This window comes from Melospiza melodia, chromosome 18 (genome assembly GCF_035770615.1).
Source record: "Melospiza melodia melodia isolate bMelMel2 chromosome 18, bMelMel2.pri, whole genome shotgun sequence".
NCBI lineage: Eukaryota > Metazoa > Chordata > Aves > Passeriformes > Passerellidae > Melospiza > Melospiza melodia.
The window spans coordinates 878,330-1,016,513 of record NC_086211.1 but is presented as its reverse complement, the minus strand read 5'-3'; the positions used below and the strand labels follow the sequence as shown (position 1 = coordinate 1,016,513).

The 138,184-nt window shown below is 56.6% G+C and overlaps 5 protein-coding genes across 14 annotated transcripts; 4 read left to right on the top strand and 1 right to left on the bottom strand.

Annotated features, from left to right (window-relative positions):
- The first annotated feature begins 12,532 nt into the window (after positions 1 to 12,532).
- On the top strand, positions 12,533 to 40,465 carry GRID2IP (Grid2 interacting protein). The gene is made up of 22 exons (XM_063171437.1): positions 12,533 to 12,650; positions 15,933 to 16,184; positions 19,477 to 19,562; positions 20,286 to 20,355; positions 21,501 to 21,595; positions 22,899 to 23,082; positions 23,612 to 23,915; positions 24,713 to 24,724; positions 25,196 to 25,310; positions 26,489 to 26,583; positions 27,183 to 27,275; positions 28,145 to 28,483; positions 29,239 to 29,652; positions 30,619 to 30,706; positions 31,618 to 31,695; positions 32,556 to 32,752; positions 33,511 to 33,666; positions 34,106 to 34,192; positions 34,610 to 34,739; positions 36,487 to 36,605; positions 37,555 to 37,719; positions 38,206 to 40,465. Exons 1-22 carry the CDS (start codon positions 12,616 to 12,618, stop codon positions 38,275 to 38,277), a joined length of 3,186 nt encoding a protein of 1,061 aa, XP_063027507.1. The 5' UTR covers positions 12,533 to 12,615; the 3' UTR covers positions 38,278 to 40,465.
- Positions 40,466 to 46,532: 6,067 nt separating this feature from the next.
- SLC5A11 (solute carrier family 5 member 11) lies at positions 46,533 to 58,060 on the top strand. Its single transcript, XM_063171572.1, has 15 exons — positions 46,533 to 46,692; positions 47,513 to 47,584; positions 48,520 to 48,624; positions 48,785 to 48,844; positions 49,194 to 49,298; positions 51,140 to 51,245; positions 52,075 to 52,155; positions 52,605 to 52,810; positions 53,532 to 53,667; positions 53,972 to 54,079; positions 54,320 to 54,470; positions 54,885 to 55,053; positions 55,126 to 55,341; positions 55,529 to 55,664; positions 56,934 to 58,060. Exons 1-15 carry the CDS (start codon positions 46,561 to 46,563, stop codon positions 57,146 to 57,148), a joined length of 1,998 nt encoding a protein of 665 aa, XP_063027642.1. The 5' UTR covers positions 46,533 to 46,560; the 3' UTR covers positions 57,149 to 58,060.
- ARHGAP17 (Rho GTPase activating protein 17) lies at positions 58,042 to 98,367 on the bottom strand. 10 transcript variants are annotated; one of them, XM_063171557.1, is made up of 22 exons: positions 98,275 to 98,366; positions 81,275 to 81,314; positions 77,687 to 77,791; positions 76,649 to 76,725; positions 75,479 to 75,590; positions 75,200 to 75,276; positions 74,439 to 74,550; positions 73,655 to 73,723; positions 73,419 to 73,500; positions 71,214 to 71,341; positions 70,661 to 70,772; positions 69,931 to 70,012; positions 69,430 to 69,510; positions 68,683 to 68,796; positions 68,241 to 68,332; positions 67,959 to 68,115; positions 66,276 to 66,497; positions 64,586 to 64,764; positions 63,359 to 63,961; positions 62,190 to 62,213; positions 60,430 to 60,474; positions 58,042 to 59,101 (listed from the first exon to the last, which is right to left on the bottom strand). In XM_063171557.1, the coding sequence occupies exons 1-20, from the start codon at positions 98,325 to 98,327 to the stop codon at positions 62,191 to 62,193; spliced, it is 2,520 nt and encodes an 839-aa protein (XP_063027627.1). In that variant the 5' UTR covers positions 98,328 to 98,366; the 3' UTR covers positions 58,042 to 59,101; positions 60,430 to 60,474; position 62,190. The 10 variants fall into 10 exon arrangements, with proteins under 10 accessions (XP_063027627.1, XP_063027626.1, XP_063027623.1 ...); XM_063171556.1 differs by having other exon boundaries at positions 58,042 to 59,033; XM_063171553.1 differs by having other exon boundaries at positions 58,042 to 60,474.
- Positions 98,368 to 98,870: 503 nt separating this feature from the next.
- Positions 98,871 to 115,061, top strand: LCMT1 (leucine carboxyl methyltransferase 1). The gene is made up of 11 exons (XM_063171596.1): positions 98,871 to 98,968; positions 99,946 to 100,037; positions 100,565 to 100,686; positions 102,601 to 102,677; positions 103,371 to 103,432; positions 108,450 to 108,552; positions 109,805 to 109,925; positions 110,555 to 110,656; positions 111,291 to 111,382; positions 112,539 to 112,636; positions 114,270 to 115,061. The coding sequence occupies exons 1-11, from the start codon at positions 98,892 to 98,894 to the stop codon at positions 114,290 to 114,292; spliced, it is 969 nt and encodes a 322-aa protein (XP_063027666.1). The 5' UTR covers positions 98,871 to 98,891; the 3' UTR covers positions 114,293 to 115,061.
- A 6,664-nt stretch (positions 115,062 to 121,725) lies between these two features.
- Positions 121,726 to 126,269, top strand: AQP8 (aquaporin 8). The gene is made up of 5 exons (XM_063171609.1): positions 121,726 to 121,937; positions 123,574 to 123,700; positions 124,524 to 124,738; positions 125,808 to 125,942; positions 126,227 to 126,269. Exons 1-5 carry the CDS (start codon positions 121,726 to 121,728, stop codon positions 126,267 to 126,269), a joined length of 732 nt encoding a protein of 243 aa, XP_063027679.1.
- Positions 126,270 to 138,184: the final 11,915 nt, after the last annotated feature.

Below are 138,184 nucleotides of genomic sequence, written 5' to 3'. Positions count from 1 at the left end.
AGTTGAAAATGGAGGGAAAAGAAGCAATTACCTCACTGGCTGAACAACAACAACAGAAAAAGGGAATTAATTGCGGTTTTGACTGTTTGGGCAGGGAATAGTAACAGAGATGCCTGAGTTTGTAGGAGCTGTATGTGTCAGTATGGGAGGACAGATGCCCCAAAGCTCAAGGAGCACTGCTCAGAAGGAGATTTGCACAGGAGAACCTGCCAGAAAGGAGCTGCAGAGGACAGGAGGAGCAGGGAGAGCAGGAAGAAGTGGGTTTCAATCCCCTGAAGCAGTGACATGGCCACAGAGGTCCTGAGCAAGAGGAAAACCCTTCAGCTCTCCTTGCCTAGGCTGTGCCCAGCCCCGTGCCAGCTGTGCCAGCTGTCCAGGGAGGTTTTCCCAGCCCATCCATCAGTGCCAGCAGCACAGCCCGTGCCGGAGCCGAGGGGAGGCCGATCACAGAGTGCTCCATGCAGAGATGCAGCCGCCCCGCCCGCCGGTGCCGCAGCAGGACGCGTAATTCCCTAAAACCTCTTAGCGTGCTAAGCCCTGGGATCCCTCAGTGCCGAGGAAGCCGGGGAGAAAATCAGAAATAGCAGCTTAAGGGACAGTCGGTGCCAGCGCGGGGGGCTCTGCGGCCAAACGGGGCTCGGCTGCTCCCCCTGCCATGACCCCAAGGAGCAGCCTGGCTGGGGACGGCTCTCCTGGTGAGCCCCAAAGCCCTCGACCCCCAAATCGCTGCAGCAAACCACGGGCAGTCCCCAAACCTCCCCCAGGTGTGTCGCTCACCTGTGCCGAGGTCCCGGCTCGCCCAGGTGTGCCCGGCGCTGTCCCCCGCTCCGCACGGCGCTGTCGCTCCGCATTTGCCCTGTGCCTGAAGGATTTCCCTCCACGGGCACTAATCTGTTTTCCCTCCTTCCAGCTCCTAATTCCCCCCAGCTCTGCAGGCTCAGGTCAGCGCCAGGCTCAGCCAGGACGAGCGCGGCAATTAGTGTGCCCGCGCTCCTCTGTGCGATGGAGATAAGGTTAATCAGGAAAGGAAAAGGCCAGAAGGAGCTCAGTGCGTGTGTGGCGCTGAGCTGGAGCCGCTGGAAGGGCTCGGGGCTGCCGTGAGAAGGCCGGCAAGGGGCGGCCACCCCTGCCCGCCGTGTCCCGGTGCCGCGGCAGCACCGGAGCGGGCCCAGCCCCGGGGAGCACGGGGAACCGGGAGGATGCTCCCAGGAGCGCTGCGGGTACGTGGGAAGCGCTTCCAGGGGTGATGGAGGAGAGTCAGGAGAGCTGCGAGCCCCCGGTGGGACGGAGCTGCCGCCGCCGAGAGCCCCCGATGGCCGCGGATTTCTGTAAGTGCTGGGCCCCGGGGCGGCGAGGTGAGACGGAGTAGAAATTGTCCAGAGTAGGAACAGAGGTGCAGGGAGCAGCTCACACCGGTCTGCCGGGCTTTTCCTGCAGCACAGCCCGCAGCAGCAGTGCTGGGACTGCCCCAGGGCTTACTGGGCTCCCGCTGGAGCGCTCAGAGCCCGTGCTCAGCAGCCCCCGGGGTTTGGTCACAGATGGGTTTCATCCCCGAGCTTCACCCTCAGCTCGTTCCCTCTGAGTCTCGTGGTCTCTGTAGGGTGATTTGCCCGGGTAAAATTGTCAGAGTTTCATTTTTGCTCAGGTAAAATTGTCTGGTTTTCATTTTTGTAAGTGCTTAATGTGTGTTCAGTGACACAGATGGAATAAACACGGGGGTAAAGAGCGTCTTCACAGACAGCTGAGATCAAACACAGAGGAAAACCCCGTGTGGGTTACTCTAGTGAGCGTCAGCGGACAGTGCAGGCACTTACACACCACAGAGTCACGGAAAGGGAGGCTGGAAGGGACCGTGGCAGGGTCATGGGGACAGCACAGCTTGGAAAGGGCATCCGAGGGCACTGTGCCCATCAGCTGGCCGGGCTACCTCGGGCAAAGGCAGCTCCTGCAGATGTTCAGGGCTGCTGTGCCCCTTTCTCCTTGGGCATCCTGGAGCCAGGCCAAACCCTTCACGTGAAACGAGTCCTGCTGAAAACCATCATCCTGCCATTTTGGGATGCTGCTGTCAGGAGAACTCATACACGGGACTGAGAGGGCACAGAGAAATGATCCTGGGAGAGCTGAGAGGATCTGGCAAATTCCAATGAATTTACAGTAATTTTCTAGTTGCAAACAGCTAAAATACTGAGTGTTGAGAAGGGCTGGTTAAAATCAAGCTGGTTAAATCCTTGGATCATCTATTCATTAATGTAACATTAGAGATGTAACATTAATATAACATTCATGTAGCATGTCAGAGAAATGAACTAATCATTTTGATGGACAAATAAATACAAGAAGATGCCAAAGTGAGGCTCCTGGGGAAGGGGTAGGTGGGTGCCCCAGGTGAGACCAGGGCTGTGCCAGTCACATCTGAGTGCCACGTGTAGCCCCAACCTTCCCAGCCAACGTGGCCTCCTCAATGGCCCCACCAGCGGCCAAAGATAGAGTAAAAGCCGTTATTTTAAGGAAACGTAGAGGAAATACAGGCTCTTGGGGCGTTTCTTCCCACAGTGAGGGGAACACGGCACACACTGTAACCCCCACTCGATGGGCTCCACACGGCATCTACAGGAACGACCTCTAAGCACTGAACAGCCACCACAACTCCTCTCTTTCCCTCTTTCCCTCCCTCTTTTGCAGTCGCAGCCATGCCGGCGACCAACCAGGGCTGGCCCGAGTCGTTCGGGTTCGGGATAAGCGGCTCGGGGCCGTGCTACGTCCTGTGGGTGCAGGAGGGCAGCAGCGCGGCGCTGGCGGGGCTGCGGCCCGGGGACGAGGTGCTGGAGCTGGAGGGGCGGCCCGTGTCCCGCCTGGGCCGGGAGGCGCTGCGGGCCCTGGCGCGGCGCTGCGGCAGCGTGCCCCCCAGCATCGGCGTGGTGTCCCGGCTGCAGCGGGCCAGCGTCCCCCCGGGGCCCCGCGGCCGCTTCGGCTTCGAGCTGGGCAGCGAGAGCCCCCCGCGGGTGGCCAGCGTGAGCCCCGCGTCCCCCGCCGCGGCCTGCGGGCTGGAGCCCGGCGATCTCCTGCTGGAGGTGGACGGGACCCCGGTGGCCGGGCCCGAGGCCGCGGCCGCGCTCGTGGGGTCGTGCCGCGGGCGGTGCCTGCGCCTGGCGCTGCTGCGGCCGCAGCGAGGGGACGCGGCTGGGGACGATGCCGGGGACGCTGCCGAGGACATTGCCGGGGATATCGCGGGGGACATCGCGGGGGACACCGGCGGAGACAACACGGGGGACACCGGGCCCAGCGCCGGCCCCGCGCACCGCGACAGGAGGCAGAAGGCACAGGAGTTCAGCAGGAAGGTGAGGCCGGTAAGGGGTGTGGGTAAGGGGGCAGAAGGCGCAGGAGTTCAGCAGGAAGGTGAGGCCGGGGTGTGGGTAAGGGGTTGGGGCGCTGGGCACCCCCTGTGCCAAGCAGAGTTGGAGATTGCCACCTCCAGCCTTGGCATGTGGATGGGGAATGCTCCCGGCTTGGTCATGTGGCGCATGAGCACCCGAGAGAAGGGTCTGGAAATTACCTGGGAGAAGAGATGGTGCTGCAAAGGGCTTGGAGGGTCTCTGGGGATGATGCTGCGGCTGCAGCGAGGGGACACAGCTGGAGACTTGTTCTCTTGTTCTTGTTCCCTTGCTCTACAAGAGCGTGGAGAGACCCACAGGGCAGATCCTGCTCTGGTGGTCCCTGGATGTGCCTTCAAAGTCTGAGCCTGTCACCCTGCAGACGTTTTAGTTCTTATTTTGTTGCAAAAGGGAAAACATCAATGTGATTACATCTTCATTGTGCTCCTGAAAGCTTCCTAGTGGGTATTTTAGCAAACACCTCGCCTTGTGCTAATTATAAATTTGATCACGGTTGGTTTTTTTCAATCTTTCTAATTTCCATTTCAAAGTAGCCTTTTAAAATGCTGTTATGAAAATAACCAGGCTGGTAGGGCTTTTTTTTTTTTATCCCGAGTTAATGAAGGAACAAGACATCCATAAAGAGATTTGTGGGTATCAGGCGAATCCCCTCAGTCAGCGTCTCCATTAAAGATTCACGAATACCCTCTGAGGTTTGGATTCATGGGCGTGGGAAACAGATACCTGCTGATTACAGGAGATTAACCAGGAGGGGCGGTTGTTCCGGGCCGCCTCTGAAGGCGCATTCAGCCGAGTGAAACATTCCTGGATGATCACAGGAGAGCGAGTCTGTTGTGGTGTTGTGAGCACCCCATCAGCACCTCTGTCCCCTCCTTCCCCAGCCCCACAAACAGCCGGGACAGCCCCAGCAGCAGCGTGGGCAGGAGCAGGAAGGCAGAGCTGCTGGGGCAGGATGGCAGAGCTGCTGGGCAGGAGCAGGATGGCAGAGCTGCTGGGCAGGATGGCAGAGCTGCTGGGGCAGGAGCAGGATGGCAGAGCTGCTGGGGCAGGATGGCAGAGCTGCTGGGCAGGATGGCAGAGCTGCTGGGCAGGAAGGCAGAGCTGCTGGGCAGGATGGCAGAGCTGCTGGGCAAGAAGGCAGAGCTGCTGGGCAGGATGGCAGAGCTGATGGGCAGGATGGCAGAGCTGCTGGGCAGGAGCAGGAAGGCAGAGCTGATGGGGCAGGATGGCAGAGCTGATGGGGCAGGAGCAGGATGGCAGAGCTGCTGGGCAGGATGGCAGAGCTGCTGGGCAGGAAGGCAGAGCTGCTGGGCAGGATGGCAGAGCTGCTGGGGCAGGAGCAGGATGGCAGAGCTGCTGGGGCACGGCTCAGCTGGCAGATTCTCTCCGGAGGGAATTCACAGCACAGAATTTGAAGTGGCTTCAGTTTCTGTATGATGCAGCAAACACTAAAGCCAGCAGGGTGTTTTACCCCTCCTTTCCCGGGATCCCAGCTCTGGTTGGTGCTGTTGGTGCTGTGAGCTCCTGGGCACTGCTGCCCGCCTGCTGCCAGGCTGCAGGGTCAGAGGGTGCTGCTGGTTTGTGTTTCACACTGCACTGCCCACGGCTCACCTTTTCCCAGCTTCTTTCCTTTGGTGGAGCCCAGGCTGAATGGCCTGACAGACAGACAGACAGACAGTGGTGCCAGCGGCTCTGGGGCAGGGCTGTGCCAATGTTCCACGTCCTGGGGCATCACCAGGGAGGTGCTCAGGGTCCCAGTTCCAGGGCAGAGCCTTCTCTCATCCCCCGTGTGCTCAGGGACACGCTGGGAACCCAGAGCCCAGAGCCCTGAGTGCCACATGCAGCCCATGAGGGCTGGCAGCACCCCCGCGCTGGCTGGGGTGCCCAAGGAGGGGCTGCATGTGGCACTCAGGGCTCTGGGCTGGGTGAGAAGGTTGGGATCAGGCACAGCTGGGACTCGAGCATCTGGGAGGTCTCTTCCAGCTGAAACCATTTGTGATTCTGTGATTCCCAGCCACCAAGCCCTGCAATTCCAGCCCAGGCAGAAATCCCACAGCAGCCCTCTGGGATCCTTCCCACCACAGAGTGTCTGTCAGTCCTGTGCTGGACTGGGGGCCGTGCTGACGAGCCAGCCCAGGGGACGCTGCTGCTGTGCTGCCCCAGATTTGGTAACCTTGAAGTGCTGCTGCTGCTGGGAGCCCTGCAGTGCCTGTGCAGAGCCAGCAGCACTGGGGGGCTCTGCTGGGACCCTGGTGCCAGTGTCACCCTCCCTGGGGAGGGACAGGTGGGACAACACCTGCAGAAATGGCTCTAAATGGCTCTTCCCCTTCCCAGGCAGGGGATGCCTGTGGCTCCCTGGCAGTGCCACCACAGGGGTGCACCCAGAGCCCTGCACAGTGCCCAGGGAAGGGTGAGGGGCTCCTCTCCCTGGCCTGCAGGCAAACCCTGCAGTCAAACCTGCACAAAAACATCACTTGCAGGAAATCCCAGCACTCACAGGTACAGAGAGGGGGTCACAGGGAGTTCCTGCATCCCACTGGAGAGGTCCAGGTGAGGAACCAGCTCCCAGTGCCCAGTGAGGGAGGAGGTGAATAAGGAGGGTCCCATGTAGGTAATTGGCTCGATGGTAATTAGCTAATTACTCTGTCCCAACTGGAGAGGGTGGGCCATGGCTGGGAGGGGTCAGTGCTGGTTCCAGGGCTGGCACTCACCTTCATGTTCTGTCTCCCATTCCCAGCAGCTTCCCGGGGCTAAGGGCGGGATGGAGCTGCCCAGAGGGATCAGGGAGTGAGGCACATAGCTCCAAAAGCCCATGGCAGCATCTCTGCCAGGCAGGCTCCAGCTGATCCCATCCCAGCAGGGTTTGGGAGTTTGGGGTCACACCCCTGTTCTTGGGGACTGTCTGGACCAGCAATTCCAGGGCTGTGTGTGGGAGCAGAGCAGGGCTGTGTGATGGCTGACCCCTGAGGGGTCCCTCTGCTCCCTGCGTGCTTCCCTCCACCTTGGCTGAGCCAGTGGGACCCACTGTCCGTGTGGCAGTGCCCCTGCTCAGTGTCCCCCCCTGGGCTCCCCTGTCCCCCTGCAGGTGGACGCCATCCTGGGGCAGCAGCCGCAGCTGAAGGAGAAGCTGTTCGCCGTGCTGAAGCAGTACGCGGCCCAGCGGAGCGTGGAGGGCCTGGCCCGCGGCCTGAGCCCGCTGCTCACCCACGAGTGCCACCAGCCCCTCATGGACAGCATCAGGTACCGGGGACACCTCCGCGCTGCCCTGGGGCCGCTGAACCAAACTGAACCAAACCAAACTGAACCAAACCAACCAAACCAAACCAAACCAACCAAACCAAACCAAACAAAACCACAGCTCCCTGAGCCCGCTGCTCACCCACGAGTGCCACCAGCCCCTCATGGACAGCATCAGGTACCGGGGACACCTCCACGCTGCCCTGGGGCCGCTGAACCAAACTGAACCAAACTGAACCAAACTGAACCAAACCAACCAAACCAACCCAACCCAAACCAAACCAAACCGAACCAAATCACAGCTCCCTGTGCCTGCTGCTCGCCCACGAGTGCCACCAGCCCCTCATGGACAGCATCAGGTACCGGGGACACCTCCGCTCTGCCCTGGGGCCGCTGAACCGAACTGAACCAAACCACACTGAACCAAACCAAGCAAACCAAACCAACCCAAACCAAACCAAACCAACCCAAACCAAACCAAACCAACCAAACCAAACCAAACCAAACCAAACCAAACCAAACCAACCAAACCAAACTAAACCAAACCAAACCAAACCAAACCAAACCAAACCAAACCACAGCTCCCTGTGCCTGCTGCTCACCCACGAGTGCCACCAGCCCCTCATGGACAGCATCAGGTACCGGGGACACCTTCACGCTGCCCTGGGGCCGCTGAACCGAACTGAACCAAACCAAACCGAACCAAACCAAACCACTGGCTCTGCCTGCAGCAGGGGATGTGGCTCCCATTGCTGGCTGTGATGTGGAAGGGAGAGGGATTAGCTGCAGAGTCACTGGAGATTCTCCAGAAGCCTGGCCAGAAATAATTTGGGCTCTGCAGGGTGAGAGCTGGTGCGGGTGAGGGCTCAGCCAGCCCTGCCAGCAGCTCTGGCACTGGGGGGCTGGGGGGGTCTCTGCTGGGGCCATGGGCTGCACGGGGTGCCAGGGCGTGGTCACTGGCCCCGGGGTGCCCTGGCAGTGCTGTGATGGGGCTTGGGGTCCCTGGCACCTCTGGAGCCCCAGTGCCAGCTGATCTGGCAGCGAGGCTGGGCTGGGGCTGGGCTGGCCCAGGGACACGTGCTGGGATTACAGCCAGGCTGAGACCGTGGCCATTAGGGAATCAGGTCTCCATCTGGCCTCGCTCCGGGCCCAGCTTTCCAATTGCCGTTTAATCAGAGCAATTGCAGGATTTTACAGTTTCCATAACAACGTCCCCGTGCGGGGTCTGTGCCCTGCCCCACCGTGGCAGGGTGGGGGTGGCTGGTGCCCTGGCCATGCAGGGTCCCCCTGCCATGCTGGGGCTGCTCTGGGTCCCCAGAGCCCTGCACACCTGGGGACAGCGGGCACAGAGCCCTGCAGGGCCAGGGTGCAGAGGGGATGCCAGCTGCCCGCAGTCACCTTGTCCAGGTGCCCATGCCAGCCTGTCCTGCCCCACTGGGCATTCTGGGGGGAGCTGAGTGCCAGCAGCTGGGGCTGGGGAGGGATGGATGGCACTGAGCCAGGCCTGACCCATCACCCCAAACTGAATCACAAAATGAGCCCCCACCACCCACAATTCAGGGAAATTCTTTCCCCCAGCAAGATCCGTAAAAATACCTCAAATGCCTCGGATATCCCCTCTGCCATCATCCCTGGGGAATTATGCAGGATTACTTCCCCTCACAGAGGGGATTTGAATAAGTGTCCAAATCTTCTTCCGGACCCAAGCCCCTCTGTGGGGGGCACAGCAGGTTCCCCCCAGCATGTCCCAGCAATGCCTGTGCCAGTGAGGAGAGCCAGGCTGGAGCCGGGGCTGCCATCCCCAGATAGATGGGCATCATCCCATGGCATCCCATGCCAGCCCGTGATGGATGCCAGGGGCAGCACCACGTTGTGGCTCCCCCAAACAGGGTCACAGCCCCTGATTGCCCCTGCCCCCTGTGAAAGGTTAACCCCAGGGCTGGGTGAGGGGCGCCATGGATCTGGCAGCTAATCTGGCTTTGATGGAAATGAAATATTTAGCTCAGGGAAAAGATTTACTGTCTAATCTTAATGAAATGAAGCCAAGAGAAGAAATAAAAGAGGTGCCTTGCAGAGCAGGTTTCCCAGCTGTGGGTGCTGGGGCAGTGCCAGGCTGGGCCTGATCCCGGGGTCTCTCTGATGGCAGGCAAGGGCTGTCCCCGCCTGTGCTCTCACTGCAGGTGTGAGCGGCTCCAGCAGCTCTGGCTTCAGGGGGCTGTGATTCTGTGATTCAGGGTGGTTCCAGCCCGTTCAGTCTGTCTGTGGCTGAGGAGGGGTCTGGGCTCTGTGCCCTGGGGCAGCACCCGGGGCTGGGAGGGCCATTGGGGGGGCTCATGCAGGGCTGTCCTGGTTTCAGTGCTGGCTCTGGGCTGGGGGCAGTGTGGGGGTGCTGCTGTGGCTGTCCTGCTGTCCTGGGGCACAGGGCAGCCACCCTGGGCACTGCTGTGGGTGCAGTGTGGGCAGAAGGGCCCCTCAGACCTGACCCAGAGGTGTCCTGGGGCTTGTCCTGTGGGATCATCCCAAGGGGGACTTGGGACCTCCTTGGGACCTCGGGAGTACCTGCCATGCGTCCCTGTGAGGCTGGCACTGGCTGGCTGTGTGTGTCCGTGTGTCCCCTGGCACTGACGGGCTGTGTGTGCCCATGTCCTCTGGCACTGGCACGCTGTGTGTCCGTGTGTCCCCTGTCCCTGGCAGGCTCTGTGTGCCCCTGTGTCCCCTGGCACTGGTGGTGGCAGGCTGTGTGCCCCTGTGTCCCCTGTCCCTGGCAGGCTCTGTGTGCCCCTGTGTCCCCTGGCACGCAGGGCCAGCCGCCGCTCCGTCCCCGTCTCCCACTGACCCTGGCGCTGCCCTGATTGGATCTTCCCTGTGCACCAGCTGTATTTATTTGTGTGCTGGTGCTGCTGCCGCCTGTCTCTGCTGTCCCCTCCCCGGCTCCCCCCGGGCTTTGCCGAGCTCCCGGCCCGGCGCTGCGGCTCAGTGTAACCCCAGACCCGGCCGGGCGCTCGGTTCCTGCCGGGGCTGCAGCCGCCTCTGCTCTGCCCTGCCCTGCCCTCCAGCCGGCCTTTCCCACTGTTGGATTGTTTCCCCCCCTTTCTTTTGATCTCGAACGGATTCCATCCCCTTTGCCCGGAATTAAGCTCCCGCAGATTTTAATTTGCTGACATTTCTTTCCTCTGCCGGGCTGTGGGAAGCGGGGATGATGCTCGTGCTGCGCCGCGTCCTCCCCGCTCCCATCCCCTGCCCATATGGCTGATGTGAGCAGGCAAAGTGCACAGCTGTGCCCGAGGATGCCGAGAGCCGGCTGCCAGGGGGCAAGATGAGCTGTCTCGGGTGAGTAACGAGCGCTGCGAGCGAGGGAAACGGGTTTAAATCAGGTTCATCCCGCAATGTGGCAGCCCTGGCACCGCGGAATCAAGGTGTGCTGGAAGTTAATTAACTCTTAGCATCCGAGGAGCTGCTCCGCCCGAGGGATCCGGGAGGGGGAGGCTCTCATTGGGTTCTTCCATCACGGCACACCGCGGGGTTTGTCCCCGCTGGGGCTGGCCTCGGGTGGGTTGTTCTGGGCCGGTTTCAGGGGGTCACATCCCTCGGTGCTGCTCCGATTCCTGAGCTGGTTCCAAAGCAGGGCAGAGCCGCGGTGCCAGCCCCGCACCCGGAGCTCTGCAGAGCTGTGCCAGCTCCATCCCCGGGCTCTGGGGACAGGAGCCACCCTCGGGACACGGGGATGCCCTCGGTGTCACTCAGGGCACCGTGTCCCTTTGCGGCGCGCGTTTTCCCGGCGGTGCCGTGCCCGGCAGCACCGTTTGGGTTAAAAACATCTGTTTGCAGTGGAACTGGGGGAATTCAGATGCCGTCCCTCCGAGCCCAGTGCTGGGGCCAGCAGCAGGCACAGCGGTGACACGGTGACACAGGCAGTGTCCTGTTACCGGGCCGGGATGGGGATGTGTGTGTTCCCCGCTGCATCCTTAGGGGAAGCTCTGGTTCTGTTTGGGCTGTGAGATGTTCTCTTGGCTCTCTGTGAGTCGTGTTGCGTTCAGGGCTGCGGGCAGGACAGTTTGGGGCGGTTTGTTCCTCCCTGCTTGAGTTTCGCTCCGTTTGCTCCCGGGATAAAGCCAAGGGGGCCGTGCCGGGCTGGGCCGTGCCGGGCTGGGCTGGGCCGAGCCCGCTCTCAGCCCCGATCGCGACGCAGCCGAAATCGCTGCCCTCGGGGGCTCCCTTGGCGCGGCAGAAATCCCACCGAGCCCGAGTTAATAACGCTCCCAACACAATCTATTTGTCTCAGCTTGTTTTTCACGGCAATAAAACTGCCTGGCGTGCTCCTGTATTAAACTGCTCCAGCCATCTGTGACTGGCCCTGGATCAGAAATTTCATTTCAGCCATTAGGATTTAAATATGGGTTGTGCTGCTTCCCTGCTTCTCAACTCCCTCCACGTACCCACCCTCCAGGGCTGGGAGAGCTCCCCGGCTCTTTTGGATGTGGATGGAGCTCGAGAAACCCCCCGAGTCCCTGGTGCTGATGTGGACACTGATCTACTGTCCACGGTCCCTTCATTTCCACTGGAAATCCACCTGGGTCACAGGATGGTAATGGAGGAAAAGCAGCTCTTGTTCGGTTCCATTAAAAAAGAAATCCCTAATCTGATGGCCCAGCATATGCTCAACTGTCCAAAAAAGAGGGGAATTAGGGCAGCAGGGAACAAAACGTGCCGGCAGTGAGACAATTGGGAGCGAGTTCCTTTTTTATTGGCGGAGTTCAAATAGGTCATGACCAAAATGCCTCGGTGGGAAATCTCCTGATAGGAGATTAAATTCCTTGGGCGAATCAAACCCTGGCTGGGATGCAGATGGGATCAGCCCGGCCCCCTGCACCCTGCTGGAGCCACAACTTGTATTTTGGGAAGGGCTTGCTTAGGATGAGTTTTCCAGTGCCTGGAAAGCAGGGAAAGCAGCCTGGGGCTGCAGGAAAAGCCTTTCTGGGGTCTCTTTGAAGGTCTAACTTGTATTTTGGGAAGGGGTTACTTAGAATGAGTTTTCCAGTGCCTGGAAAGCAGGGAAAGCAGCCTGGAGCTGCAGAAAAGCCTTTCTGGGGTCTCTTTGGGGGTCTCTGTGTCCCCAGAGCTGTGGGACAGCCAGCAGGGTTTTTCTGGTAGTGGTTTCCACAGCACAGTTCAGACATAATCCAAGTGTAGCTCAGTGTTTTAATCCACTCTGGGACCTGTTTTCCTGCACAATCGGCAAACTCAAGGTCAGGTCTTTGCTGGCTGTTTTGGGGCCAAACCGTGCATTTTCCATTTTTCCTTCCTTTGCTGCTACCTGGGGATTGTGTGTGATGTTGGCAGCCCTGGGAAGCCTCACATCCTCTTCATCAAACACCAGTGATGTGTGCGTTATGTAAATTAAAGAAGAGTTTTGTCTTTTATTCCTGCTGAAGGGCGTTGCTGTGTTCCCCTTGGGGTAAAGGATGCTCTGTGTGAGGGTTTGGGCCCTTGACCCTGCTCCTGCTCCTGCTCCTGGTCCAGCCTGGCAGCTCCAGCTCCCCACCCCCGGTGCCGTTTGCCTTTAAGGTTTCTCTCCCCTTCCCGCAGCACGCAGTTTAAACACAAGCGCTGGAGCAGTCGCTAATTAGCAGCAGGGAGGCATCCCCCCGGAGTTGGGCGCCGAGCCGTGCCCTCCTTTCTGAGGAGCGACGGGCTGGAGAGCACAGCGCCGCAGTTTTGGGGAGAGGGAAGGAGGCAAGGAGGGAAGGCAGGACCGAGCCGGGCACTGGCCAGGGGGGCTCTCGGCCGATGCCGGGGGCGCACCGGGGGCTGGCAGCTGCCGGAGGGGCCGGTGCCGGTGCCAGCTGTCGGTGCCGGTGCCCGGTGCCAGTGCCGGTGCCCGGGCACGGCGGGGGTGCCACACCGGCTGGCACCGTGGGCGTGAGCCGGGGCTCAGCTGCATGAGGATCTGAAGCGTCTCCCTTTCGTTGCCGCCGCACCCCGACAAATGGGAAAGGACCGGAGTTTCTCGCGGCATTTTCGGTACGTGTCCCCGCTGCGCTGGCGGTGCTCGCGGAGCCCCCACGGGTGTCCCTGGGTGGCTCGGCTGCCTCTGGGGGCTGGGGACCCCGCTGTGTCCCGGGACAGCCCTGGCACCGGTGCTGGGATGGGAATTGGGGTGGGAGCGGTGGGCAGAGCCCCAGTGGGGCCGCTCTGGCTCCAGCCCTGCAGGGCAGCCCGGGGGATGAGGATGAGGATGAGGATGAGGATGAGGATGAGGATGAGGATGAGGATGAGGATGAGGGGCTGGCGTGGGATGGAGCGGGGCTCGGTGTCCCCTCGCTCCCCCGGCTGGGCAAACTTGTGGCAGCTTCACCGGCCCCGGACAGGCTGGAGCCGGCCCTGCTGTCCCCGGGGTCACGTCCTGTCCCGCTGAGCCCCGGCACCGCCATGCGGGGTGGGACCGGCCGGGACAGCTCGGTGTGCCCTGCAGGACACGGCTGTGTGTGGCACAGGGGCTGGCAGGATGTTTGTGTGTGGCAGAACATGTGCGTGTGGCACAGGGGCTGGCCAGGACAGGTCGGTGTCCCTCGCAGGACATATGTGTGTGGCACAGGGGCTGGCAGGACATGTGCGTGTGGCAGGACATGTGTGTGTGGCAGGACATGTGCGTGTGGCAGGACATGTGCGTGTGGCACAGGGGCTCACAGGACATGTGCGTGTGGCAGGACATGTGTGTGGCACAGGGACTTGCAGGACACGTGTGTGTGGCAGGACATGTGTGTGTGGCACAGGGACTGGCCAGGACAGGTCGGTGTCCCTCGCAGGACATGTGTGTGTGGCACAGGGGCTGGCTGGAATGGGCAGGCAGCTCCCAGCAGGGTGGGCTGCAGGAGCAGGACTGCCTGCCCAGTGCTGGGTGCCCAGTGACCCACCTGGCAGCTGTGGCACGGGCTGGGAGATACCAAAGGGGGAGTCCTGAGGAGCTGAGGGCAGGGGACGGGCACAGCGCCACTCTGCCACCATCCTGGCCAGGCTGCTCTGGGGGTGGGGTGAAGGTGCAGCAGCCCAGAGCATCTGGGACTTTTCCTGGCCTGGAAAATGCCCTGAATTCACATCCATGTGTTCGAGCAGACTGAGCTCTCCCAAGTGAGTGCAAAGCTGCTGCAGAGGAGGGCTGGTGCCCTCAGTGGCACCGGGCATGGGAGTGGGCACAGGGCTCAAGATGGGGGTGCCTTTCCCATCCCTGTCCAACAGGAAACAGAGCTGGGGCTGACCTGGAGCACCCCAGGAGGAGGAGGAGGAGGAAGAGGAAGGCACAAAGCCAGCACTGTAGCACCCTGGCCCTGCCTGACCTCCATAGACAGCGTGGGCACATCCCTGCCCTGTGAATCCCAGTGGGGTTTGCTGGCAGAGGGAAACCCCAGCTGGGCACTGCTCCTTGGTGCCATGGCAGTGCCCAAAGGCAGGTTTGCCCTGGGGGATGGCAGGACACTGAGGAACAGCCACAGAAATGGTTTTGCCTGCTCTGGTGGGATTGTTTGTAGCAGTGAGTGGGGTCTCTCCTGCCTGGGCCCTGCTGTGCCCCAGCTCTGAGCCAGTCCTGGGGCAGTGCCAGGGCCAGGTCCTGGGCTGGGTCTGGGGCTGAGCTCCTCAGCCCAGGGCTGAAGCAGAGGCTGCTGTAAAGTGGGACAGCTCTGCTGGAACGAGCAGATGTAATTTGGCCAATTAAATGGGATTGTGCTCATTTTGCCCGTGAGGAACCCGGACTTCTCCCTGGTGGGTGCCCAGCCTGGAGCAGAAGCTTGGGGGACTCACATCCTCCTGTGTCCCACAGGCCGAACTATTTATTAGCAAAATGTCACTCTTCTCTAGTTGCTGCTTAATCCCAAATCACCTGGGAATCGCACCAATGTGTTTTGTTACTTGTTTTAAATTGTCACCAGATGCTCTGCGTGAGCATCTGCCAGCTTTGGGTGCCTCGTGCTCTGTCTCCTGCACCAGCTCTTGTTCCAAGCTCTGCCTTTGGCTGGGGGAAACAGAGATGTCCTGGTCGCGGTAGGTTTGGGATTTGGAGCCTCTCCTCCTGTCTCCACCCAGGATTTTGTGTTCCCGTGGTGCAGCTGCCCGAGGGAGCCCTGTGGGATGCCCTGCCAGCCCCGGCTGTGTCCTGGGTGCTGCCCCTCTGAGCGGCTCCTGTGGCACCAGTTTGGCCCAGTCGCTGCTCAGGTGGGACCCGTGGTCCCCAGGCAGCCGGGCTGAGGTGTGCCGACACTCCTGGGGCTGTGATAACACCCCTGGGGCTGTGATAACACCCTCGGGGCTGTGATACCGCCCTTGGAACTGTGATCACGCCGGCCCCGCTCCCCTCACACCCCTCGGTGCTAAGGAAGCGGCGCTGCCGGAGCTCTCGGGATGGTTCTGTGCGAACGAGCCGCAGCTGCAGGAGTTGCTATAGAAACGCTCGGAGGCGCCGGCTCCTCCAGAAGCCCTGAATCCTGAGCAGGTGTCGCCTCTGCCTGCTGTGAGGCAGAAGGAGAAGGTGAAGGGTCTGCCGGGTCATGGAGCTCACCTGGGCCCAGGTGGGAGCGGTGCCTCCTCCTCCTCCCTCCTGGGATCCTGCTGTGCACTCCCTGAGCATCCTCTGAGTGTCCTGGGCATCCCTGCAGGGGCACAAGGGGCACCGGGCTGCTCCTACCAGGCAGAGGGGAGGTGACCCCAAACAGAGCGAGTACCAGGGCTGTCCCCTTGCCTGTGGCATCGCCGTGCCCGTCTCTGCAGCACCGTCATCTCCCAAGGGCCACCAGGCTCTGCCTGGCTGTGGAGGGAGCTGGAATGAGGGAATATTCACGGCTGGAGCCCAGGAGAGCAGAGTTTGGGACAAGAGATGGGGGCAGCGCTTTGGGGTACCAGGAGTGGGACTGGGGGAAGGTTCCAACATCATCATTGCTCCAGCTGAGCTCTGCATGGAAGGAAGAGATGCAGGTGGCAGCAGTCAGTCAGGTCCCGGTGTCCCCAGCACCCTCGGTGTCCCCAGCCCCGTCATTCTCAGCTCTGTGAGGACTGAGGCCAGGCTCACATGAGGAGTTCAGCTCTTTCCCTCACAGGGACACCCAGACCCGCAGCTCTGTGCCCACCTGCCTGAACCCCCAGCTCTGTGCCCACCTGCCCGCACCCACAGCTCTGTGCCCACCTGCCCAGACCCGCAGCTCTGTGCCCACCTGCCTGAACCCGCAGCTCTGTGCCCACCTGCCCGCACCTGCAGCTCTGTGCCCACCTGCCCGTGCCCCGCTCCTCACTCCCCTCCCTCGCCTCGTTCCCCAGGATTTTCATCCCCAAGAAGCACCGGCAGCGCTTTGACGAGGTGGTGTCGCAGAGCCTCATCAGCAAGCTGTGCCGCTCCCGCAGCGAGCACGGCAACCGCCTGCGCCGCAGCCGCAGCGAGGACCAGCAGGAGCGGCTGCTCGTGTCCACCCGCGCCAGCTCCGTGCCCCGCAGCCACGAGGAGCTCAGCAAGAGCCTCCGCAAAACCTCCTCGCTCGTCAGCAGCAACGTGGCCTCGGGGGCTGCCCGCAGGTACCGCCCTGCTGGCTTTGGGGTGGAGTGCGGGATGGATGGGGTGCGGGATGGATGGAGTGTGGGATGGATGGAGTGCGGGATGGAGTGTGGGATGGATGGAGTGTGGGATGGATGGAGTGTGGGATGGATGGGATGTGGGATGGATGGAGTGCGGGATGGATGGAGTGTGGGATGGATGGAGTGTGGGATGGATGGGATGTGGGATGGATGGAGTGCGGGATGGATGGAGTGCGGGATGGATGGAGTGTGGGATGGATGGAGTGTGGGATGGAGTGTGGGATGGATGGAGTGCGGGATGGAGTGTGGGATGGATGGAGTGCGGGATGGATGGAGTGCGGGATGGATGGGATGTGGGATGGATGGAGTGCGGGATGGATGGAGTGTGGGATGGATGGAGTGCGGGATGGATGGAGTGCAGGATGGATGGAGTGTGGGATGGATGGAGTGTGGGATGGATGGAGTGCGGGATGGATGGAGTGCAGGATGGATGGAGTGCAGGATGGATGGAGTGCGGGATGGATGGAGTGCAGGATGGATGGAGTGCAGGATGGATGGAGTGCGGGATGGATGGAGTGCGGGATGGATGGGGTGCGGGATGGATGGGGTGCGGGATGGATGGAGTGTGGGATGGATGGAGTGCGGGATGGAGTGTGGGATGGATGGAGTGCGGGATGGAGTGTGGGATGGATGGAGTGCGGGATGGATGGAGTGCGGGATGGAGTGCAGGATGGATGGAGTGCGGGATGGATGGAGTGCGGGATGGATGGAGTGCAGGATGGATGGAGTGCGGGATGGATGGAGTGCGGGATGGATGGAGTGTGGGATGGATGGAGTGCGGGATGGATGGAGTGCAGGATGGAGTGCGGGATGGATGGAGTGCGGGATGGATGGAGTGCGGGATGGATGGAGTGCAGGATGGATGGAGTGCGGGATGGATGGAGTGCGGGATGGATGGAGTGCGGGATGGATGGGGTGCGGGATGGATGGAGTGTGGGATGGATGGAGTGCGGGATGGAGTGTGGGATGGATGGAGTGTGGGATGGATGGAGTGCGGGATGGATGGAGTGCGGGATGGATGGGGTGCGGGATGGATGGAGTGTGGGATGGATGGAGTGTGGAATGGAGTGTGGGATGGATGGAGTGTGGGATGGATGGAGTGTGGGATGGATGGAGTGTGGGATGGATGGAGTGCGGGATGGATGGAGTGCAGGATGGAATGCGGGATGGATGGAGTGCGGGATGGAGTGTGGGATGGATGGAGTGTGGGATGGGGTGCGGGATGGATGGAGTGTGGGATGGATGGAGTGTGGGATGGAGTGAGGGATGGATGGAGTGCGGGATGGATGGAGTGAGGGATGGAGTGCAGGATGGAGTGTGGGATGGATGGAGTGCGGGATGGATGGAGTGCAGGATGGATGGAGTGCAGGATGGAGTGCGGGATGGATGGAGTGAGGGATGGAGTGCAGGATGGAGTGCGGGATGGATGGAGTGTGGGATGGATGGAGTGCAGGATGGATGGAGTGCAGGATGGAGTGCAGGATGGATGGAGTGCGGGATGGAGTGCGGGATGGATGGAGTGCGGGATGGATGGAGTGTGGGATGGATGGAGTGCGGGATGGATGGAGTGTGGGATGGATGGAGTGCGGGATGGATGGAGTGCGGGATGGAGTGCGGGAAGGGCGCTCAGTGTGCAGATCCCCTGGGGCCATAGTGAACCAGGATCTCTCCCTCTGGAAGGCTGGGCAGCTTTGTGCCCCTTGTCCCAGCTCTGTGTCCCCTCAGCTCTGCAGGGCTGGCTGTACGAGCTGTGTCAGCAGCTGGGGTGGCACCTGCAGGCTGAGAGGGGATGTTTGCTCCTCGCTGACTGGGATGCAGGGTGTGCCAGCAGGATCCGGAGTGCCCGGCTGTGCCAGCAAGATTAGGATGCCCAGCTGTGCCAACAGGATTCAGGGTGCCCAGCTGTGCCAGCGGGATTGGAGGCACCCAGCTGTGCCAGCAGGATTTGGGGTACCCAGCTGTGCCAGCAGGATTTGGGGTGCCCAGCTGTGCCAGGATTCCTGGCTGTGCCAGCAGGGTTCAGGGCACAGAGCAGGCTGGAAGGAGGATGGAGCCAGGTTGGGGTTGGTCTCTTTCCCCACGTAACGCGTGACAGGATGAGAGGAAATGGCCTCAAGTTGCAGCAGGGCAGGTTTAGTTTGGATATCAGGGAAATTCCTTCACACAGGGGCTGTCAGGCATTGTCACAGGGCAGGGCTGGAGTCCTCACCCCAGAAATGCTGGGGAAATGTGAATATGGCACTCGAGGAGATGGGGCAGTGCTGAGCACGGGGTGGTGCTGGCTTGGCACGTGGGTTCCATAACCTGAAAGGTCTTTTCCAACCCTGGAATTCCTTGATTTGAGTGGGTGCCTGGCCCTGCCCTGCCCCAGCAGGTGTCTGTGTGCTGTGGGAGGAAGGCAGCACAATCCCCAGCACAGGGATTGTCCCACAGCACAGGGATTAACCCACTTCCCTCCGTGCCCAGATGGCCAGACTGCAGTGCCCGAGGGCAGGGAGCTCCTGCAGACCCTGCCCCACCCAGCTGGCAGCAGAGCAGGGATCCAGGCTCCTGCCCACCCTGCTGCCAGCCTGAGAGCATCCACGCTCCTGCCCACCCTGCTGCCAGCCTGAGAGCATCCAGGGCATCCAGGCTCTTGCCCACCTTCCTGCCAGGCTGATCTTCCCTGTGGCTGGTCCCAAATGCGCTCCCAGCCCAGTGTCCCTCCCTGCCAGCACAGGATCCCGCTGGCTGGAAGTGATCTCAGCAATGCTGCCTTCCCCAGGTCCCTGCAGGAACAGCCCCCAGCTCCAGTCTGCCTCCCAGCAGGGAGATTTCCTAATGCTCCTTCCAAAATTTCCTGGAGGAATTTAATTCCTCTCTCATCAGCCTTGGAGACCTTTGCTCCCTGAAGCACATTGTCTCTCTAATTCTCTGTAATAAAGAATCACAAGCTGGTTTGTGTTGGAAGAGCCCTTAAAGATCATCCAATTCCTACTCCCTGTCATGGGGGGGTGGAACCAGATGATTGTTAGCTCTTACACATATATTTATTCTTTAAATCTATATATTTATCCCATATTGCACTTTGAGACCACCTTTGAAAAACACTTTGGTATCAAAGGGGGCATTGGGAGTGTTGGAGACTTGGGCACTCAGGAGAACCTGGGCTAACAGGGTTGTGGAGGGGCTGGGGAAGGAAACAAGGGCTGGATCTTGTGCTCTGACATCCTGTTTGCCTTTTCCACCCCAGAACCGTGCGAGTTTATAAAGGCAACAGGAGCTTTGGCTTCACCCTCCGCGGCCATGCCCCGGTGTGGATCGAGTCCGTCCTGCCAGGTAGGAACACCAGATTTGGGGCACCAGGGACTCATCTCTGCTCTGAGCTCCAAATGTGGAGTGCTGTTTGCTAGGAAAGAGCCAAAGGGACTCTCCCAAGGCTCAGTGATGGAGTTTTTCCAGTGGAATAATGAGCACCTTTGGTACAATTTGGTTTGGCTTTATCCACTCCTGTGGTGGTCCCCAGGACGAGGGAAGAGATGAGAATCTTGACTCCATGTTTCAGAAGGCTGATTTATTATTTTATGATATATATTATATTAAAAGAAAATTATATATTAAAACTGTACTAAAGAAAGAGAAAGGAGACATCAGAAAGCTGGAAAGGAATGAATAATAAAATCTTGTGACTGACCAGACAGTATGACACAGCCAGCGTGATTGGCCATTAATTAAAAACAATTCACATGCTGGGTAAACAATTCTCCAGATCACATTCCAAAGCAGCAAAACATGGAGGAGCTGAGGCTTCCCAGCTTCTCAGGAGAAAGGACCCTGGCAAAGGGATTTTTCAGAAAATATGTCAGTGACACACACTCCTTGTTGGGAGAATAGGGAAATGTGTTCAGTGACCATCCTGACATGCACCAGGGCTGCACCCAGCTGGGTGAAGGGTCCCAGCCCGCCCAGCCCAGCCAGGTGCAGGGGTGCCCTGCCTGGGGATGCCCCTGGGTGCCCATCCCAGGCAGGGGATCTGCAGCTGGAGCCCCTTTGTGCCCCCAGGGAGCCCGGCGGAGAAGGCTGCGCTCAAAGCTGGAGACAGGATCCTGTTCCTCAACGGCCTGGACATGAGGTACGAGCTGGGCAGGGCACCTGGGGCTGGGCAGGGGCTGGGCACACCCTGGTTTTGTGTTTTCTGGGGTCACCCTTGGGCAGGGGGAATGGGAGCTGCTGGTCCTGTCCCCGTGTGCTGCCGTGATTTGCCCTGAGGGGACAGCTGGGGACAGCCCCTTTGGTGCTGCTGTACAACACCTGGCTCTAAAGGAGCATTTTCTCCAGCCCTGCTCCGCCTCTGGGTTCTCTGTGCAGGACAGGTTATACAGCCTGGTTCTGACTGCAGCCCACCCCCGTCCCCAGTTTCAGGCACTCTGAGTTAATCTGTAGGTGTTAAACACCTGGGGTTCTGCTTTGGAGAGCAGCAGAGCCCCATCCAGCACAGGAGTCACTCCCACAACGTCAACTTAAAGTCATAAACTTAAAGTGAGGTGGGAATCCCATTTGTACCTAGAATTTAATTCTGTGTGTTTGTGCACCAAAGCAGTGGGACCAGAGGGACTTGTGCCCCTCACCCGTGCTGTGTCCTTGGGGGTGTCTTTCTGCATAAAAACCAAGAGCAAAGGGTGAGAGGAGGCTGCAGGACAAGAGAGAGTGATGAATATTTAAAGGTTAAAGCGATGCTGCTTCTGTCAGGGCTCGGGTTCTCACGTTTCAGCTGATCCAGCGAACTCTTGGCTGATGCAGCACTGCCAGGAAAAGGAGACCGGGCTGAGGATTGTCCTCTGAGCCCTGCTTTTGGCAGGCATTGTCCCAGCCTGGCCCATGCCCTTCTCCAAGGGCATCCCGAGATTTTCTCACCTACAAAATTACACTTCATGTTCCCCTTGCCTTTTCTTCTCACGCAGAATTAGGGCAGGTGAGGACAGACCTGCAGCGCTGTGTTATTTAAAGGAAAAATCATTTTCTGGGTCTGGGTGCAGCCTAACTCTGCCGTGGCACTCCTCAGGGTGGGCACAGGCATCGCCATGGTTATTCCTTGGTGCCCACTCGTGGGGCAGGAGCCAGGCTCTGCCTTGGGGCAGCACAGGTGGAGAGAATCCAGGGGATCACAGAGGGGCTCTGAGCAGCACCAGGAGGCTTTCCCAGACAGAGGAAGGAGCTGCCAGCTGCGTGTGCTCCCTGCTGCCCTGGGCAGCTCTGACCAAGCTCTCTGTGCTGCAGGAACTGCTCCCATGACAAGGTGGTGTCGATGCTGCAGGGCAGCGGGGCCATGCCCACCTTGGTGGTGGAAGAGGGCATTGTCAGCTTCTCCAACGGTAAGAGTGCAGAGGGAGGGGCTGGAGAGCAGCCAGCCCAGCCAGCTGCCCGGCTCCTGGGGCAGGAGGGAATGGCTGGGCACCTCCTTGGGCTGGGCAGGTATAACAGTGCTGGGCACCTCCTTGGGCTGGGCAGGTATAACAGTGCTGGGCACCTCCGTGGGCAGAGCAGGTTTAACAGTGCTGGGCACTCCCCTGGGCTGGGCAGGTATAACAGTGCTGGGCACCTCCGTGGGCAGAGCAGGTTTAACACTGCTGGGCACCCCCATGGGCTGGGCAGGTTTAACACTGCTGGGCACCTCCGTGGGCAGAGCAGGTTTAACAGTGCTGGGCACTCCCCTGGGCTGGGCAGGTTTAACAGTGCTGGGCACCCCCATGGGCTGGGCAGGTTTAACAGTGCTGGGCACCTCCGTGGGCTGGGCAGGTTTAACACTGCTGGGCACCTCCGTGGGCAGAGCAGGTTTAACACACTGCCTGGGGATGCTCCTCTGCCCAGGGCACGTGGCCCTTGCACGCTGGGATCGGGCTGGATCCCAGGCTTGGCTGCTCTCCAGGAGGGCTCATCCTGCTGTGTGGCTGTCCCTGGTGTCCCTTTCAGTGTCCTTCCTGCAGTGTGTGTGCTGTCCTTGTCTGCAGTAACCCAACGCTGTGCTCGGGGCTGAGCTGTGCAGGATTGTCATCCCGATGCAGGATCAGTGCCTGCTGAGAGCCCAGCTCGGGGCTGAGCTGTGCAGGATTGTTGTCCCAATGCAGGATCAGTGCCTGCTGAGAGCCCAGCTCGGGGCTGAGCTGTGCAGGATTGTTATCCCAATGCAGGATCAGTGCCTGCTGAGAGCCCAGCGTGCTGGGGCAGGGCAGGGTGGTGTTTGTGCACCGACCTGTGCTCGGGGCTGAGCTGTGCAGGATTGTCATCCTGCTGAGGAGGCTGGAGGGTCCCTGTGCTGCTCCCAAATGCCCAGAGCTGGGAGCCAGGCCTGGCTCTTCCCTCTGGAGCAGCACTGGGCTCCCCTCAGCCCCACCTGAGGAGCCCTGGGATGCCCCAACTCGTTTGCAGGTGCTCTCACACCAACCCCAGCAGCTCCCTGCTGCACAGAGCCCCAGCACCTGGAATGGTTTGGATTGCAAGGGACCTTAAAGATGCTCTCATTTCACCCCTCATACCTTCCACCAGAGCAGGCTGTTCCAAACCCCCTCCAGCCTCCAAAGCACGCAGCCAGTGGCCCTCAAAGCGCTCCACTGGCCTCGAGGGAAGCCAAGGAAAGATGGAATATTTCTTTGGAAAGATGGAATATTTATTTTGCAGACTCTGACTCTGCTGAGTCCCCGAGCAGCTCCTCGGCCCTCACCTCCCTGCAGTGGGTGGCAGAGATTCTCCCCTCTAGCATCAAGATCCAGGGAAGGACGTTCACGCAGCAGCTGGAGCACCTGCTGACCCCCCCTGAGCGTTTCAGCGTCTGCAAGGCCCTGGAGGGCTTCTTCCACCACCGGTAACTCCTGCCAGCTGGGACCCCTGCCCTGGCACGGGGCACTGCCAGGGTCACTGTCAGGCAGGGCACACCTGGGGCAGCGACCTCCTTTCCTGCCCTTGCTTGGTCTCCCAGCAGTGCTTTGTCAGAGGCTGTCACAGGACCGTGGAATGATGGAATATTTGGGTTGGAAGGGACCTTAAAGCCCACCCAGTGCCACCCCTGCCATGGCAGGGACACCTTCACTGTCCCAGGGTGCTCCAGCCTGGCCTTGGGCACCGCCAGGGATGCAGGGGCAGCCACAGCTGCTCTGGGCACCTGTGCCAGGGCACCATTTCGTCCTGTTGCAGGCTGTTCTATCCTCATGGGATGGGGTGCTCAGCTGCTCCCAAGAGCCCTTTTCCCTAATGTACACACCAAAATCAGATGGAGCCTTTGGCCCCAGGAGCTGCCACCCTCCTGTTTCCAGGAACATTGACACTGTCACTGCCCTCTCCTGTTTTGCAGGACCATTGTCACCCTCACTGCCCAGCCCTCTCCTGTTTTGCAGGACCATTGACACTCTCATTGTGGATGTGTACCCGGTGCTGGACACCCCAGCCAAGCAAGTCCTCTGGCAGTTTATCTACCAGCTGCTGAGCTACGAGGAGCAGGAGCACTGCCAGCAAAAGCTGGACAGGTTTCTGGGGTGCAAGGCCTTGGCAGGTGAGAGGCAGCCCCGTGCTCCAGGATGGACACGCCGTGTCCTGATGGTGCTGGGAGCTCAGACCCTTGTGCTGGTGCAGTTTTGGATGGAGAGGAGAGATGGCACCTCAGAGGGTGACTCTGGGGGCTTTTGGAAGCTGCTCAGGTGTTAGAGGTGAGCAAGTCCAGGACAGCTGGTGCAAGGGCAGCACTCAGATCAGAGAGCTGAAATAAAGGTGACACAGCATCCCTTGGGATGCCACAGGAACATCCCTGCTTGGAAGAGGTGGTGCTGCTCTCCCAAGAAGACACAGAGGCAGTTGGTGATCCCCTGGTCCCCCTCAGCATCACCCTCACCTGGTTGTGTGGCAGCACAAAGCCAGTGGTGGACTCAGGAGAGCAGGTTTGAAGTGAAATGTCCTAATCTGTGTGTGTGCGCTCTTAATTGCTTCCAGTTTTGCTGTTCTCAGCTGCTCACACAGATGTGTTAATTTTAGACCCAGCAAAGGTAAAAACAGTGTTGTTTTGGAGGAACACAGTGACTTTAGCAGGAAACAGAACAGCCCCAAGTCCTGGTGCAAATCCTGCCTGTTGTGCATGGGATGCTGTGCTCCATGTGCTCTGTGCACCCTGGGTCTGCTCGCTGGGTTTGCACTGAGCCCCTCTGCTCTGTGTGTGCAGGATCACAGCTCAGCCACGGGCTGTGGATCCCCAGGAATTCATGTCCTGTAATCGGGGTGCAGTTCACAGCTGCATTCCAGGGATGCAGAGCAGGAGTCGCCAGCCAGGGGAGGGACAGGAGCAGATCTCCCTGTCCCAGGCACAGGGGCAGCTCTCCCTGTCCCAGGCTGCTGTTCCCAGCCCCAGGCCGGTCCCTGGCTCCTCTCAGTGTCTCAGGTGAACGGGGCAGTCTCTGGGCATGAGCATTTTTCATTGTTCTGGTCTGTTCTGTATCTGTGCCCTGCAGCACCATGACCAGGTGAGATCTCTGGGTTTGGGCTGGTCCTTCCCCTGGGCTCCAAACTGGGTGATCTCCCCTGTGGCAGTGCTGGGTACCTCAGGGATGGATCCCTCCATCCTGTGATCCTCCCTGAGCTGCACATGGACAGTGCATGGGCCATGTGCTCCTTCCACAGCATCCCAGTAAACCCTTCCTTGGGGGCAGGAAGGGTTTACTGGGACCAGCCCCGCTCAGGGCTGCATTTCCACCTGGGCTATGAGCTGGTGGATGGCAAAAGGGATTGGATAGAAAAAGGGACTGGATGTCCCATCCCTGAGCATCCTGCGCTGGCAGGAGCCCCTGAACCTGCTCAGCTCCAGGGACGGAGCCAGCGGCCACCTGGGAATGTGGGTTCCATGGGGGGCCCTGGGGGGCTCTGGGGGGCTCTGGGGGTGCCTGTGCAGGGTGGGGAGCAGCAGTGGGAGCTGTGGCTCTGGCTGTGCCTCACAGAGGCGTTTCCTCACAGCCGAGGCCGAGGCTGAGGATCGGTACCGCAGCTCCATCCGAGGCGCCTCCCTGTGCCGGGGCAGCCTCCGGACCCCCCGGCCCGAGGAGGGGGCAGCAGGTGGGCGAGGGGAGGGGATGGGGTGGGTGAGGGGGCTGGATTCCCTGTCCCAGGGAGGGGATAGGGTGGGTGAGGGGGCTGGATTCCCTGCACTGGGGAGGGATAGGGTGGGTGACTGGTGCTAGGACATGGGGCTGTCCCTGCTGTGTCCTGCTCTGCCCCAAGACAAATTCCTGACCTATTCCTAAGCAAGAATGATGGGAAAAGATGGAGGTAAAGGTGGAGGGAGGTCAGAGCAGAGCCAGCAGTGAGGTATTGGTTGGGAATCCATGTTTTCAGAAACAGAATAACAGAATTACAGAATGATAGAATCATTGAGGTTGGAAGATCATTGAGTCCAGCCTGTGACTGATCCCTACCTTGTCACCCAGCCCAGAGCACTGAGAGCCACATCCAGGGACAGCAATTCCATAATGAAAGAACCAATTCAATAAGAGACCACTTGATCATAAGGCTGAATGTTATTTCCAACCCCTTTCATTACTCAGATGTGAACTGCTCCTGCTGGTCTGGGCCCCCCACCCCTTCTGGGGATAAAATTTATGGCTTCCCTCTGAACATTGCCAGAGTCCATCCAATTAACAGGGCAAACCACACTTGTGGAATGATGTGAGGAAGGAGATCGTGGTTCAGGGCCCCTTTGAGACTCAGAAACCCCATTTGAGGCCCCAGCCCCGCCTCCCTTCAGGGCACACAGCCCTGCCTGTCCCATCTCCCCTGGCTGATGCCAAAGGGCCCTGAGCTGTGCTCCTGACCTTGACCTGCCCCTGACCTCCCCGAGGACCTCCTGGCCTTGTGGTGTCCCTCAGCTGTCAGGGCTCTGAGACACTTCCCAGGGGAGGAGGATCCTCTGCCCTGGCTCTGAGGAGCTCTTCTGGAGGGGATTAGAGCCTGGAGAGCAGCCAACAGCTGTGTGTGCTGCAGGGGAGCCGTGGCTGGGCAGATGTTGGCCAGCTGTGGGAGCAGCCCTGTCCTCAGCTGCCCCGAGGGAAGGACAGAGCAGCTTGGAGCTGTCTGCTGGCCCCAAACCCGCCCTGCACTGCTTCCTTGGACCCCCAGAGCCAGGAGCTGGGCCAGGGGGGTCACTGTGGCTCCCAGCAGCACACAGGGCCCCGTGTGGGTCAGGGCTGTGGGGCTGGGGCACACACAGAGCAGTGATTCTGTCTCTCCCTCTGCAGGCAGTGACACCGTGGAGGTCCCCGTGCGCCTGATCCCTGGAGAGAGACAGGCTGGAGATGGCACGTCCCTCCCGGAGACACCCAACCCCAAAATGGTGTGATTGATGGGGCAGGGGGCACCTCTGTGGGGCTCTGCCCGCCTCTGTGGGGTGGTGTGGGCACAGGAGGGTTCCTGGCTCCCTTGCTGTGAGCACAGGGCAGCAGGAAAAGGGAATGGTGTGTGTGTGGGTGAACACCTGCAGGGGCTGAGGGTGTCCCTGCCCCTCTCTGAGGTCACGCCCCCGGGCAATTAGTCACCCTTAATGAGGCTGATGTCTGCCAGTGTCCCCTACAGCCTCATCAGTGAGAGGATCTTGGGGGGCTCAGACAGGGCTGGGGTGAAGCCCCCCTTTAGAGAGTGAGAGATGGGTACTGGTGGGCCAGAGAGTCCCAGAAACATTTGGGTTGGAAGGACCTCAAAGCCCACCCAGTGCCACCCCTGCCATGGCAGGGACACCTTCCCCTGTCCCAGGGTGCCCCAATCCCTGTCCAACCTGGCCTGGGCACTGCCAGGGATGCAGGGGCAGCCACAGCTCTGGGCAGCCGGGTCTGTGGGGACTGTCCTGCCCCCAGGGCATGGCAGGTCACTGGGGCAGCTCTCTGGGGCTCCTCAGGCCTGGCCATGCCATGGCAGCAGCTCTGTGTCCTGCCCCAGATGTCAGCTGTGTACGCGGAGCTGGAGAACCGCCTGATCGGGGGCTTTGGCGGCAAGGTGGGCAACGCTGCCCTGCACAGGACATCCCCCCCTGCCCCCGAGCTGCCACACGCTGCTGCAGGTACCTCTGGGGACCTCAGGGGACCGGGGGGGTGCTGGCCTGGCGGGTGCGGACAAGGCAGTGTCCCCTTGGTGCCACCTCACAAGGCAGTGTCCCCTTGGTGCCATTGCACAGGGCAGTGTCCCCTTGGTGCCATCTCACAAGGCAGTGTCCCCTTGGTGCCATTGCACAGGGCAGTGTCCCCTTGGTGCCATCTCACAAGGCAGTGTCCCCTTGGTGCCACCTCACAAGGCAGTGTCCCCTTGGTGCCATTGCACAGGGCAGTGTCCCCTTGGTGCCATCTCACAAGGCAGTGTCCCCTTGGTGCCATTGCACAGGGCAGTGTCCCCTTGGTGCCATCTCACAAGGCAGCAGCCATGGTTCTGTGGGTGAGGGAACCCGCAGGGCTGCCTCTGCAGTGTGGAATTTTCAGGCACTCTGAGTGGGATGAGAATTTGACTCTAAGTTTCAGAAGGCTGGTTTATTATATTATGATTTCTATTCTATTCTATTCTATTCTATTCTATTCTATTCTATTCTATTCTATTCTATTCTATTCTATTCTATTCTATTCTATTCTATTCTATTCTCTATTATATTAAAATATATATTATCTATACAAAAAGAGCTCAGCTGGCTCGGACAGAGAGTCTGAGACAGAGCCTTCATTATCATTCCTTCCTATTCTATTCTTGGCTTAGCCAGCCTTCTGAGAAAATCCTTTCTTCTATTCTTTTAGTATAGTTTTAATGTAATATATATAATAAAATAACAAATCAAGCCTCCTGAACCATGGAGTCAGCTCCTCGTCTCTCCCCTCACCCTGACGCCCCTGTGAGCACGGTCACGCCGGGGGCTGCAGGACCCCCACCCGCAGCTCTGTCCCGCAGGTGGCCGCAAGCCGGGGCCGGCGTGGCCGAGCGAGCTGGCGAGCCAGCCGTGCTACTACCGGCTGCACAGCAGCGTGGCCTCGCCCTGCAGCACCGAGTCCAACCCCTACGTGAGCCTGGACAGCAGCCCGGCCCCGTCGCCCACGCGCCGGCCGCGCTCGCCGCTGTCGCGGCGCAAGAAGCTGTTCACCTTCTCGCGGCCCCCGCGCAGCCGCGACACCGACCGCTTCCTGGACGCGCTCAGCGAGCAGCTGGGCCACCGCGTCACCATCGTCGATGAGTTCCTCACCCCCGAGAACGACTACGAGGAGGTGAGAGGGCCACCGGCTCTGGTGTAGGCGCCGTGGGTACAGAGATGGCCACGTGAGGGGTCAGGGGACGCGTCCTGGGCTCCGCAGGTGGCACAAGGGGCTGGACACAGCGGGGTGGTGGGGATGGAGGGATGGAGGGAGGGATGGAGGGAGGGAGGGAGGGAGGGATGGATGGAGGGATGGATGGATGGGGGATGGATGGATGGATGGATGGATGGATGGATGGATGGATGGATGGGGGATGGATGGATGGATGGATGGATGGATGGATGGATGGATGGAGGATGGATGGATAGATGGATGGATGGATGGATGGATGGATGGATGGGGGATGGATGGATGGATGGGGGATGGAGGGATGGATGGATGGATGGATGGATGGATGGATGGATGGATGGATGGATGGATGGATGGATGGATGTGGGTGGAGGATGAAGGATGGAGGATGCGGGTGGAGGATGAGGAGGATGGAGGACAAGGAGCATGGAGGATGTGGGTGAAGAACATGGAAGATGGTGCAGGACAAGGAGGATGGAGGATGACAAGTATGGAGGGTGGTGGATGGAGGACAAGAAGGATAGAGTATGGTGGGTGGAGGACGATGAGGATGGAGGATGTGGATGGAGGATGAGGAGGATGGAGGATGGTGGGTGAAGGATGAGAAGGATGGAGGATGTGGATGGAGGATGAGGATCAGGGAGGATGGTGGATGGAGGATAAGATGCCACCCTCACCCTCTGCCCTGTGCTCCCCAGATGAGTTTCCAGGATGACCAGGGCAGCTACGTCACCAACGATGTCAGCAGCAGCGAGTACATCAGCAGCAGCGACGAGGGCAGCTCCCTGACCTACTCCACGCTCTCGGACCACATCCCCCCGCCTCCGCTCAGCCCCCCGCCCCCGCCGCCCCCCCTGCCGTTCCACGACCCCCAGGGCGGCCCCGCCAAGGCCGAGCCCCCCAAGGGCAGCGTGGCCCCCGTCCCCAAGTCCCTGGTGAGCCACCTGCACCCGGTGCCGCCGCCGCCGCCGCCGCCGCCGCCGCCGCCCGTGCCCTGCGCCCCCGCCCTGCACCGCGGGCTGCTGCACCGCCGCAGCGACTCCAACCACATGAGCGTCAAGAGGCTGCGCTGGGAGCAGGTGGAGAACTCGGAGGGCACCATCTGGGGACAGGTATGGCCCGGGAGAGGGGAGGAGGGGAGGTACAGGGGGTCCCAGATGTGTTCTGGGGAGCAGTGACCTGGCTGGGGCTCTGCAGGGCTCCCGTGCATCCTTCAGCTGTTTGGAACAAGAGGGCACGAGGGGAGGTACAGGGGGTCCCAGATGTGCTCCGGGGAGCAGTGACCTGTGCTGAGGCTCTGCAGGACTCCCGTGCATCCTTCAGCTGTTTGGAACAAACTGCTGCGCTGGGCAGAGCCCTTGGAAAGCCTCTGAGGTGCGGATTGTGTCTGCAGCATCCTGGGCAGCACTTCCCTGCCCTCAGGGGTTGCCTCCAGATCTGTTCTGCAGCTGTTTGGGAGGGGTTTCAGCGTGAAAGGATGAGGATGGGTGGAGCAGTGATGGGAGAGCCCCAGGCAGGGCAGAACAGTGGAGGGACAGCAGAGCTGAGGGGTGACACAAGACAGGAGCACCCTTTGGCATGGTGGCCACGAAAGGGTGCAGAACTCTGAGCTGGATCCCATCCCTTGCCGGGGTTTCACTCGCAGCCTCCGCTGTCTCCCGGTGGTCAGGACGTGCCACATTCCCTGTGCCCTGAGTGGCCAGAGGGGAGCTGAGGGGTCACCTTCCAGTCCCGCAGGCACTGAACCCTGCAGGTTCCTCTGCCCAGCACTCCAGAGAGGAATATCCTTCCTCACAGTGATTCCTCTGTGCAGAACAATCCCCGAAGCTCCTGTGATTCCCAGTTTATCCTCCAGCGAGGGGCTCATGTGCAAGGAGCAATGAGGCCAGAGGTGCTCTGTAGGATTCCAGCTGTGTCAGAGGCTGAGTGAATCTGCAGGGCAGAGCCTCCGGTCACAGCAGGTGATCCCAGCCTGTGCTGGGGACAGGAGCTCAGTGTGGGGACAGGGAAGGTGCCAGCACAGGTGGCACTGAGGGGCTGTGCCCGTCCCAGCACAGCCCCTATTCCTCCTCCCACAGCTCGGAGAGGACTCTGATTACGACAAGCTCAGTGACATGGTCAAATACCTCGACCTGGAGCTGCACTTTGGCACTCAGAAGCCCACGAGTAAGTACTGAGCCCCAGAAGGGCTCCTGGGGCCAGCAGAGACCATTTCCAGCTGGGAGGGACTGGGAGGAGCTGGGACTGGATGGGCAGCAGGGCAATGCCAGTCTGTGACACCACCCGTGCCATGAATTTGTTCATCCTCAGGATTTTGTGGCTGTGGCACAGTGGATCATTAAGGTGGAGATGGTTTCATTATCTCCCTTAATTATCCCTGCTGCCATGATCTATTTTCTCTCCACGTTTCATTGGGCACTGAAACCCAGCTTGAGGCTTTCACCAATTGCAGCTCCAGTGCTTGAGAGCTCTGGAAATGCTGAAAAAGCCATGAAAACATTGCTGTGTCCAAGGAAATCACCTCCAGCAGCACTTCACTCCTTATGCAGATAATCAGTGGATGTCCCCAGAGCTGTGCTGATGGCTCTGGAGCTCTGTGCCTGTGCAGCTCCCATCACTCACAGCCCCACGAGATCCTCTCCCAGAGCAGTTTCTGGGTGCCACAAGCCCAGAGCGGGGTCCAGGCTGGGCTGTGGAGTGGTGGTGACCCTGTGGGAGGCATTCCAGTGAAGCCAGTGGCATGTCTGAGCTGCCATGTGAAGGCCAAGATGCCCAGCTGGCACTGGGATGCAATGGGGCTCATCTCAGGGCACACTGTTTGTAGGATGTTTCTGAGCAGTCTGGGATTTTCTGTGTGTTTCACCTCTCCTTTTGCCTTTTTCAGCTCCAGCTGAGCCCTCCATTGGGGAGATCTTTGAATTGCAGAATTCAAGGATTCCTGGAGCCATTGCTGTGTGCAAAGCATCCGTCCTCCTCTCTCTCATTCGTGGTCTCATGTTTGCAGGACAGTGTTCTTCCCGCTGGAGCCACCTGAGCCTGTCCTTACCCACGATTAAATCTTTCAGTTTCTCTTCCAGAGCCAACTCTCATGCCTGAAAACTTTAAAAAGAAAGACGTGGTTGAAATTTTGTCCCACAAAAAGGCCTACAACACATGTAAGTGAAGGTACCCCCAAAAGGGGCCCACAGGTGGGATGTAGAGAGCTGGAAAGGTAAAGGGGAAGACCATGAGCTCGATCCCATGGGCACAGCTCAGCTGGGATGGACTGACTGGACTCTTCCTGCAGCCCAGGATGGACTGGGACTCTTCTGCAGCCCAGAGCTGTCCCAGGCTGTGCTCAGCCTGGGCAGGGCAAGGAGGGAACTTTTGGGCAAGGATGGGGATGGGATGTGCCTGCTGGTCCTGGGGACCCCTATAGGGAAGCAGGGCGGTGTAGGGATGGTGCTGCCTCTCCAGGATGTGTTTCTGGTGGGGAGGAGGGTGGGAGGGCTCAGTGGGACCCTGCCCAGGATCCCCCTGGCTCTGGGGCTGTGGGAGCAGGGCTGGTCCCAGGGGCTGTGGGTGAGGTGCCCGCTGTGCCCTGGGGGGCTGCAGGACCAGAGCCACCCCTGGGTCCCCACGCAGCCCCTGCAGGGTCCCAAGGGAGGGGAAAACCCTCCCTGTGCCAGGGCTGTGCCTGCCTGGGCACCTGCACGGGTCTCACTCCGTGGGGAGGTTGGTGACCCGCTCCTATCGCTATTCCTGCCGGGCAGTGTGTCCCCCTGTCCTATGGGGCAGTGTGTCCCCCTGTCCTATGGGGCAGTGTGTCCCCAGCCCTGCCGGGCAGTGTGGCCCCCTGTCCTATGGGGCAGTGTCCCCCTGTCCTATGGGGCAGTGTGTCCCCCTGTCCTATGGGGCAGTGTCCCCCTGTCCTGCCGGGCAGTGTGTCCCCAGCCCTGGCACAGCCCGGTGTGCCCTGCTGCCCCCAGTGACAGTGACAGTGACAGTGACAGTGACAGGGCCGTGCCTCCCCCAGCCATCCTGATCGCGCACCTGAAGCTGTCGCACGCGGAGCTGCGGCAGATCCTGATGACGATGGAGACGGATCGCCTGGAGCCCTCTCACATCAAGCAGCTGCTGCTCTACGCCCCGGACGGGGAGGAGGTGCAGCGCTTCCAGAGCTACAAGGAGAGTCCTGGCAAGCTCAGCGAGCCCGACCAGTTCGTGCTGCAGGTACCGTGCTCTGGGAGGGGGCTGAGTGTGCCTGTCCCTGCCAGCAGGGCATTCACACCTGGGTGATGCTGTGTGTGCCTGTCCCTGCCAGCAGGGCATTCACACCTGGGTGATGCTGTGTGTGCCCTGTCCTGCCAGCAGGGCATTCACACCTGGGCTGTGTGTGCCCGTCCCTGCCAGCAGGGCATTCACACCTGGGTGATGGTGAGTGTGCCTGTCCCTGCCAGCAGGGCATTCACACCTGGGGCTGTGTGTGCCTGTCCCTGCCAGCAGCACACTCACACCTGGGGCTGGTGGCACTGGGACCATGGTAGTGATGCCCAGTTGATGCCTGAGGGGTCTGGCAGCTCGCAGGGGCTGGTTCAGAGCTGCGGAGCCACCAACACGTTTGCTCCCTGGTGACAGTGGCTTCGCCCAGCTCTGATTTATCTTCCATTGACAAAGTCACCCGTGGGTGTTGGTGTGGAAGTGCCCATCCCACGGCAGCACACCTGCCCTGTGCCACCTGTAAGTCCTGCTCCATGCCCAGGGCAGCAGAGGTCCTGTGCAGAGGGGCACTGCAGATGCTGGCACTGCAGATGGTGGCACTGACCTGCAGAAGGTGACCCTGCAGAAGGTGGCCCTGCAGATGGTGACCCTGCACTGCAGATGGTGGCACTGCAGATGGTGACCCTGCACTGCAGATGGTGGCACTGCCCTGCAGAAGGTGGCCCTGCAGAAGGTGACCCTGCAGAAGGTGACCCTGCCCTGTTGCCCAGATGCTGTCGGTGCCCGAGTACAAGATCCGCCTGCGCAGCCTGCACTTCAAGACCACCCTGCAGGAGAAGACCGAGGAGATCAAGGCCAGCTACGAGTGCATCTGCAAGGCCTCCCTGGAGCTGAAGAGCAGCAAGAAGCTGGCAAAGATCCTGGAGGTCAGAGCGGTCCCTTCTCCTTGGGACAGCCACCACTGGTCCCTGCGCACCCCCACACTGCACTCCCCCTGAGGAGGCGTTTTTGGGGTCCTGGGATGGGCTGAGCCTGGCACAGAGACAACAAATCCCACTGCAGGTCCTGCATGACCCTCCTCAGATGAGCTGTCCCAAATTGCTGTTGATTCATTTGGGTTTGCTTTAAAAAAAGAAGCAGGTGGGACAAATGAGGTTGCTGTGTCCTCAGAGGCATTTGCAGAGGAGGGATGAAACTCCTCAGTAGCTCCTGGCCAGTGACCCCCCCTCCAGTTCCTTAAATCCATGGGGACAGGGTTGGTCTGCACATTAATGGGTGGGGAACAGAGATTCAGAGTGCCAGGAGCTGGAAGGACCCAGGGCCAGGAGCTGACCAGCCCCTCATGCCCTGCTCTCCTCTTTGCAGTTCGTGCTGGCCATGGGGAACTACCTGAACAACGGGCAGCCCAAGACCAGCAAAACCACAGGCTTTAAAATCAACTTCCTCACCGAGGTGAGGAGAGCAGCTCGCTCTGGGGCAGGGCACACCAAGCTGGGGGCTCCCTGTGCCCACAGAGCTGCTCTCATAGGGACCCTGGGACCCTTTGGGAGGGTGCAGGGGGCTGTACTGACCCACAGGGGGGACTTCAGAGAGGCTCTGCTGTGGTTCTGGTGGGAATCCTGCCCACCCAGGCCCAGGTGCGGGTGGGAGAGGTGCTCACCCCATAGGGGCTGCAGGGGGACACCTGAGGGCTGGTGACAGGGGACAGCCCTGCCCTGCAGAGGGGCATCTCCAGCACTGATCTGTGAACATTAACTGTGTGTGAACATGAAATGAGCAGTTTAACCCTTAGCCCCAGCACGAGGAGCAGCCCACCCCGGTGTGTGTGAGCCCTCAGGTGGGATCCTCACTCGTTCTGCTTTGCTGCAGCTGAACACGACCAAGACAGTGGATGGGAAATCCACCTTCCTGCACATTCTCGCCAAATCCCTCAGCCAACACTTCCCAGAGCTCCTGGGCTTTGCCAAGGACCTTCCCACGGTGCCGCTCGCTGCCAAAGGTAAAGGAGAGAGGAGCTGCAAGCCCCAGTGTCCCTGCACTGCCCCTGGGCTGGGTGTGAGCCTGGAGCTGCACAGCCTGCCTGGGGCAGGATGGAGCCTGGCCACATCAGGAAAGGTCCTGAGCAGCAAGAGAGCCTTGGGAAGGGCTGAGCTGGCAGTGACAGTGACAGTGACAGTGAGGTGTCACCCACCCACCCCACACTGCTGCCCCTGGGCAAAGCTCTGCTCCAGGGAACAGGGGCACAGGGAACGGCCTCAGGCTGGGCTCAGGGTGGGATTTTAGGGAAAATTCCTTCCTGGAGGGGCTGCCCAGCCCTGGCACAGCTGCCCAGGGCAGGGGTGCCCATCCCCGAGAGGGTTCAACAGCCCTGTGGACGTGGCACTTGGGGACAATGCTTGGGTCAGTGGTGGCTTTGGCAGAGCTGGGGAAACAGCTGGACTGGGTGACCCTGGAGGGCTTCCCCAACCTGAATGATTCCACAGTCTGTGATCTTAAACGATGCATTGAATCCCTGCAAAGCACGAGCTGCATTCCCCTTGCCCAGCATCCCCTGCTGTTTGTGAGCAATTCCCTTGGGAATTAGTGCCACAGTGCATAAATAAAGGAGCAAACTCCAGCCTGGAGCTGTGAATTTCCACCGGAGGAAGGTCTGTACCTGGAGCTTTCCCAGCTGGAATTTGTGTCTGGCCTAACTCTTAAATAACCCTTCCATCACTCCCAGCTGCCCAAACTCCTGGCACTGTGTCCCCCTGTCCTGGTGTCCCGTGTCCCTCCTGGATGTCCATCACCACCAGTCCTGCACGCTCCTTGCCATGTCTGGGCTCTCCTGGCTGCTCTGGGTGTGAGCACTGGGAGCTCCTGGTGACCTGCTGCTCCCAGCAGGACTGTCTGTCTCTCTGTCCACCCAGCCTGCACAGCAGGACATGGGCACAGAGCAGTGTGGACAGACAGACTGACTGTCACTATAGCACATGAAGGAACACGAGTGCACCCTGCTGCTCTCAAGGTGAAAAAAGGGAACATTTAATTTCTGACTCCAACATTTATAGATTTCCTAGAGTGACAGTGAGTTGGAGGGTGACAGTGCCACCTCCCCAGTGACACTGGACAAACCAGCAGCCCATCAAATTCCTCCTCTGTGACCATGTTCACAGGGGTCTGAGGATGAGGGCAGAGACGAGGCTCTGACTCCATGGTTCAGAAGGCTTGATTTATTATGTTATGATATATATTACATTAAAGCTATGCTAAAAGAATAGAAGAAAGGATTTCATCAGAAGGCTGGCTAAGAATAGAATAGGAAGGAATGATAACAAAGGCTTGTGGCTCGGCTCTCTGCCCAAGCCAGCTGACTGTGATTGGCCATTAATTAGAAACAACCCCATGAGACCAATCCCAGATGCACCTGTTGCATCCCACAGCAGCAGATAATCAATGTTTGCATTTTGTTCCTGAGGCCTCTCAGCTTCTGAGGAGGAAAAACCCTAAAGAAAGGATTTTTCATAAAAGATGTCTGTGACACTCCTCCTCCATAAAATAATGCAAAACAATGAATTATTTACACAAAGCGTGTGAGAAAGTTCCTTACAAGAATGTCAACATCAGAAGGCTGAGAAAAACTTAAAAAATCAGGGCGACAACTGCCCCTGGCCCAGGCTCATCACCTCACCTCACCTGTGGGAGCAGAGCCAGCCCTGCATGTCCCACCCTGCGTCCCACCCTGGTGACCCCGCTGTCCCCTGCAGTGAACCAGAGGACCCTGACAGCCGACCTGAAGGACCTGCACAGCACGGTGAGTGACATCCAGAAGGCGTGCCACAGCATGCCCGCCACCGCCGAGGACAGGTTTGCCATCGTCATGACCGTATCCTTCTGTGAGAGGGGAGCCGGCTCTGAGTGCCCCCAGGGACCCTGGTACTGCCCGGGGCTGTGCCTGGTGCCCCCAGGGACCCCAACACTGCCTGGGGCTGTGCCTGGTGCCCCCAGGGACCCTGGTACTGCCTGGGATACTGATACTGTGCCTGGTGCCCCCAGGAACCCCAACACTGCCTGGGGCTGTGCCTGGTGCCCCCAGGGACCCCAACACTGCCCGGGGCTGTGCCTGGTGCCCCCAGGGACCCTGATACTGCCTGGGATACTGATACTGTGCCTGGTGCCCCCAGGGACCCCGACACTGCCCAGGGCTGTGCCTGGCGCTGCTGGGAGCTGTCCCTGCTCTCAGCCAGCCTGGAGAGCAGGTTTGGGGTATCCCTGTGTGGCACAGCCCCAGGAACGTGCTGGGACATCTGTCCTTGGGAGCTGTGCTGACAGGGACAGCCAGCACCTCCACGTGTGCCAGTCAACATCTCCCTGCTGCCAGCTGGGCTGGGAACAGCCATGTGATAAGAGATTGGACCCAGCCATCTGATAAGAGATTGATAAGGGGGGATGGGACCCAGCCATCTGATAAGAGATTGATAAGGGGTTGGGACCCAGCTGTCTGATAAGAGATTGATAAGGGGGGGATGGGACCCAGCTATCTGATAAGAGATTGATAAGGGGTTGGGACCCAGCTATCTGATAAGAGATTGATAAGGGGGGGATGGGACCCAGCTATCTGATAAGAGATTGATAAGGGGTTGGGACCCAGCTATCTGATAAGAGATTGATAAGGGGTTGGGACCCAGCTATCTGATAAGAGATTGATAAGGGGGGGATGGGACCCAGCTATCTGATAAGAGATTGATAAGGGGTTGGGACCCAGCTGTCTGATAAGGGGCTGGGACCCCTGCCAGCCGTGGAGCAGCTCTTTGCCCTTAAGCCAAGCCCTGCAGTCCTTCCTGGAGAGTGCCCAGCCCGCCATGCGCTCCCTGGACGACCTGCAGCACAAGGCCATGGAGGAGTTCAGCAAGGTGCTGTCCTTCTTCGGGGAGGACTCAAAAATGACGACCTCCGAAGCCTTCTTTGGCATTTTTGCGGAATTCATGAGCAAGTTTGAGGTGAGTTGAAGCTTTCCAGGGCAGCAGGGATGTCCTGTGGGTGTCAGTGAGGTGTGTTATTGGGTGTGACTGGGATGGGGTTGTGTGAGCAGCCGTGCCTGAGTGAGAAGCAACTTTTCTGATGCTGATGAGGTGCAATTTTTGTGACACAAAAATCAGCTGGCCAGGGTGGGACACTGAGGGAGGCCCCAAGCCCCAGGGGAGAGTGATGTGGTAGTTCATGCTGGAATGGTTTGGATTGGAAGGAACCCTAAAGATCACCCCATGTTCCTGTTCATGCTGGAATGGTTTGGGGTGGAAGGAACCCTAAAGATCACCCCATGTTCCCATGGCAGGGACACCTCCCACCATCCCAGGCTGCTCCCAGCCCTGTCCAGCCTGGCCTGGGCACTGCCAGGGATGCAGGGGCAGCCCCAGCCGCTCTGGGCACCTGTGCCAGGGCCTGCCCACCCTGCCCCCCTGAGCTGTGCCCTTTGTGTCCCACAGCGGGCTCTCAGTGACGTGCAGGTGGGCGAGAGCCAGCGCAGCCCCAGGATGACCTCTCCCCTGGCCTGGTGACCGCCTGCAGCCACCTGAGGTGCAACAGCTCCTTGCCAACAAAGTGCAATTTGCTCCTGTCCAGCCTGGTGTAAATATGCTGCTGCCTCCTGCTCCCAGCCAGCAGGGTCACCGGCAGAGGGGCCGGGCAGGCACTGAGGAGGCACCGAAGGTGACACGGGGTGACACAGTGAGGGTGGCACAAAGACAAGCCCTGGTCCTCACAGAGCTTCCTCAGCACCCTCCACCTCCATAGATCCCCGAGCCCGGGCTTTGTGTCCATCTGGTAAAACCCCACTGAACCACGTTCCCCAAACTCCGTGACTGCTCCTGTGACTGGAGACCCTCCCCACACCCCCATGGGCACTGCCCGAGCCTGGGGGCTCAGCCCTGGGCTGGGGGAGAGCCACAGAGCCCCCGGGCAGCCCAGCAGGGAAGGGAGCAGGGGGATGAGCGGCAGGGAGGGCACCCCCAGCTCCTCTGGGGATGCTGCTGAGCCCCGTCCAGCCCCTCTCCAAGCCCCTCTGCCCCGGGGCAGAGCACAGGGGGAACAGCAGAGCAGAGAGCGCCAGAGGTGGCCCAGAAGCTCCAGTCCCCTCCCCTGGCAGCCAGTGGCAGTGGAGAGCAGCAGGACCCTGCAGGACCCTCCTGGCACATCCCCGAGGTCCCGAGGATGGATCCGGTCTGATCCTTCCAGCTCGCGGCTCCTTCCTGGCCCTCAGCTCTGCGCAAAGCTGTGCCAGAGGCTGACGGGCCTTGAAACCCTCCCAAGAGAGCAGCACCATCAGCACGAGGTTGTTGGAACTCGCCAGCAGGCAGCCCCGAGCGGTTCCGCGGCTCTTGGAAAGCACAGAATGCCCGGGAGCCTGAACGGGAGCAGGAGGGCTCTGCAGCCCCAGGTGCTGCTCCGGGCACGGCAGGGGGAGCAGGGCATCCCCCTGGAGGGGTGCAAAAGCTGAAGAAACAGCTGTCAGTCTGTCTGTCTGTGCATGTGGCACCCGGGGACGGTGCTTGGCTGAGGGTGGCTTTGGCAGAGCAGGGGGAGCAGCTGCCCTGGATGGCCTGGGAGCAACATAAATGGTTCCACGACCCTGGGAGCCCCTTTGCTGCAGGAGCAGGTTTCAGTTTCATGGGGGACATCCCGGGGAGCTCCAGGAGTGTCCATGGCCACCCTCCAGCGTGCACACCCACCTCTGGGTGAGCACACCCCCCTCCAGATGTGCAGCAGACCAACATCCCAGTGTGCACACCCACCTCTTGGTGAGCACACCCCCCTCCAGATGTGCACACCCACCTCCAGATGTGCACACCCACCTCTTGGTGAGCACACCCACCTCTCACCGTGCACACCCACCTCCAGATGTGCACACCCACCTCCAGACGTGCACCCCCACCTCTCACCGTGCCCATCCCTCTCCCAGCTGCCCGGACCCTCCCGGATGCCCCCGTTGTGCCCCTGGCACGGAGGGACCGCGTTCCACGGCCGCTGCTTGCGCCTGCGGGGGCTCCCGAGCTCTCTCCGTGCTTTGTGAGCATCCCCTCCGTGCAAAAGCCGCCCGTGCCCCCGTGTCCCCCTGTCCCCCCGCAGCCAGCGCCGTGTAGGTCCCGCCTGCCCGAGGCCGGAGCAAGGGCTCCGTGTCCCGCAGCCGCCGCCGCTCCGGGACGCGATCACCGACCGGTGCATTATGTCATTATTTCATTATTTCGTTATTTACGGGAGACCTTACGACCCTCGGATCTCCGGGTTTTGGTAATTTTTTAAACCCCGCTGTAGAAAGTGAGGCGTATTTTCACAAGTGTTCTCCGTTTATACAGCTTTAAGTGCCAGGTAGTGGGTAGCCTCGTGTTCCCAGAGGTCCAGGACAGGGCCACGCTCCCTCTGCTCCTCTCTCCCTTTTGGATGTTGCACACTGCATTCCGTTGAGTTTTTTTTCCTTTTTTTAAAAAAAACATGTCCAATATTTAAACCACCACAGGTTCTTTTGAAACTGTCCCGACAGAAGATGCTGTACATAGATTTTGCTACATGTTGTAACTTTCTGAGATAGTTAGGACTCCAATCCCTTTGGTATTTTTATGTGAATATTTTCAAAGAGCCAGAACTTCTGGTGATAAGATTTGATAAGGGGACGATGTATATTCCCAGTTCAGTCTCTACCCAATGCCTATGTGCTATTCCTGAAATAAAGCTACTGCCTCTGCCTCCTGACTGCACAGACCTCTGTCTTCTGGCCAGAATTGCTGCTGGTGATGATGTCAGGGATTCTGCACCTCCTGCACTGTCGATCCTGGCTCTGACACCTGCAGGCTCTCACCTGGCTGGGGCTGGTGGGGAGAAGGCCCTTCCTGCCCCACAGCATCCAGGCTGGAGGGACCAAAACGAGCAGCAAATTCTTAAAATAGCACGGATTTTTAACTGCAGCCTTCAGAAGAAAACATTTAGCGAGCTGTATGAGCCAGTGAATTGTTTCCCTCTGGAAAAGAATTCTTGGCTGAGGCTGAGTTCATGTCCAGGGGGGTTTATCTCCCGTGACACCGGGAGCAGACGGACAGGAGCAGCTCCCTATCAGGTGCTGAGCCCCAGCCGGTTCAGAGCAGCCCTGGGAGCCGCCCGGGGCTGGAGCAGCTCCGTGCAGAGCCACGCTCGGTGTCCCCGGCCGGGCACGTCACCTCCTGCCCTGGGGCACGGACCGACGCCGCGGGAGCGGAGATGCGCTCCAGGGAGCGGGGAGGGTGGAGCTGCTGACCTGCGAGGGGCCCGAGCAACCCTGAGATTCCGCTGCAAGCGCTCAGACTGACTCCTCCTGCCCCCAGGGACCGGCCCAGCGCGGCTGCCGCAGCTGCGGTGTGGGGCTGAGCCCACGGAGCAGCAGGGATGGTGTCCCAGAGCCCATTCCTGAGCCCACGGAGCAGCAGGGATGGTGTCCTGGAGCCCCGTTCCTGAGCCCATGGAGCAGCAGGGATGGTGTCCTGGAGCCCCACAAACCAGCAGGAATGGTGTCCCGGAGCCCCATTCCTGAGCCCATGGAGCAGCAGGGATGGTGTCCCAGAGCCCCATAAACCAGCAGGAATGGTGTCCCAGAGCCCCATAAACCAGCAGGAATGGTGTCCCGGAGCCCCATTCCTGAGCCCATGGAGCAGCAGGAATAATGCCCAGAGCCCCATAAACCAGCAGGAACAATGCCCAGAGCCCCATTCCCCACATCCCAGGCTGAGCCCATAAAGCAGCAGGAATGGTGTCCAAGAGCCCTCATTCCCCACGTCCCCATTCCTGAGCCCATAAACCAACAGGAATGGTGTCCTAGGGCCCCATCCCCACGTCCCACACAGCACCCACACCATTCCCTGCACAGCCCCCTCTCCTGGGCTCTGCTAAGTTTTCTGCAGCCACGAGGTCATTCCTGCCCAGATCCAGCACCTCTGAGCCTCGCTCAGGGTTCCTGGGCCAGCCCTGCCCTCGGGATCACCCTCACAGGAAAGCCCGGCCCGGGCAGGGCAGGGATCACAGCCCTGGCTGCTCCTGCTCCTCGGGTGCCACTTCCATCCCCTGACAAATGCTGGGAAATGGTGTCCCTGGAAATCCCAGCTTCCATTCCAAACCTCGGGGGATTTGGGGATTTCGTCCTTTTGCGCAAGAAACAGAGGGGAAATGAGCAGCTTGAGCACAGCCAGGGTGCATCACAGCTGGGCACGCTTGTGCCAGGCAAAGTGGAACCACCTGGGAACTTCCCTATAAGTACCTCAACTGTGGCTTGAAGGGCCACGCTCTGTAATTGCTCTCCAGGTGCCATGAAAGATGCCAAGGGACAGAGAAGGAGCTCAGCTTCAGGCTGGGAGGGTGGTAAGTCGGGGGAAAGGTGGCACAGACTGGCAGGCAGCACAGGACACCCGGTGCTGCGTTTGCAGCCCTTGAGGATCCACCTTCAGGAAAATTTGGGGTTTCCAAACCATAGCAGATTAAATGAATGCCTCTCCAATTGCAAGATTCAGAGAGTTACAGTTGTGTTCATCAGAGCTGTGACTGGGAAACAATGAGATAGAGAGGTGAAATTATATGGAATTATCAAGTTTGCACTAGAAGGGACTTTGAAGATCATCCACTCTCAACCCCTGCCATGGCAGGGACACCTTCCCCTGTCCCAGGCTGCTCCAAGCCCTGTCCGGCCTGGCCTTGGACATTCCCAGGGATGGAGCAGCCACAGTTTCTCCTGTGCCAGGGCCTCCTCACCTCACAGGGAAGAGTTTATTCCCAATATCCCAGCTAACCCTGCCCCTGGCAGGTCCCAATGCCCTCCGTGGGTCACCTGCAGCGAAATCCCTGCTGGTAACTTCAAGGCTGGCACAAGGATTGGGCTTGTGAGGGCACAGTGCCCGTTCTCCATCCACCCTGCAGGCTCGTGGATCACCTGCCCAGCAAAGGGGCTGCTCAGCAGTGCTGCTGGGATCTGGGCACCCCAGTTCTGGGGTTTATGAGCTGCCCCTGCCACAGTCACTGTGCTGTGAGATTCAGCATCACTCTGCGTGCGTTTTGGCCCTGATGGTTTGTCAGGGATTTCAGGCAGATGATGCTGAAGACAAACCTCCAGCCTGCTGCCAGAGAGGGACTCGGTTCTGGATTAACCTCCAGCCTCGGCAGAGTGCTACAAACCCCAGCCCACGGGTGGACAAACCCCAGCCCACGGCCGGATCTGCGCTCTGCGAGGCTCAGGCACAAACACGGACACAGGACAGGCTGTCAGCTCCTCCCTGTGCCACGGGCCGTCAGCTCCAGAGGACATCAGCCCCGATTTTTTATTGTTCTGTGTGCCTCGCATAGAGCACAGATTGCTTAAGAGAATGGCACTCCGTGGAGTTTGACCCGGGAGCCCTGATAGTGAAAATAATGCACTTCTCACCAGAGCCACGGGAGACCAAAAGAGTAACTTCGGTCAATTAGTTTAACTTTGACTATAAATATTCCTTCTCATCCCTTGTGACCCTGTTAACAGCTCCGCTGGCAAACCCCGATTCTCTGGCAATATTTAAGCTGCCTGTCAGTTGGCAGAGCCCTGCTGGTGCCCGGCGCGGGGAGCAGAATAAGACCCGGCTGAGCGCAGTAAGTTCCCTTTCAGTTCTACCTCGAGTCGGGAGCTCGGCGGGGTTCGGGGAGCTCAGCCGGGCGGCCGCGGGCCCCGGCGGGCCGTGCCGGCCGCAGGAGGTGCGTGGAGCCGGGGATGCTTTAGAATCCCCCCGAGGCGGCAGCGGAGCCGGAGCCACGTGTGCCGCGCTGCGGCTGATAGAGCGGCGCTTCATTCCCATGCCGCGGCTGTCCCCGCGCACAATCTCTGGCGAGGAAAGCGCCGCCGCCGGTGCCAGGCACCGGGGGACAGCGGGCCGTGAGCGGAATGCACAACGCGGGCAAAATTTCCACTGGGCCGCGGCCGAGCCGCGATCGGGAACGCGCGGCGGGGCGGGAGGGTCCGGGAGGAGCCGGAGCGGCACCCGCGGCTGCCCGGGAGTGCCCCTGTGCCCCTGCCCTCCCTCCCTGCGGGGCATCTGCCCTCCCTGCTGTGCCCCTGCCCTCCCTCCCTGCAGGGCATCGGCCATCCCTGCTGTGCCCCTGCCCTCCCTCCCTGCGGGGCATCTGCCATCCCTGACTGTGCCCCCGGCACGGCAGGGGCTGCAGGGCTGTCCCCCTGTCTGACACCTCTGGGAGGGACAGACGGACACCGCTGCCCCCTGTGTGCACACCTCTGGGAGGGACAGGCAGAACTGTCCCCCAGTCCGCCCCCTCTGGAAGGACAGACAGACACAGCTGCTCCCTGTGTGCACACCTCCGGGAGGGACAGGCAGAGCTATCCCCTGTCCGGCGCCTCTGGAAGGACAGACAGTCACGGCTGTCCCCCTGTCCGACGCCTCCGCAAGGACAGACAGCCGCAGCCCCGGGCTCAGCCCCGCTCTCCCCTCGCTGTGCGCGGCCCCGCAGCTCCGGCCCGGCCGCGCTGTGACCCCAGGCGGACCCGGGGGCTCCCCGCGGGTCCCTCCCTGCCCAGCACATTCCCGATGCTGGGGTTCTGCGGGATCCTGGGGTTCTGCGGGATCCTGGGGTTCTGCGGGATCCTGGGGTTCTGCGGCATTCTGCGGCCCTGCTCCGCGGGCCCGAGGTGGAGTGCCCCGGGCTGGAAGGGGAGCCGCAGGTGTGGGGCAGGGTGAGCAGCTTCCCGGGCTGCCATACCAAACGCTGTTTGTCCTTTCCTAGTCAGGGGCTGGGCGTGCCAGTAAAAACTCAGCGGCAGCCAAGACACATTGGCCTCAGAGAGGTGAGAGAGCAGCGCTGTGGCCATCGGTGCAGCCCTGCCAGGAGGGATGGGACCCACGGGGATCCAGGGGCTCACAAAGAATGGAAAAGGCTCTGCCGAGTGTCCCCAGGGCCAGCCTGGTGCTGGGACCACTGCCCTCAACCAGATCAGAGCTCCCTACCAGCCTGGGACTGGTGCTGGAGGCTGCAGGGCCGGGATGCAGCTCCCAGCTGTGGGAAGGAGGTGCTGGGGCGGTTCCTGCCCTGGGAACTCCTTATTTATTGACCTTTGGTAAAGAGATGAGCCCAGGGGTGCTGCAGGACACAGGGCAGCCCTTGCTCTCCTCCATCTCCTCCCTGTGTGCTCTCCTGGCTCACCCCCTGGCAGCCCTGTGGTGCCACCAGGGCAGGACCGTGGCCAGTCACGCTCTAGGCAAGTCCCCAGGCCTCAGGTGAGCCGAGGGCAGGCCCGGCTCAGCCCCACACCTGGACACAGGTGCTGCGGGGCCCGTGGGACAGGAGGCTGCCCCGGGCTGGCTTTGCTGCCCCGGGCTCAGAGGCAGAACCCGTCCGACCGCTCGTGATCCCCGCGTCCGTGCCGGCTGTCCCGGAGCCCTCGCCACACCTCCCCAGCCCGCCGGCAGGGACAGCCCATAAGTGTCCCCTGACAAGTGCAGAGAGGCCAAAGGAGCCGGCCAGGCTGCAGGAAGGGAGCAGCACACACCTGGCCCAGGTGTGCAGGGACACTGGGGCTGGCCTGGCTGCGGGGCTGCGCCTGCTCCTCCTGGGGACCCTCCTCGGCCAGCAGGGTAAGGAACACCCCAAAGCTGCTCTGGGCAGGGTAAGGAACACCCCAAAGCTGCTCTGGGCAGGCTGAGAGGAACACCCCAAACCTGCTCTGGGCAGGGTGAGAAAGAGGAACACCTCAATCCTGCTTTGGGCAGGGTGAGAGGAACACCTCAATCCTGCTTTGGGCAGGGTGAGAGGAACACCCCAATCCTGCTCTGGGCAGGGTAAGGAACACCCCAAACCTGCTCTGGGCAGGGTAAGGAACACCCCAATCCTGCTCTGGGCAGGCTGAGAGGAACACCCCAAACCTGCTTTGGGCAGGGTGAGAGGAACACCCCAAACCTGCTTTGGGCAGGCTGAGAGGAACACCCCAATCCTGCGGTAAGAGGAGCACCCCAAACCTGCTCTGGGCAGGGTGAGGAACACCCCAATCCTGCTCTGGGCAGCCCTGAGGGCTCCCTGGGCACCAGCTGTGGCCATTGCTGAGCCAGGGACTGCCCAGGTGGCCTTGGCTGCCTCTCGCCTCCTGTCCTGCTCTCAAAGTGCGCCTGAGCTGAGGCAAGGAGGCAACAGGGAGGAACTGCATTAATGCAAACACCTGACCGACCTCCCAGGGGCAGCCCCAGGGGATGCTCCAGGGAGCCCTTCCAGGGATCCCCCAGTGCTGCCACACCTCAATCAGGCATTTCTGGAGGAGAAAATGTGGTTTTGTATTCCTTGGTTGCTGTCTCTCTTCCTGACAAGGAGCAGGGCACAGTTTCTAGTTCAGGAGGGACCCAGGTGCTCTGCACAGCTCCTGCTGTGGCAAAAGAGGAAAATGCCAGCACTGCTGGGGCTGCTCATGTGCCCCCACTCTCTGCTGCCTTGTGAGGGACACGTTTGTGGCAGCAGCTCCTCACTGGGGCCAGTCCTGCCCTGCTGCCACCCTGGCTGTAACCCCAGCTCTGCTCCTTCCCTCTGCCTGCTCCAGCTGCTCTCACCTTTTCTCTAATGCCCCCATTTCTCAGCAAACCAACAGGAGATCCAGCAGAGCAGCTGGCAGCATCTCCCCATCACAGCAAGGGACTCCTGGCTGGGGCAGATGCAGGGACAGCAGCCTGCCCCAGAGCTCTGGCAGCGGCAGCAGCACCTCAGCACCCAGAGCTCCTCAAAGCAGCCCCGCCTGCCCGGGGCTCTCCCTGGCCACCCTCCCGTCCCTCCACAGGCGTGTGCAGCGGGCCGGGCCGTGCCCAGCAGCCATGGAGCCCAGCAGCGTGCCCCCGGCCTCGGTGACCCCCTCGTGGGACGTGTTCCCCCAGCAGACCCTGGAGCCCGTGGACATCGCTGTGCTCGTGCTCTATTTCCTCTTCGTGCTGGCCGTGGGGCTCTGGGTGAGCAGACACCTCCAGAACTCCCTGGGTGTGCTGTGTGCTGAAGCTGGGGCTGCTCTGGCTGGGGCTGGGCTGCTTCCCACTGCACTCAACAGCTGCAGGGGGCAGTTTGCAGGTCCTTGTCCTCTCCCCAGCCTGGGACGAGCCCTCGCTGTCCCTGGGGAGTGCCCAGGCCTGTGCTAGCCAAGGTTTGAGAGCCCTGGTGAGGAAGAGGCTGTCTGAGCACAAACCACTGCTAACAATGATGTTTTGTTCATCCAGGAAGGAACTGCTGCCCTATAAATCACCTGTGCTTGTCCACACGGGTCCTGACAGCAGATTCCTTAGATGATTAGCATTGTCTATATATAATTAGGGCAGAAGGGCATCCTTTGGCGTGGCTTTTGTGGCAGCCTGGCTGTCAGGAGGCAGAGAGGGGAATAGCTGTTCCCCTTTGGATGTGGTGCCCAGCTCAGAGCACGGCATGGATCATCTCCATGGATCTCATGGATCATTGCATGGGGAAGGGGAGCCCGTGAGCCACACGTGCACTGCCCAGCGTTCCTCCTGAGCGCTCCTGACACCCGGAACTCTGCAGCTCTTGCCCCAAACTGCTTTTCTTCCTTTCTGACCTGGTGGGACGGAGTTTGGTTACCCAGAACATTCCATCAGGGTGTGAGGTGGTGGAGAACTGCCTGGGGCTCAGGGCACTCGGGAGGAATGCTGGGCGTTGCACATTGACGCATTGCAAGCGTCCCTCAGGAAAGCTTTCTGTGCAGCTGGGGGCACTCGGGGGCCGTGCTGGGAGTGCCCTGAGCCCGTGCCCCCTGTGTGCCCGCAGTCCATGTGGAAGACGCAGCGCAGCACCGTCAAGGGCTATTTCCTCGCCGGGGGACAGATGGTCTGGTGGCCTGTGAGTACCCTGTGCCCCTGGGTGTGGCCGTGCTCACAGGGGTTGTCAGATGAGGGAGAGATGAGAATGCTGACTCTGTATTTCAGAAGGCTGATTTATTATTTTATGATATATATATTACATTAAAACTATACTAAAAGAATAGAAAAGTTCTCATCAGAAGGCTGGCTAAGAATAGAAATTAATGAATAAGAAAGGTTTGTGGCTCGGGCAGAGAGAGAGCCAGCTGACTGTGATTGGCCATTAATTACAAACAACCACACGAGACCAATCCCAGATGTACCTGTTGCATTCCACAGCAGCAGATAATCATTGTTTGCATTTTGTTCCTGAGGCTTCCAGCTTCTCAGCAGGAACAATCCCAAGAAAAGGATTTTCATAGAAAGATGTCTGCGACAGTGGGGCACTGCCCCCCACTGCTGCTGGGGCACTGCCCATGCCTCCAAACAGCAATAAACAGCCAAAAGTTACTCCTGTGCTTTCCCAGCTTCAAGTTGGCTTTTCCCCCTGGATTTGAGACTGCAGGGCGAGGCCAAGCCCAATGTCCCACAAAGCCTGGCTGCTTCTGGAGATTTCCACGATTCCCTGGGGTCCCCAGCATGGACACAGCTCTGTGCTGAGCCTGGGCTGTCTCATCTGGGCTGGGCTGCTCCCTCAGCAGTGCTGATGCCAGAACCTGGCATTTGTACCTGTTCCCCTCACCTTTTCTGCTCACCCACAAGAACTGGATGCTTTGCAAGCAGGATGGTCCCAAGCAGGAGTGGGCAGTGAATGGTGAGCGAGGCTGCAGAGAGGTGCCCAGGCCACTGAGGCTGTAGGGAGAAGAGGAAGGTGGCAGAGGCTGCCGAGGATTCCCCGTCCTGTGCGGCCAGGAGCAGGGACAGCTCCCTGTGCCCCCCGTGCCAGGGCCACAGCCGGTTTCTCCCTTTGCCCAGGTGGGTGCATCCCTGTTTGCCAGCAACGTGGGCAGCGGGCACTTCATCGGCCTGGCGGGCTCGGGAGCTGCCTCGGGCATTGCAGCCACAGCCTACGAGTGGAACGTGAGTGGGCACGGGGGCTGGACAGGGCATTCCACCCGCCCTGCCCTGCCCTCCCTGCAGGCTCAGCCTGCTCCTGCTGCAGGGCTGGCAGTCCCCAGCTGTGGGACACTGCCCCAGCCAGCCTGGAACCCCTCTGACCCTTCCCTTCCCTCCCTGGCAGGGCATGTTCTGTGTGCTGGTGCTGGCCTGGCTCTTCCTGCCCATCTACATCGCCTCGGGGGTACGTGGGGATGGATGGATGGATGGATGGATGGATGGATGGATGGGCTCCCTCCACTGCTCCCGGCACTGCTCCCCCGGCCCAGCTGGGGTGGCAGAGCTGCTGGCAGGGGGCTCAGGCTGCCCCCAGCCCCTGGCAATGAGCAAAGACCCCTCCATGCACTGACCATGGGGATGGACACTCACGGTTGTTGTGCAGCATCCCAGCAGAGCCAAACCCCAGCCCAGGGCAGCCCCCAGGGCCCTCCTGCTCCTGCCCCATTGCAAACACCCCCAGAGCCCCCTAGGGAGCCCCTGGCAGCTCTGGGGGTGCCCAGGGACTGTCCCCCATTCCCTCACTCCCTCTGCAGGTCACCACCATGCCGGAGTATCTGCAGAGGCGCTTTGGAGGCAAAAGGATTCAGATATTCCTGGCCATCCTCTACCTGTTCATCTACATCTTCACCAAAATATCTGTAAGTAGGAAAGAAAAGGAAAAAGGGAAATGGATTGGGTTGAATTCACTTTGGAAATGTGTGCTGAGCAGTGAGGCTGAGAAAGGCAAGGAGTGGCTGTGCCTGGCTGAGCAGAGAAGGGTTTGTGATCAAAACACCCAAGGAAGACAGACTGTATTTTAAGGAGTGGCTTCTCTTTTTGGCTCAACCAGCACCTGAATGCCTGTGACAGCAGGAGGGACAGCTCGTGTCAGTGCCCTGAGCAATAGTCCGTGGACAGGTGGGGCTGTGAGGGTGGATGTGGTGGCTGTTAGATTTTGCACCCCTGGCAGCTCCCCCAGCTTCTCCCCTTTGCTCATTTATTGCCTGTGCAGACACAGGTGCTGTTATGGCAGGATGGAGGAGCTGGGACAGGCTTGGAGGAGAAGTCCTCATTCCTTTATTGCACCTGTTTGAATAAATAACTGAATGAAGCCTTGCACAACAGCCTGGTGGCTGTTCATTAACTGCCAGCCAGGGCACGGATCCGTGGAGCACACAGATCCCTGCTGGGGTATTTCCTGTCCTGGGGGGGAACACGGTGTCTGACCCTGCCCCTGAGCCTCCCAAAACCTCTGGCAGAGCCTGGGAGTGCAGGGCACAGGGAATGGCTGCCCAGGGCCGGAGGGCAGGGCTGGGTGGGGAATTGGGCAGGATGCAGAGCAGCTGTGGTGCCCCTGGACCCCTGGCAGTGCCCCAGGCCAGGCTGGGAGCAGCCTGGGAGGTGTCCCTGCCGTGGCAGGGTGGGAATGGGATGGGATTTAAGGTCCCTTCCACCCAAAGCACTGCAGGGTTGTGTGGAATGGATGTGAGTGCTGGGTTCAGATGGGGAAGGTGCCCAGCTTCTCCTCTGGATCAAATTGAATGACTCCATTTCCACCTGCTGGCATGTCTGAGTGCAGCTCCTGTGCTCAGGGTGTTTTACCCCTGCCTGCCCTCCCTGGGCCTGTCCTGGAGCTCTCCTGTCCCGTTTGCAGGTGCTGCAGAGCAGGTTGGGCAGGGCTGGCCCACCCTGGGGACATCGTGCTGCTGATGCCCCTGTCCCCATGGCAGCAGCAGGGACAGTTCTGGGGGGCTGGGGAGGGGGGTCTGCAGGGCACATTGCCCAGGCCCTGCCCAGCTCCCCCATCCTGAACTGGGGATGGAGAGAAGCTCATCCCACTCTGTGCCAGGGCTGGGCACGTCCCCTCTCGTGGCACCCCTGCCATGCCCTGGCTGTCACTGCTGGGAGCAGCAGGAGTGGCAAACGGCTGAGGAGGGGTCCTGGGGGTCCTGGGGCTGCTGTGTGACCGTGCTCACAGGGGTCTGAGGGTGAGGGGAGAGACGAGGATCTGACTGCATGTTTCAGAAGGCTGATTGATTATTTTATGATATATATTAAAACTATACTAAAAGAATAGAAGAAAGGATTTCATCAGAAGGCTGGCTAAGAATAGAAAAAAGGAAGAAAGAATGATAACAAAGGTTTGTGGCTCAGACTCTCTGTCCCAGCCATCTGACTGTGATTGGCCATTAATTAGAAACAACCACATGAGACCAATCCCAGATGCACCTGTTGCATTCCACAGCAGCAGATAACCATTGTTTGCATTTTGTTCCTGAGGCTTCCAGCTTCTCAGGAGGAGAAATCCTAAGGAAAGGATTTTCCATAAAAGATGTCTGTGACACTGCTGTGGGGTCCTGAGGCTGCTGTGGGAGTGGGAGCTGGGGCCGGGGCCATGAACAAACCAGGCTGGTGCCAGGAAAGGGGGGTGAATGTGCACTGGGAGGGGCTGGGGGTGCTGTCCCCACAGTGTGCCACTGTCACTCTGCTGTCCCTGCAGGTGGACATGTACGCCGGGGCCCTGTTCATCCAGCAGGCCCTGCACTGGGACCTGTACATCGCCGTGGCCGGGCTGCTGGCCATCACTGCTGTGTACACCGTGTCTGGTGGGTGCTGGGGACACTCCTCACCTGCCCTGGACCCTGCACTGACCCTGTCCCATCCTGCCCATCCATCTGAGGCGTTCAAGTGTCCCAGGCCAGGCTGGACAGGGCTGGGAGCAGCCTGGTGCAATGGAAGGTGTCCCTGGGGCAGGGAAGGTGTCCCTGCCATGGCAGGGGTGGCACTGGATGGGATTTAGGGTCCCTTCCCACCCGGCCATTCCAGGACTCCATGGCTCATGCCATGCACCATGTCCAGCCTGGTTTTGCCATGAGTGTGGACGTTGGGGTGGGAAGTGAAGGCTCCTCAGAGGCTGCCCCGGGTGGGTGCAGGTGTGCTGTGCCCCAAGGAGAAGCTGTGCAGGGCATTGCCAGGGTACATTTCCCCTGTTTCCCCGGAGGTGAGAGGGATTTGCAGCACAATGAGCCGTGTAATGCACAAAGACTCCGGGCTTGGATGCCCTTTCAGGGCTTAGGAGTGGCCAAATGGAAAACAGCCACACAGACAAATAAAGGTTATTCCTTTCCCACTGCTCACCCCCAGTGATGTAAAATCACAATCCCCTTTTTTCCAGCCTGGGCTTTGTTTTAGAATTTTCCATGGATTTCCCGTAGAATTACTCCTGCTTTTGGCTTCTAGTGACACAATGGTGACTCACGATGAGTCAGATGCTGAGGAATTCCAAAGGGCCCCTGGCCAAAGCTGCCCCAGCGTGGACAGAACCCCCAGCCAGGTTCAGTCTGGGGCTCAGTTTGTGCTCAGGAGCCTGTGCAGGGTGTGAGGTGCTGGGGCAGGACAAGCCCAGCTCACCCAGCGTGTCCCTGTGCCCCGCAGGTGGCCTGGCAGCTGTCATCTACACGGATGCCCTGCAGACCCTCATCATGCTCATCGGGGCCGTGTCCCTCATGGTCTTCAGTGAGTGCTTCCCTGGGCCTTTGTCACTTGCACTGTGACAGAAACCTCACCGAGTTCAATACTGGGGAGCAATCCTTCTCTGGGAGGGTGGGAGCCCTGGCACAGGTGCCCAGAGCAGCTGGGGCTGCCCCTGCATCCCTGGCAGTGCCCAAGGCCAGGCTGGGCACTGGGGCTGGGGGCACCTGCGGCAGTGGGAGGTGTCCCTGCCATGGCAGGGGTGGGATGAGATGGGATTTAGGGTCCTTCCCAGCCCAAACCATGGCAGAATCCTGTGATTGCAGAGCAGGGGCAGCCCCTGTGAGCGTCTGCCCTTCCCCAGCGCAGAGGAGAATCAAGAGCTGCTGGTTTCCAAGGAATGCTCCTGGAGCATCCCCCGCAGTGACCCAGAGGCTGCAATCAGAGTCCCGACCCGCGGGGATGCACTGACAGCTTCTCGTGGCCCGTTCCAGGTTTCATTGAAGTCGGCGGCCTGGAAGGTTTGCAGGCAAAGTACTTTGGTGCCATCCCCAGCATCCGACAGGAGAACAGCAGCTGTGGGCTGCCCAGGGCAGACGCTTTCCACATCTTCAGAGACCCCGTCAGCTCGGACCTGCCCTGGCCGGGGGTCCTGGTGGGAATGACCATCCCCTCCCTGTGGTACTGGTGCACAGACCAGGTGGGTCCCTGCCTCCTCCCGGGCCTGGGTGGGTCCCATTGCAAACCTGGGGGATGCCACCTCACCTGGAGTGATTTTATGATTTTCTGATCTCACCTGATACTGATTTTCATCAGTAAAATCGTATTTTACCATCAGCAAAATCAGATGGTTAAGTCCTAAAGAAGGAAATCTTGATATGCACAACTAAATATTAGTAATAATCTCCATGGAAAAAGGGGTAAGAACGTGTTTGTGCGTTAATCCTTGTCTATAAAGAAGTCTTTGGTTTGTTTGTTTGCTTTTTAACTTGATCCTTTGTTCCTTGTGAGCCACCTGTGAGTTTCTCCTCTCACCTTTGCCGGGTCTGGCTCCCATCCCTCCATCAGAGCCCCAAAACCCCTCCTGCTGCTCCAGCTGTGCTTTCCTGCTCTCTCATTTAACTCTGCCCGCTCCAGCCCTGCCCTGCTCCATAGGGCCAGGGAAGGGCCCAGAGCAGGAAAATGGAAACCCCTGGGCATGGGTAGGTGAGGTCAGGCCCTGCAGCTCGGCCGGAAGGGCACAGAGCAGTGCCGGTGTCTCTGGAAGGAGCCAGCATCCAGAGCAAGGGCTGCAGAGCACGGCCAAGCCCTGTGATCACCCTCTGAGCCCTGCAGAGTTCACTGGAGATCAAAGCCAGGGCGATCCATCCCAGGCAGCCCCTGCTGCTGGCGGCCAACCACAGCCATTCCTTCGTTCCTAGGTCATTGTTCAGAGGTCCCTCGCTGCCAAAAACCTCTCCCACGCCAAAGGAGGCTCCTTGATGACCTCCTACTTGAAGATTTTGCCCCTCTTTATGATGGTAATGCCAGGCATGATCAGCCGGGTTCTGTTCCCAGGTAAGTGCCGAGGGAGGGATCTCAGCGATCTGCCCCTGCCCGAGGCTGTGCCAGCTGCACAGGGCTGAGGAAGCCTTTCTCAGTCAGATGAGGGGTTCCACTGCACCAGCGTGAGGAAATGTCCTTCCTAAATGTCCAGTCAGGAGCTGGATGGTGCCAGAGCAGCCCCAGCCCTCGCTGAGCTGAGCCAGCCCAGGGTCGCTCTCAGTATTTCCCTTTGAAAGAACATTTTACAGCGTTCAGAGAGGAGCCAGCTCAGAGACACTGTGCACTGCTGCCTCTCACTGCCCGCTGCTTCTTCCAGACCTGGTGGCTTGCGCAGACCCAGAAATTTGCCAAAAAATCTGCGGCAACCCCTCTGGCTGTTCTGACATTGCTTATCCCAAGCTGGTGCTGGAGCTGCTGCCTGTGGGTAAGAGCCTGGGGATGGTTCTGCCATGGTGGGGTTGGCACCTGGGAGAGGAGCTCAGAGAGGCAAAGAGCCTGGGGCTGTCATTTAGAGGGGTTTGTGTGGGATGGACCTACCATTGCCATTTTAAACTGGAGCTAAACCAGATTTAAAAGTCTGTTCTACCCACAGAGGACCCCAAGGCTGCCCTGCACTGGAGCCTCCGAGGGTTCCTCAGGGTGGCTCTGCCTCTCCTCGTTCCAGGGCTCAGGGGCCTGATGATGTCCGTGATGATTGCAGCCCTCATGTCCTCCCTGACCTCCATCTTCAACAGCTCCAGCACCATCTTCACCATGGACCTCTGGAAGCACCTCCGGCCCCGCTGCTCCGAGTGGGAGCTGATGGTCGTGGGCAGGTGGGCACAGCTGGGAGGGCCGGGCAGAGCCTGGTGCCAGGCGCAGCTGGATGGGCTATGATTTATTATTTTATTATATATATTATATTTTATTAAAGAATGCTATTCTAAAACTAAACTAAAGAAAGAGAAAGGACACATCAGAAGGCTTAAGAATGATAATGGAAGACTGTGACTGACTGTTCAGAGTCCAACACAGCAGATGGTGATTGGTCATTAATTAAAACAATTCACATGGAACCAATCAAAGATGCACCTGTTGGTAAACGATCTCCAGCCCACATTCCCAAGCATTCAGATAATTGTTGGAGGCCTCTCAGCTTCCCAGGAGACAATCGCGGGCCCAGAGGGTTTTTCAGACAATGTCGTGGCGGCAGGGCCGGATCTCACGGGCAGGCCCTGTGTGTCCCGCAGGGTGTTTGTGCTGCTGCTGACCGTGGTGTCCATCCTGTGGATCCCCCTGGTGCAGGCTGGCCAGGGGGGGCAGCTCTTCATCTACATCCAGTCCATCAGCTCCTACCTGCAGCCGCCCGTGGCCGTGGTCTTCATCCTGGGCTGCTTCTGGAGGAGAGCCAACGAGAAGGTAGGGGCTGTGCCGGCCCCGCAGCCCTGCTGGGCACCGCTCCAACGCTGAATCCCCTCCTTGCCTCCCCAGGGCGCGTTCTGGGGGCTGCTGCTGGGGCTGCTGCTGGGTGGGGTGCGCCTGGTGCTGGATTTCATCTACCCCGAGCCGCAGTGCGGGCAGCCCGACACCCGGCCCGGCGTGGTCAGGCACATGCACTACCTCTACTTCTCCATGGTGCTGGGGGCCACCACCAGCCTCACCGTGCTCCTGGTCAGCCTGGCCACCGAGCCCCCGGCCCCCGAACAGGTGGGTGTGTGTCCTGTGTGTTCCCGCAGCCCGAAATTCCTTCCTGGGTTATGGGCCACCTTTGTGTTCCCTCAGCCCCCAATGCCTTCCTGGGTTATGGGCCCCTCTGTGCTCCCTCAGCCCCCTTGATGCCAGCAGCGCTGAGCAGCCCCCCTGATGCCCCCTTGATGCCCCCTTGGTGCCACAGATCAGCCGGCTGACCTGGTTCACCCGTGGGGATGCCCCGGCCGTGCAGGAGGCAGCAGCAGCAGCCGGGCCCGGCCCCACCAAGGAGCAGCTGGAGCTGAGCCCCACTCCTGAGAGCGGCCCCGACCCCAGCAAAGGTCAGTAAGCACAGCCCCAGGCATCCCTAACAGCCTGCAGGACAGGGAACATTAAAGCTCTTTCCTCTGGAGCTGCAGGGTGTGCTGAAAGAATCACAGAATTAAAGAACAGAGAATCTGCTGAGCCGGAGGGACCCCCAGGATCACCCAGTGCACCCCTGTCCCTGCACAGATCCAAACCCTGGGCATCCCTGGAGTGGTGTCCAAACCCTCCCAGAGCTCGGTGGGGCCATGCCCGTTCCCTGGGGAGCCTGGGCAGTGCCAGCACCCTCTGGGGGAAGAACCTTTCCCTGAAATCCAACCTAAACATCCCCAGCCCAGCCCCAGTGCTGCCCCTGCCCCAGAGCAGAGCTGGGAGCTGCCCCTCAGGAGGAGCTGCAGGGCACAGTGAGCTCTGACCTCTATCTCCTCTTGCCCGGGGCCAAAAGGCTTTACCTGACACTGTACCTAGGCAGGAGTTCAGTTTCATTTCCAGCTCTCAATGGCATTACCAAGGAGCTGGGTGGGATACAGAGCCATGGGCACTATCCCAGGCTGGTGCTCTGGCACCTGCTGCCAGAACTGGCTGGAAAAGGGGAGGATGGAGGAAGACACAGTAACGTTGATGAAATTCCCTCTCTGTTTTCCAGTGGTGTTCTGTGATCAGCTCTAGCAGCAGGGAGAGCCCTGAGCCCTGGGCTGAGGTCTTGGCAAACCAGTGAGGGAGGATGTGCCTGTTTTAAAGCTTGTGCCTGTCACGATTGGGCACAGCCATGTGCAGAGCTGCCCGTGCATTGATTGCAGCCTGGATTCCCATGCCCTGTTTTTGCCAGGATTCCCATGCCCTGTTTGTGCCAGGCTCAGCCCTGTTTGTGTGTCAGCTTTGCTGCTGTCCCTTTGATCTGTGCCAGGCTACAGTGAGTTAATGAGTTATGGTGCAGCTCCCCTGCTGCTGGGCAGCCTCACACTGTTGGACAGGAGCGTTACCTTCCAGCATTAATGAATGAGGTGTCCCAAGGCATGGGCAGTGCAGGCTCCAGGTGTGGCAGGGATGGACCAGAGCAGCACTCACCTGGGGGCACCAGGCACCTACAGCTCGGGTTTTAGCTTTGGGTTATCATTACCATGGCTGCTGGAAGAGCAGAACCTGAGCTCAGAGCTGCGGGGAGCACAGACCTGGTGCTGCAGGGGTGCCAGTGCAGTGCCCAGTGAAACCAGGGGTGTGTTTGTGCACCACACCCTGCACAGCAGCACCAGGCACTGCTGGCTCATCCCCATCTCCCGTTGCAGGTGCAGCCGAGGCCAAGGGCAGCTCCAAGCTGCTGAGCACGGTGCTGTGGCTCTGCGGCATGGAGCGCAGGCAGGAGGGGGCTGAGCCCCTGCCCAGGGCTGAGCCCCTGCCCGTGGTGTCCCTGGAGGAGGAGCCCCTGGTGAAGCACATCCTGAACATCAACCTGCTGCTCTGTGTGTGTGCTGGCATCTTCCTCTGGGCCTACTTTGCATAGCCAGGGGATGCCAGGCACACACACCATCTAATCCTAACTGGTGTAAATATTAATGATTAGCGGAGGGTTAATGTAATTCTTAATGCTTTCTAAATTTTATTTCTTTATTTAAGACGTTTTAAAGACATAATATTTTCTTTATTTCTAATGGGGGCCTGGCTGTGCCTGGGCAGAGCGCTTGGCACTGGCACTGCCAGACCCCACCTGGCACCAACCAGCTGAGGAAGGTTGGTTTGGTTATTTTAAATATTTAATTTTGCTCTTTGGCCTTAGAGCACTGCCTGGAATTCAGGAAGCCTGGAATCTCTTCCTGTTTATGCCTTGATAACCAGCTACGACCCCTTGGGTCCCCCTCTGGTTCAGCTCCTCTGGCCTTGGGGGACAGCAGTGACACCTCGAGTGCCCGGAGCAGAGCCCAGGGCTGTTCTCTGTGCTCTGCTGTGCCTCTGGCTCAGCTGTGCCCGTTCAGCTCCTTCCCTGTGTGCAGTGAGTGCTCATGGACCTGTCTGGGAGCTCTGGCTGAGGCACCACCACTGACACCCCAATGGCAGCACCAGCATGGAAACCGCACCACAGCTGCTGCCGGGGGCACCTGAAGGACCTAAACCTGTGAAACGCTGCTGGAAACCCTGGGGGAGGGAGGCACTGACACTCTGGGGGATAAACATCAAAATCAGTCACAGGACTGGAGTCTGTGCCTCTCCAAACTGAATTTAGAGTTAAAGATTTGTTACAGGGCTGGTGTGGTAACAAAGGAGGGTCTCACAGTGCTCCCACTGAGGTCCTTAAGGCAAAACCAAGCTGAGCAGCCAGTGACTCCGAGCTACACAGCCCAGGGGATCACTGTGACCTTCAGGACCCAGTGGAAGCAACAAAACTAGAATAAAGATGCCTTAAGTTGACAAAAAACAATCTTTAATTTTATAAATGTTCACTCAACTTCTGAATCCAAACAGCTGTTTCAAAGTTCTTTCAAAATTCAACCGTTTTCAACAAAAGCACAAACCCCATTTCCACGGTTTCCTCGTGAAACAGTTGCCAGTTGCACATGAACAAAGCAGGTTAATACAAATAACTATGAAATCAGGGTAAGTACTGCTCCTACGTAGCAATGAAATGATTAAAGAGACAGAAGTTCCTCCTACAGCACGACAGTCCTTCAAGGCACTGGATGCATCCACAGTTCCACAGGTGACTGAGAACCAGCAGTCACCACCAGCACTGGGGCAGGGTTTGGTTCATGGCTTGAGGGGAGTCTGCAGCAAATCCGGGAGGGAACGTCCCTTGGGAGAGAGGGATGTCCCTTGGGAGAGAGATGTCCCTTGGAGGCAGCTCCTGGGACGGGCTAAGAACTACAAAGAACCTCTAACGGTGCCGTGAGAAGGATTATTTCCCTAATACAGACATGCACTTTAAATAACTAACGTTCTGCTTCTTATTCTTTTGGAATTTCTGCTCATACCACCTGTATCAGCACTGACCACGCTTCCTAGGCGAGCTCCTGCAGGAATTCATTCCTTCCATCCAAGAGTTTGAAAACCGTTGTCCAGACCCAGATCATTAAACTTCTTCTGAGGGCGAAACCCGGCCAAAGGCTGGGCTCCATTTGCTGAGAGGTCTCCTCCAAGCAGGGCCAGCCGGGAGCCGAGTGCCAGAGGCCCCGTGCCAGCTGTGCCCAGCTGTGCCCGCTGCCAGAAGAAGCCTTTCCCTGGTAGGTCTGGGGTTCCCAGGAGCTGGAAGGCGGCGCCGCGGCGCGGTCACAGCGCCGTGCTCTCCGTGTCATTGTCAATGTCCAGCAGCAGGTGGGTGTGCAGCTCTCTGCCCAGCTCTGCAGGAGGCTCGGGAGGAGGGTTTGCGAGTGGCTCTGGAATACTGCAATTAGAGTCTGCACAAAAAGGGAACAGCAAGTTTAGCCTGGGCCAGCTCACTGGGTCGGGGCTTCCTGGGCATCTCCTTGGGCAGAGAAGGGAAAGCAAAGATCAATGAGGGCTCTGGGGACAGAGCTGGCCCCTTGGGCACACAGGGCTGGGCCCAGCTGAACAGCTCAGACTGCTCCTCCCACACACCCTGGGCACAGGAACGCAAACCCCCTTCTTCCTGTAGGAGGGAGGAGACCGAGCTGATTTAGGATCAGACTCCCCAATGCCCCTGGAGAGCTACTCTGGACTTTCATGTCAAAACACCCAGCAAAATAATCTGGCACCTAAATAACCCACCAGGGAACACCACCTGTGACTCTGGAAAGCAACAGGAACAAGGATGGTGTCAGAAGGAGGCAGAAGTTATTTACACCAAGTGCAGTGTCTCCTGTGTGAACAGGGAGCCATGGTCTTTGCCTCTTCTGAAGAAAGGAGGATTTTATTCAAGATGTCAAAAAAAGGACCACAAAACGCTGCATCTCTGGTGACTGACTGCCCTGGCAGCTTGAATTACCAGACCAGAAAAATCCCCAGCAGCTCAAAAAAGGGTAACTGAAAATCTTGTCAGGATTTTGGAAAGCTGATTTATAACATGCCATGACATCCCTTACTGCAGTCCAGCAGCTGCTCCACATGGGAAGTAATTTAGATCACTTAGATCAACAAAAAATCCAAATAAATGCCTTATTTTCAAGCACAGGAGGTGCAGACAGGCATCCTAGAGAGACTGGGACTCATAACTCTACATGAAACCCTGAAGTTAACCCAGCAGTTACTGCAGAACAGCTCAAGCTGAAGGTTTCTGAGCTAAATGAACGACCTGGAGAAGGGGAAGCAGCCCCTGAGTGCAGCCTGCCCTGCTCGTGAGCCCCCCAGGCTGCAGGGATTTGGGATCCTGCACAGAGCAGCTGCAGTCCCACCCTGCTCTGGCACCGAGCAGGAGCTGCAGCCACGGAACCCCAGGAGGGTCTGGGCTGGAAGGGGCCCTAAATCCCATCCCACCCCACCCTCTGCTTGGGCAGGGACACTGCCAGCAGCCTGGGGCAGCACTCTGGAGGCTGTGGCACGGGAGGAGCACCGGTGGCACAGGACAGGGAGTGACATGGGCACGGCAGGAGCCTCTGCACGGACACAGCAGCTCTGGGTGTGTGCACAGACACAGCACAGGGGACAGTGGCCAGAGACACCAGGAGCTTCACATTCTGCTCTCCAGGGCTTAGTGGGTTAATGCAGCAGGGGCAGCCCTGTCTGGCCATGCCAGGGACACACACAGCAGGGCACTGGGGGTTAGTAGTTAGCACACACATCATTAGCAATTAGCAATTAGCAACAGTGGCGGCCAATCAGGGGCCTTTTCCTTACCATTGCACTTGCCAATACAGTTCCTACTGAATGCTGGTCAAACATCTGGATTATTTAATAAAACCTTTGATTAGAATATTCTAGGGCTTCTTGCTCGAACACCATAAATAGAATTTGAGGCACTACTAAAGCCCAGCACATGGACAAAGGAGTTAACAGTGTCCTGAGGACAGCTCAGGATTCCTGTTCAGGGATCATTAGGAGCTTTGCAGCCACCTTAATTTTGTTCCCTCATTCCACTTGTTAAGGTTCAAATTAAAACCAGCAGCTGCACATTGTGAATTAGTGAGTCTGTAAGTGCTTGTATGTGCAGGTGTGAATATTAGAGCAGACACTCTTATGTGACGGGTGGTGGTGTTAATTCAGATTATTAATCCTTTAAAACACATTGATCTGGAGAAGGTGGATGCTTTAGCATGGGGTGTACTGGTGGAGGTGAGCCTGAGAGTCACTTCAATGCTCCCCAGGGGCATTTTAGCTGAACAGCATGGATCTTCTAGGTCCCTGCACCAGTTCTGGAGAGAATCCCCCCTCAGCAGCTTTCCCTTCCCAGTCTTCCTGCCTGGCAGCTCCCGGGCTGTGTTTACAGCACACACCTGGGCTGATCTGCTCTGCTTTGCAGCCCCCTCTGGCAGGTGCTTCCCGGGCCCAATTCTAATGAAGCAGCCCCAGCTGGAAGTTAATTACAAGATAAGGATTTCTCCCATTACTGGGGTAAAACAAACCCTCCCTGTCTGCTGTCACTGAAGCAATTTCCTCAGAACCAGGAAAACCCCCTAAAATGAAAATAAATATGGTCAAAGTGTGAAACACTTGGAAATTTAGATTAAGTCTTTCCTTGAAGTTTGACTCATTAGCACAGCTGCTGCTGTTAACTTCTTTGTGAAGTGCTGGCAGCATTCAGAGCCCAGCCCCACTTCTGACTTCAGCTTGGGAATAAATTATCCCCATATTTTAAATATACTGACAAAGGGACAATCAGAAGTCAGTTGTTTTAAGAATCAAAGCTACTTTTTAGTTGGTTAAGCAGCTCATTTAGTGCAGGTCTCTTCATGGAACCCCATAATGGGCAGAGACATCTCCCACCATGCCAGGTTCCTCCAACCACCACCCAACCTGGCCTTGGGATCCAGGGGCAGCCTGCAGGCCACCTCTTCCTCCAATTACCAGAAACCCCAAACCTGAGTGATTTCCAGCCTGGCTTCTCAGTGTAACACTGATTTCAGTGTCCTGTCCTGCTGCACCTCAGGCAGAGCCCCCAGGGAGGCTGGCAGCCAACCTGCCATGGTGCAGCTGCTGTTCTGCCATGGGTTTAGTCACAGCAGCCTGGATTTTGCCCAGAAACCCCAAGTGGTTAAAAATAACTGCAAAGCTGAAGTGAGAGCTACATTAAAAGGTAACCACAAACCACCAAGTTGTAGGAAAGGTCAAATTTGTCTGCAGGGAGAACAAACCTGCTGGAAATGGGTCACCCACCACACCTGAGCTGGGGATAACTCTGGGGGCCTGGTGTGAAGAGTGAATTCTTTCCAGGGACCTAAGGAATAACTGAATGTCCACAGCCCTCTCAGAGCTGAGCAGCAGAGCCCTAAACCCTCCTGCAGGCAGAATGCTATGGAGGGACGAGGTACAGAGCTGGCAGAGCACAGTTCCTACACAGGGTGAGGACACAGGGCACAGAGCACAGTTCCAAGCACACGTCTGAACTCAAGCTACAAACAGGAGCAGTTGAGCTGCAGGCTCTGTGAGTGAGTACAAACCTTATTCGCAGTAACCATCCCCACCTGTGAAGGCATTGGGGTACAGCTGTTAGGCAACAGAATTGATATCTGCATTCCAACACATCAGGCTAATTCTAGAGAAGCTGCAGTGTCATGGGAAAGTTCCAACCATTATTAATTATGAGTAGATTTAAAAGCATTAGTCTCCCACATCCAGTATCTCTCCCTTCAGAATTTCCCAGAATAAGCAGTGACTCAGCAGGAAAACATTCCAGAATCTGCTGGTTTTGAATGGCCTCAGCAACTACATTTTAAAAAAATAAACTTTATTAAAGTAACATAATCCCAACCAAACTGGTAACTACAAGCTTCATGAAGCTTCTGTGAGAAGACAAAAGTTTCTCTTTATTTCACGGTTGTCTTAAAACAAAGACTGCACTTAAAATGTCAGGCTCTATAAATACTGACCTAAGAAATACAGTTTAATACAACTGATTCTTCAGCTTCTGGATGCCCAACTTAAATGCACATCAGAAGGCTCTGTTCTCATAAGGTAAAACATCCTCTGCATGTTTTGCCTACTAGAACACGTGTCAGTGACCACTCATGCCCTTTCCTTATCTCAGTATGTGCTGAAATCCACCATCCTTGGCTACATCTTCTCCCTCCTCTAAATATTTGCTTTTTTGGCAACAGATGTCCAAGCAGAACTGACTGCCAAGATGCTGAGCTGGAGCTGCTGTCACAGTGTTAAGCTTCCAAACAGGAATAAAAAAACCAACAAAAGTTCATCTCCATTTGCCCCCAAACACTTCTGCCTGAGGAAGGACACCCTCGTGTGCAGAGCAGCTGGGTGGGCGCTAACTGGAAACGAGCTAGGAGTATTTTAGCTGAGATTTGTGCTGCCCAGCTCCCCCCAGCTCCATCAGCGCTTTGGAGGGGGCACTAACTGGGAATGAGTTCTGATTTTAACTGAGATTTGTGCTTGCCCAGACCCCCCCCACTGCATCACTGACTGGGAATGAGCCGCGAGTATTTTAACTGAGATTTGTGCTTGCCCAGACCCCCCCCACTGCATCACTGACTGGGAATGAGCCGCGAGTACTTTAACCGAGATTAGCGCTGCCCACTCCCCCCGCTCCATCAGCCCCCCGTTCCCTGCCATGCCCACACCCAGCAGCCAGCCGGGAGGATGGCGATGCACTCACCTGTGACGATCCTGGAGGCCGTCGGGGGGGGGTTGGCAGCGCTGCCATCGGCGGGCGGCTGCGGCGGGGGCGGCACGCTGGGTCTGTTGCGGGGCTTGGGCACGGGCCGGGGCCGGGGCAGGGTGCCGCCCTGGGGCGGGCACGGCGCCGGGCAGGGCTCGGGGGGCACGGCGGGGGCGCTGCCCGCGTGCTTGCCCAGCGGGGGCGTGTCGGGAGGGGTGGGGGTCTGCGGCGGGGGCACGGCCGGGGAGCAGGGGGGCACATCCAGGCCCTGCTCACCGGGAGATGCTTGGCTGCTGCTGCTGCTGCTGCCCTTGGGCTGCAGGGGAGGAGTGGCCGTGGCTGGGGGCTGCGGGGGTGGGTGGCTGGGGGCCTGCAGAGGGGACAGGCTGCTGGAGTACCTGCGAGGGGCAGAAACCTGGCAGGGAGAGGGGCTCTGGGCTGCTCCTGGGGCTGCGTGCTGGGCAGGAGGAGAGGAGCTCCTGCCCGGGGGTTTGGGAGAGACAGAAGGAGGCTGAGCAGCTGGGGAAGAGCTTTGGCTGCCTGGCTGCCCCGGGGGCGGGTTGGCTGGCTTGGGGGGGGCTGGTGCTGGCTTCTTCATAGCTGTGGAGAGAAGAGGGGACGTGTCAGCATCAGGGACCGGGCAGTGACGGGACATGGGGAATGGCTTCCCACTGCCAGGAGCTGGGGTTAGATGGGATATTGGGCAGCAATTGCTCCCTGGGATGGTGCTGAGGCAGGTGCAGGGTGCCCAGAGCAGCTGTGGCTGCCCCTGGATCCCTGGCACTGCCCAAGGCCAGGCTGGACAGGGCTTGGAGCAGCCTGGCACGGTGGAAGGTGTCCTGCCCACGGCAGAGGACAGAACAAGAGGAGTTTTAAGGTCCCTTCCAACCCAAAGCATTCTTCGATTCCAAACCAAGCTCTCAAAGAGAACAATCAGCAGCACAAAAAACCCCAGCTGTGTTATCAAAATGAAGTGTTGCATTATCAAGTACAAGCATTTACTGATCAATAGCTTTTGAGAGTTTGTTAAACAGCACTGGTGACACTGTCACCATTCAGAGAGTCCAAAAGTCACAGCTGCTTTACAGCCAGGCCCTGGGGACAGGCCAACAGAATAAAGTGCTGCCTGTGCAAGGGCAGAGATGCTGATAAAGTGATTTCAGCAGCATTCCTGCAGCACCTCAAGGCCTGGAACACATTGCCTGGAAAGCAATGAGCACCCACCTCTCCTGAGGGCGTGGGGACTGGGCCCAGCAGCGTTCTGGGGCTGGCTGACACCGAGCTGGGAGCTGCTGGGCGCTGCCTGGCCCGGGGCCGGGCCCGGGGCTGGGGCCGGGGCTGCCTGCCCGTTCCTCACCGGGGGAGGAGTGGCTGCACTCGTGCTCTCCTTGCCTTTGGAGGTGCTGCAAAGGAAAGAGCCCACGTCAGAGATGGTGTAACCTCGATGCCTTGTGTGGCTCAGCTGCAGCTGCTCCCTCACAAACCGTGCTGTGGATCAGACAGAGGAAACAATTCTCATGGAAAGAATTGCCAAGGTGCCCAGGGAAGGGGTGGAGTCACAGCCCCTGAAGGGTTAAAAACATGTGGATGTGGCACTTGGTGGCTCAGTGGTGGATGCTGAGGCAGTGCTGGCTGATGGGGATGATGGAGGATGAGCCAGCTGGGGTGGGTCTGGGCAGGGCCCCTCCTGTGGCTGTGCACCTGCAGGCTTCTCTCACTGCTTTGTATTTAGAGCCACCTGCAGCGATTTAGCCCTCCAAAGGCCTGCCTTTATTCACTTCCACTGGCACTGTGCAGTTTCTCCAGGTGCTCTTAGCAAACTGTGAGTACTTGCACAGAGCCTGTGCAGATTTCAAGTGCAACTTTCACACATGACCCCTGAGGTTTCATTTCAGCTGCCTCTGCCACAAAAACCATCTGTGGAGGAAACAGTGGTGTGCAGGGGATTTCCAAACGAGCAGGTTTTGTAAATATGTCACCTGAGAACGACCTCTGTGCACAAGAACCAGCGCTGCATCCAACCCCACGGTGGGGCTGCACCCTGAGGCTGACATTTGGAGGCTTCACACGTGGTTTGTCACAGCTCTCAGAGCCCTGGGGAGCTGACAGCAAAGTGCTGCTTCCACCCCTCACAGGAGGAACTCAGGCTGCTGCAATTAGCCCTGGAGTTCATGAGCACAGAGCTTCAAGAGAAATTAAACTGCAAAGAGCCTGTGTAGCTACTTGTCCTAAAGGAACTAATTCTGAAATATGATAAACTGACTCCCAGGTCTCCTGTAAGTAAGTCTGCTCATCACTAACACCTGCTACACACAAATAAACAAAACAAGACATAAACAGATAACAACAAACAAGAAACAACAAACAGGACCAACAGGTTTCTGGTATTGCCATTGTAAGTTTTGCTCTTTCAGCAGCAAACTGGTATCACCTCTGTGCACATCTCCAGAACATAACCTGGGAGGGTCAGTGTGGGCAGCACAAACAGAGTGTATTTTTCATCATCGTTTTTTCATCATCATTTTTTCCCCCAAGAATTGCAGTGTGCTAGAAGATGAGCTCCAGAACAGACAGAGCTGCCTATGTTATATTAGCAGATGAACTGCAGAACACCCAGAACCATGGATGCTATTGTGTAAGACCAATTTGGTGTGTAAAACCAATTCTGTGTGTTATTTCAGAAGCCCAATTGTGGAGCCATACTGGTGGCAGGAGAGCACCTGCAGGGCACATCCCAGGGGCACAGGTGGCACCAGGGCAGCGCTGCCCACACCTGCAGGGCACATCCCAGGGGCACAGGTGGCACCAGGGCAGCGCTGCCCACACCTGCAGGGCACATCCCAGGGGCACAGGTGATACCAGGTCGCTGCCAGAGCCGCTGCCAAGCTGCTGCCAGTGAAGCCGTGCCTCTTACCTGGCATCCTCAGTGCCTGGGGCCGGGGGCTGCTCTGCTGGGGCAGCAGAGGGAGCGGGGCCAGCCCCGGGGCCGGGCTCAGCCCCCGCGGGCGGGCAGGGCTCAGCCCCCGAGGGCTCGCAGGGCGGCAGGGGCGGCTGGAAGGCGGGCGAGGTGAGCTTTCTGCCCACCGTGCCGCACCGCCGCGGGGTCACTGACAGCTCCAGCACCTTCACACCAAAGCTACAGAGAGAACAGAGAGTGAACACGGCAGGCGGCCACCCCGGGGCTGCTGCAGCGCGACTCGGGGCGTCCCACCCCCAGACAAACCCCACATGCAAAGCAGCGACGAGGAACAGCTGGCTGCACAACACCACGATGTTTGTTAGAGTCACCACTGGCTGCACCACACCATGGTGTTAGAGCCAGCATGGGCTGCACCACACCATGATGTCAGAGCCACCACTGGCTGCACCACACCAGGATGTCAGAGCCACCACTGGCTGCACCACACCATGATGTCAGAGCCACCACTGGCTGCACCACACCAGGATGTCAGAGCCACCACTGGCTGCACCACACCATGATGTCAGAGCCACCACTGGCTGCACCACACCAGGATGTTTGTTAGAGCCCCCAGCGGCTGCACAACACCAGCAAGGTTAAGACATGCAACAGGATTTGGCTCATCCCCACAGAGGGATAAGAACAAACGACTCAGTGACATCTGGAGACAAACACTGATGACAATGAGGTCAGAGCACTGGGATCTCACACGTAAATACAGACATTTCCTCACATACCACGGTTGGTAGCTCCTCACTACATGTATTCTGCCACATGAAGTTTGTTTCTATCACACACTAAGTTGCAGCAGAGATTTAAAAAAAAGCTACTGGATACAGGCTGTGATTTGGGGGCTGGAATGAGAGATCCTTACAGTCCTCTCCAACCCAAATTGTTCTATTTGTGTTTCAAGGAGAACAGTGGAGAAACAGACCCCAACTCTAACAGATTTTAGAATGCATACAGCACATTCATCCTAGAAATAGTTTTATTCTTGTTGTGATAAACACTGAATCTTGAACTGACTTTCTTCTTCCTCTGTGAGTGCTGACAAATTTGCATGTGGCTGGTCACAGCTGACAGGTAACAACATTTGCATCAACAGCTAGGAACAAGCACATCACTTGAATACTCATGATGAGTGATAAGAATGAACGTTACACTACATGTTATATGGGAAACAGCACGTTTTACTGGGGGTTTTTAGCATTCTACCGCTTGCTGTGGCAATACTGTACCATATCAACTCAGAAGTCTTATCATGAAGGCACCAGGTAACACCACCTCAGCTTTTGGGCTTTGAAAGAGAAGCCATGGGATACCAGAAGTTAGAGACTAGAGAGGCTACTGCAGACACTTCTGTTTCAGTGAATCTCACACCACCCCCAGTGTGTGCAGGAGAATGGAGACTGGGAGCAGCAATATCTGCTTGGGATTTGTCATGCATGGAGTGTAACTGGAAGGAATAACAGTACATTACCTTTGAGCCATCCTCAGGCTGCAGCAACAGGAAATAAATCACTATTGTTATCTACAGCATTTCCATGAAATTCCTCTCCTGACACCAGTGAAGGTGTCTGATTGAAGCCTCACTGGAAGAGGGCTGTAATGGATCCCCAAGGTGAGAATTACACCTACCTTTCCTTCTTCAGCAAATCCCCTTCCATCACAGTCATGCTCAGGGGCCTCTTCCTCTCCAGGGTCCCACATTCATAGTCATTCCCAGTGTGTGACAAGTGATTGGAATTTACAGCAGGAACTGCCACAAAGGCCCCAGACACGTTGAAATCTTCATCTGAAGAGGGACAGAGAGAATGCCTGCTCAGACCCACGCGCACATCCCAAGGGTGCCCCACTGCACGAGCCACTGAGGCCGAGCTGGAGGGGAGTGTGACACTGCTGGGCTGGGGCAGAACTCACCTCCGGGGAAGAACCAGTCTGCATGCTGGATGATGGGCTCAATAACTGCCACCACGTGCACCGAGGTGGCTGCTGCCATCTCAGCCAGGGACCTGCAGGAGAGATGTGAACAACGCTTTATTCAGAGCTCCATCCAAGTGAGAAAATGAAAATCAATTCAGACTACCTAAATAACAACTTAGGCTAAGCATGACGGATCAGCTCCTCAGTACCAGAGAAAGAGCAACTGTGCTGGACTCCAGACCACTCAGAGCTTTTGAAGCACCCCTAAAATCCTCCAGCCTCAAAGGACCTCAAGGCATGGCCTGAAAGAACACTTGAAGTACTTTTTAGGTAAATAGTCTGCTGCTGTGAATTGCTGAATTCCTTGCTAAAGGATTTAAATCTATCAATTCTCCAGCTTCACCCCATTCTGCTTTGTGGCTTTCTTAAAAGAACTCACCCTTCATTCTTTGCCCACAGCAAGTTGGGGCCCAGGACTATGGCGATGTTGCTCGGTGTCATTTTGTTAACGTCACTGTTCTGGGCAAGCTTGGCCAAAAATTTGATTAAATACCTTCAAAAAGGAAAGAAATCATTAAAGAGCAGGAACCAGGAGCGTTTCTTGTCGAAAACACGTAAATAAAAATTGAAGAGCTTGTACAGAGAGCTCCCAACAAGACGGAAATGAGACGAGCAGCCCTCTCGCTTGGCAGCTGCCCAAAGCTTCTGCTCCTGACTCATAAAAGTTGAACTGGGTAGCAAAGAAAGCAGCTCCCATCTCAGCAAAACAGAACCACAGAAATGTTACACTTCCAGAGAAAAACCCTTCATTTCAGCTAGTTTCATGTCCTGTGATAGAAATTCCATGCTTCTAGGAACCACCAGAGCTGGTTTTGTTCCAGTTCATTTCCAAAACACAAAACCAAAAGGAAAAATGAGATGTTTAAGACAGATCCAGGTGATTTCTAAGACTACAGCAAAGAGCAGAGCATGAGCCATAAGCAGAAAGGCTCTGTGCATCACTATTTCCTGAAGGCCAATAGGGAATCAATCTGAGGACACCACCTGTGCATGGCCACTGCTGCATGAAACAAGAGGTATTTTATAAATCTCACTGAATTTGGCCAGAACAGCACACCTGGATCAGAGTTTAGTTTAATTGGCTTTGGGGTGCCAAGCAGCTGAGCTAAGAGATGCTCTCACCTACCTGAAGTTAACTCGGTAATGCTCAGGTAATCTGTTACAAATCCTCCACAGCTCCTGCAGCTTCTTATCCTGGTCCTGAATACTGAAAGGACAAAAAATGCCATGGCATCTTACTTGCAGGGCAGGAATTGGTTCCCGCAGTGACAAAGAGATGATGGCATCAACTTCCATTTATATCAAAGAAATGTTTGTACTCAGCAACCTGCTTGTCAGATCCCTGAGTTATCTCTACCTGCAACAAAACTGCTTGAGCGTCAATACTGTGCAGCCAGCAGCCTGAAGCAGCCCTAATAGCTAAAAAAGGTACGTATTTCACCACATTTTGTGCAATTTTTATTAAGCCATTTATTATTTAAAATAATTTGTTACACAAAATACCCGTTAGTGAAATAATAAATAACTGTGTGAGCTTGGCTGTTTCTTCTGAATTCATCTGTGAAGAATCAAATTTAACAGAGATATGCAGCATGACTTCCTCCACAGCTATTTCTAGCATGCTTACTTGGCAGCTTGTGTCCACTCCTCATACAGGCTGTAGGTCATGAGAGGCTCTGGCAGCTCCCTCAGATAGGATTTCAAGGCACCTGCAAAGCAGACAGGGACAGGTTGGCTCCTCAGCCACTGATTTCACACTCCAGGGAAAATTCTGCCCTCACTTTGCAGTTTTATCTGTGCAGGGAATTCCAAGTACCAGGGAAAGTGGCCAGACCTGACACTTGCTCAGATCTCAGCACAAAGGGTCTGTCAGGAATTGGTGCAATTTGACAGAAACATGCTGTAAAACTCTCAGTCATCCCTTCAGGACAAAGGACTTCTTATAAAGATGTACTGAAGGTCTACACACAGCTCTAACCTACCCTGACCAGGTTAACACTGTCATGGCAGCTGGGCCATTGTGATCACCTGAATTTTACACACTATAGTCACAAATACAGCAGCTGTGATCAGTATGGGTACCCTACACTTATCTGTGTCAAACTGTGCAGGGAACCTTCCACTGACTGTCCCTTCTCCCAATTTAAGTGTGGAGACACTCCCTGAGCAGCAGGAACCCATGCTGTGTCAGTTTACACCTGGATTGCATTCAGAACACCCCAATACCCCAATACCAATGCAGGGAACCTTCCACTGACTGTCCCTTCTCCCAATTTAAGTGTGGAGATACCCCCTGAGCAGCAGGAACCCGTGCTGTGTCAGTTTACACCTGGATTGCATTCAGAACACCCCAATACCTGCCACAGCGTGGGGATCTGAGTAAAACTCATCCAGCTGGGACGTGGAACAGTCCAGGGCAGCTTTCAGCTTTTTTAACTTGGAGGCTCCAGCAGCAATTCTGAACAAGCCCTGCACCAGAGAAATAAAACAGAATGATTGGTAAGCACACATTGGCACAGTTTTACAACAGAACACTCCAGCTCTGGTGCCCTCCCTGACAACTGTGACCCAGCTGGCCCCTCATGTGCCCTGTCACTGCCACCTGGCCATGGTTCAGCTCTGTCCCACCCTTGGCCCACCCTAATTTCACTGTAGGTGCATCCACTTCCAAAATACTTCACACAGTGCTGAGGTTATCCTGTTGCAAAACATTTACCAACTCCTAAATGAAGAAATTAGTTAAGGAACCTATTAACAAACAGACCCCAGTTTATGAGCTTCACTGGGGCCTCTTTCCCCTGTTCCTGGGCTGTGACCTGGCATCACCCAGCTCCTCTCTCGCCCCTGTGACCTGGCCTGGCATCACCCAGCTCCTCTCTCGCCCCTGTGACCCGGCCTGGCATCACCCACCTCCTCTCTCATGCCAGTCTCCAGCAGCATCATGACACAGGCTTCGATGGGCACCGCGATCTCCCGCCCGCTGCGCTTCAGGTGCTCTTCCAGGGGGGTTCCAAAGGCTGGCTTTTCAGTCCATTTGTCTAATTTGGAGAGTAGCAAAACACTGAGCAGGATATCTACCAAAGCCTTGAACCACAGCCCGGGCAAGAAGAGAGGAAAGCCTCTAGTACAGCACAGAAATGTTCAGGCTACAGCAGGAGTTTTACAGCCCTTGATTGGTAAAGTCCCTTGGATCATGAGCAAAGAGAAAATGAGCTGCTGGTGGTCAAGAAAAAAATACTTCTGCATCTTTCTGGATGGAATATCACATACAAACTCTGTGTGTAACTGGAATTACAAATAACAAACCTCAGCAAGTGCCAGCACAAGGCTGCATGTTCCAGTAACACTGATTTGGCTCTGCAAGAATCTGTGAGGAAAATTTTGTCCAGACTGCATGACCTGGGCTGATTTTGGTTTTAACTGTATTTAAAGTGAATAAAAACTGAGCTGTTTTATTCCTTAAATTTGATCCCTTAAATCAGCAAATTACTATGGATGTTAACAGCCCCAGTGTATCACATCAGAACTACCATGGTAACAGCCCAGCACCATAACATTCAAATTTTCAATTTAATTCTTCAACTCTAGTTTAACTCCAATTTGCACAAATTTCTCCAAATTGAATGTGAATTTGTTCTTTCCTGTAATTTATGTTCTGACCCATTTCTGCTACTTTAACTGAAAAAATGCAGATGTAAAAGGTTATTGTTAGTACAGATGTGTTATTTCTTTTATGTGGAAAAGAGGCCAAGAAGGACAAAAACTTCAGAGGACTTCAAAGAGTGCTCTGAAGGCAATGTGTTTCTGCAAAGGATTTAATTCACCCCTTTTCTTTACAAAACCACATCAATCACCTCCCTTGTCCTGTTTTAGTGCCTCTCATTTGTTAACACACCATGAGATGCACAAGGCATTTCCCAACCTCTGCAAATTACAGCAAACATTAGGAAAGCTCAGCACTTGTTCAGAGTGCCAGCTCCATCCCTGGCAGTGCCCAGGCCAGGCTGGGCAGGGCTGGGAGCACCTGGGACAGTGGAAGGTGTCCCTGCCATGCAGGGGTGGCACTGGGTGGGTTTAGGGTCCCTTGAACCCAAAGCTTTACGGGATTCTGACACCAGGAACACAAGGTGAGAAATTCCCTGCACTCAGCACTTGGCCACCATGGCTCCTTCTAGGGAGGCCAGACCTGAAGCCTTTGCTGCTCAGCTGCCCTGTCCCAGACTCCATGCAAAATAACAAATTTCAAGCAGCCATATCCACAAAGAACCTTCTGCACAGCCTGCTGAGCCCTGCTGCTGTAGCAGCACCACCTCCTCTCCCACAGAGTGCAGATATCCCACACCATTTCCACAATGCTCCCACTGATTTATGTCTTGAATTGGCTCATCTTTAACAACCTGCATCAGCTGAAGGTACCTGAGCCTGCCTCAGCCCAGACTGTATTTCCCTCAGACTCTGTTCACCTATTGCTCCAAAGATTCAGGGACAGCACAGCCAACATTTTGGGGAGTAGTTTCCAAATCACACAGTGCATCTTCATCCCAAAGAAAGTCCCCTGGCAGTGGAAGCTTGGCAGCAGTCCCAGTTCTTCTTGGGGAAGAAATGAAGCTGTACAATTCATTTTTTAACAGCTGATAATCAGCACAAGAACTTAAACTCTCAATTTCCCTGCATGCAGTGCACATTGGGAAATAGGATTGCCCAAAACGAGGGGAAAAAAATCCAGCTCCTTAAAATCCATGGAGTTTTCCTGATAATCACCTGTAATCACTCAAGAACCAAATCACAGTGACACTTCCAATGGCCTGGAGAGCCAGCTGTGACTCAGCAAAAGGGCACAAGGAAAACAGGTAAGCAAACAGAAAAATCCTTCCTTTACCCTCCTGGGTACCAGGGAGATCCTTAATTAATATTTGATTAGTGTGTTAAACATGGCTGGAGAACTCTGGAGAACAGGAAGATGGAATTATGCTCGGGAATGTAAAATTGTTAAGCAGCTCAAAATGGCCTCATTAAATCAGTGTGCATGCAAGAGAATCGAGACAGAGGAGGAGAATATTGTGCATAGGTGGCACAGGCAAGGAGAAGCATCAGCCAGAGCACAGGTTACTTTACCTTGATGGGCTTGAATTTCGGGGAGGACCTTTTCTATGACTGCTAATGCTTTTCTATGGTAATCTGCTTGTGCTTCTAATAACTGAGAACAGAAGCCACATTTTAAAAACAAAAAGAGCATTAGCTTCTGATGAGCACATAAGACAAGACTAAAGGTTTAGCACACAAATGGCACCTGTGAGAGCCCAGTGTGTGTGGCCAGCTGTGCAGGAGCAGAGCCCAGGGGCAGCACTCACCGTGACAAAGCAGCGGGCGTACTCCCCCTCCTTGGACACAAAGCTGTACATGTCTGCAGCCAGCTGATCCTGGGGAGACACGGGCAACAGGACAGCACCTTTACTCATCTCAAATCTGACAGACTCATTCGCTGTTTATTTTGCCTGCAGGAAGTTTGAACTGAGGAGCTGTGATGCACCTGCTCTGATCCAAGTGCTCTTCAAGCTTCAATCACTTCTTCAAATTGATTTCAGAATCTTAACTCTGGTTTATGCAGCAAAGCAGTTTGCCCCTTCAGTCAAGGACACATTGCCACTCAGTCCTGTATTTACAGCACTCAAGACAAGTACTAATAAAAATGGTTTCAGTTCTCAGTACTCAATGGAGCATTTGCTGCTGAGAAGTGAAAATGAATGTGAGCTGCTCAGGGGTGTCACAGGTCCTGGGGTGACCCAGCTTCAGTTTCCTCCAGGTGCCTCCTACTGGAGCACCCAGGCACCCTGAGCATTCATTCATGGCCAGGACACAGCTGGCTCAGACTGAAACTGAAAATAATGTCCAACACCCAGCTTAGAAACAGCCTGGATGGAGTTCAGCAGCAATCCAGAGATCAGCTGGCATGAAAATGTCCAATAGCCAACCTAGAAACAGCCTGGATGGAGTTCCTCATTGAACTGCAGCAATCCAGAGATCAGCTGGCATGAAATGCCCCCAGGACAGGCACTGCCACAGCCACATGACTTGCAGTTGCACAAGTGGGCAATTCCATGGCAGCTGGGGAAGGGACACTCATCCTGTCCTTACCTTGCACTGCTCTACTTTATTCCCAGCTTCATCCATCTCTTCCTTAAGAGATTCTATTTTTGAGGGATGCACTTGGAAATTTGTTCCTGAAGTTTTGTGGGCTTGGTTGTATCTGGGGAAGAAAAATTTCAGTCTGTGAGAATCAATTTTCAACACAAATCTGCATTTGTGGCTCCCTTGGAACTGGTTTCTCTCTACAGGAACAATCCCCACAGTTCCAGAGGTTTTCCAACAGAACCAAAGGTTCCAAACACACCAGTCATGACATGCTGACATAACCCACCAGCAGCTATAAAAACCATCAGGGTCCTGTGTCTGCCCCATAACATGGGTGTGGAACATGCTGAAAGTGGCTGCCCCAGCTCTCAGGGAGGGTAAAACCATCCAGAGGCACTCATGGAAAACCCAGGAGCCTCCCAAGGAGATGGCTCCACACAGCTCCTGCTCCCTATTCAAGCTGAGAACTTCAGTGATTCCTTATTTAAGTTAAACACTTGTATGAACTGGAAACTGGACGAGTTCCCAACATTTTTCCAGTTGTATACAGGCACGTAAGGACTCTGAAATCCTGATTCTGTTTGGATCTAGCAGTCAGGAATCCTCTCCTGGTGTAACTGAAATGAAAGTTTGTCTTTTTTCACCCATTGCCTGCTCACAGCTGCATTTCAGGAGCAAGCACCAGAGCAGAGCAGGAGCCATCAGATGCCAACAAGGAGCTCACATGGACAGAAAAGCAGCCAGGAACTAAAATGCTCTCCTACCTTCCCCTTGCAGAATCCCAGTCCAGCACCAGCTTTGCAAGCTGCTTCCTCTGCTTCTGAATGTTTGGGATCTCTGTCTGAAATGAGAATTAGGGGCTTACATTCCATTTTAAATTGTGCACTGTAACAAATCACATATTGTACGTTTCATACCCACTTTCCACCACTAACACAGGGCTCCTTAAAGCAGTTTTTTAGTGCCAGCACTGAGATAAACCACTTCTGCTCAGTTTATGCATCAGTCCAGGTGTGTTCCCCTCTCAGGCAGAGCTGTCTCACCTCTGTCAGCAGGCACAGTGGGTCTATAACTTCCCTCTCAATCTGTACTTCATGCTGGGAGAGCTCCATTGCCAGTTTGTTCTCTGCATCCCCACAGGTATCCAGCATTTTCCTGTAAGAATTACAGAAATCTGTCAAGGCAGTTACCGACTGAAGGAGGATTGAAGGCAGAGCAGAGCTTTGCAAAGCTTTGTGCTGCAGAAAGCAAAGCAACCCTTCAATTGCTCTGTGCTCTCTTGGAGCCATCTGGGACAGGCAAGTGCTCTTATTAAACCTCTTTCTCCTAAATTCCTGAGCCATGACAACACTTTGGAGGCTTTCAGACATCCAGGTGATTACAGCAGCCCTGAGGGCACAAAGTCAGTATTTATTTCCAAGCCCATCCTTCCATCTCACAGAGAAACTGCTCAGTGCAGTATTTCACTTTTTCCTAAGCCCCTTTAATGTGAAGATCTTAACACCCTAATTCCCAGCAATCCCATCCCCAGCATCTCAGGCTCCAAACCCATGACCTGACCTTCATTTTATGCTTGTTATAAGGAAAACCCCTACTCTGTGAGATTTTTATCCAGGTTTGAATCTCCTGCAGTGGCTCAGAAATATGCTCTCAGAGGTTTCTGAGGTCATTCTACACTGTCTCCATGAGAATTCCCACCAGCAAGGAGAAAACCCACTTGGCTCCAGGAATTCAGCACAGGGAGGTTCACTTGTTTCAGCCACTTTCCTGTTAATTGCAAATAACCACTTTTCCAAGATAGATAAATTTGGGCTACTTTAAACTAGGAGCCATTAATGCAAACTGACATTATTTTAGGTCATCAATTCAAACCTGCAGAATGCAGTTTAAAATAAAAATGCAGTTTAATTGTAGAATACGCAACATTTTAAACTTCAAATGGAGATGATATTTCTACTAACCCACAAAGAAAAAAGCCATTTTAAAAGCTTTTATGATAGCAGAGAATCCTCTGTAATGCAATTCAGCCTAAAGCTTGTCCCCAGACCATTCCAGAAAAACTGCTTGCTCACAGTTCCTCCCTTTGGATTAGAGAAACTAGAAATATTAAGTTTTATTAGACTGAAACCAGCCTTTGTGCACCCAGAGGTTCTAACTGGAGCCCTGCAGCAATGAGATGTCAGACAGCAATCAGTGAAAAGGCAAACACTTACCCCAGCAGAGTTTCATCACTCAGCTGGATGGAGCCCTCCTGCATGTTCTGAGCCAGGGCTGTGAGAGGAAGCTTTTTCTGTGGAACACAAGGAACAGTGCTTAGCTTGCTGCTGCTCACTCTTTCCAGCACATCCCCTCTCAGGTTCTGCTCCCCTTCCATGTGGTTTCTATTACACAAACACAGCTCATTCCTGGACTCCAGGAAAATGCCAAGTCACAACAAGTTTTGAGCCCCAGGACTCCTGTTCTCAGACACTCTGAAAAGCACTTTCCTCTCAGTTTTAGCTGGAATCACTGGCCCAAAGCATATCTCAGGCACTGCCAAGGAGAGATAAACAGCTTAGAGCTGAGATTTGAGCACCCAGCTTGTCACCTCTCTCTGCTGTGTGCCCCTGCTCCAGGTCTGTTACTCAATAAAAGGAAAGTGTGAATGTGAATTCTTTCTGGCTCAGATGCTCTAAGAAAACCCAACTACAGCTTTGCTGAGGAGGGCAGAACCAAACGTGTGCAGAACAGCATTTCCAGCCAGCTCAGCTGCCAGGGCAGCTCCAGACCTGAGGAGCTGGGGCAGAGCTGCAGAGCTGCAATTGTCTCTCCTGGCTGGGGCAGGAGAGCCCCCAGCACCCAGCAGGGACATGAGGTGTCCTGGCACTGCTGAGCTGCTCCAGGCTGTGCTGGGGTGGGCTGGCACTGGGCTGGCACTGGAGTTTCACTGGGATGGCACTGAGGTGTCACTGGGGTTTAACTGGACTGTCTCTGGGATTTGACCAGGATGTCACTGAAGTTTCACTGGGCTGTCACTGGGCTGTCCCTGGGGTGTCAGTGGGTTGTCACAGCAGTGTCACTGGAGTTTCACTGGGGTATCACTGGGGTATCACTGGAGTTTCAATGGGGTTTCACTGGTGTTTCACTGCAGTGCCACCAGTGCCAGCAGCAAGCTGCCCTGGCAGAGCCGTGGTGCCCTGTTGGCACTCTGGCACAGCCGTGCTGCCCTGGCAGAGCCATGCTGCCCTGGTGGCACCCCCAGCCGTACTCACGTGTCTCTTGTCGGGGTCAGTGCCATGCTGGCCCTGCAGGCAGGCAATCAGCCTCTTCTGGGCCAGGTGGCACACGGACCTCACGGCGTCCAGCCGCCTCTCGATCTGCTCAGCCACAGGGGAGGAAGGGAAAACAACACAAAAACCAGAAGTTATTTCCCTGGCCTCAGCAGAAAACCTTCCCTCTGTACCGCACGCAGCTCTGGGCTGCAGATTTCTCAAATTCTCCAGCTTACAAGAAGTGCAGCTGCTTAGGAGAAGTGCCTGACAGCAAAAATGCTTGGGGGGAAACTGAAATTGGTTTTTCTCTTCAGTGGCGCAGAGATTCATTCAGAGCTCACGGCACTGGAAAGTTGGAAAGGGAAAAAGCATTGCCCTGCTTGGCACAAGGCAATCAGGGTGGCACTTGGCATCTGAGATGAATGGCACATGCAGGTACCTGAGACACCAATTTAGAGAGAAAACTGTGGGAAAACTCATCTTTGTCACTGTGACCTTGTGAAGCAGGTGCTGGAGACAAACCTGGACTCCAAGCTCCTCCTGCACGTCCTTCCCTGGCTCTTAAACACAAGGACACAGCTCCCACATGCTGAGCAAAACAGAATTTCCAGGGAGAGACTACTGAGGTTCAAATGGGATGGGGAATTAAAAAACAGGAGTCAAAGCCCAAACAAGAGCTCTGTTCATCAGCATCTAATTCAAACATGGCTTAATACACAGCCTGTGAATAGGACAAATATATACATGATAAACTGTTCTTTTAAGGGATTTTAAGTAAGGAATTTGGACTATTTTATTTCAAAGAACACCAAAAACAAACACAGAGATGAGCAGTGGGACAGAACTGCTCGTGGCACTGAGTTCTCTGTGCACAGCACCCAAAGAATGCTGTTTATCTGCATTTTGATGACTCACCAAGAATAACAGGAGGCCCTTTGGAATGGGTTCTATTTAAAAAGCAAGGGAAAAAAAAAGTAGATTTCATCTGTAGAAATAATCTGAACAGATTCCAGTTTTTGATACAGCTCTAAAATCACTTTTATTATATTTTCAGGAGGGCAAAATGAACCCAAGTTGAAGTGCTCAAAACAATCAGTAGAAATCCATTAGGGTAGAAAAAGCTGCAGAGAAACTGCCCAGAGATTTCTCTGAGAGCACAAGGCTCTGCCTTTTATCTACAGAGTGTGCAGCAACAAATTCAAAATTAAATCCAGGTGGGAAAAGCCCATAAGGAGATCAATGAACAAGCAGGTATTGTTTGTGCTCTATTGGTGCAGATAAGATTATTCACTTCTGTTGTGTTATAACCCAAATGAAATCCTGGAATGGTTTGGGGTGGAAGGGACCTTAAATCCCACCCAGGACCAGGGACACCTTCCACTGTCCCAGGTGCACCAAGCCCTGTCCAGCCTGGCCTTGGGCACTGCCAGGGATCCAGGGCTGCTCTGGGCACCTGTGCCACCTCACAGGGAGCAAACAGCACCACCACACTCTAAACCATCCTTTTGCTACAGGACAATTCACTTTGCAAGGCCAGGCAGTGAGAAGCTCTGACGCTGAGCACAGGGTGTCCCACACGTGGAGCAGGTGCCACCCTGGGGCTGAGGCTCCTCTGAGCCCCTGGCACAGCTGGGCAGCCCTGCCTGGGGCTCCTTGGACAGCTCTGCAGCTGCCAAGGCTCTTTGCAGGCACCCTGAGCTGCAGGGAGGGCACACGACTGACAGCAGGAACGTGACCCCACAATTTCAGCCCTGCCCTCTGCTCTCTGATCTGCCCTCTAGGGCAGAGATGGCAAGAACACCACAAAGGGCATTAATCTCCTCCAAGCCACCTCTACAGTGACAGTGTGACCCAGGGGCCACGCTGTCTGTCCCCTCAGGCCATCCCCAGAGTACAGAGCATCACACAATTGCTTTATTATCTGCCACGGGGCCGTGCCAGAAAGCAGGGCTATTGTACAGGCCTTTGGAGCACTGAATTATAGCCCTTGTCTTCAGATGAAACACACTGAACAGACACTTGAAATGGAGCACAGCCCTTCAGAAAACAGAACAAAAAAAAGCTGTAACAATCCTGTGGCAAAGCTTGGGCTAAATATAAAAAAGCCCAAGCGTGAGCCATGTTTGTGAAGTGAGCAGCACCATGTTTCCAAACCCGTGGGTTAGATAAGAGCCTCCTGCCCCTGCTCAAGCCCCCAAGAGCAAACAAACAAGTGAGTAAATTCTTCCACTTGGGTGTAGCCAGGCTGCTCGGGGCCTGGGAAAGCCTTGCTTGCAAAATTTTTTTGGCAACGAGCAGCAGAGCTTTTGGCTTTCACTTCTTGTTACTATTCTGCAGCTAAGCAAGAAAGCAGCTGGGCTCTCACAGGCTACCAAGGTGTTCAACATCTTTGTGCCTCTGAGCTGCACACCTCCTCAGGAATTAGCAACAGAACTGTCAGACTGGGAAGGTATTTTTAGTCAGACTGGGAAGGTATTTTTAGTTTAAATAAAGCAAGCCCCTGAAAAGGGGGTGAAATGTTTCGAGTCACCATTACACTGGCACAGGTGCCCAGAGCAGCTGTGGCTGCCCCAAGGCCAGGTTGGAGCAGCCTGGGACAGGGGAAAGTGTCCCTGTCATGGCAGGGGTGGCACTGGGTGGGCTTTAGGGTCCCCTCCACCCCAACCAGTCTGGGACTCTGTAATTCTGGGTATTTGAGCTGAATTCATGTCTGAAGGCTGACACACTCCCTCAGCTGCCTCCTGAACCAGAGGCACCTCCATCACCTGCCTGACCTCCCTGCTCCACCTGCAGGCCCTGAGCTCAGGCTGAGGTGCTCTTTGATGAGCCAGAAATGAGCACCACACTGAGTCCAGCAGCAGCCAGCCTGACTTCCCTCCCTGATTCGTGTTCCTTTCACAGACCCTTCACAGAGAAATAGGGGAAGACAGCTATGTGGGACAAGTCTGCAGGCAAGTCTGCTCCACGGAATCAGTCACCCCTGCTAATGTGACAGTTGCAGCCTCAATTCCACCATGAGAGTCGTGTTTGATGAGATGATAAATCTGCACAGAGATGACAAGTCTGCAAACAAATCGATGTCAGCATGACAAATCTGAGAACAAGTATCACAGCTAAACAAGAAGCATTTGTACACTCACTTCAAGCAGTAACAGACTCTATTAGTGAGCAGTTGGGAGGATTTCTCTGCCCCTTCTCTTAAGGCCCAGTTGATGTGTCCAGGTGAAAGCAGTGAGGACAGAAACCAGCTGTGGCCAGCAGGGTTTCCTCATCCTCATCCTCCCCAGCCAGACTGGCACATCACCAGCACCAATGGCTCCTGGGCTCAGCAGGCCTGTTCATCTCATTAAAAGCAGGAGTGGTTCCTCCTCCACTCTACCAAGCCATGTGATTGCACTCAGAAACAGAAATAACTGAGTTTTTCTACTCAAAATGTACCTGTTATTTCAGGTGCTGTAAAGTCAAGGATCTCCAGGGTTCCATCCCTGACATGTGCAGTATTTCTCCCCACATCAGGTTCTCCACAAACCTCAGAAAGCTCACACATCACAGCATTAAAAAAAATACATATGAAGCATGTTACAATACCTGCAACAGGTCTTCACTGAGCACCTCTGTTCTCTCAGCCCTAAGGGAGGAAAAAAGGACAATTGTCAGTCAACTGGCATGTTCAGGGTCACAGATTGCCTCAATAATTCCAATAAAACTTGCTCAGTTCCAAGTTATGGCCCCATAACTGCAAACAGCACCATGTTCACCTGTCCCAGGGGGTTTGGGAAACCCTGACACACAAAGCCTGCAGCACAAATACACTGCACAAGCACCAAATGGTGATTCCAAATGCACACAGAATAACCCAATGCAAACTGGGTCAATGCACCTGCACCAAGCCCCAAATGGTGACTCCAGCTGCACATGGAATAACCCAAAGCAAACTGAGCCAGTGCACCTGAACCACTGCACCAAGCCCCAAATGGTGACTCCAGCTGCACCTGGAACAGCCCAAAGCAAACTGAGCCAGTGCTCCTGACTGTACAGGAATACAAAGCCATGAGAAGAGCAGGGGAGGCACCATCCCCTCCCTGAGCTGGAGCACTAAAGCAGAGCTTTATCCCTCAAAGCAGTGGGGATGGCAGCCTGTAGCTCCCCACACAGCCAGGCTTCAGCAGAAACCCCCATCCCCTCATCCTGCTCAACTCCCAGCACTGAACACAGGCTCTGGTACCTGACAGGCTCAGCAGAATGAATGGCATTCCCAGGAAAGGCTGCCTGCCACAGAGCAGCCCTGCTGGCTCCCACACGCTGCCAAAGGCTGCAGACACACTGCTGTGTCTGTCCTGCACACACCTCACACCCTGCCAGCCCAGCTCAACAAACTGAAATTGTTCAATGCTGACACAGGTTTATTTGTTGCTGGCTCTGTGGCTCTAGCAGTGATTGAGTTTCCCTCCGCCAGGCGTATAAAATAAAGATAAATTCAGTTTCCCCAATCTCTCCTCCCTGTGCTCACCGTTACTACACATCTACACCAGGGAGCACTTGGAGGGACTCCAGCACACTCTCTTCCTGTTCTGAGAGTTTCCCCTGCTGCTGCCAGAGTCCCTCAGCCACTCCAGCCTTTATCAGCCCCTGCAATCTGTCAAATAACCCACTGCAAACCCGGCACGCACAGCAAGCTCGAGTTCCTGATCAGCCCTCAGCAGCTGAACGTGCCAAAAGCCTCCAAGGACAGGATTCCTTCAGGTTTGGGTTGGTGCTTTTAAAGCATTTATTTGAATTCAATTTTACAGCACATTATCTGCTTCAACTAGTTGTGAACCATAAGGTGTTTAATAATTAAATGCCAGAATAAAGCAAAAGCTGAGAGCCTCAGCCAGACTCAGACAAAAGCAGCTGAAATACTCTGACAGCACTGCAATATTTATTTGTTGAGGAAAACACAGACAAGATTGATAAACTTTTCTGCCACCCAAACAGAAACATTTCATCTGACGGAAATGACATCCTGTTAGAGAGCAATTATTTATACTTATTATTAATATATTTATATTGTATCACTGCATAACCCACCTGGCTGCAACCACAACTTTAATTCAAACCCCCTCAAACATTAGAACAGAGCTTCCATACAACTTTAGAGTAATATACAGTTTGATCTCTCCTTCCTTTTCCCCAGGATGTTCTATCCACTGGGGTAAATGGTGGCTCAGTACTGGGCCAACAGAAGTTTGCTCCCAGTTTAAATGCTGTTACCCACATACTATGGATAATTTGTGAAGTGCAAAATAATTGTATTTCTTTTTCTCAATTGTATTTTATTTCTCAAATAATTGTATTTATTTTTGTATTTCTTTTTCTCAAACTGATGTGGTTTCTGCAGGCCCAGAGCCCCTGTGGGACAGTGCAGGTGTCCTCCCTGGGGATGCTGGCCCAGCCCTGGTGGCAGCAGGAGCAGGGCCAGGCCAGGCAGGGCAGAACAGCCCCTGCTGCTGATGTCAGGCTCGGAAATGCAGCCAGGGAAAACCTCACCCTTCCTGCAGGCCCACATTCCACCTTTAATAAGGAAGCCAAGAAAGAGCCACTAAATAATGTTGTTTTTCAGTGATCACAACCATGAAAAAGAAAACAGCTCTGTGATAGCAGCCAGCCCATCTCCTCTCTGCATAGGGGAAAGCAGCAAACCATCAAAGGGACCTGGCTTCCTTGGCAGTAACCTCTGTCTCCCTGGAATTAACCTCTGTCTCCTGGAATTACAGGTATGACCAGTTTGAAGTTTCCATCCAACTGCAACTTCGAGGGATGCTAATTCCTTCTGCCAGCTAACCAGGGAAGCAGCAAACTCCTAAACAAGATCAGATTTTCTTTTTCACTGCTAAACTTCTGTCCCCAGCCCCTGCTAGGGTTTATTTGCATGCTATCTAAGTGAAGCAGTGAAGAAATCCCTGGGAATGCTGGACTGGGCACACAGGACTGGCACCCCAGCTGCAGCACAGCACAGGCTTCAGGTGCTCAAACCCCAAATACCTGCTGTGCTCTGCTGGAGCAGAATGGAGCTGCTCCCCTGGGAAAGGAGCCCCTGAGAGCTGGAGCTGCTCTGCTGCACCACAGAAGCCTGACATGAACCAGCTGGCACTGAGCTCTCAGGGCAGCAGTGCCTTTAACAGACCGATTGTAAAAAACACGAGGGAACAATCGTTTGTTATGGCTGCAATAATCCTCTTAATGACAAATGGGATAAAAGTACTGAACTCTGTGAAAGCAGCACTTCAGGCTGGCAGCAGGGCAGGCTCTGAGCACAGCACAGCTGCCAGGCCCAGCCAAAGCCCTGGGCAGAGCCAGCCGTGCCCCCATGGTGCCAGGGCACTGAGAAACTCATTTCTAACAAAACTCTTGCTTCTTCAGGCAAATTTTCTTTTCAAGACAGTAAATACAGTACTTAGCATGAAACAGGATATGGGACAGAAACGCTGGTGCCATTTCCTACCTGTGGCTGGCATGGCCTTAACTCACTCCAAGCAAAAACCCAATTGGTTTCACAGGGCAAGACTGTACCTTTTTATTCTAGACATGTTAATCACAATGCTTTGGCTGGCTGTGACATTGTAAAACTGCATTCCATGTGCCCCTAACTGACCTCCTGTCAGAGTGCTTTATGGAATCATTCCTTTTAATTCCCCTTACTTTTTCCCTCCTTTCTGACCCAGGCTGAAGCCCAGCCCAGCCACAGGGCTCTGCTGCAGCCCAAAGCCTGGCTCTGCCCAGGCAGGGTGGGCAGGACAGCTCCCAGTCCACAGGTTGAAACCTCAGTCATTTGTCCCCAAAACAACTTGGCCATTTTGCAGCTCCTTCACACTTCCAGGCCAGAAGTCTTCTCTGCACATCTGGAAAGAGCAGATAGGAATTCCTGAGAAAAAAGTGTTTATCTTCCACCGGGAAAGAATTTACATTTCCATGTATAATGCTTCATCTAAAGAGTATCTGAGAGCCCCCTGGTCCTGCCCATCACTGGGGGGGCATCAGCACTGAAGCAGGGCTGATCTCCAAGGCAGGTGAAAGCCACAGAACCACTGCAAGAGACATTTTACAGGGGCTGGGGGAATCCCTCTGTCAGACAGAGGAAGGAATTCCTCCCTGGGAGGCTGGGCAGGCCCTGGCACAGGTGCCCAGAGCAGCTGTGGCTGCCATGGATCCCTGGCACTGCCCAAGGCCAGGCTGGACACAGTGAAGGTGTCCCTGCCATGGCAGGGGTGGCACTGGGTGGGCTTTGAGGCCCCTTGCACCCCAAACCCTTCCAGGACTCTGAAGGGCTGAGCAGGAAGGAAGCAGAGCTAACCTGCCACATGAGCCATGAAGCCCTGGCCAGTGACAGCAGCAGCAGCGGTGACTCAGTGGCAATGTCACCGAGGAGACCAAGCCTGAGTCAGCCACAGCTGGGCAGGGCGGGGCCCTGGCAGAGGTGATGCCAGGGCAGGGCAGGGACAGCTCTCAGCCCTGGAAAGGTTTCAGCGGCAGCAAGGAGACATCCACCCAAGCTGGAGACAGAGTCACGGCCAGCCTGCCCTGCCGGGTGGTTTCTCCTCAAACAAAGCTGTGTTTGTTACCAGGAGGAGCCGGCCCAGCCTCTGGTGAGGTAACACCGAGCACCTTGGCGGGCTGGCAGCACATCCTGCCTGCTCTCCACATACAATAGGCAGCACTTGCTGCCAGGAAAAATGAAACCATCGGCAGCTCTGCTCCAAAACAAGGGATCCAGAATCAGATGATAATTTCCCTTCAAAGAGGTTTGCTTTTCTGACACTCACCGAGACAAACTCCACAGAAAATACAACTCCAAGGTGTTTCAGGACCAAGTCACTCCTGCCTCTTTGATCTTAGGCTAATTTTTGAATGGAAACCAGCATGACCCAAGGTAAACATCAACATTCTGAAGTGGGTTTCAAACGTTCAAAAATAACTCAGAGAACGCTGTCAGGTGTTAGTCACCATCACTTTCAGTATTAGTATTCAGCGAACACCACAAGCCAGCCATTAGCACAATTTAGTTTGCCTCCTATTCTCATTTTTCACCCCATTTAAAAATGTAAGCTTCTGTGCATGTATTAAAATGGATTTAATTGTAAATGTGGTGACCACTGATGTTTCAGTGATGCAGAAATCCCACCAAAGGCTGTTCTGGAGCTCACCCACCAGCTGCAGCTCCTGTGCCTCCAGTCCTTTAAAAATGGTGCATCACCTCCAAATCATTCCAATGATCCAAACACCTCAGAGCTGCACAACTACAGCTCAGGCCTTGGGGAGCAGGTAAAGAAAGATTTCTGCTGCTCTGCCTTCCTTCTTTATGCCCTGAACTGAGCTCCCCATCAGCCTGTGCCCGGTCACTCCCCAAGCTCAGCTCTGATCTCCCCCAGCCCAGCCCTGGAGTGGAGCTGGTGCTCTGCTGAGAGGCAGAGCAGGCTGCAGGGAGCAGATAATCATCTTGGCAGGAGAGCAGAGAGCTCCCGAGCAGGGCAGGGAAGCCCAGGACAGGCTCTGCACAGGAGGGGACTGGAATTCCTGCCTGGTGAAATGGATCCAAGGCCGGGCTCCGGAGCCAGGCAGTAAATTTAGCCCTGGAGAACAAGCACGGCTCAAGCCAAATCCCATTTTCAGGCCACTCTGGGAGGGACAGGCGCTGCAGCAAGGCCCTGCACAGCCCCTCCCTGAGTGGTTTTAGTATCACACCTCGAGAGCTCCACCAGACACGGGGCAGCACTGGTGGGTTCAGTCCAGCCAAGCTGGGCTGCTCACCCTGAGCCACAGCACTGCAAATCTGAGACGGCTTTGAGCTGAACTTTCTACAGGCAAAAACACAACTGTGGTCTGAAAGCAGGAGCCCATTCACAGCAGTTTTGTTTGAGGGAAGGAAGCCGTGTTTCAGTGGGCAGCCTGATGAGTACAACAGCTTGTAAACCTCTGGGTGCAAATACAGATTCACAATTCAGTAAATTGTAAATCCAATTGCTTCCAATCACCTGCTATCCCAGCAAACCAAACACTGACTGCTCACCATACCTGGGACAAAATATTCTTTTTGACTCTGAAAAACCCCAAACCTCTGTCAGGTAAATACCAATGTGACTTCTTTTACAAAGTGCATTTGATGCTGAAACTATTAACAGCTTCTGAAGGAAAGGCAAAGTGCTGCTGCAGGGGATTAACATTCTAGCTGCTAAAATCTAGCTGTGGTCTCATATTTTGTCCCCCAAGAAAACAGTCCTATGACAAGCTGTCAAAATTAGTGACCAAAAAACCCCAAAGAACCTGAGACAAACTTTGTAAAGTTTCTGGTATAGCTTATGAAATGATGATGTATTTCCTATGCTTTGCTTTTCCCCCCCTTCAGTACTACAATCTACATTCCTTATGCTATACTTTACTACAGAACTTGAGCTTTCCAAACATGTCAGTTTATTAACATAATTTATTTTAAGAAAAGCACACAAACACACTCCACATCACGTCTTGGTTACTGTTTTTAATATTTAACTGCCAGGTATTTATTTACATTTAAAAGTTTATTCTCACACAAGGTCTCTCCCCAGCAAGAACAACCTCTTACTTATGCAGAAACATTCATGTAAAATTAGCTGGGTACAGTTCTGCTATAGGACACAGTCCAGAAAGCAATCTAAATAATTCCTGAACTGTTATTCCTCAATGTCAGGTGTAATTTTACATCCCCTGCGTGCCAGCAAAGCAGCAGGTGCTGCCAGAGCAGGGATTCCTGTGCTTTGGGCCCCAGCAGCAGCTCCAGGTGAAATTTAACCTGGGCACCAGGAGCAAGAAATGATCCTGCAGCACCTGGGGCCAGCACCTGGCCAGGGCTGCTCACCTGGGCCCTGCAGGCACCAGGTGTGTGCCAGGGCCAGGCCAGGGCACGGAGCAGGGCTGGGCTGCCCCTCCTTCAGCTCCCCACAGCCCGTGTCCTGCAGGGACCCTGCCTGGGACCCTCCCCTTCCCAGATGTGAGCTGGGGGTCCCTCCAGCCCTCCCTGCCCCACGGTGGCTCAGGCTGGGGTCACATCCAGCACCCCAAACTGCTCCCGGCTGCCAGGCCCTCTGCTTGGCACGGGCTGGGCAGCAGCACCAGCACAGGCTGCACAGGCAAATCTGTCCCTTTCAGCAACATCAGCCACTTAAGATCAGCTTAAACTGATAACGGAACTGCACCCCGGGGCCGACATCGCATTCCCAGCAGGTGACATCAGCCGGCAGGGCTGCTGCCACAAGGGGCCGTGTCCTGCTGCTCCTGTCCCTGGCCAGGCAGGAGCATCCCCACTGCCAGCAGCGCCAGGGCTGGCCTGGATGCCAGGAAAGGCATTTCCCACCCAGAGGGGTGAGCTCCAGGACTGGGACAAAGGGAAGGGCAGCTGGAGCAGGCTGGCAGGGCTCTGGGCACCGAGGCGGCCGCAGGTCTGAGCACAGCAGGAGGGATCAGGGATTGATAACAGGGGGCTCAGGGATTGATAACAGGGGGCTCAGGGATTGACAACAGGGGGCTCAGGGATTGACAACAGGGGGCTCAGGGATTGATAACAGGGGGCTCAGGGATTGACAACAGGGGGCTCAGGGATTGATAACAGGAGGGCTCAGGGATTGATAACAGGAGGGCTCAGGGATTGGTAACAGGAGGCTCAGGGATTGATAACAGAGGGCTCAGGGATTGATAACAGAGGGCTCAGGGATTGATAACAGAGGGCTCAGGGATTGATAACAGGAGGGCTCAGGGATTGATAACAGGAGGCTCAGGGATTCCCCCTGTGCCTTCGGCAGCTCGTACATTTGAGTGAGTGCAGTCCCCTTGCCAAACCACCTGCTGACATGAGAACTCCTCCGCATGTGAAAAGGGAATTTTAAAAACTACCAAAACACCCTCCAACATCTCCTGAACTTCCCGGCAGATCCTGATTTCCACTCCAGCCACGACACAGGTGGATTAGCACCGACTCAAGCCATTCTTGAGCTTCATGATTTCTTTTCCCAGAAGTCTTGCATTGTTAATTGCTGGAAAGGGCTCCAAGAAGCAGCTCTGCCTTTTCCACAGACAAGCTTTCTACAGGACAGACGTGTCTGAATAGGAAAACTATGCACTACAGGAATGAACAAAATTCACTGAAGTGCTGAAAAAACCCTGGGCGTTTTTGTGTATTTGGTTCCTTTTTTTAAAAACTTTGACAAGACAAGGGGGGATGGCTTCATGCTGACAGCAAATAGGTTTAGATTAGATATTAAAAAGTGAGTTCTTCCCTGGGAAGGGGGTGAGGCCCCAGCACAGGGCACCCAGGGATTCAATGGCTCCAGTCTTGCAAAGTATCAAAAAACTCCAGGCCAGAAATTATTATTTCACTAAAGGTAACACTGCTCTTTTTTAATGTATTGCCCAGCCTGATCTATTTTAAGTTTGGGGATTCACAAAACTGGCAAGAGAAAGCCTTGGAGAAGGAACCAAACTGAATCAACACAAGAAGCAAAACAAGGAAATGCAGAAAAGGCAGAACAATGAAGCAGGAATAGAAAGTCAGGCTGCAAAAAGGAGCTGGAAGCACTGACACGACAGCCAAAAGGCTGCAAGGGAATCCGGGATCTGCAGTTATGTAAAGTCAGCTGGGGACAAACCAGGCACTATTCCCTATGCCCACGGTTTCACAACGGAGCCTTTGCGCTGATTTCCTGATTAACAATTAATGGCTGAGCCCTTGATTGTGTTTCTGCAGGAGGAGGAGGAGGAGAGGCATCCCCGGGATCCCGCACAGCTCCTGCTCTGCTGCTCTGCTGTAGCCTGGGCACAGCACACACAGAGCCAGGAGTGCCGGGCATTGCCCCCCTGCCACACACGGCACACACAGAGCCAGCAGTGCCCACTGCCCCCCTGCCACACATGGCACACACAGAGCCAGGAGTGCCCATTGCCCCCCTGCCATGAAACCCAGGGCTGCCATTGCCCCCCTGCCACACATGGCACACACAGAGCCAGCAGTGCCCAGCACCAGGGCTGCCACTGCCACCCTGCAATGAAACCCAAGCCCAGCCTGTCTGGGGACAGCAGCAGCCCCACACCAAGCAGAGTTTATGATCCTGCACTCGCACGCACGCCCGGACCTGCTGTTACAAAAGCAGGATTACTCGAGCTGCCTGTGCTGTCCCACAAAGCCCAGCAGCTCAGAACACTTAATCTGCCTGTGAAACCACTCTGCAGCAGGGCACAGCAGCTCCGTGCTCAACCCAAAGGGAAGCTGCAAGCTCAGCTCACACGCTGGTTTCTCTGTGTGAGAATATCAGGTTTTTATCTGCTTCATTTCCTACAGAAAATGGAATTTTTAATCTGGGGATTGATGTTTCCTAACAATTGCTTGATATTTGTATGTGAAGAGTCTGCATTTGAATAACTGCTGTACTTGCCACAGCCATACCTCAGCTGTGACTTTTCAAACTGCCTGCAGGACAATTTATCTCCTAAAAACCAGCCCACCTTTGAAATTAAACTTTCCTGTCAGTGGCTAAAGCAGCTTTCTTAGCTTTAAACATGGAGGATGTGTTACCTCTGTGTACAACAGCATTTTCAGCTCTCACCGTGACCTACCTTGTCTGTGCAATATCCAGCTGTATAAACTACCATTTTTCCTTTAATTAATTTTCAGTTTCACTCTGGAAGCATCACTGGGGTCCTGAGAAACCAGCGAGATTATGTATACAAAAGCTCACTGCAGCAATGTGGAGCACGGGACAATCTGCAAGACAGAAGGAAAACTCCTCCTGTATTGAGCCCCAAATGCCACGTGGGCACTCTGCACCCCTCGGATTCCTGCCCTGCAGCCACTGCAGGACGTCCCTGGCACTCTGCAGTGCAGTAACTGCAGCACACAACAATCCCTGTCCAGAAAAGAGGCTCCACCTCAGCCAGAGGAGCTGCGCTGACCTCACCCAGCTGGCCCCGGCTCCAGGAGCTGTTTCCTGGGGAGAATTGCACAAGGATCCCGACTGTCCTGTGGATCAGCCATGGAAGAGCTGAAACAGCTTCCAGCTCCAAGGTTCCGAGGCTATTTGCTAAGGAATACATTTTGATCAAACCCACAAAGTCCTGGAAGGGTTTGGGTTGGAAGGGACCAAGAATCGAGTTTAGCCTTCCAGACTGGCACCTACAACAAACAGCCTGCAAAAAGCAATCTAGTACAGTAATCCATCCAAATCACTCGGTATGTCACCACCAGTGCTGTGAAGGCACCTGGCTCTGAGTTACTGAAATCAGACTGCTTACCCAGTTAAAGTGGTGTTTAATCAAACTGCCCTGGTTCCACATCAGAGCTGTGCCACGGCCAGCTGCTGCCCCAGACAGGCCCAGCACTGTGGGCTGGAGCCTCTCCTCAATGCTGAAAACCACAGCTACTTCATTGAAGTTACAGTTCTTTTCTTTCTAGAAACTGTGCAGAGTATTAGAAAACATTTCTAACTCACAAAGACACTTTTCATTTAACCCCTTCCTAGAGAGATCCTGTTGTTTGGCATTTCATCATTGCTAACACAACAACCTCTAACAAGCAGCTCTGGCCACAGATCCATTATCATAACCTTAAAATAACATGCAAGTGTCTAAGAAACACATCTGCCTTCATCAATTCCAAGTGTATCCCATTACAGCACCAGGCTGGAACAGACTCTTACATCACTTCTGGCTATTTCAGCAGATCAAATCATGACTATTTCAAGATTTTGACTCTGGGCATAACCTGATACTAAAATTATTCTCTCTGAAGAACCCCCATCAGACCAAGTGAGCATCAAGGAATCATCCACGGTGGGGATTACTTTGTTTATATGAATAAATATCAGGAGGAAAAGAGGCCCCTCCTGTGCTTTCAGCCAAGCCAGTGCCACTGAAGCAGATCCAGGGGTATTTTTCCCTCTCTAGGCCGTTGTGTCAGATACCAACTCCTGCACCCTGGATGCACCTAAAGCCCTTGGACAGCATCCCTTCCCACTCCCCCAGCAGCTCCAGGCAGGAATGGTGACTCAGGCTCTGGTTTCGTGCTGGGGCAGAGCACAGTGTGCCAGCTCTGGCACTGCCCTTCCTGCTGCCCTGCACCTCAAACCCTCCTGGAGCCACCTGGCAGCCACCTGCACACAAAGAGAACCCTCCATTCTTCATTTTAAGGCACTGTAAGCCAGGCTTTCTCCAGACAGAGGCTGCCTTTATCCCCACACTGTCCTGACCCTGGCGGAACAGGGAGCTGCTGCAGCAGAGCAGATCCCAGGGTGTCTGTCTGGATTGTGAATATTTTATCAGCCCTCTCATCTGCTTCATCAGGCAGCAGCTCAAACACAGCCAAAGGAGAAGAGGACACGCATGCAAGAAGGCAACTAATACTACCCATATCCCCCAGCCTGGAATCTTTTCATTTCTTTTTCTGCAACAAAAATCTCAAGTATTTTACCCACTACCCACTCAGCACCTGACATACAAAGTTATATAGTTACTTTTTCTTTTCGTTCTTTTCACCAGCAGGCTTTAGCTGGTTCCTACTGGAATTCACAACGATTTATTATTCAAGTAAACAAAATTTAGTTTGTTGTTTAGCTCTCTGTGGGAAAGAGAAGCTTTGGGCTGACCTGATTGTGGCCTTCCAGCACCTGAAAAGCTGATGAGAAAGATGGGGACAGACTGTTCACAGGGCCTGCAGTGACAGGACAAGGGGAAATGGCATCCCCAGGTTAGGGGGGACACTGAAGACATGGTGCTGTCAGATGGCACCCCTGGCTCAGAGCTGGGAAATGCCACCCACGGGGTCCCTGGGCATCACCCTGCCCTGGCACCGCCCCTGGAGCTGGGCAAGGCATTCCCAGGTTTCATGTGGTCTGGAAGCACATCACAAGCCATGAGCCTTTCAAACTGAGGGCTGAGCAACCACTTACTCATTGATTTAAAACCTGCTGCTGCCCTTGTAAGGGTATGAGAGAGAAGTTCCTTAAAAACACAAGGTAATTTCTGAAGTGTCTAATCTTCAGGACCCTTCATGACTTGGACTTTAAACATGAGATCATCTTGGCCCATGAGGAATTACAAGATCCTGATAAACTCCCTGCCTTTACAAAACCTAAAGGAAGCACCAGAAGCAGGCCAGAATACATTGTTTTCTTCCATTACATTGTTTTGTTCCCCATTTACAGACGGAACCCCTGGTGCTACCAGGGCTCCAGCACAGCAATCCAAGCTCAGCCTCACAGCTCTCCCTAGGCTCTCCACCCAGACAGAACACTGGAATAAACTCACTACAAACTCCTCACCTTCAGTACATCCAGGTGATTTTTCCTTTGCCTTCAGCAATCTGCTTTGAAGGGGACACGAATCAATGGGATTGACAGACATGCTCACAAAATCCAACCTAGACACAGCTTGGATCCAACTTCCAACATCCATTTCTGGAATGATTCCTAGAACCGGTGGTCTGTGACTGTCACAACACAGTCCCAAACCCCACGGGTGCCAAGTCTCACCACAAGCAGCAGTCCCAAACTGAACACAGAATAGCTGCTTTTCTATAACTGGAACTTTGCTCTGTTAGAAAAATCCAACTCCCAAGCTGCACAAGCCATTCCATTGTGTCCCAGGTCCCCAAAGGGTGCAGGAAACAGATAAATGCAGCGATATGGAGACTCTGTTGAGCCTGCTGGGGTAACTGAGCTCTCTCCCTGCTCCCTCCCCACATGGAAACTCCACCTGGCTGCGTTCTGTGCCTGTGCAGAGCCCCCAGGGCAGCTCCTGCCCCACAGCCCCGTCCCCAGATGTTTATTCCAGCTGTGACCCCTGGGCTGCCATTCCCACACTCTGCTCCCACCAGGGCCTGAGCTGCAGCCCCAAACCCTGCTCAGGAACAGCATCCCCCTAATTAAATCCACCCAGACTCCTTTAAACCCATCATTGCACTCAGCTGCCGTCCAGAAAGAGCTAATGCAATTTCCTAATTAGAGACCTGGAACTTCATTTGGAGATAAACAGGAAATGCTTAAGATAACGACTATAAACACTGAAATGAGATTTTTCTTTTCATGAGCACTCTGATGGAGACAAATGCCAACCTGCAAACTCCCTGTAAATATGAAATATTTCAACCCTGTTTACCCCTTCTTCAAATTCCTCTGCCAAACACAATGAGCAGTGCAAGTAAATAACACTCAGCAGATTTAACTTCTACTTAAGGATGTCTGGGTGAGCCAGAAGTTTTCAAGTACTGGGGTCATACTCAATTTCTTTCCCCCTCACAAAACTAGAAAAACATTAAAGAAGAAGTTCTTTGGTATTAAATGGCACTGCAGGGTTAATGTTATATTAATGGAAATATTGAGAGAGATGGATGCACTCTGGTTTTACCACCCTGGACACCTGAAAAAGTGAGTTTCAAAGTACTGTCAACACAACATGAAGAAGCAGAAAAACCTTCCTTAAGTAACAATAGGCAGAGCAGCTCTGGGAAAGACAAGAATCAATGGATAATGCTTTAGCAGGAAAAAAAAAAGGAATAATTTGGACCATCTACATTTCCCATGAAGTACTACTAGAAATTACTGCTTTCCAGCAGGTTTCCCATGTACAGACAAATGCAGGCAGCTCCTCCTTGTACAATATTTCAGTATCAGGCACTTGAACATAACTTGCTTTAATGTAATAATTATGTTACAACTCCAGTTCCAGCTCAAGACTCGGACATTGCCAAGTGGCTTGAAGAAACACTAAATATAGCTCAGCACAGTAACTTTTATGCAGGACATGAGCTATTAAAAGCCATGTTCCAAATCTCCTGGTGAGTCACAGCAATGCCATGAGTGCAGGGCCTGGAAAAACCTATTTGTACACAAGGAGTTGTATTTGGGCAGTGGGAAAGGAGCACAGAAGCTGCAGAAAGCCAGCCTCTTGCATAAAAGCAGAGCCTTCTGAGGCACTCTCTGGGCCCCTCCAGATTTCTAATTAGTCAGAGCTGCCTGTCCCTGGCTTAAATTACTGCAAGAGCCTCGGGGCAGATCGAGTATCTCTCCCAGCAAAGGCAGTAAGGAAATCCACCTGTCTGATCCTGGGTGACTCCACCAGCCCCAAACCTCCCCAGCAGTGTCTGGAACCATTTTTAATCAGAATGAGGGATTGCACCTGAAGGATGAAGGAAGAACCTGATGGCAACAACAGCAGCAGTCAGTCCCCAAGGCTGGAAGCCCAGCTCTGGAGATTGTCACAGCCTGAAATGCCATTAATTACCAACCTGAGCTCTGCAAGCAAACAGCACCATGCACACCTCTCCACGGGCTCATTCCTCATGGAAATTACTCAGCTATGTAGTCCAAATGCTTATTAGTGTATCAGTGCAAAGCTTTGATGACAATAGCTCTGAACATTTATTTTCATTAGGGATGACTGCAGCTACAAAGGAGAATATTCCCAAGCTTCTAATCAAATCTGTCTCCTTTGTAATTTACAAAAGGGTAAAAGGAAACCAAGACAAGCCCTTGTAGATGGGTGAAGAATTACTCTGCTGACATCAAACACAATGCCATTTAAATTCCTGGGCCCAACACTCAGGTGCTGTGCTGGAGTGAGGATCTGCTCAGGGAGCATCCCAAGGGAATGGGATCCCACCTTGTCAAACCTGTGAGACAGCACATCCCAAACCAGCCCCATCCCAAGGGAATGGGATCCCACCTGCTCACACCTGGGACACAGCACATCCCAAACCAGCCCCATCCCAAGGGAATGGGATCCCACCTGCTCACACCTGGGACACAGCACATCCCAAACCAGCCCTCGCTGCTCTGTGCCCAGGCCAAGCTGCTCCCAGTGCATACAAGCCCTGGGCCTCCAAAGAGATGAAGGTTTAGAGGAATTAGGACAGAAATCCCACCAAAAGCAATCCCAGCACGTGGCCCCTAAGGAATCACAGGCCACCTGAAATTCATGGAGCTCAGAACTGAAGTTACTCCCTCCTGCTCCACTCCCTCCCCAGCTAGTTTACTCAGCCTAACTGCACTTTCCCAGCTGTTTGTGGCTGGATTGAGGATGTAGCTCAAGATAAAGCCATCTCGGAGCTGGTTCCTCTGGCTGATCAGCCCTGTGCCCGCTGTGGGCAAAGATGCCACTTGATGGCAATGCACTAATTCAGCTGATGAGGAACTGATCATTTCCTGGCCAGCCCTGCCCTGCTTTTTGGGAATGATCCTGACTGGATGTGGGAGCCTTTAGGATGCCACGGGCACCAACACACACCAGGACTCCCAGTCCAGCCCTCCAGCCAAGCCTGCCCTGAGATCACCTTGTGGTGCCACCTCCAGGGCCAGGCTGTGTCTCAGTCACCCTGCCCAAGCTCTGATATTTCACTTCTTAGGTTTCCCAGGGCTTGTGCTGCTCCCTTCAGCAGCACTGACAACAAATCTGTCCAATATACGAAATATAAAGTCCTCAGCAGCAGATTGAACACTTAAGGCAGCCAAGAACATCCATGAGATAATTGCTGCAAAATATTTAACACATCTATTAATTATTGTGGAATCCTGTTCCACTGAGCTAATCCCCTCTTTAATTAGTTTCCTACACGTATTTCATAACTCCATATAATTCCATCTGTGGACTCACAGCCTTCTCATCAATGCCATTCCTCAGCTTTGATGGAGCTCTTGCCCATCCTTTCTTATTTCCCATATTCAGGTGTTATTTCCCTGATGCCAGGTGTGCTATTTGGGGTCCAAGGCCCGGGATGGCAGCCCTGGAAGCAGGGCAGGAGGAGACAGACCTTCCAAACACAGCACCAGGAGCTGCAGCAGCCAGGCAGGGATCCAGGGCATGGACCCCTCACACAGATCCCAAATTGCTCCCAGCAGCAGCTCCTTCCCTGCAGGGCCCTGGAACACTGAGCCACCTCCTCTGCAGGCATTCACGCACCCACAGGGATCCTCCTGATCCCCTCATCCCATCCCAGTGTAAAAAACCAACAAATGAGCTCTCCAGCTCAGCAGAACATAACACAACTCAACAGAACATAATACAACCCAACAGAACACATCCTACTGCCTGCAGGATCCTGCTGGATGTCTGTCATGTCTTCGTGAGCCCTCACACCAAACCTGAAAGCCTCAGCCCTGATAGCTGGAAGTGAAACCTGTTAAAAGCCCTCCCTGCTCGGGGATTTCACTCTGGGGAACAAAATAAGGCCCTGGTGACTACAGGAATGCTTGACTAGCACATGAAATGTGAGCAATACAAAATAGTCATCATTAATGAATACCAAACATGTTAAACCAAATGACTCGGTGTCACTTCTGCAGCTTTTAATGAAAACCAACGAGAGCAGTGTAATTTTTAATGAAAACCAACGAGAGCAGTGTAATTTTTAATGAAAACCAACGAGAGCAGTGTCAGCACTTGAGTGAAACCAGCCTGCCCTGCGTGCCCAGGGCACCCCGAGTCCATGGCCAGGTGTGGGGCAGGAACTGCCCAGCCACCACACCCAGTGCCCGGGCAAAGGTCAGTGCCAGGCTCCCCACCCTGGCTCCGTGCTGCCCTGCATTCCTGCGCACCCCGGGCCGCTGATCCTGCCCGGTACAGCCCGGATTGCTCCGCATTCCGCCCGGGATTAGCAGCTGGGGGCTGACACACGCCGACAGGGAATGCCAGTAATCCCCCAACAACATAAAACACCCATTGATTCACGTGAAATGGGAACGAGAGGACGAGGCTGGTTAGGAAGTTGTTCCCTCTTTAATAGCAAAACAAACCTATTAAAAATCTCCTCCTTGGGCTTTTTAGCTGGCACACCTGCCCTGGGCTGTGTGGGCTCCAAGGAAAACAAACACCCGTGGAGGGAGTTCTTGGAAAGGAGGCCACCAAGACATAAATTCAGATAAACACTTTACACTATCAGCACCAGTACAGACTTTCAATTTAAACCCTCAATATCAGAACTGATTTTCAAATGAAACCTTTGCTAAAAGAGGAGGAAGTTTCTGCATTGGTTTCTGCCAGAGAAGCAGCGCGGTGACATTTGCATGCTGCGCTCGGGGACAGCCGCGGCTGCAGGGCACTTCCCTGTCCGGGCACAGATTTGTTACTGCCCGCTTGGGTCGAAAACCTCCCGAGTCGGACTCGGGCAGCTGGAACCCGATGGCAATTGTACCCACAGGGCTCCTGGTGGCTTTGATAAAATCAAATCCTGGGAAGGCGAGTCAACTCCTGGGGAGGCACTCTCGGAGCGTTCTCAGATGGGAGAGAAAGCAGAAACGGGGCAAACACCTCGGCAGAGAGGAAACGAAAGGAAGCGAAAGGAAACGAAAGCCGCCGGGGCGCAGACAGGCAGCGCCCGATGCAAATGGCCCCGCGGGGCCGGGAGGGGCTCGGGACCCCCGAGAGCCCCCGGAGCTCCGGGACCCCGGCGTGGCTGCGACCCCGGGCGGGCGGGGCAGAGCCCGGCACGGCGGACCGAGCCTTCCCCCATGGCCCGCCGCTGCCGCAATCCCCCCGAGCCTCTCCCCCGAACGGCCCCGCAGCCCCCGCGCCCGGCCCGGCTCGGCGCCGCCGCCCACCTGCCCACGGTCTGGTTGGCCAGCTGCTTCATGCGGTTGAACTGCTTCTTCATGGCGGCGGCCGCTGCCCCGGGCTGCCCGGGCCCCGCCGCTCTGCGCCGGCCGCCCCCGGCCCCGCCGCCGCCCCAGCACCGCCCGCCCGGCCCGGCCCGGCCCGGCCCGGCCCCCGCCGCTTCCGGCCCTGCCCTCCGCCCGCACCGCGCGTGATCGGCGCCCCCGGCCCGGATGTCCCGCCCGCAGCCCGGATGGCGCCGCTGCTCAGCGCCGCGGATCTTCCTGCGCCGCTCGCTCGCTGGCGCCGGGTGCTGCTGCTTCACGAGGGGCAGTGGGACCGATCTCCCTGGCAGGGCCGCCCGGTACCGGACAGTCGCAGCCCCGCATCCCCCGCATCCCCGCCGCTCCGCCGAGCGGTGCCGGACTACAACTCCCTGTTCGCCTTGCGCTACAGCCGCCGCTTCCTGGTCGTGGCGCTGCATCCCGCGCGCTCTCATTGGGCGCTGTGCATTTCCGTGAGCGCACGGACCAATGGCCGCCGAGTTCCCGCGGGGGCTGCCCAATGAGCGGCGGCGGGGGGCGGGCCGCAGGGGCGGCGGCAGCGGCCGGGCCCCGCGCGCTCCATGGCGGCCGCCACCGGCCCCGACGAGGCGGACGAGGCGGTGCGGGGCACCTGCGAGGACGCGTCCGTCTGCAAACGGTACCGGAGCCGGGCCGGGCTGGGCAGGGCCGGTGCTCCCCGCGGCGGGGCTGGGCAGTGCGCGGGCGAGGCTCGGGCGGCTCCCGGGAGAGCAGAGCAGGAGCGGTCCGGGCCCGTCCCGGTGCCCGGGCTCTGTGCGTGCGCCCCGGCTCCATCGGCCGCGGGGCCCGGCCGGGTCACGCTCGGAGCTGGTCCCGGTGCGTGCGCGGGGGAAGCCCCGGGGAGCAGCGGGATGCTCCGGGACCTGCGGTGAGCCCCGAGCCGCCCCCGGTGCCCCAAACCCCGCCGGGCCCGTCCCGAGCCGGCCTGCGGTGCTTCCCGGGGCTGATAGTGACTGGAAGCGTTCCATAGCTGAACCAAGGGCCCGCCTGGCGCTTTTCCATCTCCTCCCTGCTCCCGCCGGGATGGGCCCTGGCAGGGGATGGCTGTCACCGCCCTGGTGTGTGAATTTAACCCCTCTCTTGGTCGGGCTGTCCTTTTGGGCTTTAGAGCAGCAGAGCGTTTGTTGGGGAGAGAGTTTTCCTTGGGGAATCACTTGTAAAAGCCATAAGTTCTGTTAAACAGAACTGTTTTACTGTAAACTGATGTGGTAGCTCTGGAATCAGTGCAAACACCTTGTCTCATACAGCAGGTACAAGTAAAGCCTGGTTTGTGTGCCTGAGGAGCTGCAGACAGACAGTTCATCTTCTTGCTCCCCCAGGAGGGAATATTTGGGATTTGAGTCTTTGCTCACAAAATTTCATCCAATAATGGAGAGGCCATTAAAAGGATGCTTGTTGAATAGGGTAACAGCTAAAATTTCTAACTAAACTTTATATGAATTCTTAACTCAGGTAGTTCCACACATGGAACTGATTTTTAAACCATGTCTGCATGTGCACACCCAGGGCAGAGGGACCTTTCCAGCCTGTGTGTCTTTTAGGGTAAATTTTGGGGGCCTTATTTCATAATTGTCTCTTTTCCCTGCTGCTGCACAGGTTTGCTGTGAGCGTTGGCTACTGGAAGGACCCTTACATCCAGCATTTTGTGAGACAAGCCAAAGAGAGGAAGGCACCTGAGATCAACAGAGGCAAGTTGGAACGGGGATGGGGACACCTCACCTGTCCTGACAACACCTCTGCACCCTGGGGTTGGGGGTGGGAATGTGTGAGAGAGTGAGAGGAGGTTTCTTCACAGCACTAATTCCATCCATGCTGTGTCTGATCTTTGAAATATCTGTGAGTCAAAACTCTCTTCCTTTGCTTTTTGAAAGCAACTCTATTTCTTTCCTTTTCTGCTGTCTCAGTGTGTCCCTGTGTAGAGATCTCCTCAAAGCAGTCCGAAATGTTGGTTTGACCCAGGGCAGTTGGGTCTCTGCGAGTGCAGAATTATTCTGCTCTGCTTCAGGTGAAACTTGACTAAAACTTCTATTTGCCCAAGGAGTTGGGTTTTATCAGTGCACAGGGCTTTGTTTGTAATTAAAAAAGAAAAAGGAAAGCCCTTAGGTAGTTAAGAAGAGGGCATTATTGTCCCTGCAGAGTGCCTGGGGACCTGCTTGAGTGCTGACCTTGGAGAGCTGTGTGCCAGGGGTGACTCCCAGCTCTGTGTGTGCTGCAGGTTATTATGCTCGAGTGCACGGGGTCAGTTACCTGATCAAGGCTTTCCTGCAGAAGACACAATGCAACTCTCAGATTGTCAACCTCGGGGCTGGCATGGACACCCTGTTCTGGAGGCTGAAGGTAATGGGGGCTGCAGGGCCAGGCCTGGCTGGGACAGGGGCTGGGGGACCCCTGAGGGGCTGCCCTGGGCTCTGCAGGCTGGCTCTGTGCCACGGGGCAGCACAGCAGCAGCTCCCACACAGCCCCACAATAGCTGGGCTTTAGGGAACCTCTGGAGATCATCCAGAGCAGCCCCTGGGCAGGCAGGGTCACCTGGAGCAGGTGACACAGGAACGTGTCCCAGGCTCTGCCACCCTCATTGCAAAGAGGTTCTTCCTCATGTTAACATGGATTTTGTTGTGTTTTGATTTCTGGGCACTGCTCCTTGTGCTGTCACTAAACAGTCTGGCACCATCCTCTGACACCCCTGGGAGGGATTTGTATGGATTGATGGGATCCCCTCTCAGCCTTCCCTTCTCCAGACTGACCAGGCCCAGCTCCTGCAGTCTCTCCTCATCACAGAGATGCTCCAGACCCCAAATCATCTCTGTGGCCTTTGCTGGACCCTCTCCAGCAGCTCCTTGTGTTTCCTGCGGAGCAGGACTGGACCCTGCAGCTCTCCAGGGATGGGTGCAGAGGCAGGAACACTCCCTGACCTGCTGCCACACTTACCCCGCATTCCCTGGGATTGCAGTTGTGAGTTTATTTATGTAAATAATGGAATCACAGATTGGAAGGGATCTGGAGAATCATCCAGTGCCACCCCTGCCCTGGCAGGGACACCTTCCTCTATCCCAGGCTGCTCCAAGCCCTGTCCAGCCTGGCCTGGGGCACTGCCAGGGATGCAGGGGCAGCCCCAGCTGCTCTGGGCAGCCTGTTCCATAAATAGCAGTGTTTGTGTGTGTGTAATTCATGGAAATTCAGTTACTCAGGTGTTGTGTGATGGTGTCATTCTGGGTGAACACACCTCTGAGTGAACTGTCTTCCCACTAGCATTTACATGGGTAAATTTGGGTTCTGGAGGGAGGCCTGAGGAGCATTTTGCTTGGTCACAATTTATTGTATTCCATCAGTGGAAGGGAGACAGTTCTAATTTTTTTTTTCCCTGAGATGTGAAGCTTTTCTCTTACCCACGTTTCTACAAAAGCTCTGCCCAAATACTGTTTTGGTAACAGTGCTTTTCAGAGCTGAAGTGGGGCCTGTCATTCCAGGTCTGTGTCCTTGCAGAGAGCAGCTGTGGTGCAATGAATGAGCAGGGAGTTGCTGGAGTGTTGAGTGCTGGTCTCATCTCAGAAAGGCACGGGGTGAGAGCCAGCACGGGCAGCACATCCATCACAAAGGCCCTGCTGCAAGGGACAGGCTTGGCACGGCCTCTCCAGCAGGCTGGGAAACCCTGCCAGCGTGGAACGAAGGGCTTTCCTCTCTTTTGTAGTGCAGGCAGGCTGGTGTGCCTGTGCTCTGGCTGTGGGCTGGGGCAGAGCTGCAGTGTGCTCGCTGTCTGCGTGAGGCTGTGCAGAACCTTCCTGCTCCTCCCTGGAGGGCTGCGCTGACAGTCCTGTGCTGGAAATCCTGGTAAATGCTGTCAGTCTGCTGTGCTCTCCTACAGCCCAGACCAGGCTGCAGGGTGTGTTTCAGTGTCTGTGTCGGGTCAGAGTCCCTCTCCTCTCAGGTGACACCCCAGCCCCACCTGGACACGTTCCTGTCACCTGCTCTGGGTGACCCTGCCTGGGCAGAGCTTGCACTGGGTGAACTCCAGGGGTCCCTTCCCGTCTCACCTATGCTTTTGTGATTACATCAAGTGATAAATCATTTCTTTAGCTCTTAGAGGGCATTCTAACATCTCTCAGCTGGTTTTTGTTGGGTTTTAAGCCGTGAGACACTGTTACAAATGGCACTGTAAGCCAAACCAGAACTGTTCAGGATTTTGCTTGTGTCTCGTCCTGTGCATGGGAAACTTGAGTGTCCCTAACTCTAGTGTCTTCCTCCAATTCCCAGGATGAAAATCTCCTCCCTAGGAAATATTTTGAAGTGGATTTCCCAATGATCGTTGCAAGAAAAATACACAATATCAAGTAAGTGTGTGTTCAGCTGTGGGGACTGGCTGTCAGTCAGGGCATTATTTCATCTCTGCTGAGAAACTCTTCATGTTCTGGGGTGTGAGGGTGGGCAGGCCCTGGCACAGGTGCCCAGAGCAGATCCTGCATCCCTGGCAGTGCCCAGGCCAGGCTGGACAGGGCTGGGAGCACCTGGGACAGAGGGAGGTGTCCCTGCCATGGCAGGGCTGGCTCTGGTGGGCTCTGAGGTGGTTTCCCAAACCATTCCAGGACTGCATGTACAATAAAGGCTCATGGTGCAGGCAGGCTCTGCAGCCCCTGTCCCAGGCTGCAGAAGGGGGTGGGTGAAAGCTTTGGGGAGGACAGCCCTGAAGTCCCAGATGTGCCTGTTCAGTTGGAAGCAGGACAGCTGGGAATGTCCTGTTGGAATGAATCCATCCGGGCTTATTGAGGGCTTGTTACAGTGCCTGGATTTCTCTTGAAAGGTTCTCTCAGAATTAAAGAAATTGTGTGTAACAGTCAGCTCCAGCTTCAGCAGGCTTGCAAAGGTTTTCCTTTCCAGCAGAGGGCAGAGATATTCCCTCGGCTGCTTTTGGCACACACACACAAACACACACACACACACATATATATATATGTTAAGAAAAAAGCTGTAAGCACTCTGTTCAACAGGCTTAACTGCTCTGAGATGCTTCTTCCTTCTTCCCACAGATCAAAACCTCCCCTGTCAAAACCAATTATGGAATCCCATTCAGGGGACTCTCTTCTAATAGGTGAGTCATCTTCAAACTCAGTCAGTGATGTACTGCAGCACTTTTAAAACTTTTCTGATCATTTTGTTCTGCTATGTGGGCAGGCTTTTAATGTTTGAAATGCTGTTTGGACAGAGAATTGGGAGGGAAAAGAGGCTTTTTTCTTCTCTTACAGACTCCTGCCCATTTGTTCTGTATCATGTTAGAAATGTCTTCTCTTTAAGTGGTTTTATTCTGGCAGAAAGTTGTTGGGTTTTTTTCTTTTTCTCTCATATGTAGCTCCTTTTCTGTCACAGGAAAGGAAAAAGTGCTACAGAGAGGCATGGATACTGGATTAAAATATCTGTTGAGTGTTTATCTGCTTTCTGTCTCATTAAGAGCACAAATCTTTACATTTAGCAGAGTTTTCACAGCAGAAACACAGCCTGCACAGTCCAGGCCCATGAGCCAGTGCTGTTTGATACATTTTAGTGTTAAAAGGATAATGATTTCAGGTGGTGTGAGATGCTGTAGTCTCTTGGTTTGCACCCTCATTAGGGAACAGAAGGTTGTGGGCTCCCATCCCTGGCCAGGGCTTGGGGCACCCTGGGACAGTGGAAGGTGTCCCTGCCATGGCAGGGGTGGCACTGGGTGATCTCTAAGGTCCCTCCCAGCCCAAGTCATTCTATAATTGTAATTTTGTGTCAGGACTGCACCTGAAAACCTTTTTACCTGTGGAAAATTGCCTGGGTTCTACTGAGTTCGTGTTCTCAGTGCAGGTGCTGAGCTGCACCAAGTGTCCTGTGCCAAAGTGTGCCAGAGAAATGGCACAGTGGTGGTGGGGAGGGAATGGCTCTCATATGGATGAGGAGCTGGGATGGAGGGCGAGCATATGCTGTTCATTTTTGTTCTGGAGGAGAGGGAGATCTGTGCTTGAGGGTATGTTGTTGTTCAACACTAAGAAAAAATTGGGAAAATAGTGATTAGTAAGTGGCAGCTTGTTGGCAAATCCAAACTCTGAAGAGTGGTAAAGAACTGCAGAAGTATCTTGTGAAATTAGTGACTTGATGATGATTTCAATGTGGATTAATAGAAAGTGATGCACATGGGGGGGAAAACAGTTTGTGCCTCACATGTAAATGATTATTGCTGCCTTCCTGCAGGATCTGGGTATTAGAATAAATAGATGGATGAAAGCATGAGCTCAGTAATGGTCCAGAAATACAAAGCAATTCTAAGTATTTTTGAGAAAAAGCTGGAAAACAACTTAGGTGCCAGTGTTAGATGATGTTCCCTCTCTTTGACTTTTCCCTTGGGAGCTGCTGTTGGCCTCTGGAGGGCTGGGATCATCCCGGGGAGACCTCTGGTCTGACCTGGGATGGTGTTAGACCTGCAGTATTGTGGGGTTACCACTGGCACAGGGAGCAGCATTGCCAGGTGGGGAATTGCTCAGGATTTTGGGATCCTGTCCCTATGTCTGCCTCCCCACCTCAGTCACACTGCTGGCTCTGCACACCAGGAATGGTTTGTTTAGGCTGTTTGCAATCCTGGTTTGAGTTGTGCTGGCTCTTTCAGCTTCCCTCCATCCCCAGAGGTTCTTGTGGCCAGTGTGGGTGTCAGGGTACGTGCAGGGCTGACCCTGGGCTCCCAGGACAAGCTGAGAGTGTGGCAGTGCCTGCTGGGCTGTGGATGAAGCTGGGGCTGGGCAGAGCAGGCTGCAGGGGCTGCTGCTCTGGAAAGCTGCACAGGTACCTGAGCATGAACATCCCGATGAAATCACTGGAGTCAATATATCCTGCATGCTGCCTCTTGGAAAAGCTCCAGGAGATTGCTGCACTAAGGTGAGGAGGGAGTGGGAGAGGGAAGCTGGGTTGTGGTGGCAGAGGCAGAGCTTGGTGTGCCTGGAGGCTGCAGGGCTGCCCCACAGCTGGGTCAGGGCAGCAGGGAGGGCCTGGGGCCTCCTCTGCACAGCAGCAGGTCTAACACAGCTGGAAGAAAAGATTCAGCGTGCTCAGGTCAAAAGGCAGCTGTAAGCAGCTCCTGCTACTACTCAGTTACTACAGGCTTGTCTTGTTCAGTGCCTGTGACATCTGAACCACTTGTGCTGTTCCTGTGTCCAGAGCCATGGACAGTAACCACACAGTGTGTGCCCAGGGCAGAGCATTCTCTGTTGGTCGTCCCTGGAGAGCTGGACCTGTGCCTGGCTGGGCTAGGTGGGAAGGAGGGCTCATCTTTCCCCCTTCCCCATCCCCTCCCTTGTAGTTCTCCAGTTAAATCTGAGTTTGGTGTTTCTCAAACCTTCATTCAGCCAAGAACAGAGAGAATCTTTGTACAGGGTGAGGGTGAGCATCACACAGAGCCCAGGGCAGCTCTAGAGGAGAGCACCCAACCAAACAACCTCACTAAACCCAGCCAGACAACCTCACTAAACCCAACCAGACAACCTCACTAAACCCAACTAAACCACCTCACTAAAAACACCAGGTTTTGGTGATGGTGCCTGGTAGGAGTCAGTGCCTGGAGTGGGATTTGCAGTGGTTTAAGCCCCAAATGTCACTGGCTGTGCCAGCACTAGGGCACTGGCATGAATCACAGCACTGCCGTAGGGATGAGCAGGGGGGTTTGAACACACACACACAGAATCAATTCAAGTAAAACAAACTCTTGTTCCTCAGAGGAAATCAATGGGGAGCATGTGACTGTGCTGCCAAGCTGGAGCTGGTTTTTCCTTTTCCAGCTGCCCTGTGCATGGGCAGGAATTGTGCAATCCATTTGCAGCAAGGCTGCTCAGCCTGGGCAGCACATTGCTCACTTCATACTGACAGAACCCCCTGAGTGGGGAGGGACCCCCAGGGACATCCCAGCCCTGCCCTGCCCTGCCCAGCACAGCCCCAGGAGCCCCAGCTCTGCAGGGAGGTAGGAGTTGGTGCCAGACCGTGTCCCAGGCGGTTTTGGGGTGTTTGTGCATGGATTTGTGGCCCCCAGGCTGAGGACAGTGGCAGGTCCAGCTGTCCCAGCTGTCACTGCCCTGCAGCCAGTGTGTGTTTGCTCCCTAAGGGAGAGGTGATGGAGCAGCTGAAGTCTGCCTAGTTAAGGATGATCAGACTGAACATGGGGAAATTCAGGTGAGATGCTGAGGAGAAATCCTTCCCTGGGAGGATGGGGAGCCCTGGCACAGGTGCCCAGAGAAGTGTGGCTGCCCCTGGATCCCTGGCAGTGCCCAGGGCCAGGCTGGAGCAGCCTGGGACACTGGAAGGTGTCCCTGCCATGGCAGGGGTGGCACTGGATGTCTCTATGGTCCCTTCCAACCCAAACCAATTCAGGTTTTATGATAAGAATGCTCAAATCAATGAGCTGTGAGCAAGGAACGTTTACTTCCACCTTGGAGTGTTTGTGCTCCTTCTCTCCCAGATCACTTAAAAAGTTTTGTGGTTTATTTCTGGCTTTTATTTCTGTTCTTTATTGAGGTATTTGTGTGACCCAGCCTCCGAAGCCGGACAGGGAGCTGGCATTAATTCCCTACTAATTGTGGTGGCTGACGCTCGCGGTGCCGTATCCATGGACAGAAACCAGTCCCTATTTAAACACTTCCCTGTGTGTGGTGGGGTTTTTGGGTGGCTTTTTTTGATGCCATTATCATGGCCTTGATGTAATCACTTAAATAGAAGGGTGTGGGAAGTAGTAAAGCTATTACAGAACATGCACATGGAAAAAGCCTTGACTCAAAATGTTGAATCATTCAACATGCCGCACAAGTTTTTTTTCTCTTTTCTTCCCTTGTAACTCTCTTTCTGAACTGTTTCTGGTTCCTGGATCTGCTCCCAAGTGCTGCTGGAATGGCAGCTATTTCCCTTGCTAGTGCCACTTCCAGAGAGCTGGTCACTTGAAAACCAGAGGTGATCCTCTGGGATGTTTGGTCACTGTGTGTTGGGATAATTGGGAACCCCACACTTGTCCCCCGTTGTTTTGTTCATGAATGGAAACCCCTTTCACCCTGCCCCTTCAGCCACTTCTCTGCTCCCTCAGGCTGTGCCAGGGGAGGCTCAGGTTGGACATCAGGAGGAATTTCTCCATGGAAAGGGTGGCCAGGCACTGGAAGGGGCTGCCCAGGGAGGCCTGGAGTCCCCTCCAGAGCCATCCCAGTGTTGTGCAGGGCTTGGCTCTGGCTGGGTTTGATGGAGCACTTGGGAAGTGCCTCCTGTGGGCACTGGGCTCCCCTGGGTGCTCACTGCTGCTGGGTGTCAGTCACTGATGGCAGGAGGCTCTGCTGCTCCCTCCCAGCTGTGCCAGGATGCCAGGGGCTCCTCTGGGATTTGTCCCTCCTTTGTGCTGGGGAGCACCCACAGGGTCCTGTTGTACCCCAGGGGAATATCAACAGCAACAGAATACCCTCTGTAACTTGACTCCTTCCTTAAATGCCACCACTAAATCATACCAAAAGGCTAAATGATAACTTCTTCTTGGCCCCAAGTCTCTGGCTGCTCCCCATATTTATTACATAACTACATATGCAGTTAATTTCTCTAGCTATATCTGTTGTTAATATTTGAAATATTGCCACTTAGCTTTTCAGAAATGGATGTACTTTTATGTAGTTCCTATGTACATACATTGGGCAGTCTAAGAAGACTCCCCAAACCAAACACAAACCCTGCCTTTAATCTTGCCATTTTTCTTCTCTCTGCATTGCTGGAAACCATGGTAACAGCTGGGCTAACCTCTCTGCTTCAGCGTGGCTGCAGAGGCAGAGCAGGCTCCTGCAGGGTCTGCTGGTGATGGAGAACACAGCCAGGAGGGGAATTCATGGCTTGAAAGGAAGAGTTTGCTGCTCACAGTTGGGTGTAACACAGCAAACTTGGCCTCCCAGTTCCTGTGCTCCTGGGCAGTGTTTTTGATTGATAACTGCACATCCCTCACTCGTAACGTTGGTGTCTCACATTTCCTTGCAGATTCCCACAGCCTGGACTCCAGTCAATATTCCTGTGCTCCTGGGCAGTGTTTTTGATTGATAACTGCACATCCCTCACTGGTAACGTTGGTGTCTCACATTTCCTTGCAGATTCCCACAGCCTGGACTCCAGTCGATATTCCATAGTAGGGGCAGACCTCCGTTCCTCCTCAGACCTGGAGGAGAAGCTGAGGAAACACAGCTTGGATACACAGTAAGGGCTTTCATTGGCTTTTGGTGGCTTTTTTACAATGGGGTTTTTTTCAGCTTGGATACACAGTAAGATCACTGGGGTTTCATTGGCTTTTGGTGGGCTTTTTCCAATGGGGGCTTGTGGAAGCCCTGGGCCAGGCTGGACTGGCTGGGAGCTGGGACAGTGGCAGTGTCCCTGCCATGGCAGGGGTGGCACTGGCTGGTCTCTGTGATCCCTCCCAACCCAAACCATCCCAGCATTCTGTGATTTCTGAGTTTCAGCTCTGTAATTCTTTCCTGTGGCCTCCTCTCAAACCCCTGTTGTTTCCTAAATGTTTTGGTGGGGCTGCAGCAGCGTCCTTGGGATCTGAATCCCAAAGCTCCTCTGGGGTTCTCTTGTTGAACACGAGGCTTTGGGGGGGCAGGAGTTGAGTTTTTGAGTGGATGATGGACAGACCTTTCAAATGGAAGCAATATAAATAGCAGAGATCTGGCTGGGTGGGAGAGAGCATATGGGGAAGCAGAATGCATCAAATTGCCATTTAATTCTTTACACTTCCATCCTCTGAAATGTTGCCTTGCTTGCCTACATTGCTGCTCCTTGTGGAATTTCTCCTGCTTCTAGTGACTTTTTTTCCCCTTTCATTCCAGCAATTAAAAGCAAACTCAATAATTGTGAAGAAAATCACTTGTGTAGATGTCTATTTTTGTTCTTTTGTGGATGGAGGGGGAAGAGGCAACGTGCAAACTATGGATTACATTTTGTTAGATAATAATATGTGAAGATTGTTTTACAGATACTGAACAAATTTGTCTAATTAAAATTCTTCCTAGAACTTCTTTTAAAGAGAAAACTTTTTTTTTCTGTTTGTAATTAATGCCTGATTTCACTGATCTCTGCAAGAGTGGGAGCTGTGTGTGCAGGGCACAGTTGTCCTGCAAAGGGAATTTTAACACACATAGTTCTTGCTGTCAGAGAGGACTTAGAGAATACACACTGTTCTGTGCTCAGGGCTGACTTTTGGGGAGATTGATCCCTAAAATCTCTGGTTCACAGGAGTCTCTGTGGTTCATTAATGCACAGCTGCCAGAGAGCCCAGTTTGAGTCAATGTGATGAAGAGATTTCATTCAGTCTTCAGCGTCTAGTTCATAAAAGATGGAGCTCTTTCAGGAAATTGTGCAGACATGGAGTGACTTGCTTGCTCGCAATCCTCAGCAGATTTTTCTTGTTCCTGTGCTGGAAATCACGTTCTGCTGTGGTTTTGTTTTACAGTTTGCCAACGCTGCTGGTGGCCGAGTGTGTGCTGGTTTACATGACCCCCCAGCAGTCTGCCAGCCTGCTCAAGTGGGCAGCAAGCACCTTCCCCGTGGCCATGGTTATCAATTATGAGCAGGTAAAACCAGAGGGGCATTTTTAGACCCGCATTGTTGTCACTGAAATTGCTCTCGTAGGTGGGAGTTGTTGGGGAATGAGAGTGGGCCCTGTCCTTTTGTAGGAACAGCAGTTTCTGCTCAATTTCTGGAGTAATGTGTTTTAACTTGTAGCTTGGTTAGCTCATTGTAGGGAAAATACAGCTATTCTGAAAGACAATTTCTGAAGTATGTTGAAGCAAAATAATTGAGACTTAATCCATACGTGGAAAAAACCATAGAATATTGATTTAGCTAAAGCAGAGCAAAAAGAACCGACGCTGAGTGCTGGCTCTGGCTGTATAACATTACATAATTACCTCTGTGTTCTTTGGCAAAGTGGAGCAAAAATCACATCAGCCTGAACTCTGGTTCTCCTGTGGAAGTAAAACACTGCCTCAGGGGAACTAGGTGGCTGCAGGAGTTAGTGACAGCATCTTCCAAGCTGTCAGTGAGTGCTGGAGAGCTGAGGCAGAGGCAGCTGTGCTGCCAGCCCCGGTGTCCCTGGGGCAGGGGCACTGTCCCCGTGGCACCGGGAGCTGCTGTGGGCTGGCATTTTGTGACCCAGCAGTGCCAGGGTTTAGCAGGCTTTGCTGTGTCCTTGTGTCCCCAGGTGAACATGAGGGATCGCTTCGGGCAGATCATGATCGAGAACCTGCAGCGCCGGCACTGCACCCTGGCTGGGGTGGAGCTCTGCAGCTCCCTGGACTCCCAGGTGAGGGGCACGGGGCTGGCACTGGGCTTTGCTCACCTGGCTGGGGGCTCAGCAGGGACCAGGGCAGGGGAGACAGGCACTGAGCCCTTTGCTGGCCCCGTTACCATGTAATCTGGAATGGATCGGTTTGGAAGGGACTGTGGGGCCCATCCAGTGCCACCCCTGCCATGGCAGGGACACCTCCCACTGTCCCAAGGTGCCCCAAGCCCTGTCCAGCCTGGCCTTGGGCACTGCCACAGCTGCTCTGGGCACCCTGTGCCAGGGCCTCTCCACCTCACAAAGAACAATTCCCAATTCCCAGTATCCCATCCAGCCGTGCCCTCTGGCAGTGGGAGCCATTCGGTGTCCTGTCCTTCCATCCCTTGTAAACAGTCTCTCTCCATGTTTCTTGTTGGCTCCCTCAGGCCCTGGCAGGCCACGGTTGGGTCACCCCAGAGCTTCTCTTTGCTGGCTGAGTGTCAGTGCTTGCACAAACCCCTGCCTGGCCCTGCAGAGATCACAGCACACACTCAGTGAGGAGTCTGGGAGCTCTTAAAGGCCAGCTCAGTCAGCTCAGTGAGACCCTCAGGGGGAGAAGCTGTGCCCTGTGCTTGCCCTGGAGCCTGTGAGAGATGTGCTGCCCTTTGTTTTGCAGAGGGAACGGCTGCTGGGGAGTGGCTGGGACAATGCCCATGCCGTGGATATGATGAAGGTGTACAGCTTCCTGCCGCAGGCTGATGTCAGAAGGTACCACTGGGGGAGAGACCCCAAAGTCATCCTCAGGTGCCATTTCCAAGGTCCTTCCCATGCACGTGGGATCCCCTGGTGGAACATGAGGCTGCCCCAGGTGCTGCCCAGGGGAACACAACCACACAACCCTCCTGAGCCTAAGGCTCTGCACATGCCTGGACTGATGATCCAGAGGGTGAACGCTGCCAGGAGCAGGCTGGGACAGTGATGGCTTCTTTGGGTGTGACAGGAGGCATCTCCTGACAGAGATTTGCAGATGGGAGATGCCACAGAAATGCTGTGTTGAGTTTTTGCAGTCCCCAGGATGTTCCTGGTGAAGATTTTGGCTGGGGTTAGACCACAACACGTTGGAATCATGAGGGGGAGACCGCTGGGTCTGCAGAACTCAGAACAGGGACTAAAGGCTGTTTAACAGTCACTACTCTGCCTGGATTTTGTTCATTTTCCTGCATTAAATGCTAAACAGTGGGAAATTTTAAGGAGCAACTTCTTAGGGATATAATGTGAATTGCTGTGAGTCATTAATAGATGAAATTAGCTGAACAAGTTCCCTTGGTCAGGATATTCACCTGTGGGGGTTTCTCAGAGCCTGGAACTGAACAGGTGAGAGTGGAAATCAGAGGTGGTTTAAATAGGAACAGGGCTGTGTGGTGGGACCATATGGCACTGGTGCAGACACAGAGCTCGTGCTTTCTCTGCAGCATTTTTGGCTACCCTGGATCTGCTCAGCTCCTTGCACTTGTTCCACATGCCAGGAAATAGGGTTATGTAAACTCTGTCCTCCAGAATCACTGAGGCAAGTGCTCTTTCTTTAGAAAAGTCTTTCCCAGAGTGCTCCTCTGCAGCTCCTCACACCTGGGAGTGCACTGAGGAACTTTTGCCCCTGAGAGCCTCAGCAGCAGCCCTGGTATTGGTCAGGAGTTACCCAGATGGGTCCTGGAACAGGGAATGCCAGGGATGAGGAGCTGGAAGCACCCTGTGGGTCACTTGTTCCACACATTGGTGGGGTGGCATCATGGACAATATCTGTAATTATTCCCTGGAGAGGTGACTGCCTTTCTGGCCACAGTTCTCACTCCCATGGAGTGAGCAATTCAGTAACAACTCTGCTGAGAATCCAGCTCAAATCCCGACCTTTGTTTTATTCCCGCAGAATAGAAGCCCTTGAATTCCTGGATGAAAAGGAGCTGTTTGAGCAGCTGATGCAGCACTACTGCATCTGCTGGGCTTCCAAGGACAGCAGCAACCTGGGTAAAGTCCTGCAGCCCCTGGGGGTGCTCCTGCCATGGGGATGTCCTGAGGGAGGGCTGGGCTGGGATGTTACACCCCAAATCCCCCTGATCCAGGGCTCTGCTGCTCCTCCCTGGGCTGGGAGCTGCTCCCAGCTGGGCACTGCTCCTCCACAGCCTTTGGGGCTTTCTGGGCATCCAAGGGAAGCCTGTCCAGTGCAGGGAGCTGGAGTTTTTCCCCCAGAAGATGCCGTATGGGTTCCTTTAAATAACCGCCTGCTTTATCCCATCAGTGCTAATTGAAAGGTTTACAAATCCCATGCATGGGAAGTGCCATATGGGCACACGGTATATGAAGGCACAGTGTCCTGACAACACAAAAATAAATTTGTATTACTTATCCCAGGCTTCTCTGCACTGTCCCCATTTGCAGCCATCTGACACTGAAGTTTTCCACACTGCTTTCTCCTTGGGGAAGAACATTCCCTCTGAAATGAACTCTTCTACCTGTTCCTTTTGTTCTGAAAATTCTGTCTCTCCTAGGCTGGGATTTCTGTCAAAGAGAGAGACTTGATTTAGGTTTTCTGTAGCGTTTGGGTGTTGCTGCTGCTCAAGAAATGATAAAATGAGGGGAATTGTTGCTTGGCTGAAGCAGGGATGGCCACAGCCTCTATTTGTCCAGATTAGAAAGACAGCTCTGTGCAGTCACTTAGTCTCTTTCTGGCTGCAGTTTCTGGGATTTCAGTCTTTCCAGGAAAACTCTTGTGTCATTTCTCCCCTTCATCCTCCCTGCCCTTTCCCTGCTCCTGACCGAGTACCCACCAGCAGATTTTATTTATTGAGATAGATTTATTCTGTTCCTCTGCAAATGGGAATGGATTTGGTCTCTGCAGCCTGGCTGGGCAGCACAGCCTCTAACAGAGCTGCTAAAGGAAGATCTTCAAATACAAACTGGTAAAAGGAGCTCTTCAGCACCCTGCTGCTGCTGCTGCTGCTGTGACAGAGCTGCTGCTCGTGCTGCTGCTCTCCTGAATCCTCCAGAGCTGTGAGCTCCAAACCCATGTTCTGCATTGGATCTCTTCAGGCTCAAAGTGGTGTCTGCAGCACACAGCCTGTTCTAGAGGAGCCAAGGCCCAAAAGTTCACCTGTTCATAGCAGTTTTGGGGGGTCTCAGCATTGCTCTGTGCTGGGATTAGTGAAAGGACAGTGTGGGGTTGAGCTCTCTCAGCAGTTACAAAGAGATCTCAGAGGTGATAACCAAGTGTCCAGTGGACATGGCATAGGTGTGCCTTAATCCAGAGCAGGGCTTTTTCATCCTGGGGGAATTTACTGCCCTCATGATGGTACTTTCCTCTGCCTTGTCTTCCTCAGACCCTGAGGTTCCTGAGCATTGTGTTGTTCCTTCTACCATGAATAATTCCAGTGCTCCTGCAAATTGGCTTCATCCAATTAATTGCTGCATCACAATCAAAAAAGGGTTTAAAAGTGCAGCCCAGCCTTTCCTGCTTTCCCCACACCAAATGCTTTGTGTTTCAGTTTAAAAAATGAAATAACTCTGCAAGCATCCTTCCTGCTGTGTGTGAGGGACCGTGGTGCAGTGGGGGTAAGAATAAACCCTCCTTTCTTGCCCCAAACCCCTCTTTGTTTTCACACAGGTCTGGCAAACATTGACTTCTGAGGGCAGCAGGGAGGGAGCCCTGGGGGCTCAGGGCTCAGGATGGACATGCACAGGATGGGATTGCACGTGCCAGCCCCGGGCTGAGCCTGGCACACTCCTGGTGCTGCTGCTGGGGACGGGCTGGAGCTCTGGGTGCACCCAAGGAGCACTGAACATGGAACATTGCATCCAAGGAACGTTTCTGTGGGCAGGACGTGCCCCCGTTCCCAGCTGTTCCACGGTGGACTTGCACAAGGTGTCAGTAACTCCTGTTCCTAGCTTGCCTTCCTTAGTTTCGCACTGAAAGTCGAGTGTTCTTGGGTTCTTTGATTTGCCTCTGTGTGTGTGTTTGTGGCTGTGTAACACGTGCTTGTGGCAGGGGGCTGGCGGTGGCTGACAGGAGGGAATTCTGTGCATTTCTGTTCTGTTCAGGTCCCATGGGATGAAGTGTTGGCTGCACTGCCCTGCAGGGCTCTCGCTGCTGCCAGGGGAAGGGTGGAGGGCAAGGAGGGCCCTGACTGTGTTCAGGGATGTACAAGAAACTGGAAAAGAGATTGGTTTAACTGGGAAGGGCTTAGCCTGTTCTGTCAGCACTGGCATGCTGAAGGAAGAAATGAATCTCAGTTTGCACTGCTCCTGGTAGTATCTCTACCCCAGTTCCTCCTTCTCTCTCCCCCCTTACAAGAAGCAAAACAAAATCCCAACAGCAATGAAAACCCTTGTCCTGTTGTTTGAAATTGAATCTTGCAACCTTCCTATGAGAAAAATAATAAATGTTTAGTATTTATAATTTGCCTCCTGTTTTCCTTGCTAGAAATGACCGGTTTCTATCTGCTTTAGTGACATTTTCCCTCTCACCAGGAGTGGTTTTTAAAGCAGTTGCTGGCAGGCCCTGGCACAGCTGTGGCTGCCCCTGGATCCCTGGCAGTGCCCAGGCCGGGCTGGACAGGGATTGGGGCACCCTGGGACAGGGGAAGGTGTCCCTGCCATGGCAGGGGTGGAATGAGATGGGCTTTAGGATTCCTTCCAGCCCAAACCATTCTGGGATGCTGTGAGATGACCTTTCCTTCAGGGATTAAAAATGAACCCAAAGCCCAGCACAGCCCCACATCCCCTCTGCCCTGCAGGACCTTCCTGGGCAGTCACTGATGCCCAGAGGCACCAGCCCTGTCCTGCCCTTTCCTGGAATTCAGTGAGGAGTTCAGAGTTGCACGAAATCCCATCTCTGCTATCAGTTAGCTTTGGCCAGGCCCCTCTGGGACCGTGTTCCCTGAGCCTCCTGCAGCATCTCAGTGAGTGGGAGCCAAGCTGGGTGTACCTGCCCTGGAACATCCTCGTTGTTCCTGGAGCTGCTTCCCCTGGGAACACCCCCTGAGCTGCTGCTTTTCATCTCGCAGGCTCGGAGCACAGCTCGCTGCAGGGATGTCCTGGCTCCATCAGTCTTTTGTGTCTCTTGTCATGATTTCATCCCTTTGTGCTGGGGAATAATGTCTCTGCTAGCGTGAGGCAGATCTGGAGCTCCTCAGCTCTATTTTGGGTGCCTGTGTGATTTGCAGCCCTGCAGCATCCCTGGCGTGGGAGGCGCTGGGGTGCCCTGCCCTGCTGGAGCCTGCTGTCCCCTCAGCCCCCAGCTGGGAGAAGGGGAGTCACTCACTGCTGCCGAAGCTCCCAGAGCCTCTGCTGTGCTGCATTGGGGTCACCGTGTGCCCCAGGGCTCAGCAGCACCAAGGAGCACCCTTGGTCCCTGGCAGCCCCTGCTCAGGGCTGCGCTGACAAACGGGTCCATAAAGCCCTCAGCTCTCCCCGGGGGCTCTTTGGCTGTGCAGGTGCTGCTCTGCTGGGAAGCTGCTGCCTCAGGAGCTTTTCCAGGCAGGAGAGGCTCCAGTTGTCTGCCTGCTGCTGCTGCTGCCAGGGCTGTGTTAGCCCTGCACGTCCCTGGGTCTCTGCCCCTGCCTCCTGCTCCAGCCTGGCCCTTTCCTGGGCATTGCTGCTGATGGGGCAACAAAATTCAGCTCTGGGAGTCACAGAATGCTTCAGACAGGAAGGAGCCCTTAAAGCCCACCCAGTGCCAGCCGTGCCATGGCAGGGACAGCTCCCACTGTGCCAGGGTGCCCCAAGCCCCATCCGGCCTGGCCTGGGCACTGCCAGGGATCCAGGGGCAGCCACAGCTGCTCTGGGCACCCTGTGCCAGGGAAAGATTGTGACCAGAGAGGCTGGAGAGGAGCTGTGCTCAGGATGGGCTCCCAGAATGGGTGCCAGAAAGGGTATGGGAAGCTTTGCTCAGGAGGAGGCTGGTCCTGTGTCCCTGGCACAGTCAGGCAGTGCTCCCTGCCCCTGACTGTTCACCAGGAGCCAGGAGCTGCCCACATTCACTCCAGGCTGCCCACACTCACACCTGGCTGCCCACACTCACACCTGGCTGCTCACACTCACACCTGGCTGCTCACACTCACTCCTGGCTGCTGCCCACACTCACACCTGGCTGCTCACACTCACACCTGGCTGCACACATTCACTCCTGGCTGCCCACACTCACACCTGGATGCTGCCCACATTCACTCCAGGCTGCTCACACTCACACCTGGCTGCCCACACTCACACCTGGCTGCTCACACTCACACCTGGCTGCCCACACTCACACCTGGCTGCTCACACTCACACCCAGCTGCTCACACTCACTCCTGGCTGCTCACACTCACACCCAGCTGCTCACACTCACACCTGGCTGCTGCCCACATTCACTCCAGGCTGCCCACACTCACACCTGGCTGCCCACACTCACTCCTGGCTGCCCACACTCACTCCTGGCTGCTGCTCACACTCACACCTGGCTGCTGCCCACATTCACTCCAGGCTGCTCACACTCACACCTGGCTGCCCACACTCACACCTGGCTGCTCACACTCACACCTGGCTGCCCACACTCACACCTGGCTGCCCACATTCACTCCTGGCTGCTCACACTCACACCTGGCTGCCCACACTCACACCTGGCTGCCCACATTCACTCCTGGCTGCTCACACTCACACCTGGCTGCTCACACTCACTCCTGGCTGCCCACACTCACACCTGGCTGCCCACACTCACTCCTGGCTGCCCACACTCACACCTGGCTGCCCACATTCGCTCCAGGCTGCTCACACTCACACCTGGCTGCCCACACTCACACCTGGCTGCCCACATTCGCTCCAGGCTGCTCACACTCACTCCTGGCTGCTCACACTCACACCTGGCTGCCCACACTCACACCTGGCTGCCCACACTCACACCTGGCTGCTGCCCACACTCACACCTGGCTGCTCACACTCACACCTGGCTGCCCACACTCACACCTGGCTGCCCACACTCACTCCTGGCTGCCCACACTCACACCTGGCTGCTGCCCACACTCACACCTGGCTGCTCACACTCACACCTGGCTGCTCACACTCACTCCTGGCTGCCCACACTCACACCTGGCTGCTCACACTCACTCCAGGCTGTGGATCCCTGCTCTGGGTGCTGCCCCTGCCCTGCCCCTGTGCCCATCCACGTTGCCCATCCCTGAGCATGGCCTGCTCGCTCTGCACAGATGATAAATGAAGCTGCCTTCCAGGAAATTAATTTATTTAACTGCCAGGGCTTGCCCAGCGTTAGGAGCTGAAGGAAAAGCAGTGGTTGGCTCAGTGCGTGGGGTTTCAGCCCCTCTGCAGAGTGACCAGCTCCCATTTCGAGTTTGCACAGTTTTCAGGTGCCTGGGCTGCTGGGCACAAGAAAATGTGGTTATTGAGGATGGAAATAACCAGGACAGCCAGGGGCCAGCTGATTGCAGGGAAGATGTGCAGGGCTGGGGGGACCAGCAGCATCCACCCCTTCTGGGGTGGATTTAATGCTGAGCACCAGAATTAAGAATGTGAAATACAGAATTAAGGCCTGGGTGCCTTCATCCTCCTCGCGGTGATTTTGCCAGCTCAAAGACCAGCCTGGGCTGCAGGACTGACACAGCTCCATCCATCCATCCCTGCTCTGCAGCAGGCAGCGCTCAGCCCGCCCTGGGGATCCCTGGAAATTTCCATTGCTCTGAGGCAGCCATGGGAGGAAAACTCTTACACAAGAGGGCTCTGGGAGGGGCAGAGGTCACCTCACCTGTGCACTGCAAACCATCCTGAAGTTCTCTTTCAGCCCCTTGTGTAATCCCGGGGACTCTCAGATAAACGGGGAAGATAAGGCAGTGTCAGAGGAGCTGCTCTGGTTCTTTATGGCTCCCTGAAAGAGCTGACCCCGAGCTGCATTCGCCGGGCCTCTCCTTGCAGCACCACGCTGTGCAGCGCCAGAACGCTTCGGAATGACTTTTCTATGGATGCCAGCTGGAATTCTGGTGTTTAAAATGCACCAGGGCTGATTCACAGAGAGCACTCCAAGCGCTTCAAGAGCTTGGAGTGACAGGAAAAAGGGAAGGAATTCAAACCGGCAGGGAGGAGGTTGAGATTGGATTTTAGGATGAGATCCTTCCCTGGGAGGGTGGGAGGCCCTGGCACAGGTGGGATTCAGTGTCCAGCCCAAACCCGGGGTTCTGGGACTGTGTTAACAGCACTCGGTGATGCCCTTTAGTGCCTGCCTGAGCTTTTGCAGTTTGGGTGGTTTGGGTTTAGAATCCCAGAACGGTTTGTGTTGGAAAGGACATTAAAAGATCATCCAACCCTCAGATCTGGTTTTCTGTGCGGATCCTCATTTGGGTGCCTTGGTTTGTTTGGGAAAGCAAAGGGAAGGTGGCAGATCTGCTCAGTGAAATGAGGGGAGGAGTGAAACACTGGGGTGGATAAAACTGGGGTGCTCTGGCTGTCCTGCCCAGGCGGATGGGTGAGGGAAACGCTCCCTGTGATTCCTAAAAACCATTTCTGGAAGCCTTGGCTTGCTTGGTGCCACCACTTCCTGTACTAATTGACACAGTTGCTATTGTCACTTATCTAACAAATCGGTGCAAGCCCAAACAAGGACAAAAATAAGTGTCTGCTGATAGGAACAGATTTATCTGTTCTCATCCCCACGCCTTTTCCCACGGGCAGAGTTTCCGTACGAGCAAACCTTGGTGCTGAGGATTCCATCTCCCGCTCAGGGCAGGGCTCTGCCCTTGGCATCCTGGGGCACCTGTGGGCACGGGGCAGGTGCTGAGGCTCCCAGCAAAGGGAACCCTTCCCTCAGGGCTGTGCCTTTGTTCAGTGCTGTCTCAGGCCCCTGCTCAGCAGGAATTGAAGCCTTTGTGGCCTCAATGTGGAGCGTTTCCTCTGCAGGGCTCAGGCAAACATCCCCGCTCCCCAGAGTGGTAAATGTTTAAAAGCCAAGGACAGGGGTTAATCCTGGCTCTGGGCTGTGACCTCGCCGTGCTCTGAGGCCACCACGGTGCTGGGAGCAGAGCGTGGGCACGGCGGCACCGGCCTGGGCACCTCCTGTGCCAGGGGCACCCAGCAGCACCTGGATCTGCCACCGGCTGCCTTTGCTGGCCAGGGAGGGTCCTGGGGCTGCTGGGGCTCACCCTTGCTGCTGTGGGATCTGGGATTGGGGTCTGGGGTACAGAATCTGGGGTCTGGGGTCTGGGACAGCCCAGCTCCTGGCAGTGCCTGCACGGTGCCCTGGGAGCTGCTGCAAGGAAGGAGCAGCTGAGATCTGGAAGTGTGTTACATTGATCTCTCATGACAACCACCCCCAAAACAACTGAAATCTGGATTCCTTCTGCCCAAGCTCAATTTCCTCCCAAAGGAGCACTGGTCATGCAGGGAGCCATGGGACAGATGGGTTCCATGGAGCTGTGGGGAGCTGGCCCTGCACACAGTGCCCTGTGAGCTGATGGGATTGAATCCCTGTCCCACAGGTCTGGGGGTTCATGGGGGCCCCCAGGCCAGGCAGACCCAGCTGTCCCTCCACATGCCAGCTGTGTCTGTGGGTGATGCCAGGAGCTCTTGGCTGTAGGGAGAAGCTCCTGGGGGCACTGGGTCAGTGGGGGCTCATTCAGGGGTGCCCTCACTGGGATTCTCCTGGGGGCACTGGGTCAGTGGGGGCTCATTCAGGGGTGCCCTCACTGGGATTCTCCTGCCTGACCCCTGTCCGCACTGTGGCCACAGGGACAGGCAGTGGAAATTTCCTTCCCATCCCCAGGGCCTTGTGACAACACCATAAACCAGGGAGGTTCTTTACCTGCTGACAGGAGAGAGGAGCTCCTGCAGACCCCAGTCCCCACAGCAGCACAAACACGGGCTGCAGGAGCTCGCTCCAGGCTCAGGGCCCATCCTGCAGGGCTGGGCTGGTCCCTGGCTGCATCCTGGGCAATTCCTGCTGCTCCAGGAGCTGCCCTGGCACCGCCCTGGCAGTGCCCATCTCTGGGTGGGGGTCACGCCGATCCCTCTCAATCAATGCCCAAATCGGCCACATCTGGGTCCCTTGGGTCCCTTCAGCCCGGCTCAAACCCTCCCAGTGAAGCCGTGCTGGTCCTGCTGGGAGCTGTGGGCTGTGAGGTGCTGGTACCTGGGGGTGCCCCATTCCCCCTGCCCTGGCTGAATCTGCTGTTCCAGCAGTGATCCCCGCTGGCATGAGGGGGGTTTAGGGAGGGTTTAATCAATGTTGATGTTTAATCAGTGTTTGATCCATGCCAGCTTTGCAGTGGCTGCTGGATCCCCTGGCGCCGCTGCCCTCATCTTCATCGAGAGCAGTGCAGGAGGAGCAGGAACCCCCAGCCTGGAGCCCTGGGCAGGATGAGGGCTGAGCTTTACAGGAGTTTTGACTGATGGTTTCCACTCACAAGGTGCCAGGCCTGGCACAGGTGCCCAGAGCAGCTGGGGCTGCCATGGATCCCTGGCAGTGCCCCGTGGCTGTGGACAGCGGAACGTGTCTGTGCCAGGGCAGGAGCTGGCACAAGATGTCCAAAGTACTTCAGTGCCTTGGAGCACTGCAGCAGTTTCTCAGTTCCAGCTGCAGTTTCTCAGAGCTCCCTTCCCTCCTGAGCCAGCCTGGCATTCTGGGCTCCAGCAGAGTCCCAGGCTGTTCCCCTGGGTTTGTTCCCCAGGCTGTTCCCCAGCGGCTCCTGCAGGCCCCGGGGCTGGGCACAGGTGCCACACTCCAGATGTGCGGGGCAGGAGCCCCATCCTGACCCTTGGCAGAGCCCCCCACACCACCCCACCACCAGCCAGGGAGAAACCCCCCAGCCTTGCAGCAGCGATAACGAGCGTTGATACCCCCGGGGGCCGGCCCTGCAGCTTTTATGGCCCCTTTTTTTCCTTAGCAATGCAAATCCAATCTGTATTTAGAGCCTGCCGTGCAGAGCTGCCCGTCAGACTCGGGGGGAGCCCTGGGGTGGGTCCCTGCTGAGGCTCCTGCAGAGCCAGCTGTGCTCCAGCTGTGCCCTGGGCTGCGCTCCAGCCGTGCCAGCCGTGCCCTGGGCTGTGCGGGGCACTCCCGTGCTGAGTGCCCGCTGCAGGAGCTGATGGATGCCCAGACCAAGCCCTCTGCCCCACGGCTGCCCCGCTTCGAGCGCCACGTGCGGCCGTGCCTGGCAGAGCTGCTGGGCACTGCCCTCTTCATCTTCACGGGCTGCCTGGCAGCGCTGGAGGAGCCGGGGGGCACGGGCAGGCTGCAGCCCGCCCTGGCACACGGGCTGGCCCTGGCTGCCACCGTGGCCGTGCTGGGGGACATCAGGTAAGGGACACGGGGCACAGGGGGTGCCCCTTTGGAGCCCCTGTGAGCTGAGTGGCCCTTGGGGGGTGGTGGCAGCCCTGGTGGCATCTTTGGTGGCATCAGTAGCGCCGTGGGTTTGGGCTGTTCGCCTGGCTTTGGATGGCAGCGTTTCCATTTTTAGCCCCTTTTCATAAAATGGTCAGGCTGGAACGGGAGCATTCTCCTCCGGGAGTTGGAGCTCGGAGATATTTAAGGGCCCTTGCAGCCCAAGGCGTTCTGTGATTTTGTGATTCTCTGTGAAGCTGAGATGACTCCTTTCACAAGGATGTCAGAGCAAAACATTTTGACCCAGCTGTGCTCCTCCTCTGGGTATTTTCAGGTAAAAAAATTAAAAGGGGATTTCAATTACTCAAAGGCAGCGTTTAGAGATATCTGCTCGTTGAAAAGCTGTTGTGTGGAGCTGAGATGTGGATTTATCCCCAAGGAAGAGGCTGGGAGGGCCCCTGGGGGGTTCCATTGCCTTCCCCGTGTCAGCTGCAGGGATGGGACCCCCGGGCTGGCCTGGCCATGGTCAGGGGCAGGGGCAGGGCCAGGGCCAGGGCCAGGGGCAGCCCGGAGCCATGGGGGGATAACTCAGCAGGGCCTGGGGGCAGGGAGAGCAGCCCTGGTGGGGTTTGGGCAGGGGAACTCCTGAGCTGGGCCCGGCTGCACAGACCTGGCACGGGCAACCAGGGCAGCAGCACTGGGGGCTGCAGTTCACACTGAATCCTGACATGGTTTGGAGCAGAGAGACCTTAAACCCACCAAATGCATGGGCTTCCCACCTTCCACTGTCCCAGCTGCCCCAAGCCCTGTCCAGCCTGGCCTTGGGCACTGCCAGGGATGCAGGGGCAGCCACAGCTGCTCTGGGCACCTGTGCCAGGGCCTGCCCACCCTTCAGGGAAAGGCTGGAGCCCAGGGAGGCTGGAGAGGAGCCCTGCTCAGGGTGGGTTCCCCATCCAGGCCGCTCCCCAGGTGGGTTTGTGTCCCCCCTGTGCCCAGGCTCCCTCCCGGCCCTGGTGGTGCCAGGGGAGCCCTGTCCAGCCCTGGCACAGCCCCGAGCAGCCCAGCTCCCTGCTCTCCTGGGGCTCAGTCCCAGCTGAGCAGTCAGATGTGCTGATGGATCCCAGACTCTCTGACTCATCACCAGCAATTACCAGGCTGATCAGTTATGAAACCTGTTCATTAACCCGTGTCTCATGGTAATCACTATTAATTAGAGGGTCTCTGTGTCTGACTGGCTTGTGCTTTTTGAGGTGAAGGATTTGGGTTCGGTACTGAGAGCCCTGCTCTGATGGGGGATGTCCTGCCAGGCTGTGCCAGCCCCAGCCCTGCATTCGTGCAGCTGTGCCAGGCTGGTGCCAGCCCCAGCACTGCAGCTGTGCCCTGGCAGAGGTGCTGACAGTGACACAGCCCCAAACCCTGTCCCTCAGACTGTCCCTGTGTCCCTGCAGGAGGGGCTGTGTGCCCACCCTGCATTCCTGCTGCTCTGCAGAGAGGGCACAGCTGGACCCTGCTTTCCTGCAGACTGGGAAAGCGTCCGTGGCTCCAGCCATGGCACTCACCCCGAGCAGGGCGAGTCCCCACTGATGCTGCTCTCTCTCTGTCCCCTGGGCAGCGGAGGCCACTTCAACCCCGCCGTGTCCCTGGCCGTGTGGCTGCTCGGGGGGCTGCACGTCACCCTGCTCATCCCCTACTGGCTGTGCCAGCTCTGCGGAGGGGTCATCGGGGCTGGCCTGGCAAAGGTACGGACTGGGGGTGTCCCTGGGGCGGGGGGACTGTCCCTGCCTGTCACAGCTGGCCTGGCCAAGGTACAGACCTGGCACTGTCCCTGCCTGTCACAGCTGGCCTGGCCAAGGTACAGACCTGGCACTGTCCCTGCCTGTCACAGCTGGCCTGGCCAAGGGACAGAGCCAGGACTGTCCCTGCCTGTCACAGCTGGCCTGGCACAGGTACAGACCTGGCACTGTCCCTGCCTGTCACAGCTGGCCTGGCAAAGGTTCAGAGCCAGGAGAGTCCCTGGGGCACAGGGACTGTCCCTGCCCTGCCTGGCTGGCCTGACCTCCCCAGCCTGCTGCGGGCTCTGTGCTGCAGAGTTTGCTGTGCCCTCTGAGGGGGTACAGGAGGACTTGGGGTGCCCCTGCAGCACTGCCGTGCCCACCCAGCCCTTTCCCCGTGCCCGTTCCCCCAGCACCGTGCCCCAGGGTCCATTTGGGTTCGGTGCTGCCCGTTCTCAGCACCGTGTGGCCCCACACGTCCCCCGGGCACCGGGGCTCTCCCCTTGCCCAAAGTGGTACCCCCGGTGCCCAGCGGTGCCCGGAGCCTCCTCGGTCAGGCGTGTTCGTGCCAGGAGCTCGGGGCTGCCTCTCCCCCCGCAGTTTAGCTCCTCTTTAAGCCGCCCACGCTGCCCCGGCAGGCGGCGAGCCCGAGTGCTGGCACGGGCACGGCCTGGGCACGGCCGGCTCTCCCCTGCTGGCACGGGCACGGCCAGGGCACTGCCTGGGCACAGCCTGGGTACAGCCTGGGCACGGCCTGGGCACAACCTGGGCACAGCCGGCTCTCCCGCAGGCGGTGGCACCGAGCGAGCGCTTCAGCAACGCCAGCGGCGGAGCCCCGGGCAGTGCCACGGCCCGAGAGCAGCTCCCGGCCGCGCTGGGGGCCGAGGTCGTGCTCAGCTCCTTCCTGCTGCTCGTGGTGTGCATGGGAGCCGTGAACGGCAGCACCCGCACCCCGCTGGCCCCGCTGTGCATCGGCCTCACCGTCACCGCCGCGGCCCTGGCAGGGTGAGAGCCTGGCCCCGTGCCCTGTGCCCTGTGCCCACAGAGCCACCAGCGGCTGCTGGCACCGGGCAGGGCTCAGGAGGGACCCTGGGTGTGGGGGGGAAGGGGGGGCAGATCTGAGCACCCTCCATAGGGGCACCCCAAATCCCACCCGACCTGGGATGGGATGGGATCCATGGGATGGGATGGGATGGGATGGGATGGGATGGGATGGGATGGGATGGGATGGGATGGGATGGGATGGGATGGGATGGGATGGGATGGGATGGGATGGGATGGGATGGGATGGGATGGATGGGATAATGGAATGGGATGGGATGGGATAAAGGGATGGGATAAAGGGATAATAGGATGGGATGGGATGGGATGGGATGGGATCCATGGGATGGGATGAGACGGGACGGACCTGCCCCCCTGCCACACCAAGGGCCCTCCCCTGACCGGGGAGTCCATGAGATGAGCCCAGTGGGCGCTCTGGCAGCCTGGGAGAGCTGATGGGCTGGGGCAGGAGCAGCCCGGGCTCAGCCTGGAGCAGGAGCAGCCCCAGCTCATCCCGCACGTGTCCCCGCAGCCGGCACAGCCCCTGAGCCCCACCATGGGTGATAACACAACCCCGGGCCTGCGGGCCGTGTTTGCCCTGGGAAGCCCTGAGCAAACAGGGGGGTTTGCGTCCCTCGTGTCCCCGCACCGCTGGCAGCGCTGCCAGGCTCCGGTGCCACCGTGCCAGGATAACGAGCGCGCACGCAATCAGAAATGTTAATGGAGCGCTGGGTTCAGGCGGCGCCCACCACTCCGGCAGCACCCCGGGCTGTGTTTGCACAAACCCCTCGGCAAATATTTACCCTAAAGCTGCGATCGCTGCCCCGCTCCTGTGTGTGAGCCGCGAGCGGCGAGCAGCCTCCCTGCGCAGAGCCCAGTGCCCACCCGAACCCTGGGAAGGGTCCAGGGAGGGAGGGGGTGGTGATGCTGCCCACCCCATTGCCCCATAGCCCCATCCCGCACCGAGGGGAGGCTGCTGCCCCATGTCCTGCTGGCATGGCGCAGCCACCACGCTCCCCTTGTCCCCTTGCAGGGGCGGCGTGTCCGGAGCCTGCATGAACCCAGCCCGAGCCTTCGGGCCGGCTCTGGTGGCGAACTGCTGGAACTACCACTGGGTCTACTGGGTGGGGCCCATGCTGGCCGCGCTGCTGGTCGGGGGGCTGGTGAGGTACGCGGCACCTGCATGGCACTGCCACCCTGGCACCCTGAGCCTCCCTTCGCCCCTGCTGCCCCTTCCGTCGGGCAGGGCTGCCCGCTGATGCTTTTCCAGAGGGGTGTCCAAGGCTGGGAACTCCTTTCCCTTTTCCTTCCCATGAGGACAGGGTGGCAGCAAAGGCCCAGCCTGTGCCCACACCTGTCCAGCCTCAGGCTGGTGCTGTCCCCTGTCCCTGTTGTACCCTTGCCATGGCAGCAATGCCGACCCCAGATTTCTGTCTGTTTTTCCTCCCAAAGGCTCCTGCTGGGTGACCAGGCCACCCGCCTGCTCCTCAAGTGACAGCGGGCACAGGGCCCTGCCCGTGGGCAGTGGGTGCAGCCCAGCCCAGCCCAGCCAGCGTGGAACCCCCTGCCCCAGCTCCTTCCCCTCATCCTGCCCCCCTGGCACCTCCCCGGCACCCCTGGGCCATCCACGGTTCCTCCTGAGGGAGGATGGAAACGGGGCTCTGCCAGCCCTGCCATGGCACTGCCCCACCGGGAGCAGCCTCGTGGTGGCCCAGGCTGCTCTGGCACTGCCCCTGCGCCGTGTCTGACGCCCAGAGCTGTGCCCGGGCACCCACAGGAGCCCTGTGCCCGCTGGGTGAGCTCCCACAGGAGCCCTGTGCCCGCTGGGCAGCCGCCTCCTCCCGCTCCCCCCGGCGGCTCTGGCAGTGCCAGGGCAGTTCCCAGCTGTCCCCGTGGGGCTGGCAGGGCGCTGCCAATGTCACCGCTCTATTTTCAGCTCGTTTCCTGCTCTGCCGTGCCGGAGGTGACCCTGGCAGGGCACGGGCTGGCACAGAGAGGGTTTTAGGGAAGGACGGCGCTGCGGAGCTGCAGGGGTGAGGGAGGGCCGGGGATGGAGCGCCCCTGGTTCGGCCGCCCCCGGGCCGGGCAGGAGCCCCGGGAGCTGCAGGGGAGCGGAACCCGGCGCTGCTCCCCCCGGTGCGGCCCCGAAAGGAGACAAACGGCGCGGCGATGTCACCGGGACGGTTGGCATGGCAACGGCCCCAAAATGCCGAACCGAACGCGGAGCGGAACCGCGGCTTCCTCCGCCAAGGGAGCCCGCGGGGAGCGGCGGCTGGGGGTCCCCAGCGTGTCCCCAGCGTGTCCCCAGCGTGTCCCCGCCCTGCCGGGGCACAGCGCTCCGTGGGAGCGGGGCTGGGCCCCCGGGCGTGACGGGCTCCCCCTGCTCCCCCTGCTCCCCCTGCTCCCCCTGCTCCCCCTGCTCCCCCTTCCCCTTTCGAGAGGATGCTCGGGCCCGCAGGAAGCGCGCTTGGCTGCGCCTGCTCTGCGCCGGGCAGCCTGCTGCACCGCGGGTACTGCCTGCACCCAAATCCATCCTGCACCCAAATCCATCCTGCACCCAATCCATCCTGCACCCAATCCATCCTGCACCCAAATCCATCCTGCACCCAATCCATCCTGCACCCAAATCCATCCTGCACCGCGGGTACTGCCTGCACCCAAATCCATCCTGCACCCAAATCCATCCTGCACCCAAATCCATCCTGCACCCAATCCATCCGGCACCCAATCCACCCTGCACCCAAATCCATCCTGCACCCAAATCCATCCTGCACCCAAATCCATCCTGCACCCAAATCCATCCTGCACCCAATCCATCCGGCACCCAATCCACCCTGCACCCAAATCCATCCTGCACCCAAATCCATCCTGCACCCAATCCATCCTGCACCCAAATCCATCCTGCACCGCGGGTACTGCCTGCACCCAAATCCATCCTGCACCCAATCCATCCGGCACCCAATCCATCCTGCACCCAATCCACCCTGCACCCAAATCCATCCTGCACCCCAATCCATCCTGCACCCAAATCCATCCTGCACCCAAATCCATCCTGCACCCAAATCCATCCTGCACCGCGGGTACTGCCTGCACCCAAATCCATCCTGCACCCAATCCATCCTGCACCCAAATCCATCCTGCACCCAATCCATCCTGCACCCAAATCCATCCTGCACCCAAATCCATCCTGCACCCAATCCATCCTGCACCCAATCCATCCTGCACCCAAATCCATCCTGCACCCAATCCATCCTGCACCCAATCCATCCTGCACCCAAATCCATCCTGCACCCAATCCATCCTGCACCCAAATCCATCCTGCACCCAAATCCATCCTGCACCCCAAATCCATCCTGCACCCAATCCATCCTGCACCGCGGGTACTGCCTGCACCCAAATCCATCCTGCACCCCAAATCCATCCTGCACCCAAATCCATCCCGCAGCCCGGCTCCCTCCTGCACCTGAGGCCCATCCCAGCCCCATCTCCCTGCTGCACCCCGGTTTCAAGGCACCTCTCCCCGGAGGCGCAGGGCAGGGGCTCAGCAGGTCCCTGCAGGGCAGTGGCGCCTCTGTCTGCGGTGCCGAGTGCGGGGACAGCAGGGACAGCAGGGGGACAGCAGGGACAGCCCGTGCACAGCCTCGTGTGCTGATGTGCTGGGCACATTCATCTTCCGTTTGTCAGGGTGACTTCTGATAAAGCATCTGTAACACCACGTTGTTTTTCCTTGAGTATTATTAAAGTGCTTGATTTATGCTAATTAAATACCAATTAACTTCCAAGCACTTAATGTGCTTTAAGGACATAAAATACATCTCATTCCCATTCAATTAAATCTGCACCAGGCCTGGACATGGGTCTGCACCGTGTTTTTATCAGCACATGGATCTGCTGGGATGTTGCCCGGGGTTTCCCAGGCTCTGGTGCCTGCTGGGATGGAAAGGGGTGGGGATGGTGCTCAGGAATAGGTGGATGCAGGATCCTGCTGCCAGGGGCAGGCACAGCGTGGTCACTGCTGGGATGAGGGGCTGCAGAGGCACCAACACTGAGCCAATGGTCACTGCTGAGGGATTGCAGAGGCACCAACACTGAGCCCATGGTCACTGCTGGGATGAGGGACTGGAGAGGCACCAACACTGAGCCAATGGTCACTGCTGAGGGACTGCAGAGGCACCAACACTGAGCCCATGGTCACTGCTGAGGGGCTGCAGAGGCACCAACACTGAGCCAATGGTCACTGCTGAGGGGCTGCAGAGGCACCAACACTGAGCCCATGGTCACTGCTGAGGGGCTGCAGAGGCACCAACACTCAGCCCCTGTGTGGTGGGAGCTGGGATGAGCTCAGGGCACTCGGGAGAAATGCCAGAGGCTGCACAGACAGCACGCACACGCTGGCCCAGGTGCCACCAGCTGTGCCCGGTGCCAGCACGTTGGGAACACAGGGAGAACAATCAGGGTGCTGCAGAAGAACAGGCAGCCCTTCCCTGTGCCTGCTGCTCAGCCGCCCTCACCCACAGCCTGGGAAAGCCTCGGCTCCCAGCGTTTTCCCCTCCTGACCCTCCCTTTGGCAGGATTGCAGGGCTCTGGCAGTGTGTCCCTCGAAGCCTGGGGCTAACATAGCAGCCCCAAGCAATGCAGCCCAGGGAGGGGTGCCAGGATGGATGGGCACTATCAGAACACGTCTGGGGGGTTAGCATGGATGGGCACTATTAGAAGGGCATCTGGGAATTCTCCTGCTGCTCGGCTCCAAAGGTTTCCCGCAGCTGGAGGAATCACAGCCTGGAAAGAAGAGCTGAATTACTCCTTTAGCTCCCGTTTCCCATCAGGCAGAGCCGCAGCGGCTGCAGAGCGAACCCCCGGCTCCCCTCTGGAGCCGTGCCAGCCCCGCAGCTCCCGGTGCCGGTGCCGGCGGCTCCCAGGGGTGCTCCGGGCCGGGCGGGGCCGGGCGGGGCCGGGGGGCTGCGTGGGGACAGCGGAGGTGGCGGTGATGACGCGCGGAGCCAGCTCTGCTCGTGAGCTGGCAGCTGCATGTGGGAGCGGGGGGCGAGGGATGCGCGAGTGGGAGTGGGGATGGAGCGCTGGGGAAGCTGCGGCAGCCGCGGCGGGCGGGGTGGGGATGTGGGGATGTGGGGATGGGGATGTGGGGATGGGGATGTGGGGATGTGGGGATGTGGGGATGTGGGGATGTGGGGATGTGGGGATGGGGATGTGGGGATGTGGGGATGGGGATGTGGGGATGTGGGGATGGGGATGTGGGGATGTGGGGATGTGGGGATGTGGGGATGTGGGGATGTGGGGATGGGGATGTGGGGATGGGGATGTGGGGATGTGGGGATGTGGGGATGGGGATGTGGGGATGTGGGGAGGGGGATGTGGGGATGTGGGGATGTGGGGATGGGGATGTGGGGATGTGTGGGGATGTGGGGATGGGGATGTGGGGATGTGGGGATTTGGGGATGTGGGGATGTGGGGATGGGGATGTGGGGATGTGTGGGGATGTGGGGATGTGGGGATGGGGATGGGGATGTGGGGATTTGGGGATGTGGGGATGTGTGGGGATGTGGGGATGTGGGGATGTGGGGATGGGGATGGGGATGTGGGGATGTGGGGATGGGGATGGGCTCCTGCCCGCCCGGCCCGGCTGTGCCCGCGGGGCTGGGCAGCGTCCCTGGGCACCGTGCCACCTCCCCGGGGATGTGCCATGGCCCTCAGCACCGTGACATGCCCCTCGCTGCTGTGCCATGGCCCTGGCTCCCATGGCAAATCCCACAGCAGTGCCCTGTGTTCCCAGCACTGCCCCGTGCCCCCATAACTGCCCTGTGTTCCCATCACTGCCCCGTGTTCCCAGCTCTGTCCCCATGTCCCCATCACTGTGCCACCCCTGTTCCCAGCGCTGTTCCTGCCGTGCTCCCCAGCCCAAGCCCCGGCAGGAGCAGCCTCGCAGGCCGCGCACAGAGCCCTGAGGAGCCTCCCCAGCAGGTTCTGCTCCGGCGGTGTTCCCTGGGGACACTGGGGACACTGCCAGCCCCGTGCCAGGGCCGTGCCCGCTCGGTGCCACTCTGCTCCCTGCGGCAGAGCGGGCACGGCCCTGGAGCGAGGCTGCCGGGAGGGAAATGTGGCAAGAGGGGCTTTCTCCATCCCACCCCACTCCTCCTCACCGCACCGATCTTTCGTTTCCCCTCACTGGCACCGGCCACCCCTGGGGCTCCCTGGAGAGGGGCTGGCACAGCGCTGTCCCCTGGGGACCCCCGGATCCCCAATTTCCCGCAGTGCAGGGGGAGCTGACCCCCTCTCCTCCCTGCTGACACCCAGCACCGAAGGCTCCCTGCGCCCAGCCCTGCTCAGCCGAAGGATTTACATTTTAAAGGGGTTTTAGAACGGGTTTGCACAGACGTTTATTTGCAAGTGTTATTTTTTTTTTCGGCTTTTGCCACTTTGAATGTTTGTGGAGAAGAAATAACAGACAGAAACCACAGCCGGGAAAGGCTCCGAGAGCTCGTTCGCGCTCATGCAAATGCGGCGAGAGCGGCAGCCCGGGGTCAGCCCGGCCATCCTCGGCGGCAGCCGGTGCTGCTGTCGCTGCGGGCTCCGTTCCCCAGCCCCGGGAGGTGCCGGCTGCCCCGGTTTGTCACCAGCGTCACCCCGGGCTGCCCGGGGCCGGCAGGAGCGAGGCCTCGGGGGGAGCGCTGCTCGCGTTCCGCGCCGGCAGCAGCCAGAATGCCGCACAATAAATAGCCGCTTTAATTACCGCACAATATTTACAAGATTGCTTCCTCATTTGGGAAATTAAAACAAATGCTCCATCAAAATGATCAACACTGTGCAGGGAACGCGCGGGGCTGATGGAGGAACCCTCGGGCCGCGCATGGAGGCGGCGCTGGCACCTCGGGACTGCCTCTGCTCCGGCCTGGCACGGCTCGGCCTGGCACGGCTCGGCCTGGCAAGGCTCCACCCGAGGAGACCTGGGGGGTTGGCAGGGGATGCTGAGCTGCCAGGGTCTCTCACCCCGGGGTGGGCTCCAAAAGGAGAGCTGGGAAGGTGGCTGTCCCCTTGTCCCCTTGTCCCTTGTCCCTTGTCCCCGCCCCAGCAGTGGCGGTGCTGCCGGTCTGACGGTGTCCCGCCTCGGCCGGTGGGTGGTCCCAGGGTCCCCGTTGTGTCCCCGCCGTGCTCCGGGCCCCCTGAGCATCCCCGGGATGTCCCCGTGGGCCGGGGTGGCCTCTGGGGACCGAACCCCCGGGGCTGCTCTTGTCCCAGCCCCCTCCCGTTCCGAGCTCTTCCCCCAGCTCCTTTCCTCCTTGTTTTGGTTTGGTTTTTTTGCAGAACTCCCGTTGCCATGGGAACGGTGACATCCCGACGTCCCGAGCCGGGCGGAGCGCAGGGAGCGCGGCTGCCCCGGAGCCGCCCCGGACACGGGCGGGGGTCCCAGGGTGGGGGATCCCAGGGCCGGGGGGTCCCCACGGGCAGGGAAATCCCCCGGAGCGCTCCTATTGCAGCGGAAAGAGCAGCGCGATTTAATTACACCCGAGCACCTGCTGCCAGTCCTGCCAGTCCTTTCAGGGGAGGAAATTCCATCTGGAATGAACGGGGTGCGGTGGGGGGAAAGCAGGACGGCCCTTAGCATCCAAATGTCCCTTAATAAAGGAGCTCGCAGGACCTGATGGATGCGAGCCAGGAACATTTGGGATTGTGGAGAATTCACCCTCCGTGTTCCCGGAGCAGGGAGAACGCCCGGGTGGCATCGCGCGGGCCGTCCTGGGGTGCAGGAGCAGCTGGGGTTCACTGGGAGAAAGAATAGAGAGGGAGAGCGGGGAATGGGGTGGGCTCCGAGCCCCTGCCGTGTGTCAGTGCCAGCGCGGCCCCCGAGAGACGGGGCACAGCCCGGGCATGGCTCAGCTCAGGCATGGCACAGCCCGGGCACAACCCGGGTATGGCAAAACCCGGGTACGGCACAACCCGGGCACGGCACAATCTGGGCACGGCACAGCCTGGGCATGGCACAACCCGGGCACAACCCTGGCACGGCACAGCCTGGGCACGGCACAGCCCTTACATGGCACAGCCTGGGTATGGCACAACCCGGGCACGCCACAAACCAGGCACGGCACAGCCTGGGCATGGCACAGCCCTTACATGGCACAGCCTGGGTATGGCACAACCCGGGCACGCCACAACCCTGGCACGGCACAGCCTGGGCATGGCACAACTCGGGCACGGCTCAACCCGGGCATGGCACAGCCAGGGGGCGGCCACAGCCCGATGCCCAAGGAGATGCCCACAGACACCATCACGGGCAAACCCCACGGACACCACCACGGACAACCCCAAAAGCTCCCGGGGCTCTGTGCCCCTGCCGGATCGCACCCCTAACCCTGACCCGGCGCTGCCCGTGCCCGTGCTGCGGAGCCCGAGGAGCAGGAAGGAGCTGCAGGAGCCGCAGCCGAGAGGGAAAAGCCAGAGAACGATTTCCAGCTTCCTGCAGATGGCAACCGGCGCGATCTGGCTGGCAAACACAGATGAGCAAGGGTGGGGGGGGATAAATAAACCTCGCGGCTCTGGAGTAAAACAACCCGCTGGGGTTTGCTGCAGAGAATTCCCTCTCGGACAGCGCCGGGTGCCCATCCCCGCGCCGGGCCGGGCGGGGACAGCGCTGCGACAGGAGCGTGGCACCTCGGGGACACCGCCAGGGCACCGGGGACACCGTGCCCTCCCACCTGCTGCCCTCGGGGCCAGCGAGCCCAGGCGCAGCCGAGGCACCGCTGCAAAACCAGCCCGAGTCATTTCGGCACAGACCAGGGAAAGCCTCGTGCGAGTGTTTTCCATTCCAAAATTATTTTGGGTCCTAAACTGGTGAAGCCCCAAGTCTTTCTAGGGGATTTCTGATGTCGTTATTTTTTTTTTTTTTTATGAAACTTTTTTCAAAATATTTCTGGAAATTCATGACAGGTATGTTGTCCTCTGCCTGCAATATTTTTTCATAGATTTTCCTCCGGGTGAGGAGCTGAAGGGACACGATGCGGCACTGGGGAGGGTGACCAGGGGGACACCAGGGGACAGCGAGGCAGGACCGAGGCACTCCCGGCCGCAGCTCCCGCCTGCCCGCTCGCCCTCGGGATGCAATCATCTGCAGCGGAAAACAACACGAGATAAAGGCGGTGAGAAACAGCGAGCCCCGCCCGGCGCTGCGGGGTCTGCGCTGCATCCCGGGCTGGTTTGTGCTGGGAAATGCCCGGGACAGCCAGGCCGGGGCTCCATCCAGGCCTGGGGCTCCATCCCGGGCTGGTTTGTGCTGGGAAATGCCCGGGACAGCCAGGCCGGGGCTCCATCCAGGCCTGGGGCTCCATCCCGGGCTGGTTTGTGCTGGGAAATGCCCAGGACAGCCAGGCCGGGGCTCCATCCAGGCCTGGGGCTCCATCCCGGGCTGGTTTGTGCTGGGAAATGCCTGGGACAGCCAGGCCGGGGCTCCATCCAGGCCTGGGGCTCCATCCCGGGCCGGTCCGTGCTGGGCAGTGCCCGGGACAGCGGGGCTGGGGCTGCAGGGAAGGGGCACAGCCCGGTGCCCCAGGGCACAGACCCCGCCGGCCCCGATGCTCTGTGCAGCGCCTGCCCGCGGGGATTTCAGCACCCAGGGCAGGCCGGATAAGCCGGGGGTGGCCAAACGCCAAAGGAACATCGCAGGAACAGCTGGGATTCCCACATCCCAGCCCTGAGGCACCCGGGTTACGGGATTCTCGAAGCCAGAACCCCGCACATCCCTGCCCCTGCTGCACCCTGAGCGAGGAGCGGCAGAGCGGCTGCGAGAGCAGGGATTGCTGCCTCGGCTGGGAGGAAAAGCCTCCCAGGCACAGCTTAATGAAGAAATCATTGTTCAGGGATCAGCCCTGCGCCGTTAATGAGCCTCGTTGTTATTTAAATGAGGCTCCTGGAAGGGCCGGGTGAAGAATTCATTATGAGATGAATTTTCTGAGCAGTGTGATGAATGATGGGTATAAAAGCAGCCTTCCCTCGGGAGAAGGAAGCTGCAGAGAAATTGAGCTCCTGCGGGAGAGCAGCTGGAGTTTGCCACGGCACAAGCAGAATTACTGCGCGGCCCGGAGGGGCCGGGGCTGCAGCACGGCCGGGGACAGCACAGGCTTGGTGGCTCTGCTGCCCCCCTGCTTCCCCTTGGCTGTGCCACCGGAGCTGGGCTGTGCCACCAGAGCTGGGCTGTGCCACCAGGCTGCTCCCACCCTTGTCCTTGGGCACTGCCAGGGATCCAGGGGCAGCCACAGCAGCTCTGGGCACCCTGTGCCAGGGCCTGCCCACCCTCACAGGGAACAATTCCTCATTCCAATCTCCCATCCATCCGTGCCCTCTGGCAGTGGGAGCCATTCCCTGTGTCCCGTCCCTCCATCCCCTGTCCCCTCTGCAGCTCTCCTGGAAATCCCACAGGATTTCTCTTCATCTTGCACAGCTCCAGCCCATCACTCACAGCTCAGTCTTGTTGCTGTTGAGTTTGAGTCCTGCTTTTTTAATCCAGCATAAAAAATTAACGCTGTCCTTGACCCTTTGTGCTGTTCGCTGGCTGTCCCAAGCCAAAGCTCCCCTTTGCATCCCAGTGAGAGGGGTGGAGGTGGCAGTGCCACCCTGCCCCTGCCACCACCCCGACCTCACCGTGCACTAACCCAGTGTGAGCACAGAGGGAAACCAAAAAGTTGGATCAATAGCAAGGAATAATGACAACTTCCCGTGGAGTTATAGGACACGGAAGCCAATTATCGATCAGATGGTTTGGGAACCAAGCAACAACACCCCAAGGATTTCACCACAAACTTTGCTCAACCAACTGTGCAGGAAGGCGGTTTGATGTGGGCCGTTTCTGGGTACATGAAACAGAATTAATTTGTTCTCCCTGCAAGCCAGCAGCCAGGAATATGAAATATTTAAATAGCCTAAGCATGTTTGGCATGTGCCGAGCCATGCGAGCGCCCCGAGTGCCTGAGCCTGAGGGGCTTTGGGCAGTGCCCCCAGTGCAGGGAGCAGGGGCTGTGCCAGCCGGGTGGCGCTGTCCCCGTGTCCCCGCGGCTGTCCCCGGTCCCCGCGGCTGTCCCTGTGTCCCCGCGGCTGTCCCCGTGTCCCTGAGGCTGTCCCTGTGTCCCTCCGGCTGTCCCCAAATCCCTGCGGCTGTCCCTGTGTCCCTGCAGCTGTCCCTGTGTCCCCATGTCCCTGCGGCTGTCCCTGTGTCCTTCCGGCTGTCCCCATGTCCCCGTGGCTGTCTCTGTGTCCCTGCTGCTGTCCCCGGTCCCCGTGGCTGTCCCCGTGTCCCTGAGGCTGTCCCTGTGTCCCTCCGGCTGTCCCCAAATCCCTGCGGCTGTCCCTGTGTCCCTGCAGCTGTCCCTGTTGTCCCCGGTCCCTGCTGCTGTCCCCGGTCCCCGCGGCTGTCCCCTCTCTCCGGCCGCTCCGCAGCTCTGTGTCGGCTCAGGCTCCGGGGTTTGGGTTTTTCTCGCCCAGCAGTGTGCAGGATCTCCTGCCGCCGGCCGGTGCGTGGGGAGCTGGGTCTCTCCTCACATGAACGCAGCCTCTCGCTCTCCCCGCTCCATCCCCGCCGCACGGAGGACGTGGAACACGCGAAAACTGTGAAAGCAGAACGGGAAAAGCCGGAGCAGCTGATGCCGGCGGGCTGCGGGGGGTGCCTGTCACCCCGTCCGGCCCCAGTGTCCCCACGGAACCCGGGGCAGGGCTCTCCCTCCCCGGGGATGCCCCAGCCGCGGCTCCAGCTGCGGCTCCAGCTGCGGGGCTGCCCCCGGCCCTTTGTCCCGTGGGGTCTGAGCTCGGCTGTGCTGCCCCCGGGGACCCCGAGCAGCCTCTGAGCGAGCGGGGGCTGAGGAGCAGCTGCTGTCAGCAGCGACAGCATCCTCCAGGGGCTGCAGGGAGAGGATTCTCTGCCTCAGAACATCCCTGTCCTATCTCGAGAATCCCTGTCCTTACTCCAGGATCCCTGTCCCCTCTCCAGGATCCCAGTCCCCATTCCAGGATCCCAGTCCCCTCTCCAGGACCCCTGTTCCTGTTCCAGGATCCCTGTCCTTGTTCCAGGATCCCTGACCTTGTTCCAGGATCCCTGTCCCCTCTCCAGGATCCCAGTCCCCATTCCAGGATCCCTGTCCCCATTCCAGGCTCCCTGTCCTTGTTCCAGGATCCCTGTCCCCTCTCCAGGATCCCAGTCCCCATTCCAGGATCCCAGTCCCCTCTCCAGGACCCCTGTTCCTGTTCCAGGATCCCTGTCCCTGTTCTAGGATCCCTGACCTTGTTCCAGGATCCCTGTCCCCACTCCAGGCTCCCTGTCCCCACTCCAGGATCCCTGTCCTTGTTCCAGGATCCCTGTCCCCACTCCAGGATCCCTGTCCCTGTTCTAGGATCCCTGTCCCCTCTCCAGGATCCCTGTCCCCATTCCAGGATCCCTGTCCTTGTTCCAGGATCCCAGTCCCCATTCCAGGATCCCAGTCCCCTCTCCAGGATCCCTGTCCCCTCTCCAGGATCCCTGTCCCCTTTCCAGGATCCCAGTCCCCATTCCAGGATCCCTGACCCCTCTCCAGGATCCCAGTCCCCATTCCAGGATCCCTGTCCCCTCTCCAGGATCCCTGTCCCTGTTCCAGGATCCCTCTCCCCATTCCAGGCTCCCTGTCCCTGCTCCAGGATCCCAGTCCCCTCTCCAGGCTCCCTCCTGGCCTGCAGGGTGAGGGCAAGAGGGCAAACGGATGTGGAGGCTGCCGAGTGCTGCTCAGGCACCTTTATATTTAATTAGAGCCGGACTTTTCCTCCACCTGCTTCCTGTGGCGGATTTGGGTCCTGAAGAAAAAAGAGATTAAAAAAAAGAGAGAGAGGAATCTGTTCTCCAGCTTTTTGGAACTCCCCAGAGGAGGCCGGTGCTGCATCCCCCCATCAGTGTGGGGTGGAGGCTGCAGTGCCAGCAGGAGGGGACCGGGACCGCAGCTCCCGCACACCCAGGGGCTCTCACATGTGTGGGGCAGAGCTTTCCCAGGGAATGGGGAAATTCCGCTGGGCTCTGGGGCTGTGTCCCTTTGCTGGGCTCTTTGCTGGGCTCTGGGGCTGTGTCCCTGTGCTGGGCTCTGGGGCTGTGTCCCTTTGCTGGGCTCTGGGGCTGTGTCCCTGTGCTGGGCTCTGGGGCTGTGTCCCTGTGCTGGGCTCTGGGGCCGTGTCCCTTTGTGGCCTCTGGGGCTGTGTCCCTGTGCTGGGCTCTGGGTTTGTGTCCCTGTGCTGGGCTCTGGGGCTGTGTCCCTGTGCTGGGCTCTGGGTTTGTGTCCCTGTGCTGGGCTCTGGGGCTCTGTCCCTTTGCTGGGCTCTGGGACTGTGTCCCTTTGCTGGGCTCTGGGACTGTGTCCCTTTGCTGGCCTTTGGGGCTGTGTCCCTTTGCTG

Coding starts and splice junctions, on each gene's coding strand:
- GRID2IP (XM_063171437.1), top strand. CDS start 12,616: ATGGGAAAGGACCGGAGTTTCTCGCGGCATTTTCG. Junction 27,276..28,144: donor TGCACAGGACATCCCCCCCT/GCCCCCGAGCTG, acceptor CGGGGGCTGCAG/GACCCCCACCCGCAGCTCTG. Junction 37,720..38,205: donor AATTCATGAGCAAGTTTGAG/GTGAGTTGAAGC, acceptor TGTGTCCCACAG/CGGGCTCTCAGTGACGTGCA.
- SLC5A11 (XM_063171572.1), top strand. CDS start 46,561: ATGGAGCCCAGCAGCGTGCCCCCGGCCTCGGTGACCCCCTCGTGGGAC. Junction 54,471..54,884: donor GAGCTGATGGTCGTGGGCAG/GTGGGCACAGCT, acceptor TGTGTCCCGCAG/GGTGTTTGTGCTGCTGCTGA. Junction 55,665..56,933: donor CGGCCCCGACCCCAGCAAAG/GTCAGTAAGCAC, acceptor CTCCCGTTGCAG/GTGCAGCCGAGGCCAAGGGC.
- ARHGAP17 (XM_063171552.1), bottom strand. CDS start 98,327: ATGAAGAAGCAGTTCAACCGCATGAAGCAGCTGGCCAACCAGACCGTG. Junction 68,333..68,682: donor CTGTGGGCAAAGAATGAAGG/GTGAGTTCTTTT, acceptor TCTCTCCTGCAG/GTCCCTGGCTGAGATGGCAG. Junction 64,765..66,275: donor CCAGGCACTGAGGATGCCAG/GTAAGAGGCACG, acceptor TTTCCTTTGCAG/CACCTCCAAAGGCAAGGAGA.
- LCMT1 (XM_063171596.1), top strand. CDS start 98,892: ATGGCGGCCGCCACCGGCCCCGACGAGGCGGACGAGGCGGTGCGGGGC. Junction 102,678..103,370: donor AGAAAAATACACAATATCAA/GTAAGTGTGTGT, acceptor TTCTTCCCACAG/ATCAAAACCTCCCCTGTCAA. Junction 103,433..108,449: donor AGGGGACTCTCTTCTAATAG/GTGAGTCATCTT, acceptor ATTTCCTTGCAG/ATTCCCACAGCCTGGACTCC.
- AQP8 (XM_063171609.1), top strand. CDS start 121,726: ATGGATGCCCAGACCAAGCCCTCTGCCCCACGGCTGCCCCGCTTCGAG. Junction 124,739..125,807: donor ACCGCCGCGGCCCTGGCAGG/GTGAGAGCCTGG, acceptor GTCCCCTTGCAG/GGGCGGCGTGTCCGGAGCCT. Junction 125,943..126,226: donor CTGGTCGGGGGGCTGGTGAG/GTACGCGGCACC, acceptor TTCCTCCCAAAG/GCTCCTGCTGGGTGACCAGG.